Consider the following 143,782-nt stretch of genomic DNA (forward strand, 5'->3'; position numbering starts at 1 on the left):
AATTTGACTTGACATGCACTGCCATCAGTAAATGTATAACAAAACTTTTGTTGTTTATTGAATTATGTTCACTGAGTAAGAGGAATGTTTTTTTTTTTTTTTTTTTTTGCGGGGAGTAAGAGGAATGTCACAAGACATTCTTGGCATTTTGATTATTTTTTTTATTATCCTTGGGCAATCATTTGATATGCTGATCTTACGTATGATGGCTACTAAATACGATCTTACATATTGCAAGAAAAGTACATTATTGTTTGAAGTAATAATAAATGTGAAGCATATATATGGTACAATCCTGACTCTGCTTCATAAGTAACCTATGGCAAGTTAAAAAGTCTTTAGTTTTAAAGCAAACGGGTCATTCTCCGAAAAAAGGCCCACATCATAAATCACATTCTGCCATGTGTTACGTGTTCACCATGTTCATCCTTATTAAAGCGAGCTGAAATGTGTTACGTGTAGATTTGAAGCAATCGAGTGCTACTATACTACCATCAGCCAAACTTCGAACTTAGCTTTCCCATGCTAACCGAACATTTTATCAAAATTGGAGACATACTATTGATCGCCTCTACTTATTTGGTATACATACGTGACAAATACGTGCATTGCATAATTACTAGTTATTTCAGAAATGCTTTTCATGCTATTAGGCTATTGGGAACCCTCTCCTCCGCACATAAAACGGAGCGATAGATTAACACATAATTAATTAAGTATTAGCTATAAAAAACTTAAAAATGGATTAATATGATTTTTTTAAAGCAACTTTTGTATATAATTTTTTTACAAAACACGTACTGTTTAGCAGTTTGAAAGGCATGCGTGCGGAAAACAAAAGAGATGAGTTGGGAACTCATGGGAAAAGAACACACCCTTATTCATTTGTGGTCATTTTTTCTTATATTATTTCAGAAGGTATAACTAATAGCGCGGACAAACTCATCTCACACTTATGGATTACCACATGCGCACCCATTCAACCCACGCTTTTATAAGAGGTTAAGTTTGAATCTTGTCGGAGATATGGGCCCGGGGGTATGCGAAATGAGGGGAATCTGCCTTCCCATCCTGCCACGTGTCCCTACTGTCTGGTCCTGCCCCCACATTCTGCGAACCGCTCCGCGGGGGGGGGGGGGGGGGGGGGGGGGGTCGGGGCCTCGGGGTGCCACGTCATGCCCCTCGGGCCCTTGCACCGCTTTGCCCCGAGGCCCTCGCCCAGCCGCCATTTGGCGGGGGGAGCGAGCGAGGAGGGGGCCTAGGCTGAACCTCCTTTAATGCGCGCAGCGCCCCAACTGCCCCCTGTCGCATTTAATGCAGTGGGGCAGACGTGCGGCGTGCTAAACTGACGCGCGATGGTCAAGAATGACCGGTCTGTGACCGGCCTGACGCCGGTCACGTCTGACTGGACGGACAACCGTGCTCCCACGTCGCATCTGCTTCCGGTAGAGTGGAGGTAGGTATGACCCGTCCCATCGGAGGGTCATTCGGACGGCGGCCACCACAAGTCTTCACCCATTAATGAGGGAATGACAGGGCTGTCTCCCGTGTCAGGCGAGGGACGGCGCTGGGCCCCGCTCAAGGACAAGCTGTGGTTTAGCTTCCAGGCGAAGGCACGGGTCGAGTTCCGGTCAAGATAGGGTAGGTCCCCACCCGAAAGAAGAGTAGGTAGAGGCGGTGCATGTGGTATCCCCTTGAGGTATAAAAGGAGGACCTTGCCCACCGAGAAAGAGGACGACTCTTAGAAAACCTAAGCTCGTGGAGGAGGGAATGAAGAGTGTTCTCCCGAGTTTAGGAACCCTTGTAACTCTCAGTCTAAATCCCATTCACAGGAGTAGGGTATTACGCTTCATAGCGGCCCGAACCTGTATAATTTGGTGGTGTGCGAGCTAGCTAGGAGCCTTGGGAACGGATACGTGATTTCTAGAGGCGAGCTTTTTCCCCCGGCCGAACTCACGAAAGGGGGGTCTCATGATCTCCCGCTAGAGAGGATCACTCCTCGACAAATCTTATAGCTCGGAACTATCTCCCTTTGCACAGAAAACGGTGTAGCTTATTAACGTGGGATGAATTAAGTATTAGTTAAAACAAATTTGAAAAATGAATTAATACGTTCTTTTAAAGCAACTTTCCTATAGAACTATTTTTTGCAAAAAATAAACTCTATTTAGCAGTTTAGGAAGCATATACACGTGGAAAACAAGAGAGCTGAAAAACCTCAACCAATGAAGTAATATCTCCGTCCCAAAATAAGTGCAGCTATGGGTATCCGTATCCAACGTTAGATTGTCCGTCTTATTTTGAAAATATTATGAAAAAAATTAATCACACATAAAATAATATTCATGTTTTATTATCTAATAACAATAAAAATACTAATCATAAAAAATTTTTAAATAAGATGAACAATCGAAAGTTGGACATAAACATTGCAAAACTGTACTTATTTTAGGACGGATGGAGTAAGTCCTAGAAGAGTTGCGATCTTAGAAGACATGTTGGCTGCTAACTCACCTAACGCGTAGGTCAGTTCTCTTTTTCTTTTATTATTTTAGTCGTCCAAACTACTAGAGCATATCAAAAATTAAAGAGAACTTCCCAAAAAAAAACTAATATTCTTATAGAACGTTTAAGGTTAATTTGGAACAAACTAAAAAATATTAAAAAATATTAAAGTAGTAGAACTAAAGTTTTTTGTGCTCCTTTGAAACAATAAATGGGCATTTGGTATTTCCACAAAATTTATGTGAAATTGCTTAATTCAAAGAAATTTCGGAGAATTTGTGATAAGGGATTGGACCTCATGGCGAACTCCCAAAATGCTATGCTTGTCCTACGAAATTATCCAATCCAAATAATATGTGTTTTAGAATGTGAATGCGTAAGGATTTAACTAGATATGCTACTTTGATTTATACGTTTTCTTCATACTTGTGATTTTATTCATACATTTGTGTATTTGTACTTTTAGTGGTAATAAATCATAGTTAGATACTTTTCAGTTAGGCCATCCCCAACCCATAAACTATCGAATAGTTTCTATACTTGCCATGTCATATAGACACTATGTACAGAAACTATATATTCAATGGGTGATGTCTTCAAATTAAATTCTCATCCAATCACATCTCTTCTCTCTCCTTTTATCCACCTATACCCTTGTTTTCATTCTTGATTCTTGTGTAGAGATGGTTTTTTTGCATGTGAAATGATTTCATCATCTTTTTACCTATCTTCTCATTAACTCTCTTGTCACATAAGAATTTTTGCTTATGTGGCAATGTATTTAATGTTATGAACACTAGATGATATGGAGGGTTAGAGATGGCCTTAACCGCATCGTATTTATTCCCACCTCTCTACATAATAACGTTTTAGTGGGTCATCCCTTCTTCAAAGGTAAGTCAAGGGGGGCGTCCTTCCCACTTGATCTGACATTATATTAGTATAACTCTAACATTTAGGTCCTCGCCATTTGTCCATATTTTTTAATAAGCCAAAACAGTTTATTAGGGAATAAAAATTAATTTGTAGGTAAAAACTTTTATATATGTGTTCGTAGCGACTTAAAAGTCAATATAAAAAAGAAACTACGTTGAAAATATCTTAAAGCAACTTCAAAATTAAGTTTGAAAAATTAAATTTTGGCTTTTGCTTTGCCTTATTAGGGCAACCACACTACAGGAAAAATTAACTATTGCACAGCAAATATTACAGCTATATATAAATTATTGCAATTAGTTACTTTGTTACCACAATTTTATTTTTTGTGGTATTTAATGATAACATATCGCCACAATATATAATTGTTGTGATATTTTGGAATTTTGTTTCCGGAATTATGATTTCTTCATGCTAATCTTTGTGAGCAGTGCACATAGGAAGGTTAATCATGTCAGAAATTGGTTTTGTCAGACAATCGAGAAAACTGACCATTGAATTGCAGGATTGTAGATATAATTTGCTTTGACATGTATATTACTGTTGATAGTTTTGGAGGAGTGATGTTAGTAGGCCACTGCCAAAATTTAGTTGATCATATGAATTTCCATAACACATAACCACTGTCAATTCTTACTGTTAATTGTTTATGAAATAGAGGAACCAATAGTACATGCTAATAAGAATCTTTGATATATGAGTTACAGTGGCCGTATCTGATGACAACCCTTATTAGTAAATTGAATTAACTACCTATAATCTGCATATCAAAATATTTCAGTCCAATAAACACTTCTGAAAATTCAGAAGCTAGTTTTTGTACACTACGCTAAAATTTGCGTTTGTGAATATGAAGGCTAGAAAATAACAAACATAACGAATTTAAATAAAACAGACAACTTCTCTGCAGACCAATATATAGATCGAGTGTGCAAAATCAAATTTTCTGCTTTAGTCCTCTTGATTTTACCATTGATTTACTTGTTCATATCTTAATTTGTTTAGGAAAACATCTCTACGTGTATACAAGAAGCTAGTTAACACACTTTTACTAATCAGAGAGACAAGTTGTGGCAAGGTTTGCTCATTACATCAACACATAAACTCTGTTTTTTCTTGTTAATATCCTTAATTGCCAGTCATATATCTTTTTTTAATAAGTAGTTTGCTTGACTTTCTAAATACTGTTGCTCTTGATTGATTTGCATAACTAAGTAGTAGGGTCTAATTATAGGAGAAACATGTGCTTTCCTGGATTAAAAAAAACACTTTCATGGAGTTATGATTAATGATAGAGCAGATTATGTTAGTATTTATGTACAATAGTTATTGTTGACGGTCCTTAAATCATAATAATTGACCGTCAATACCTGCATATAATAAAATAAAACATGGTATCCAACTTAGTGGTAGGTATTATTACTAATCATTTTCACTAGTGTTGGTGAAATATGTGTATGCAGGTATTTTGAGAAGAAAACACATCCGTAGGCGACAAACTGCACCTCTGCACATTCAGGACACATTTACACGGATTGGAAGCCCCATAAGTCAATTAAACAACTTCAAATGGGCCCAACTATCATGCCAATGGGTTGAGGGCCTCAAAATTAGTGTCCACGATGAAAAACAGGCTGAACGGAGCCGTCCCGGGTTCGGCCGAGCCTCCAGTTCGGCCGAACCCTTTTTGTGGCCGTTGATTGCCAAATTTGACGTGGACGGCCCTGATTACTTCCTAATGGCGGTTCTGGGGTAGTTTGGTCATTTCGTATAGACTATAACCATCATACCTACCTATAAAAGGAGGAGCTCACTCTCATTCCAAGACACACAACTTTGAGCTGAATTACAAGAGACTCTATTGTATGTTTTGTACATTAGAATAAGATAGAGAGTGAGGGGAAGCTCTGGAGGAGTGCCCGGAAGTTTGGCGCTCATCCGACTTCTTCCTCGACAAGTGTAGCTTTGTAGGAGGAATTCGGGAGGAGTACCGGAGCTGTCGGTACACTCTGCTCCGGATTCGGAGAACTTCTTCTATAAAGTAAGCATTCGTGTTCCTTTCTTTTGTTATTTAATTATTTAGTCTGAGTAAGATATATTTCCATCTTTGCGGGTTCATTGTTTAGTATTCATACTAAGTGCTCTAGCACTAGGACTCTGGATAGAGAAGGAAGTTCCTGCGCGAGTATTAGAGTAGTAATTAATAACTTAGACGTGGTGTCTAGGTTAGAGATTACCTTGTTTGTTGTGTATCCCACGGATTAGTCAGAGGTAGGCGGCAGGTGGTGACATCCTGAATTCCATCCTACTAATCCTCCACGTTCGGATACATCATAGAGCTATAGCCGGAACCACGCTAGCAGACTAGCAGGGGTCTGTGCCCGAAGCAACAGATAGAAATTTACCTCTAGCTTAGCTTAGATAATTAAAGCACATAGAAAGTCCCCTCTTGCTTGCCTACCTATAGTTGTTGTCCTTGAATCGTCTTAGCCTTAGATAGATTACACACGTTCCCTGAGTTCGATATCCTTTAGGGGTCACCCAGAGGTAAAGTTCTACATCGGTATTCTGTGAGCTTGCGGATTTATCTGTGGTCATAAGAAATACCAACAGTTATGTTGGTTGTTAATAAATAATTTAATATGTTCCTTCATATAACTTGTGCATTTTAATTTGACCACGTTTTACTCCAGGATGGATGATTTGAGTGAGTCAGTCAATTTAATGGACGGGTTGACTCAATTAAGTCTTTTTTGAAGAAGTGATCGCCAAGTTTAGTTCCAAACTATTTCTTCAAACTTTTAACTTTTCCACCACATCAAAACTTTCCTAAACACACAAACTTCCAACTTTTCCGTCACATCGTTCCAATTTCAACCAAATTTCCAATTTTGGCGTGAACTAAACACATTACACACCTTAACAAGGCAAACAATACTAATGAAGATGATAAGTTTATCAACTTAAGAGCAGTTGATGTATCCACGGAGTTCACCATGAGAACATGTAGTTTTTGGATTTTCTTTCAGTGTATGCTACTTACAAAATTTTGTGATGAGTTCAAATATATCTGTAAATTGAATATGTAATAGCTGGTGACAATGATCATTATTCTTGTTCATGCTCATGAATACAATGATTAATTAATTTCTAGTTGTCTCAAATATTACTTATGTGATAATGATCTACAATCTAATAATAGAACTAGAATTTTTTTATGATGGAAAATAAATATTGCCACCATGTAGTGACCCTTGTATTCCACTTCCAAGATAGAATACCGGTCTACGGCTCATTCCTTAGTAAGAATCAACTTACCAAGAAATGGGCACACCAGAGTAGCATAGCAGAAACAATTGTAATGAAACCCATTAAATAAAACCCATAAGAAATTAGTTTTTACCAAAATAATAACACTAACAATACCTTGCTCTTCTAGATCTTCATCACCATCAACAATAAGTTGATATAGAAATATGCAACACTTGATCAATTTTGTAGAATCTTCTCTTCACCTAATTGTTATAATTGTTAGCTCAACACTACAAGGAATAATATATATAGGGGATGAGTACGAATGGTACTCAACAAGTCCAACTATAGCAATCCAACAAATATATGCCCATAATCCACCTGCATAATACATATATCTCCAAATCCCATAATCCAACAAGGAATTTTATGCATGTTCAAAAAAAAGTGTAGTAAAAGCTCATATTAAGTAATTATAAAATCTACCGCGTATAAGGCACCACAGGTATTAGAACCTCCGATAGGTTCATTTCCTGCCACGGTCGCAGTTTCTACCCGAAACAGGGAGTGACATATCACAATTCATACACTCTGCAGAGGTGTGTTGTTGTACCCACAGACGCCTTAAACCTTTTAATGCCTATGCCCATCGGCGCTTGAAGCACACTTCATGGTGTATACCGGCAAGGCTAAGGTCACAAGCTTTTCATCAATCCCATCTGTCAATTATCTCTACGGGTGATTCCCGCAACAACGGCGAATCATTGGATCTTGCAACAACGGCAACCCTCATCCTGCAACAACAGCGATCCACATCATCTAATCGGATTCCGCAACAACGGCAACCCTCATCACTAGGCCACGCTCACGGGATTCGCGGAAGTCCTTAAGTCCGCATGATAAAGCCATTAAGAAAGAACTACTAAGCTAGCCTGTCCCATTCCAGGTCATGTGATCGACATGATCGCTACGGCGCTTGAATGCCATATAACAGTTGTTGTTTAACCTTATGATGATAAATATATGCAACTGAACCCCCACCACCATGGCAAGTTCAAAATACACCTATAATATGACCGACTGCTCCACCAGTCAATCCAAGTCATCAGCATATTTATTTTAATTATAGAAAGTATAATTTAATGCAATGTGATACATATAGATTGCAATTACGGAAATATAACAAGAGATGTTCAAAGATGTTGGACTTGCCTGAGATACCCGAAATCGAAGAAATAATAAGCCAATAAGAACTCCAAGAAATCCGAGATAATAACCAACTGAAATAAACGATGAAACAAAACTAAATACAAAGAGTACAGATGCTAATGAAATGCACTATGATAAGCTTGGTGTACAACAGTAACAGGTCACTGCCACCCATTAGAAAGGTCCTATTGGTCAACATATGAATATTCATGGAATCATGGAACGCTCTGCTGATCGCTTAATAGAAATACTCCCTCCGTTTCACAATGTAAGTCATTTTAGCATTTTTCACATTTATATTAATGTTAATGAATCTAGACATATATTAATATGAATGTGGAAAATACTAAAATGACTTACATTGTGAAACGGTGGAAGTACTTGATCAATTAACTTAATATGACTGAATTATGCCAATATGCTTATGAATGAATGCCTGCTTCCAGAAACCATCATATGAAAATGTAATACTAAAATTTGAAATCACTCTAACATGATCGTTCCTTATATATACATGCATTCAGTAAATTAAATACTAGAGTCAACAACACACTATCATGATCAGGTCCTTATGAAGCTTCGCTTTAACACTATATTTATCTATATGGATGAAAACTTATATAACCATGGACATTCTAGATTATTGATTACTAAACTTTTATCAAGAAACAAGCATATGGTAATTGATTTCTCTGAATGGTCTAATGACTGCTTTACTCTAAATTGCTCTGTTTTTTTTCTAGATGATTTGCTATAGAGATCTACTAGTTCTGCTTATAAATCTGCATTAAACTCAAGATGTATCAATACACTCACTATTTATCTATCTATCTTCTATCCTATAATTCACCAACTCACTCTTACATCTACATACTTATTCATCAAATCCAACGGATGAAAATCATCCGATCCAACGATAGCGGTGCACGCGGGGTCACGCAGTGGGAGGGGAAAGGCACGCACGCACGGCGGGGTCATCAATCGGTTTCTTTCCACGCTGACGCAAATCAATCGCCTCCTCTTTCTCCTATACCTCCGCACATCGCGGCGCCCCTATCCCGTCAGCCGCCGACCCGCGCACACACCCATCACGCCCCTTCCCTCCCGCTTCCCCCCTTCCCCGCTCCCCCGCCGACGGCAGCACCTCCACCTGCGCCACTGCCGGATCGACGGGAGCCGCCGATCGTCCTCCTCCGCCAAACACCAACCTCGCCGCACAGAGCCGCGTCCCCATCCCATCAGTCGTCAGGCCACCTGCGTGTTCCCCTTCCCCGTCGCCCGGGCCTCTCCATCGGTGATCTCCTCCCTTCTCACCCTCAAACGCCCCCGTCGATTCCCTGCAGCCCATCGTATCCTAAAACCCTACAACCACTGACCCACATCGTCTGTCGCCGATCAGCGTCGCCGTTTGTTCACAAGGAGAGCGGCAAAGGAGGTCGGGACTCGGTGTAGAGCGACGAGCCCAGCGAAGTAGGCCGATAGCTATCCGCCAGAGCAGTGATGAAGGCCGGCTGGTGGAGCGCCCCTGTCAGCGCAGCTTTGCACGGGATCTCGCGCGGCCAGACATAGGAATCGCACAACCTTCTCAATCCCGACGCTGCGCCCCGATCGTCGCCGCTCGCCGTTGGAACCGGCACCACGACAGCCGGGAAGGAACCAGAGGTGCATCGCTTCCAGCACCAGCGCTCTGTCCCTGCATCTTCCATCCCCGGTAAGTTGCAATTAATCAAGACAATCCCCAGAGGTCAGGTGCCAATCCCACAAGATGTTAGAGTTAAAAGAACTTTGAGACACTGTTTGTTCCAATAACCAGTATTGGACCTTTGTTTACTACCACTCAGTATGGTCAACTTAATTCACATTATTTGCACGCAATATGGTGAGACAAGTGAAGTTTCAAGGTCTATACTTTCATGGCGATATATTTCATTGTTTGTTCTACAGCTCATGTGTCAGCTGATCGAAAGATTTGGAAGTGATGAAGCAGGCACATGGTAACAGTAGCTCTGAAGTATTATTTCATATTCAACCTATGTACATGAAGAATTCTAAAAAAAATTATAGATGTAGCTGCATGTTCATTCAGTGTCGAGGCACCCCATGCTGATTTTCCCCATAGAAAATTGAGTCTATCTCGTATATTTAATTACATTCGCTGTAAATACTGAACAATTCATGTGATTTTCCATCGGAAAAAAAAAATCAATCTACAGTGATATCTGAGCTGCTGGGCTGTGCCGTGCTGCTGCTCACTTTCGCTGCTGAGTGTTTCTTTGCAGCGAGGAGAGAGACCACTTTAACTAGAATGTTAAGAAGGTATTTCATGTTCTGATGGACTAATAATGTCTATTTCTTGCCACTTATTTTCAGGGAAGTATATAGCTGTTGGAAAAGATCACTGTTCTTTGATAGCTCGTAAGTATTTTCTTGTTGGCTTTTATGCAGCTTAGGAGAAAATAGAAGGCACCATGTCTTTGGTATTTTCCTGACAACCTCTTACTGGGGCTCTAAGGATGATAAAATCCTGGAATTAGAGACAGTATGGTTTAGCTCTCTTGTACTTATCCTGGAATTATGTGCTTACCTACTGCATACTGAAGCAATTGGTTCTTCTAGGTAACACACATCTGTTTGCAATTGGGGTCAACGAAGAAATACTGAGTTGCAATTACATAGCAAATGCAAGTGGATATCAACACTTCTGTACTGTCAAAGGTATAAAGATGAAACCATTTTTCTCTACAAATTTCAAAATATAGCACAGGATGTCCATGGATACATACTCTTAGCAAAATAGGATGGGTGCAAATGCACTTCACTGGTCAGTAATTCTATAATATATCATTCCATTTCTGCATCGTTGGCATGGGCATTAAACTTTCAATCCGGATGCTGTTTTCTTTTCTTGTTTGTTTCTTACATTTTTTTAATTTTATTTGTTTTACTCCAAAGATGACAGAGAAGGACGAGGTGATCAAACTGGCATACTGCCACTAAACACAACATATTTGAAAGAAGCAAAGAAACAGGTGATATATTCCTTACTGTTTAATTTAGTATTCGGAAACATACAAGAACGTAAATCTTGCTAATACAAAACTGAAAAACCTTAACTGTATATTAGAATTAAACATGTTAATATCACGTGAGACTTTGAAATACAGGTGGCATCAAGCTTTGCTGCTGAAGGAGGAATGGAGTGAACTGAAGCAATGTAATGAATTTGTACGGTGAGGAAGGCTTGGAAAGAAACATCGGTTAAAATACTTCCTCTGAACTTTTGAATGTCCAAAGTGGAACACATGAAGAGTACAGTAGATGAAAAACAACCTTGTGAGCCCAATATTTTAACTGTCACATCAGAGCCTTTGGGAGAAAGGAACCTGGTTATGAAACCGTTTCTTTGTGTAAAACATGATGTAAAGCTTCCAAATCCAGAACTACGCATTGCTAGCTGTTGGTTGTGCTCCATAGGCTGTGTTTAGTTCCACGCTAAATTTGGAAGTTTGAAGAAATTGGAACGATATGACGGAGAAGTTAGAAGTTTGTGTGTAGTAAAGTCCGATGTGATGGGAAAGTTGGAAGTTTGAAGAAAAAAGTTGGAATCTAAACAGGGCCATAATAATATATCTGAGGGGCGGATGCTTGTTTTCATGTCTTTATGAAACGTATCGTCTTTCAGTTGTTTGATTTGCATTATCAGTTATCGTAGTGTTAGCACGGGCATATTACTAGTATTAATCGTATAAATACCACATACTGCTAGCATCACACTATATGAGAGTATTAATCTTTGATATTGTTACACCTACATTACTCATGAGATGAAATTAATGGTTGGATAAACTTTATATTACTCATCATCTGTACATACTAGTATTTGTCATGCTATGCTCTGAACAAATTCCTTACATGCTCTATTGTTAAGATATACATTCTAATAAGCTTTAGGTGCTCAGCATAATTTCCTACAGAATGTTTCTGCTGCATGTCCTCCTATGGTCACTTGATTAAATATGAACTACTACTGTCACCATATACCAATTTATGTATTCATAATCAATCTAATAGGTTCTTCTTATCTCTATTAACCAAATACATGTATAGTATTCAACTCATATGCATTTATTTCTATGATGTTTCTGACCAATTTAAAATGTGCCTTGATGTTGACTAGATAATAGATGATCTACCTGCATACTCTGTTCAGGGTAAATTCTAAATCAAAGTCTGATTCTAACATTTAATTTTTTTCCTACATACTATGGGTAATATTTTTGCATGAATAGTAGGGTCAAGTCCTGATATTAATGCACATTAGTCTAATTAAATCCTTATATAAATGTTTACTGAACTGACTAAAATTCTATAATGGTAACACATTAGCATGATCAAATCCTTATGCTACTATTCAGAGCATAATACAGGAAATTAATATGAATTCCTACATACATGATGCATTATGGTAGTATGAATAAAGTGATCAAATGACCTACAACAATGAATCTTGATCTGGCTTTCAAAGCATTTTGATTACTAAAATAACAGGCAAATGATGCTCCTATGGTGTTGGTCTTAGCGATGGAAATACTACAATCTGACTTTGATGTCATGCTCTTCTAGAATCATTTGCTCTATATGCTCTGCTATAGAGGCCTATAACTCTGTTCATTAATTCTAACGATTCAATTAGATTTCCTTTACCGACCTACTATGACACACTGCATATATTTTACTTGACATAAACCTGAACAAGTGAGATTAGGTGAACCTTTGTTCAGTACTGAAGGTTATTTTATTTAAGTTATAACTAAATTCTAACTATTTATAATTTCAGGATTCACCAAACAGATGCACATGCAGCTGTTTACCTAAATGCATTTACATAATGATTCTAGACAAACTAAAATGTTTCTTGTTGCTAACCCCAAATAATTATAAACTAGAATTAACCTATTTACCTATCAGTTAAAATAAAAATATTTATGTCCTACTAGTTACACTTCCTACTCTGCAGCTCAAATTATTAATATGAACATTTTTACTGGATCAGAGATGCACTTGTTCATCGTTTAGTGGATGCAAAAGCAACACATAGCTCCTATACAAACTAGTAAAATGCATCACATAAAAATCATGCCATGATATGGTTTTAGTTTCATTTTAATCTTAGGATTACCTTGTTAATGACTCTAGTGTGGCTGTGAAGGTTGTGTGATTTCTCATGTTGGGACTGTAGCTTCACTCCCTTACTGGAACTGAAGCTCTTGAATATTTCTCCTCCTTGCTAAAGCACCAGCTACTCCTCCAGAAACTGAAGTATTTGGACACTTCTTCTTGAGCTGGACTGCTGGAACACCACTTGCTCCTTCACTTCAGCATCTTCTTGCTACTTTGGTTTATATGGTAAGATATGTGAAAATCTTAATTGGCATCTGGATCTGCTACTTTCCTTGCTCTTCCTGGAGTTGATCCTCTTGCTTGATTGCTGCTCCATCTTGCTTGAGCTGCTACTGGTTACTACTCCTCTACTACTCCTCTGACCTCTCATTCACTCACCCTAGCCTCCCCTGGTTGCACACACAAGGTTGCTACGGCTGTGGTGATGCATGGGTGAGATGTTGAACTAGTGATCTGCTAGCTGTGATTATTCCTCTTAGACTTGAGCAGAATCCCCAACCGAACTGATGTTGGTGACTGCTGTTGCGGCAGCTGCTGCTATTGTTCTTTGCAGTAGAAATTGGTAGTACTATTGCTGTGGCTACTGCTGACCTCGGTCTCTACGATACAATAGCTTGGTTGGGGAGGAATGAGTTCACACTGCAGTAGTCATCTTGGTCTTCCTTAAGTGACTCACCTACTTGGGGCTGGTTGTCTGCAGCTAAGCTTGACACCTAAGCAATGCATGCTCGGTGGAATGATGGATAGAATTTTACTAATTTTCAGTTTAAATGGAAAATCTGGTAAAGTATGATATGTTTGATACTTTTGCACATGAGTTCCTCAAGTCTGGTAAAATTGGAGGTTACTATTAGTTTAGGGACTGATTTTGAATTTATTCTATAACGCACGGTCCCTTTTTGAAATATTACTAATTATACGATATGTTCTCGGCTAATGTATTTGTACAATATATGAAATGCATACTATATAAGATTTCTAGTGTACAATTATATGCATGTATGTATGCAGACGTGTAGTAGTAAATTGTAAATAAAGAACTATGATTTCTACTGTGCACATGTGTAACTCGCTTCGTGACAACTAATCTACAATATAGTTTAACCAAAACTAAATTATCCCACTTCTCACTAGGTAACTAACAGTAAATCAATGATGCATATGGATATGACTTGATAAATAAATGACCAGAAAACAATAAAAAATCATTTAAGATCCATAATAAAACAACAATCAACATATTATAGGTCCTAGCCAGCATCGTGGCTCAATCAACACCGCTCTCAGCCAGTGTGATCAAGTCATTAGCGTGACTAAGACTATAGCTAAAACCCGGGATGTTACACACCATATATTTCGTGGCAATATGAGAAAAAGATAACGCCACATTAATATTGTGGCAATAATGTTTATTGCCATGATATTACTCGTTGCAATATATTTTATTGCCTCGATTATTTTGTGCAATTTACATTTTTGTTACCACAAAATTAAAATTGTAGCAATAATCTAATACCACGGGGATTATTACCACGGCTAGCAACGATTTCGAAATCATAGCAATATATAGCTCACTATACCATGTCACAGAATTCGTGTCAGATATCTGTGGGGAAAGATCGCTATTTAACGTCAGATACCATGTCACAGCGTTGTTACCATGATATTTGCGCTAATGCAATTTTTTTTTGTGGCGATAAGTCCATTTCCTAGTAGTGTGCAATGGGGTTCTTAGCATGCTTGTATAGGAGCAACAGAGTGATTGAAGCTAGGAAATTGCATGCCAATGAGATAGAGCGGGCATGGTAAGTTGGAGGCATTCCAGACAATAATTGGAAACCAAACTAAGCATTTGAAGGAGAATTGGACATCATCTTAGCAAGATTAATCACTGTTGTGCAAAAAGATCCCTAATCGTGCAGACTAGTGCTACATTTAGCATCCTCTAATGGAATATGGAGCCATGATGGACTCCAGGGGCTTATTTTGTAGGGCCCCAACTACTAATTTTATCTTCAAGAGTTGTGTCTAGAGTGAAGTATGGAATAGTAACCTAGATCAATCTCTCTAGTTAATTTTGTGAAAGCACTTCAGCCCACTCCACTCCCATTTCAGGTAGATCTAAAATTATTTAGTTGAGCTTCGGCTCTAGGAGAGTTGAAGCTGAAGCAGGAGCTCTATCAAACATGGCATTGGTAAACTCTATTTCCATAGCAGGTTGACTAGTCATGCAACAGTTGAGCTTTCTTGATGGATGAAGAAGCAACAAGTCTATATACTTTTTACTTACACTTTCTCCTTGCCGACGACATGATAAGGTTGCGTCGTTCCCGTCTGCTGCCACTGCGCGATGCCGCATTGATGGCCCAACCATTGCCACCGCAACACCTCTTTTGCTACTAGTGAGTATGGGACGGGTTGATGATTTGTGCACGTACTGCTAGGCTATTGTCCTTGATGTCTTCATGTGGACTCCCAACTTTAACCTATTACCACACCATCAAGGCAACAACCTCGTGTCGCAGGCCCGCAGCTACTAGGCTACCGACCTCAACGCTACCGATGCATGACACCATCCTCGAGCCTCCACATGGTTCTTGAGTCCTTAATGGTTATTTGTTTTAGAAGATGACTATGACTGATACGTCAAGGGGCCAAATGCTTGAGTAGTTGAGGTGGATTCGAATGGGTGACAATAGATTGGATAACATAAACTGAATGCATAAGTGTGAAATAGGCTAGTTCGGTTTAGAGCACGTTGAGAAATGAATTATGTGGCTAGTTCGGTTTTTAGCTTGATGTGCTGCTCATAAAGGTATCTTTTTGGAAAGCGGGTTTGTCAATTCCCTCATGTGCCAGTAAGAACTATAGGATTATTGTCCATAAAAGATACATCCAAATGGAGTACAAACCGCCTAATTAATCTGTATGAGAAAGTATAGGTACAATCCAAACCAATTCAATAGCCATTAAAAGATGAGCCTAAGAGCATCACCAAGAGATTATGTAAATTCCATCTAAAAAAATCTGTTTATTTATTTTAGATAAAGGATTATCAAACCCGGCCTCTACACCTTTGTGGGGTGTACACAGCCAAAAATCCGAACACGAGTATATAAGACTCTCCCTAATAAAAGGGTACAAAATGCATCAACTGACCTCTCCCATTACATAAGAGATGACAGCACAAAGGTGTTTTAAGAACAACAAACGAAGAAAAGACTAGGCTTCCAATCTTCTTCTAAGGTTCCAGCCATACACGGAGAAGAATTCCACCACACACTTCTCCAGCACTTTACAATAGTTCTTAACTATTTCTTCATCGGTTCCCTTAAGAAGCAAAGACCAAGTCCTTGCCCAATGTGTTCCCATGAAAATGACCTGCAAGAAAGATGTAGGATTGGAGCCATTAAAGACCACATCATTCCTATATAACCAAATTGCCCAAAGAAATGCAGCTATGCCCACAAACAATATTCTCTTGAGCCTAGGTTCAACACAATTCAGCCAATTCCCAAACATTTGAGACATGCTACACGGTAGCCTAATCCCAAATGTAAAAAGGAGCGCACTCCAAATATACCTAGCCATTGAGCAATCAAATAAAAGGTGTTGTATTGTTTCCTTAGAGTTACAAAAACAGCAACTTAGGCTACCCTTCCACCTTCTCTTTGCTAGATTATCCTTAGTGAGAATTACCCCTTCCTTGAGGTACCACAAGAAAATTTTGATTTTGAGTGGAAGTTTGAGCTTCCAAATGAAATTCTTCCTACAAACTAGCCCTTCATACATGAGCAACTTGTACATAGATTTTACTGTAAAAATGCCTTCTTTATTGTTTTTCCAAAAGAAGCGATCTTTCTGATCTGTCAATACAGTGTTAACAACTTTCAACACTAGCTCATACCAGGCTTCCAAGTTTCTTCCCACTATTGATCTTCTGAAAGACACATTTAATGGTATTCCACTCATTACCTTGGCCACCACCTCATTTTTATTTCGAACTAGATTGTAGAGGTTAGGATACTCCTTCTTAAAGGATTGAACTCCTATCCAACAATCCTCCCAAAATCTTACTTGTGAGCCATCTTGTAATAAGAAGGAACCAAACCTTTGAAAAGACTCTTTGGCTAACATGAGACTAGCCCAAAAATGTGAGTCCCCTGGTCTTTTTTGGACTTGCAAAATGGTTTTCTTTGTCAAATATTTTTTCCTAAGCAAACTTTGCCAAATTCCGTCTTCATTGATCAACCTGAAAATCCATTTACTAAGCATACACTTGTTCTGCATTTCTAGGTTTTGGATTCCCAACCTCCCCCCCCCCCCCCACATTCCTTAGGTCTGCACAACACACTCCATTTAGCTAACCTATACTTCTTTTTGTGCTCATTACATTGCCAAAAAAATATGGATCTGTAAAAATCCAGCTTCTTTAAAATTCCTTTAGGGATTTCAAAGAAAGAAAGCATGAATGTTGCCAAACTACTCAACACTGAATTAATGAGCACCAGCCTTCCTCCTGACGATAAAAACTTGCCTTTCCAACAACTGAGTTTCTTCTGGAATTTATCTTCTAGACCCTTCCAATCTTTGTTTGACAGTCTTTTGAAATGCATAGGAAGGCCTAGGTATCTGAATGGAAAAGTACCCATCTTACAACCAAACAAAGTGGTGTAATCCTTTTCCACCTCCTTAGCTTTCCCAAAACAAAACATCTCACTTTTATGAAAATTAATTTTCAAGCCCGATAACCTTTCAAAGGCAGCTAGTACCAATTTTAGGTTCTTGGCTTTAACCAAATCATGGTCCATAAACAAGATGGTATCATCTGCATATTGCAAGATTGAGAGACCATTGTCTACCAAGTGAGGAATTACTCCATTTAGAGTCTCAAGGTCTCGAACCCTATTGATGAGAATGGCAAGCATATCCGCTACCAAATTAAATAAAATTGGTGAGAGGGGATCTCCCTGTCTCAAACCCTTTTTCGTCTAGAAAAAGTGGCCTATCTCATCGTTAACCTTCACAGCTACACTACCCCCCGACACAACTTGATCAATCCACTTGCACCAAATGTCCGAGAAACCTTTCATTCTCAACGCTTGTTGAAGAAAATTCCAATGTACCTTATCACAAGCTTTCTCGAAATCGAGTTTCAGAATAACTCCATTTGACTTTTTCTTATGCATCTCATGCAATGTCTCATGGAGAATTATGGCCCCTTCCATAATATTTCTACCTTTTAAAAAAGCAGTTTGCGAAGGTCTTATGACTTTCTATGCTACTAGAGCAATTCTGTTTGCCATGACCTTTGTGAATACCTTGAAGCTTACATTAAGTAAGCAAATGGGCCTATATTGTTGGATCTGTTTTGCCTCTTTATTCTTCGGAAGCAAGGTAATGATACCAAAATTCAGTCTATGTAGGGGTAACTCGCCACTGTGAAAATCTCTAAAGATAGCCATTAAGTCTTCTTTAATTACTTCCCAGAACACTTGATAGAACTCCGCTGGGAAACCATCAGGCCCCGGAGCTTTGTTATGTTCCATTTGGAAAACAGCATGTTTCACTTCTTCTTCTGTAAATTCTTTTGTTAAGAAAGTATTTTCCTCCATTGACACTTGAGGGATATCATCCTTTTGAGATTCACACATGGAGAAACAATTTCCATCCAGAGCTCCAAAAAGACCCCTATAATAATTGGTGACATATTTCTTGAGTTGTGCATATCCCTTAGTCACCCCTTCTTCTTGTTTTAATTGAAAAATCTTTGTCTTTTTCTGTGTTTTCCATTCGCGATCATATGGTAGTACTTGGTGTTCCTATCTCTTTCTACTATTCTTTTTTGTTTTTGCTCTTTGATACCATTTAACTTCTTCTTCTCTTAACAACTGGGCTAAGGCATTTTTACAGGAATTTTTTAGATCCAGTTCTTGACTAGTCAAGATCCTGGTCTCAGCTAATTTGTCCAACTCATCTGCCTTTGATATAAGTCGAGCTTTCTCTTTTTTATACGCACCACTTAAATTCTTCGCCCATCCTCCCAGGAATTGACGAGGCCTGCATATCTTATTTTGCCATCTCTCTATATTTGTTGCCCCTTGAATATCCTTTGACCAAATTTCTACCAAAACATTTTGAAAGTCATCCCTTAATAACCATCCCAATTCAAATTTAAACAAAGGTTGAGCATTTCTATGTGTCCCTTTTCCTGTGTCTAGCACCAAGGGTGTGTGATCCGAAAGGTCTCTACAAAGAGCATGAACTGTCACTAACGGATTTTTTGTTTCCCACTCGGTACTCACCAAAACTCTATCCAACTTTTCATAAGTTGGGTTCGGCATAGAGTTGGCCCAAGTAAATTTGCGTCCTGAGAGCAAGATCTCCCTCAAATTAAGACTGTCTATGACAACATTAAATAAGAAGGGCCATCTATCATTGTATCGCTCGTTGTTCTTTTCCATTGGATTTCTAATAATATTAAAATCTCCACCAATTACCATTGGTAAAGCTTCCTTACTACAAGAATTGACCAGCTCTAAAAGGAAATCTTGCTTAAATTCATCTTGTGCAGCCCCATAAACTGCCACCAGGTTCCATTGGAACGCATCTTCTTTATTTCTTAAGTGAAACTTAATATAGAACTCTCCTTCATCGATACTAGCGACATCAAAGAGTTCTAAATTTATCCCAAGTAAGATACCTCCACCTCTCCCTTTTGGTCTAGTCCAATGCCAAAGAAAATCTTTCCCTCCACAGATGTTATTTAACCATGAATCAGCAAACTTATCTTTACTTGTTTCTAGGAGAGCAATAAAGTCTAGCTTTTGCTCTTTAGATAACTCAGAAAGAAACCTAGATTTAGCCAAGTCTTTGAGACCTCTGCTATTCTAGAAAATCCCTTTCATAATGACCCTTTTTTTTACCGACCTTAAAACCCCTCCCCTTTCGTCTCAACTTATTTCTACTTTTCTTACACCCTTTACGATGATTGATGTGGATATAATCAGAATCACAACTTAGGTGCATATCCCCCTCATCCATCACCTCTTCCATAACCTTCCCACATAAATGGTCAAGAATATGGTTATCACAAACTTCGTGCTCATCACCCGAGATTGAACACTCCTCCTCATCAGTAAAAGGGTCCCCTAAAAAATTTTCCTCTAACCTCCCCATCCTGTCAAGTTCACCCTCCTTTAAACAAAAAACAGAATCTGAAATAACATCGCTAGAGGCTCCTAGGTTCAGTCCTAACTTACTTAGATTATCAACTATATGTGCATGTGAAAAAGAAAGAAATGAATTCTCAGATTCATTACCTAAGCAGAAGTCAAGGTTCTTTCGGGACTTCCTTTTTTTAGCCTTTTCTAGCAACTGTATCCCTTCACCATTCGCAAGTCTCTTACTGGAACGAACCGGCGTCACAATAACCTCCTCAACGTTTGCCATCAGCACCACCTTCTCCTGCAGCCCATCACCCATCGCTTGCCCCTGTCTATTGCCCAAATCCTACTCCTCTCCCTCTCTTGCCACCCGATCATAAATTTCTCCAAGCATATCTTCCACAACTACATCAATAATTTGATCTGCCATTTTCTTCAACTCTTCCTCCTCTTCCTCGACTCTAGCTTCTTGTTCTGTCATTTTGTCACCATTCTCCTTTGAGCCTCCATCTTGCCCATCTAAGATCATGTCACTATTCATATCTCTTATGGTCTCCCTCTTTCTCATTCCCATTTTCCTTCCCATCTTCCATGTCGTCCAAACCACCGTCATCCCCATCCCCATCCTCCTTTTCGAAATGGAATTCCACTTCATCTCCATTATCATCAAACCCTTTCTTTTCCACCTCAAATCTTAGCTCAAAATAATGACCACCAATCACAACATCAATATTCCGAGGAATAATCTTTGGATCAAGAACAGCAATAAAAATTCTACCAAAGTCATTTTTCCTTGTGGTTTTCATGTCAACCATCTGAGTTGCCCCCAAAAGAGAGCCGACCGCCCACAAGGTCAAGTATTCCCTTAGCTTTTTCCTTAAACCAAACACTTTCACCCACACTTTGGCCAACAGATATCCCTCCTCCTTTTCATACCATTATCTGAATTCCATTCTTATCCCAGTCGCCACTCCTCCTTCTTTCACCTCAGCGCCTCCGAAGTTAATTGCCCGCTGCAACTCCCCTTTAGATGGGAAAAGCACCATAAAAGAGTCCTTTCCCTGCTCCACGGGTTCCCATTTCCATTTAGCAACGCACAACCTTTGCAATTGTGCAACCAATCTCTCCTTGGACAGGGATCCGCCCACCACATGCACAAGGGCCAACTTTGTCCCTTTCTTACTTCTCTGTAACGGTTGATGTGGTATATGACAGAACCCTAACCCTTCCACCATACCAACAGCCTGAACCACCGGTTTTGGAAGCTTCAAAACTGGGCACTTGTGATTGACATGATCAAAAGAGTCACAAATATCACAATAGACTTCTACCACGCAATCATCAGCCACATGACCTTTTTCAAAGCACTTGGAACATACCTTCTTCGCTGCCCCTTTTACGCCTTCACCTTTGTTGTTTCTGTCCTCAAACAATGGTCGATCGAACTCCTGATCCTTTGCATCACCCTCGCTGACAACTTCTCCTACCACATTTTCCCTCTTCCTTCCTTTCCAGCCACCGATGCTCCTAAATCCGCAGCCTTGTTTTGCCATGCTTCCTTCTTTCCTCCCAAAACCTTCCTTGAACCTTCAGCTGATTTATCCCATCGGCTCACAAGTGTGCCTCCCTTGTTGCTCCCTGATCCCATTGTTGTTTTCTCAGCCCTGCCAGTACCGCTGTCCATCACCCTTTGGCCATAATTGGGCAGATTCGACCGCCCGGCATGATGTGCTCCGCTGCGACCTACCCTTCCAGCAAAGCCTCCTCTTCTGGTCCCAAAACTTCTAGCCCCTCTTGGCCTGAAGCCCTGACTCATCCAACCTCTCCCTCCTCCCTCCTGGTTAAACCCTAAACCAGGATTAAAGCGAAAATGGAAGTCTTCTCCTCCACCTCTCTCCTGGAAAAAATTGCCTTCATCCTCCCAATGCGAATCATCTCTTCTTCCCCAGCCTCGATTGCCCTGTCGGTCCCAATCTTCTCTATGCGCCATGGTGGAAACCTCCCGAATCTGTTGCTCGCTCTCCGTTGTCTGCTCTGTTTCTGAACTGCTTCTTTGAAGGATATGGGTATACGTTCTCACGGGAGACGAGTGGCCAGCTGTATTGCTCAGGATACCAAGCGTTGGTGGCTGACCCAAGCGATTCTTCACTCGTTCATGCTGCCCGGCCCATGACAGCAGTTGGTCTGCTCCAAAGTGGAACTTGATTTGGACTTTATGTCCAGTCCCCAAGTAAAATTGTTTGGACGGCCCACTGTCCTTCTTTAGTTTGAAACGTGAGACAGGAAACCGACCAAACTCCTCGCCTCCCCTAGGTTGTCGTGTTTCCAGCTGGCCGGTTGTACTCCCAAAGATCAACTCTCTTCTTTCTTCCTCCGTAGCCAAAAAAAACTTCCTTGTCATCCTCCTCCCTCAAACCTGCACAACTTTCATCTCTTTCCCTTGAAAGAGTTGCCTCATTTTCTTGTCTAGTTGCAACAGGAACCCAAGCTTTTCTAAACTTGACTGAATTACTGAGCTTAGCAGTGAAAGCTTCAACGAGTTTGTCTCCAATGGTTAGCGGCTGCGAGATCCTAGCTCTCGGCAATGGCCCCTTCCGGCAATGGCCCCTTCCATGGTTTAACAGAGCTTTTCCTTCGTTTTGCAACTGAATCTACAATCCTCCTTGCTAGTAGACCATTTCCTTTCAAATTCGTGCTCTTAGTGCATGAACCTGAAGTGGCTGCAGGATTGAGCAGCAGGTGTTCGCCGGCTTTAAGCACCTCATCTACTGTGAAACCTTCAGCCAGCGCTCTTCGTACAAAGCGCGCCTCAGGAAACGCCTCTTCAATGGAAGTTGCTGCATCCTTCTCTCCCTCCAACTCACTGTCAGTCGCATCAGAAACATCTCCCAAGGCCCAAAATCTTGAACCAAAGGTTTTTGGCTTGGCAGCACCGCTAAACTCCTCCCTAAAACCTTTCGAAGGAGCCGAAAAACTGCGAGCGACCTTACCTTTCATACCTACCTGGATTGGTCCTGGTGATGAGGACTGTTGCCGTCCTTCCTGGTCCCCCTCCTCATCGGAGACCTCCAGCACGTCAGAAACTCCGGCGGACAGCCAAGTCTTTGCTCCAGGGACAAGCGTTAGCTTCCGACCCATCCGCTGCACGCCGCCGGCAGCCAGACGTCGCCAGCCGCCACTCGCAGCTCGCCGCCGACTGACGCTCGCCGCTCGTCACCTCGCTCTTTCTTGCTGCTGAGCTAGCGAAGTAATCTACCTGTTGATAAAAAAATCTGTTTATGGGAATCCTAAACAAATTTTGTGAAAAAAATTTATCCCTCAAAAAAGATTGGGTAAAATTGAGTCCCTAAACAAAAAGGTGGGCCCCATGCAAAACTACAAACATAATCAGTTTATTCCTACTCCTCTAGTGATTGTGATTTTCTTCCGCGCCATTGCCCCTGTACAGGAACTACAGCGAGCGCACACACGAGGAAGATTGGGAGCGAGAGCGCTTCTATACATGTCGAGAGCGAGAACCCTTATCGTGGTTTTCCTATTTACAAAATCTGATGGATCAATTTTTTTAAACAAAACTTCAAAAATAAATTGAATAGGGATTGATTTTGGGTACTCTTGGGCATGCTCTAAGCCAAACCATTCTTTGAGCAAATACACCAACCCTGTCCAATGAAGCATCTAGGCCCCCGTTGTTAGTTTTGGTAATTAATAACAAGCGTTAATTGTGGACTAACCGTTCTATCGAGTTATATGTTTTGAGTTAGGTTCACATCATATGTGCGCATGGATGATTATCGACGGGTTAAAATTAACGGTACAAAGCAAAAGGAAGAGAAGGTAAACTAGTGTTTTCTTTTTAGAATTGATCGAGGAGTTTGGGCGATCAAATTTGCTAGTTTATTTTTAGCTTCGCCGTACTATCAAGGGGTAATGACCTAGCAAAGAGATGATTTCAATTGCCACATTAGGTCATTGTGCTTTAGACTTGCTTGCATTCACTTTTTCCCACTTGTCTTTGTTCACTATCCAGGGCCGGTCTGATCGAGTGCCTCATGCCGGTCTGACCGGTGTGTCCCGGTCGGTCTGACCGGTGGGTATAGGCTGGTCTGACTGCCCCCTGGTAGCCGGCAACTGTGTGCCCTCGGGGTGGCGATCCAGAGCCCCCCCAGCCATATTCGGACAGACCGAGTTGAGGGTAGTCTGACCGAGCCGAGGATGGTTTGACGCCACCCAACTGCGGTCTGATCAGCCAGGCCCTTGGGGCCCAATAACATGCCTACAACGGCTAGTTTTAGAGTAGCACGGTCTAACCGGCCACACACCTCCGGTCAGACCGGCAGTACACAAAGTTGGGGGATTTCGCCCCCAATGGCTAGTTTTGGTGAGTGGGAGTATAAATACTCCCCCACCAGCAACAAGGGGACTCTCTTGGCACCCACTTCAATTGCGTACACCCCTTGCACCTCTCCCACACTCATTTGAGCTTAGTGTTCATCCACTTAGTGTGTTTGAGGATTGTCTAGCCAAGAGTCAAGTGCATTTGCTTCCATTTGTTGAGCTAGTGTGGCACTTGATCATCTCCAAGCCGGGTCATCGCTTGTTACTCTTGGAGGTTGTTGCCTCCTGGACGGCTTGTGGAGGAGTTGCCCGGTGACCTCTCCGAGAAGATTGTGGAGGAGGCCCGGTGCTGGTTGTGAGTGGTTTGGAGTTCACCACCTTCGCCGTGAAGGAAGAACTACCCCTAGTGATCGAGGCTTGGGTAGTCCTCTCCTTGGCCGGCTTCCGCGTTGCCCACCCCTTGACGAAGGGGGTGTGCGGTGGCTTTGTGGTTGAGCGGTGGAGTTGGGCTCTCCTCAACGGGGATTAGGAAATCGGCGAGTTTCCGAACCTCGGTGAAAAATTCATTGTCTCTTGTCTCATTTACTTTGTGCATTTACATTTGTGCAATTTACATTTCATAGAGACATACTTGAGCCACTTTCACCCTAGGATTGCAAAACATAACTTAGTTGCTTAGTTAGACTTGTCCCTCACCGAGCCTAGCAACTTAGGTTAGTTTTGATTAGGTGTCATTTAATTTTAAATCGCCTATTCACCCCCTCCTTCTAGTCGACATCTCGATCCTACAGTCCACTCCAAACCTAATCCCTATGTGACCATTTAGCATGTGTTTGGTAGGAGGGACATGATGGGTTAGATTGGAGCGAGCTCATTTTTCAGTTTACAGGGTGTTTTGTTTAGGGACAAATAGGATATGATGATCTCAAAAGGAATATTCTCTCTGATTCGGGTCAACTCCATGCCTCGAAAACTGAAGGACCAATCCAACACACTTCCTATCTCTCATTAACATATGAGCCACACCCTCTCATTCCTAAAATAATGACCATTCCATTCCTCATGTCCAACATATACATGGGAAAATCACATCCAAAATAAAATAAAAGGCTAGCCCATCTTACCTCATCCCAAAGCCAAACAAACCCTTATATATTTTGTTGCTGCCACTTGTTGGCTACTTGCTCGCTCAACCACGCTTCGTGTGATCATGTCACCACTGCCTCGACTCCCCTTCCTCTTGACATCTTGGTGGCTACCCTTCGTCCCTCCCTAACCCTAGGTTCACCAATTCTTGTAGGGCTCATTTCTAACTTGGTTATTTGTGAAAGGACCTTGATGTCACCTAGAGGGGTGGTGAATAAATGTTTAAAACATTTAAGAAAAATGCATAAGCCAAACTTTTCGGATATTCCGAAATATATTCGGATATCCCGAAAATCTTAGATTTACAAGCAAGCTAGCAAGGCAAGCAAAAGAGGATAGGAACACAAGTAAGAGATAGATTTGCACAAATAATGGCTAAACTATTAGTGGAACCAAATAACAAAGCTAGAGGAGTGAGAGAGATATCATTGGGATTGTTGCCAATCAATGTGTTACCGAAGTTCAAATCCTTGAGAGGATTCTACTATTCGTTGAGAAGCTTACAATGAGCCAGATTTTTTCCAACTGTCCTCGTGAGGTTGCACAAATAAACTCCTCCTTCCATTAAGGGTATCTCCCTTTCAAAGTTGAGATCCGACCTTCACAAACTCCCTCGACATACCATAAACAAATCGGTGTCTCGAGGTTGACTCCTAGCTGTCTAGGTGTCCTCAACCACCAAGAATAACAAATGCAACAAAGATTTCTTGGGGATGAATCGAGTTCTCAACAAATCTTCACGAAGTCAACACCAAGCACTCAACAAACTCAAATCAACTACTCTCTCACACACACACTCAGATCCGAGATTGAAGATCATATGAGAGGAAGAAGTGAAAAGGCAAGCTCAGAGTGATCTCAAACCAACACAAGCCAAGGGCAAAAGATAAGCAACAGAGTCAATAACCTTGATTTCGGGGTGGAGGGGGTTATTTATAGACACAGTCTCAGATCTACTCGTTCGAGGTGAAGATTCCTTTTTTTCGGAAATTCCAAAAACAATTTTCGGACAAGTCTAAAAAATAATTTAGGATAAGTCCAAAAATCACTTTAGGACATGTCCGAAAATGACCAGATCCAAAACTTTGATGCACGGCCACTTTTGGAAATTCTGAAATCACTTTAGGATAAGTCCGAAAATTTTCAGAACCGAAACTTCGAGTGCGATCATTTTTGGAAATTACAAAAATCACTTTAGGACAAGTCTGAAAATATCCAGAACCGATTTTGGCCACACAGTCATTTCTGGACATGTCCGAAAATGACCAGATGCAAAACTTCGATGCACAGTCATTTTTGGAAATTCCGAAAATCACTTTAGGACAAGTCTAAAAATGATCAAAACCAAAACTTCGAGTGCGATCATTTTTGGAAACTCCAAAAATCACTTTAGGAAAAGTCTGAAAATGTTCGAAACCGATTTTGGCCACACAGTCATTTCGGGAAATTTCAAAAGTACTTTTTGGACAATTTCGAAAATGACCAGTACCATTTCTCAATGCGCAGACACTTTCGGAAATTCTGAAAACTAATTTCGGGCTGGCTACGCGGTTCTGGAAGAAGGGCTGTGACAATGGTCCATCGTGTACTAAGTCTTACCAACCCTTTCACCGTCTCTTGTCATCTTCTGTCAATTGTAGCCTTGGATCCCTTCACTATATCTTGCCATCTTCCGTCAATTGTAGTCTTGGATCACAATGAAACCTTGTTTTATTGCATTTTCTTCTTCATCATTATCTTCATCGGCTCTTTATCGGACTAGTCCTTTGCTTATACACTCAATAAGTGTATTAGTCTCTTAATCGTTTGTCTTTAATTAACCAAAACCCACTAGGAACATAGATGCTCTTTCAATTTGGAACATAGGATTGGAAGTTGATAATTTTATTTGGATTGTTTTCCCATAGTTGAATTTCATAGATTTTTTTCACATGAGCTCACACCTCATTTTATTTTTCATTTGAGAATTCCAATGCATCTTCTTTCATCATCTATGAAGCTATAAAATTCTTGTGATAATTTTTTTGGGACGTCTAAACAACACCATTTATACCTGACATTTTCAATAGGGTGGCAACGAGGCGGGACGGGGAAGGGTTGGACAGGAACAACACCGTCCCCGCTCACTTGTGGGTTCACCTGGCCCCGACCTCGGAGTGTAGATCGGGGCGAAATCGATCCCCGCTCCGGCCCCTCCGGGGCCTCGCATTCGAGCCGGGTCCCCGCAGCCTCGGTGCAAGTGGCAACTGCCACCACCTAGCTAGAGGAAGAACAGAATGGCGTGAGGGACTTGAAGTCGAAAGGAAACAACTCAAAGAAGAGACGGAGTAAGGAGGTGCCCAGAGATGTTGGGGAACGATGCGAGGAGCCGATGGCCAGCAAAACATTGTAGACGTGCAGAGTGCTCGTGGCTAAAGTGGTGCTTCATCGAGATGAAGGGATGGGCAGTTGGTAGCTTGGCGATAGCGGCGGGTGGGCGGAAGCGGAAGCGCGGCGCGGGACGATGCGCGTGCGTGCCGCGTCCTAGGCTCGCCTTGCTCGATTGCCGCCGCCAGGAACTGTTCATGCGTGTTGCTGGGACTTGGAAGTTGGGATGGATTAGGTTTCGATGTTCAATTTATACCTCCTTCAAAGTGGGCTATATAAGGTTCTTTCTTAATGTGCCATCCGGGCTTGTGATGGTAGTACGTGAGCTGCTTTTATAGTTTGGTGGGCTTTTCTTTTGCTAGTGGGCTATCTCTTGCTCCAAACTTCGGGGCCCTACGGGTGACCTGTGGGTGAAGAAACCGCCCTGCCCCTAGCCCCAAAAATTTGCGAGGCTCCATCCCTACTCAACCGTGGGTGAGAAATCTCTCCCGTCCCTTGCCCCATAGGGGCGGGTACCCAACGCCGACGGGCCACCGGCCCCACGGGGATAATTGCCACCAAAATCTTAGACGTGAGTTCCAAATGAGCCGTAATCGTGTAACCCGTGGGGGCCTGAGACGGGCTCGGGGTCGGGGGGGGGGGGGGAGGGGTACACGACCCGTCTAGTTGCCCGTTCACGATTCACGGCTTCACTAGGCGGCCCGCGCCCTGGAACTGGAAGTGGAAAAATCGCCGTCCGCCGCCTCCTCTCCACCCCCCGTCTCTCTCAAAACCACGCAGCCACCGCCTCTGCCCTAAAACCCAGATAAGCCCTGCGTCCTCCGCGTCCGCGGCTGTTCCCCAGCTATACCGCCTCTGACTCTGAGGAAGGGGCGCAGCACCACCGCCCGATGGGGAAGCCCAAGCCCGCCTCCGCCACAGCCGCTCCTCGAGGTGCGAACCCCCCCGCCTCCGCCTCCGCCTCTTCGCCTGTAGTTTCTTCGCTCACAGCCTCTGATTGGCTCTCTCCCCTCCCCTCCTCATGTTGGTGCTGTGGCTGCAGGGCACAAGAGGCGCCCGAAGAGGACAAGGCCCTCGGGGAAGGGAGGAGGACCCGAGCCGCGCGAGGAGAAGCGCAAGAGGCGAGAGCTCGATGGTGTCGGCCTGGCGGAGGAGGCGCCGCCGCCGGGTTCCAGCCTAGGTTTGCTTCTTGATGCTCTATCTCCAGTAGACTGTAGCAATGTTTCACCATTGGATTATATTGGTAGTAGAATATTTGTGGTAATATTGGATTATATTGGTAGTAGAATATTTGTGGTAATGGTGGTGCGACACTGTAGCAATGTTTCACCATTGGATTATATTGGTAGTAGAATATTTGTGGTAATGATGGTGCGACGACGCCATTCTAGTGACACGAAGTAGCAAATTTTGCTAGCATCTGTTTTGATTGCCAAGTGTTTCCCCTACAATGCTACATCTGTGTTGTTTTGGAATACATCATTTACTGGGTCAAAATATCCTTGTGCAACCACACTATCAGGCCCTTTTCCCTTTTTCACTGCATCTGTCTGCTGCATGCAGGCAAAATCTTAAGTACCGAATCTGGAGCAATAGGCCTAGAGCAGAGTGATGAAGATGACATGGAAGATGAACACACTGTTCCTGGTGACGATGAGACAAATGATATGATAAACAATAAAGATGATGCTTTTGATGAAATGGAGGCTTCATGGTTGGTGCTTTTGTTATGACACTCTTCAGTTTTTACTTCGATTGATTGACTATGAGGGTTAATGACTGCAATGGTGCATCATGGCTCCTCTATGCCCTATATATAATCTGGTACATATAATCTGTTTCTACCTTTTCTTTGCAGAGTAATTTTATGTTGTCTTTCTCAATCTAAAGATGTTTGCATATATTTATTGCCATATTATCTGAGGAGATTCACACTCTAAACTGTTCATGCACGGTTTCTTGAGAAACTCTACATATCCTTATCAATTAGTGAAAGTTAATAAATGTATATACTGGACATTTTTTTCTCTTGCATTGCCCATTATTTTTCTTGGAACTCCTTATAACACATCCCTCCCTTTTGTATGTCCCAGTTCATTTCATCGCCATGTTAGTCGCATCATAACGAATGAAGAAGTCAATGCATTACTAAAGCAGAAGTGTAAATTTAAATGGGAGGTGCCTGCAGAGGACATTCCAAAATCCAAATGGGTTGGAACAGGTGAAAAAATGGAGGTACTTTGGGACGTCAACCCTGATAAGTTATTAATAAGATCAAAAATGCGCATTTTTGAATTTTGAATGTTATATGCCTTGAGTCAGCTGCACATAGAATATTACTTTGATATACTTCAAAAATGAAAATTTTATTTGAGGTAATATGTGATGATGGGCATAGCCGCAAAGCCACCAGCTGTGATCCACAATCTGGATTCAAACATCCTGGATTTTTGCCACTGCTGGGATGCAGCTGGGTCACCACGCTGTAAGAAGAGGAGAGGGGGAGAAGAGGGTACTGCATCCCCACACTGTAATGTAAGAAGAGAGGGGGAGAAAGGGTGGTTCAGTAGGACAAGAGAGAAGCAAGCTAACTGGGTGAATTCAATGTTTTTGGCATCCAGCTGCGCCACAGTGTCTTATAACTTATAAGCAAAGCTAGAGCAACCTTGACCCTCATTCTCGATTTGTTGCTGTGGCAGAAGAGATATCTGACCAAGGATATTTGCTAGCTGTCGACACTCTTCCGTTCATTTCTCCTCTTGTTATTATCCTGCCCATTCCTGTCTCTATTTGCTATGGTGTATGCCTGTATGGTTGTGGCCTGTGGGTACGTGGACAATGGGATTGTGGATGATTATCCACCCTTAGCATGTAATGTGGTTTGGCCAAGCAAGCGAAGCACAAAACGTGGACAGTGGGCCTAGCTGTAGCCTGCTAATTTCTCTACCTTTTATCCTATACCATTTCATTTGCATGTCCTTTTCTTTTATGTATAAATACCTATGTACATAGCTGTTGCTGGATCATTGAACCTGGGGTAATCACCTAGTTATCTGGCTTCATGTCCCACATCCTGCTGATGAGTCATACTCCCCCTTCGACCCATGTTTTTAGCCACCTGCCACCTTTGCCCCTCAACTCGTTCCTACGTGGTTGGTTTCTGGAGACTATGGTTGTGGGTTTCCATGTTTAGAGGCTGAGCCAAACCATGTTTATCATATAAACTGGATGGCTAAGTTAATCTTGTTTTTTATTAGAATGCATGCCACTCAAGTTAATTGTTGATACCGGTATCATGGAAAAGGATGACATGGAAGCTGTTTGACCATTCAATTTTAACAATGTTTACTGTACAAGTTGACCATGTCTCTTTATTGTGAGTTGTGACAACCTAGGTACTTTCTATGTAATTAATGTCCTACTTTGTTCTTTTTAGGGAGCTTATGTTGATCTTATTGGTGGTGTCAAAGGAAAGTTGAGGGATCATTGGCAGAATACCCTCTCTGATCAGTTGAATTCTAGATTGAATTTCTTCTCGCTTTGTAAGTTCTCTTGATTGTGATAACCTCATACCCACCATAACTCTGTTTTTATCATAGCTGTTAAGGCCATTATACAATCACCAAGTATGACATAAGGCTGGCAAGTCTGGCATCAGTATTATTTTCCATCAAAGTGGCACTTACCTTCACCAAAATAATAAATACATTGTGAATTGTGATCTTTTAAATGGTTTGTGCTTCATACAATGCTCCGAACCTATTTCTGTCTAATGGAAACCAACTAGAGGAATCTTTTGTTAGAAAAAGTTTAAATGTTTTTTTCTTCTGGTGTGGGTTATATTTTTTTTGTTGTAATATGTAATATTAGAAAATGTGGATGATAAGTGGGGAAGTTGACTAATCTTGGCATATGTAGAAATTCTAAGTATCAAAGTACATTTATTATTGTTGTTTATGGCTACAAATATGGTTTTAGCACAATCAACATCCCTGCCTAAGTAAACTAAGCCAAATTTGAACTTCTTTCATTTTTTCTCAGTAAAGTGATATGTTACTCTCTCTAAGTGTATTTACAGTCCTAATTTTTTTTTATTACAGGTAGTAGCTATCGTGACATAATGCATTGTAATAAGAAGCCATTTTATCTAAAAGGAGGTAGCACTGTGGATTCCAGTACAATGGACTCCTATCTTATGCATGCTGTAAGTCTCAGGGTAGTTATTTGGGCATCATATTGCAACAAAATCTATTATGACGCTGATTACTTCCTTTGCTTCCAAATATTGCTTCATTTAGCATTCTGCTGGTCCAAATATTGCTTTATAACCTCAAGGCATTTCTCAATCTTTTCTTCTATCCTTGCCCTTGTTAAGTAATTGCTATTACTCTTATGAATCAATGGCTAGGAATTCTGCCTGCTAGTTCGCTTTCATTGAACAAAAATATTCCCTTGAATAAAATAAGAGTGCCTGTCTACATCTTTTCCAATGTGCTATACATGAAGGACATTTTATCTGTTCTGTAATCGCTGTGTTTTTGTCTAAAGGGCTTATATCTGGAATCAAAGAGAGTGATTTGCAATGACATGATATTTGCAGTTGAATCATATTAACAGAACGAGAGAGATTGTTGTAAAAAATGATGCGAAGCTTAGGAGTGACCCTAGCAAAGATATTTTGGATGATAACTCATTCCTCGATCAGGGCTTTACACGTCCAAAGGTAAATATAACTGGCACAAAAAAACTGTATTTTGGGTTGTATTTCCATTTATTTACCTTCATTGCAGCATTTGTATATACCTTTATTACAGTCCGGAAAATCTTCTGACGGAGTTAAAACGCATATATGCAAACAGTACCAAAATGACACTATACGTTAAATGGATGCGTGTGCTTTTTTATAGGTTCACTTGACTTCTAATTGTTCCATGTATTTTATTAATTAAGATTTCCTGCCATACTGCTTTCTTGATGTTATACTTATATGCCGTTCTGCTGTGTATTATCTTTTGAACACTGAAACTTAGTACTCTTTTTTCTCTGTAAATGTCCTTAGGTTCTTTTCCTGTTACCTCTAAAAAGCATTGCGAGGCGTGTTGTGAAGAGGTTGATCCAACTGTCCCCACTGTCACAAAAGGTACACTTATATATTCTTTTTTAGCTGTTATAAGTAAACATTGAGTTCTTTACTTCAAAATACAGAAGGAACTTTTTCTAGAGGGGGTGGTCTTCTATTTTCTCAGAAATGGCATTTGAAATGTTGGTTCTGAGTGCACCAGTGGTTTTGGACGGATTAATTACTTGAGCAGTGGAAGCAGTAGAGTGGTGGAGAGCACTAAAGTAAAGATGATGAAAACCAATTTTAGTTTCTCAACTAAACATGGTATTTTGAAGACTAGTTATAGTTGTTCTCCTCGAAACAAAGTTATTGATAAATCTAAAACAATAGAAGTACAAACTAAAGCCCTGTTTCCTAAATCCTAATGAAACCATTTTTACAAGTACTCATCTTTTATTTATCTCATCTAAACAACTTAGTTTAGCAAATTGTTCTCTGTGGTATACTGAAAGAATATTTTGTTTCGTCTCTTTTAGGATATCATTGCAAAATTCGAAGGGAAGTTTGGCGAATCAGATGATGAAGTAGAGGAGCCTGTTCAAAGTAATAAACCTGCAGACTTTGACCTACTGTTTGCTGGAGATACTGATGACGAGTTCCTTTTTGGGATAAAATATACAAAGTAGGTGTGCTAAACTGTTTAATGTAGCAATTTTCTACTATTGCACACTTCAGCCTGTGCATTCTCAACACGCAACAATTTTTTTAAAAAGGAAAATGGTACTTAGGGCTCAGTTGATAGAGCTCCAACTTCTAAATTTAACTCCAGGAGTTGGGTCTGGATTGGAGTTGTGTAGCCTAAATCCAGCTCCACCTCTCTAGTTCATTTTGTGGGAGCGCTCCAGCCAGCTCCACTCCCATTTTAGGTGGAGCTAAAACTGCTTGGCTAGGCTCCAGCTCCAGGAAAGGTGGAGTTGGACCCGTCCCAAACATGCCCTTAGCTCTCCATTGACAACCTTTTATCGACTCACTTCCCAGATTTATTAAGACTAAGTAGTACAACCTAGTGATAGTTATCCGTCTTGTTTCACTTTGTCAGTTGATAGATAACATCATACTTTATGTCAGGAAATAAATCCTGAAATTTTCATGACTTGTGAGATGCTCTACTGTGCAGCTTTTTTGCTCTGTATTACTGTGTTGTGCATTTTTCTTTTGTCTTCAGGACTTGCACAGTTCATTGGTGTATGGGATCTTCTATTCTTATTAATACTACATGGTTTAAGGCATGCTTTAGTGCGGCATTCATGTCCTATCCAGAAACATAAAATAGTCCATATTTTATTTCGAATTAAAAGAGTGTGGAAGAACTGGGCACCTTTGAAGTGCAAATGTTTCCTTTGGCTAGTGAGCAATAACCAGTGTTGGACAGCGGACCGCTTGGCAAAGAGAGGACTGCCACACCCTGCAGCTTGTCCACTTTGTGACCAAGCAGAGTAGACATCTCTTACTGGTTGGATGTGTCTTCTCCTGACAGATTTGGTTCTTAATTTTGAAAAGACTGGGGTTGGGAGGTATAGTTCCAGTACAAGCTTCCATCAATTTCATGAAATGGTGGTCAAGGGTGACAAGAGGAAAGGACAGAGACACTAAGAAGGGGCTGAGCTCTCTGATAATTTTAGTGGTGTGGGAGTTTTGGAAACATAGAAACCACTGTTTTTAACGGTGTCAATCCATGTGTGACCACTGTTCTTCAAGCAGTGGTTAATGAGTGTATCCTTTGGTCGATGGTGGTAGCTAATAAGCTCAAGGTGTTCTTAGATAGGTCGCTATAGCTCCGACGGGATAAGGTCAGTTTCAGGTTCTTTAGTTTGTAAAGGCCTAGCTAGGCCTGTGGGGTCCTGGTGAGGGGAGGAGCTCCCCTCCCAATTCCCCTGTTTTCTCTTCTTCTTAATGAAATGATACACAACTCTCTTGCATATTCAAGAAAAAAAAATTCGAATTAAAATAAGTATATATTGGCCGAATCCTTGACTCTTGTTTTTTTAAGCTTGCTGAATCAGACAGGCATACTCAAGTTTGGTGCCGGTACCCACAATCGGGTTGCAGTACCACTGTTTCTTGTAGGAGAGCACTGAATTCTGAAACATAGCTTTTGGATAGCCCTGTAATATGATACATTTTCTAACCAAGATATTTCAAAAAAATTAACAAAGATATTTCAAAAAAATTAACAAAGGAATGCTATTCCTTTCGATTATCATTCATATTCAGCTGTCTGTCCAGTCAAGTTACTATGCTATTCTTCTCTTGTAATGCAAATTTCTTATTCTAGTTATAATAATCAACTAAGAACAAAACCGTTTTAAAATGTCTATCCCTTTATATTTTATGGCTAATTTTATGTCCAACTCTGAGTAAATCCCAGGTTTTAAACAAACTTATGCCCCCAAATTTATATTTGATTGCATTTTAATATATATTTTGGATTTTGTTTTCCATGCAGATGATTTAGAAGTTAATACTGGCTCTAATGTTTGTGCAGAAAATCTATGAATCTGTTCAGCAACTTCTACTCATCTGATATCATTGTTGCATCTCCTTTGGCACTTATAAAGGTAAATTTTATTGAACCAAAGGACTCAATGACTCGTAATGTTTAGTGCATTCAGTAGCTGTTTTGTTCTTGTTGTCAGAAACATTCCATAGATCACTCTTCTATTTTAGTGCTTGATTGCTGGACACTGTAGTAAAACAAAACCAGGCTGGACTGGCAGTTAAACCAGAACTGGCACCGTTACTGGGTTGGTGTGCTTCAATGATATAGATAGTTCCATGCAGTTGAACCGATGGGAACCAGGTCAATCGGACAGTTTATGGTGAAAACCGGCGAACAGGGCAAGACTGTACTGGCAGTTCCTTTTATAGTTTGGCTATCACATGGGCTGGCCTAGTAAGACTCACCTGCTTGCCAAAACACAAGTATGTTTATTCCAAATATGTGTAAAAAGATGCATGGGAGGGGGTCATACTCAGGATGGTGGGCTGGGAACTCATGCGTATTGGAGAGGTTGTCTATCGCCTCAAGCTGCCAGCGAAAGCTCGACTGTAGGATGTGTTTCATGTTGGACTGCTCAAACCATTCCGGGGTACCCTGCCTGCTGCGCCTCCTGCTTGGCCACCCGTTTACAATGGACGCTTTGTGGTGCAGCCGGCAAGTGTCGCACAGAGGAGGGTAGCTTGTGGTCCTCGCAAAGTTCTTGGTTCAGTGGACAGGGCAACAACGGTCGAAAGCGTCTTGGGTTCCTCTCGACTAGTCTCGCATGCTGTTCCCTAATTTCCAGGTCAAGGACAAGTTGCTTCTCCAGGAGGGGAGAGATGTCAGGTGGGAAGTTCACTACAACTGTCGCCAGAAGGTTACACCGGCAACAGAAGGTGCATAACGTGCATGAGGATAGGACACATGAAGCTGCAATTAGATAAATTTCAGTTGTTTAGATTTGATAAATTGAGATTAAGTTAGGCTGTGTTTGAGAGGATAGGAAAAGAGAAGATAGTTTGGACCGTAAAATTTACTGTTTTCGAACCCTAAAATAACTAGGTGAAACACCGCGCGTTGCTGCGGGAGTTTAGTATGATAACAATAAATAAAAATAATGTGCAAGATAGCTAGATAACATCAGATTAAGTAAGTTAATGTGGTTTATGATAATTTAAATTTAAATAGTATGTAGAATGATGATTCAAATGTAAAAGTAAGGTGATATGACTTTATGAAAGAAGAAAAGTAGGGAGATGGTTTGGACCGTAGATTAATCATCTAAAGGCTAAAAACAATTGAGGTGATATGGCTTAATTAGAGAAGAAAAGAGGAGAGATAATTTGGACCATAGATTAATGTGATAGGATATTATAAAACATAATGAAGATATACATTGAAATATTATGTGAATTATGTGGGATGATGATTTAGTGTGCTTGCATTTTAAAAGCTGTTAAATTTAATAAATTATAAAATTATAGATAATATAGCATGTTTGCATGATGTTTAAATGTAATGATTGTTAGTGGATGATGATGTGGCATCTTTGCATGTTAAGCTTTAGGAGTTAGTGGGTTATAACTTTATAATAAGAGAGGATTAAAAAACAGAACGGCTTCCTGAAATCATCATGGTTGTGTGGCGTGTTTTTGTTTTGCCGAAATGGCATCATCCTGCAAGTTTATATTCCAAAATCATGGGCCCACACATCTTCAAAAGGTATTATATTTTATTCTTTATATAGTCTTGGCATGTACTAGAATTCCACATAAGACTGAACCAGTGATGTGGTTGCCAACATGGCAAAAACCACATGAAATCAAGTTATGAGTTTAATAAGATAGTTGAAGGGTTAAAATTAAAATGATTTCGAAAGGTTGAAATCAAACGAAGAACGAACTATGTAAGAAATAAGTTCATTTTGCATTCTCAATTGCCCCAAAGCCCAATACACCCTCAAATTTAAGCAGTCTATTTAATCCGTCACTTACGACACATGAGGGTTAAATACTAGTCACGATTGAGGGCATAGGTGGCTTTATGACAAAGATGAGGCAAGCAACAAACATAGAGTAGAAAACATGTTTGTGCATATAGGCTAAGTTCTTTTGTTGAGGTTCCCAACCTCCACTCCCTCGTTTCCTGCGTGCTTCCCAAAATGCTAAACGGTGTGTTTTTTTACAAAAAAAAAATTATAGGAAAGTTGCTTTAAAAAAATCATATTGATCCATTTTTAATTTTTTAAGCTAATACTTAATTAATCATGCGCTAATCTATCTCTCTGTTTTCCGTGCGTGGGGGATTAGTTCCCAACCCACCCAAAAGAACACAGCCATAAGAGGCCTAGGCACCTGGCTAATGTGGAAGAAGATGTGCCTGATCTCAACATAAGGTGCTCTTCCAGTCCAATGGGTTAAGGGGGGTGTGCACAAGCATTTCTAGGGATGCATTCTGACAGAGCAATGGGGTTAGTCTGACATATGTACTAAAGTGAAATTGATGGTAAAAAATTCTACAAACATGCATGCTAGAAAATAACAGCCAGGTACTATTTCATGGTCAGACTGATTGTTTGCTATGACTGTCGATGAGGCCAGTCAGACAGGTTTAGCTTGGTGAACAAGTAGCTACTAGAATGTTGTATGTCTGACCAGGACATATATCACCGCCTAATTTGTTTTACTTTATAGAATGTGTATTTTTTCAAACAAAAGTATAGAATGAGTTCTTTTGGTTAAAATTAATGACCCTTTCTATGATGATTCCTGATTATTCTTCTTTTTGTTAGGGTTTGGTGCATTTATGTTTCTCTTTTGTTTCATCCACAAGGTCAAATGGTCCTTAGGGGGAAACTTTGTGGTCAACCATGGTTGACTAGCCAGCAATGGAAAAATAGTAGAACCACATTATGGTAGCAATGAGAAACAAAATAGAACCACATTATGGTAGTGTGGAAAAGGGTATAAGTCAGTAATAATATATTGTTTCACCAAATATGGTTATCCTAATACCAAAAAACTCATTAGAGATGTAGGTACTTGCTGTTGGCGGGATTTGGCAGTTGGTTACTATGATGTTGGGAAAATGGGATTCTTGGGGAGTAGGGTGAACTGGGAACATAGGTGGTACTTGATACAGGGTCGGGATGTTCAGTATTAGGGAAAGGCCAAGATGGGGTATAGGTAACTAGGGAGTACCTATCCTATTGGAAGAAGGCAGAATGACATTCAGATGTTCACAAGCTGCTCCCCAACCTTCGGAGTAAAGTTTTTCTAGTTGATGGTGCAAAACTATCAAAGGAATTCATAAAGACTCTCGGAAGGGGCTGAATTCGTTGATTATCTTGGTTGCTTGGGAGCTATGGAAGCATCAGAATGACTGCATGCTCAATGGGGCTACTCCTACCATATTTCAATGGTTTTGCAAGCAGTGTCAAATTGGAGTAGCTTAACAATGTTTAGCTAGCGTGCATGCGCTCCAAAAGTTGCTTAGTGAGAGGTTGACCCTGACTGTCTGAGGACAGTAGGGAGGTCGTTCTGGCCTTCTGGGGGCGTCTTGGTTGTGGGAGGGGAGGGATTGTTTCCCTTTTTCTTTGTACATATGTTTTCTTCCTTCTGGAATGAAATAAAATGCAGCCCTCCTGCATTTTCGAGAAAAAAAGCTGGAAATTAGTGTTGTTGCTATTTGGTTTGAAGTATTACTTTCTTCCACAACTGAAGCTTGTTCTCAGGTTCTCAGTATGCCCTGACTTAAATTTTCTTTCAATCATTCTCCTTTACTTGCTTAAGTTTTATTTCAATCATTCTCATCTACCTGCTGTGCTTATCAAATATTTATTTTTCTTTGCGATAATTTTACTATATATCTTATGCTTGCCAATTATCAGAAAATCAATGGAGTTGATGACAACGGAAAGGAACCTGCCAAGGAAAGGGATTTTGATTTCCTATCATCAATTGAAGTTAGTTCTGCTCTTAACCCCATGCGCTTACATATTTTTCCACTTTCCTTCATCATCTATGGACATACATGTAAAGGATCTATGGTCATATACTTCTATTGAAAATGTGAAACAGTTTCAGCAGTTCTATCTTGTAGTACTCCATACAATATTCGAGTTACTCCCTCTGTTTCACACTCTGTCCATCGAGAGAAACAAGAGTTTTGTTAAAGACTTCCCACATTCTGCCCTTTAATGTTGTGACAGTGGTTGACAAGCACTATTCACACATTTTATAGGGATGTGCATGCTCATTTAATATCATTTTTATCTGACCTAAAATGGAGTTGCAAGATAGATCTTGTGTCCAATATGTTAAATTTTAGCATGTGGAATTCTCTTCACGTTGCAAAATACATGGACAAGTTTACTCTGGTAACTAGATCTGATAAGATCATGGTTCAAGAAGGCGCTAGATGCTAGATGGTCAGGCTGCTAACCCAGCCCCTATCGGAGCCTAGGACCAACTTGACCAGGTGCTTACAAGCAAGGACCAACTTGGCCAGGCGCTTACAAGCAATTAGCAAGAATATGACATGAAAGGAAGACAATAGAACATCAATATAAGTGCACTAGATGCTACCCAGGGACCAACTTAACAAGGTGGTTCTAAGCAATTAGCAAAGCATAACATAAAAAGAAAGACAACAGAATATAACATCATTATAGCCCTCAAGGCAGAGCAGCCACCTAATGAGTGCCAAATGCAAAATCACGGTGGCTTCCCGGTGCCAACTTTTAGAACACTGCAAAATATATCAAATTTTATAGAGCCCAAGCCAGAAAAGAGAATTATTTTTCGATACAGATTTGTGGAGTATTACACCTTGACACAGGGTCCTGCACTGGGGGGGCATTGTATTACACCTTGACTTGGGGAACAATGAAATGATGGATTAGCGAAAGAGATAGAGAGGGGACTAACTTGGCTTAGATCTCTTAGAAGAGTTATATGGGTGGAGGTCCTTCGTACTTACTTCCACTGTTAGCTAAGCTCTGGTTCTGCAATTATTTTCGTTCTCGTTAGGAATAGATGTGATGTGCATTGCATCTTCTGTAAATATACTGTGTTGACTGCATAAATAGCAGTTTATCCTCATAACCTACCTATGTACGCAATGGACAACAATACTTATGGCAATGAATTTTTCATTAAATAATAAGGAAATAGTTTTGTTATGTTTGTGGGAAAGTGACTCTTGGGTGCACTTTTTTTTTTTGTGCCTTGCGCATCAGCTAAGCCAAGGAGGACCTAGTGTACTCAGTGGCCTTTAACTGTCTTGCTGATGAACGTTATGAAACAGAAATGCTTACATACTGTAATAAAAGATGTATTTAACTTGTTGTCTACAATTTGTAGTCATCATTACTTACAATTTGTAGTCTCCTAGTGTTTCTCTCTGATTTTTCATAACGTTTATGTCATTGATCTAATTCTGTGCAGATAGTGGTGGTTGATCACGCAGATGTGATTCTTATGCAGGTTAAACCCCTCAGCTTTAATATGTTATTGCACTAATTTTGTTATGCCTTCTGGTACAAATGACTCTTATTCATTTATGTAGAGTTGGTCACATCTGTATGCTGTGTTTGAACAATTAAATCAGTTGCCATCAAAGGAACATGGAACCAATGTGATGCGTATTAGGCCATGGTACTTCCTGATTTCTTGGATAGTTTGTGCCTGTCTTGTATGGCTGTTCCTATTTTTATAATTTCAATTTTGTTGTATCAAATCAAAGGGGCTATTTTGTTCATACATTGTATTTATTAGTATGTTAAACTTTTTATTTGTTACATTTTTATTTTTCTTGGTTAAGGTACTTGGATCAGCATGCACGTTACTATCGGCAAACAATACTCTTGAGCTCTTATCTTACTCCAGGTATGGAATTTAACATGGAACTCTGACCAAATGTTTTGAGCCCAATGGCTGCTCCTAGGCTGTAGCCTATGGAATTCATCTAGATTTTGTTATATCAGCTCATATTAAACTAATTACTCCCTCCATCCCAAAATATAAGGCACAACCACTTTTTTCCAATGTCTCATAATATAAGGCATGCATGCATGACATTTACTATCACCTCTTTTATTCTTTAAATTTGATTTATTTTAATTCCTGTACCATTAAGTCTTCCAATGACATTGCTTGCATGTATGAATGCAATTCAATCAAGGAGGTGATTAAATTCTTTCTTGGTCTTTGTGTTAGGAGTGGTTGAGCCTTATATTTTGGGATGGAGGGAGTATGTTTTTTCCACCTTGGCCAATGCCTTTTTTCTGTCTAATCTTAACTAGTTCATAGATGTTCAATGGAGTTATTTGAGTTGCTTTGTTATTTCGATTGCTTGCATTTATAATCAGTATTTATTCTTTAACTGTCTAGCCGTGATTGTAATACAACCTCCTGTCCGATTATGTGGCCTAAACGGTGATTATATGGTAGTTAGGGCGACCCGTTCCTTTCATATGTTGAGTATATCTAGATCTGTCAATAGATTTGGTTTTAATGCTACCGCATGAGGTTCGGCTTCTATTTTTGTTTCCATCCACTGTTCATTCATAAAAATGGTTTAATTGTTTTACCTATTGCGCAGAGATGAATGCTTTATTCAATGGATTATGCTTGAATTATGAGGGGAAGGTATATTGGATGTGAAGCTACTCAGTCATCGTTTACTTTGTTGACCACATGTTTCTGAAATGCTGTAACTCAACTTATCAGGTTAAGCTGGTGACTGAATTTAAAGGTGTTCTTTCTAAAATACAGTTTGAAGCACCGCAGGTCAGTTGATTCCTCATGTTATATTTCTATTCCATAGCATCATTCCAAATTCGATATGTAGATTTGTAGCAATTTTTCATGCCATGGACTCCAGCATACAATTCTGTAGTCTTATGCCCCAAAACAGTATCTATGAGATGAATATGAAATTCTATTAGATGAAGCAATGCCGATTGATTCACAGGTGTATGAAAGGTTTGATGCATCTTCTATTACTGAAGTTGATGATGCTCGCTTTGATCATTTCTGCAAGAAGGTCAGTTCTGTTGTGCCTTTATGGGATTTCTTCTTGTGTTGTGAGAAGTTGATGTTTACATGTGCCTTGCTTTTGGCTCAGATTATGGAACTCTCTTATTTGTATCAATGTGTAACATTATACAGCCAATATTCACTTTTGGTTTGCATTAATTTCATTATTAGTGTAATCTGGCCTTGGTATATTCTAGCTGCTGTTGCATTGGCTATTAACTAAAATTCTAATGATCTAGTCACTTAGTTCTGTTTATATTCACCATAGCCACATTTATTGTTTCGTCCTGATATCCAGCAACATGCATCTTAGGACCAGTTATCTTCCCATATTTCCTGTACGAGGTTTCTCAGGACCAAGCCCTAATAGGTGAACAACTCTGTCGGGTATCTCTTATTGGGCCCCTATTTCCATCCCTGCTCAGACTGCTTGGCCTGTAACCTGTACCATAAACCATATTCCCATGTTTTCATATTGTGATTTTTGCATCCTTTGTCATGACTCAGGATCAACAGCTTGCTGTGCACTGGAGATATTGCGTGTAATGTGAACGGGCCTGCAGCCTGCCTTAGTAGCATATCCCAGTGGCCCGAGTTCAACTCCCCATGGGAGATGATTTTTCAGGGCTTGGGCTAAAAAAGGACCCCTCACCACCCTTGCTTCAGTGTTACATGTGTCCTGCCTTTGGGGTCTTTTCTTGGTCCTGCATAGAGAAAACTTCTACTGCTAAATACCTAGGGTCGAGTTTATTGATATTGCGCATAATTAATCTTCTTTTTGTGTTTTTATTTTGCTGCTTTTATGGTCTTAAGTGTTATAAATTAATTCTATTACTGAATACTTGTGGAATAACTTTTACATTTTGTGACATTATCTGCAGGTGTACCCAAAGATTCAGGTGTCAGATGAGGTATGTCATTCATGTTATCACTTGTTATCCGCGAATCTCATAATCGTACTTTGATTTCGTTCTGCAAAATTGGTAGGACCGTAGGAGCACTAGGTTCAAAATGCGCTACTAATTATAATCATAGTTCACAAAGTATATTGGCTGACAGCTGATGGGCCAGGCCCTAGGCAATACACATGTAGGTTTGTCTCTGGGCTGAGGTTCAGCAAGGCCAAGTAGGCTTGGTTTGAGTGGCACAAACATAAACTGAGCTTAGTGAAGAGTCTGGAAAGGTCATCAGGCCATTGCCATGTTATCGAGCAGGAGCAAAAAGAAACTTTGAAAAGAAACAAGTACAAAACAATGTGTATAAGCTGGGCATATCACGCAAAGAGCAACCACTGAACAGTAAGGATGGGTCACAGGCCACCAACCTGAGGGAGGTATCACCCAATGAAATACTACTGTAAGAAAAAATGAACACAATAAATCTCATCAGTACTGTAGTGGAGAAGATATTTGATGTGATAATAAAAACTATTTATAAGTGAGGCCAATCATGTGTAGAGCAAAAAATAATTTACTCTACAGCCTAAGACTATGCATTGAATTAACTGTGAAGAAAGTGAAGCAACTACAGAGGCTGGGACGGTAAGACTTCAAGCATGAATAGGCTTATGAAGCTACACAAGTACCAATTGTTGATTGAAGAAATCCACCAAGAGAGCTGCACAAAATAACCCTCTAGCAAAAACAAAACAATAAAAGTACCTGCATGGAGACCATGCAATGAAATGGGACCAATTAGAAAAAAAATCTATCCCCAAATCATACATGATGTACCTTCTTCCCCGACCATAGGATTAGACAAATAGGATGGATGGGTGCTCAAGGACCAGACCTGCTGATCTGAAGGCCCGGAGAAGTGGGGTAGCCATCTGGTGATGCGGTGATGCTGTGGTATGGGCCAGCGCTGCATAAAAGGTGCTCTTAGGCACTGTAGCCAAATGATTGAAAGGCATCCTAGGTGGAGCAGGTTTACAGGCTGAAGCATTGTGGTGCAGAGCTGTGGAGTACTTATTCCTTGGCCGAGCAGAGGGGATGGTACAGCCAGATGGAGTAGCCAGACGAGGATGGGTGGCTTGGCAGCATGTCTGATGAAGCAGTGCCGGCGCAAGTGAGCAGGAGTAAGCGGCAAGCCGGTGATGATGTTGATGTGGACCAGCAGAGTAATCGATCGTGGAAAAGAAGTTATAGAAGTTATTTTTTCTGTTTTCCTTGAAGGGCACTGTGCAACAGAACCTAGGCTCTTATTGTGGAGGCAATCAATTGGCAAGGCTGGTGGGATGAAAGCCAAACACCAGGATCAGACAGCTGCAATTTCCAATCGACATGATCCTCCAAACCAATGAATAGTTAGCAGTGACTTAGTCTAGGGGAAAATCTAATGGTTCATATGATTTATTGAAAACGAAATCACCTGTTATGAAATTTTATATTATTTAAGCTTTCAAAATGCACATATTTACTATTTTGATTTAATAGGTTGACAATATCTACTGTAAGATCCTAACATAATGCAATGCAGGGTCGGGTGTTGCTATTCGTCAGTTCATACTTTGAATATATTAGGATAAGAAACTTCTTAAAATCTCAGGAAGCATCGTTTTGTAGAATTGGGGAGTAAGTATTTTCTCTCCTTATAGCTTATCTGATTTGTATAGTTGTACCTTAGAAGATATGGTTTTGGTCTTATGCATCTGGTAACTGTCTACGTGTGTTCGTAAATCAGGACAACATCGCAACAAGATATATCACGTGCAAGACTCTGGTTTTTTGAGGGCAAGAAAAAAATCTTACTTTATAGTGAGAGATCTCATTTCTACCACAGATACAAGGTCATAACATCTATAAAACTCTAAAGTATAATATGTTATGATGATGTGTTCTTTCTCAACCATGCAGTTATATTGTTTGCTAATATAGAGGCCAAACTTTTTATCGTTGTTCCTTAAATCGCAGATCAGGGGAGCACACCATTTGATTATCTACTCTTTGCCAGGGAGAAAGGAATTTTACCCAGAGGTATTTACTAAAACTTGAACTATATGTAATATTGTAATCTGTTTTATGTTGTGCTGTAGAAGAGTTTCAAAAAAAATTTATCTGGGGCCTTTCTTTCAGCTTGTAAACATGCTCAGTGAATCAGAAAACAGGAAATGCACCGTCTTTTTTTCACGTCTGGATCTTCTGAAGGTGAGGCCAGTGATTCATTTTGTTTGATTCCATTAGCAATACTTTGATGATCTATTGATTTCATATTGCAATAATTTTCATCTTGGCCATTTATAACTGGTATTATCGTTAAGAATTCCTGACGAAGATCGTTTGATGTAATTTATGTTCTGCATAATGAGTATTATACTTTGATTCATGAGTATTAATTCAGTTCACTATTCGTTTTATACTTTGAAAAAAATATTAGTATTATTTCAGTGTTACGGTGAAAACTTCTGACCTGTTAAATGACGATCACTTAACTGTGGTCTCACCTAACATAATGCAAAATGTGCTGCATGCTCCTGACAGCATTGCTAGCTGTCCTTGTTCCGTTTCTTGTCATAGCTTGCTGAACTTAAGATATGTCCCGCTCACTGCTCAAATGAGTTAATTATGTACTTGCAGTTAGAACGAATTGTTGGGACGTTTGCTGCACAAAGGTTGGTTTCTTCAGATAAGAGCATTTTCGTGTTCCGCTGATTCGGGCGTCATGTTCGGCAGCCTCACAAATTTTGGAATGCGAGATGATTATGTACTGTACCACAACTCCTTATTTATTTGTAATCTAGATTGTGGATGCCATTTTTTGGTAAAGCTCGTGCTGAATGTTTCGCATCAGTATCTATTTCAATATTATGGATGCCATTCTTTGTTAGTTTTTGGAAAACATGCAAAGAAACAGTGCCGTCCCTGTGGGAGTGCCACAAGCATGACCGCACAGGGCCCCCAATCTCAAGGGGCCTCAAATAACTTAGTATGTGTCACAGGATATTAGCCCAATAGATTAAATTAGATGAAATGTGCCAACTAGATAAAGAATATAGCATTGCTTAGCAAGTACTTATATAAGTTACTCGTCACAAACGGAATGTGACAACAGATATTACGTAATAAATATTTGAGATCGCAACCTTTAGCTTAGGCTTATTGGAAAGCGGGTGAATCATATTTTTGGTCTAGTCTTGTGAAGATCAAACAAGATTTTCTTCATTTTGGGTCCTTTCGTATTAGGGATGGCTCTGAAATAAGGTTTTGGGAAGTCGAAGTGGTTGGGTAATGTCTCGTTGAGAGACTAATATCCTTGTCTCTAAAACATACTTAGGCACAAACTATCAACTATCTCACAAATCTTCCAAACAAATCCATCAAGTTTTTCGTAGAGACGATATTTAATTTGAGCAAAGTTAGCCGCATGGCATAACTTATTGCGTTGGATAGCTAATTTGGTTTTGACACAGCAGCAAGATGAATTTCACTGGAACCTCACTTCCAATGGGGTCTTCTCGATCAAATCTGATTACTTAGCTCTTGTTCATTCGGGTGCCCCGAATATCAATAGATGTATTTGGAGGGTAAAAGTGACGCTAAAGGCTAATATTTTCCTTCGATACTTACACCGGGGTGTAATTCTCACCCAGGATAACCTAGCTAAGCGAAATTGAAAAGGTAGTAAGAAGTGTTGCTTTCGTCACAAAGACGAAACTATCCAACATTTGTTCTTCCAATATCATCTTTCTCGTTTGGTGTGGTATGTTACTCGAATGGCTTCAAATTTAAAACCTCCTCGAAACGTAACTCATATGTTTGGGCGTTGGCTTTTATATTTTCCAAAAGACGTGAGAAATCTGCTTTTGATGGGTGTAACAGTTCTTTGTTGGTCCATCTGGCTAAGCAGGAATGGGGTGTTGTTTGATAACAAAATGGTGTCTTCTCATTTGCAGGTTATAACTCCCTCCGTTTCACAATGTAAGACTTTCTAGTATTGCCCATATATTAATGAATCTAGACATATGTATATGTATGTGTTTAGATTCATTAACGTCTTTATGTATGTGGGCAATGCTAGAAAGTATTATATTGTGAAACAGAGGGAGTACTTTAGTTGCCCGGTGGCTATGCACCTAGACTATCCTCCACAAACCAGGACTTTACGATACTATTGTGGTGGTATCACGACGTTTGGACCAGGTGGGGCGAGTTTTTTTAACCCAAGGGCTAGAGACGGTCTAGTTTACGGATTGATAGAGACTAATTTTGCGTTTCCTTCACACTTCTATACTTGGGATGTGTTTTTTTATGGTTTCTTTTTGGCTGTGTGCATTTCATGCAAAGGCCGGGGGTGGACTTAGTTGAATTGTATTATCTCGGTGTAATTGACTGAGTCTTCATAAAGTTTCTATTATCTAAAAGTTGAAGCGGAGGCTGAGCGAGCACGTCGAAACTAGCTGGATCCTGCGTGTTACCGTGTGGATGGGATGTAAATTGAAAAAAGAAACAAGTAATGATATACACATCGAACTGGATGAACTTTAGGAACTTCTGTGTTTTCTGAACAATTTGTGGAAGAGGTTTGCGAGAGCGAACAGGTTACCCAGCCATGGACTCATGGTGATGAACCAAGATGGACGAAAATAAAATGAAATAGGGTACATGCGAACAGAGTAAGATGTCTAGAGGGCGAGATCTGAGAGATTCGGAGAAGACCCATTCATCTCCGCGGCGATATACTCTGCTGTTTTCTTCCGTATCCTGTGTTCGTTTTCCCTTTTTAACAATGAAATTTATTTCGGTCATTAACCAGTTTAATAATGAAATTTATAATCGTAGGGTTAGGGTTGTGCGATGAATAGCTGTAATGTAAAAAAAACAAAATTATGCACGGCTTGATTAAAAACTTGAAAGGCACTAATGATACCACTTTAAAACAAATATCTCTATCTATGGTTGGCCACAGAGTATGGATGATCATCCTTTTTTCCAATATAGCTCACAAGTTTGTGTGTAGTTCTTTCTAAAATTATAAAAGCAAAATCTTTGAAATCAAGTGCCAGGGATAGTGATTGATGTCGAACCAAAACGGAAGAATACGTTGGAGACACCGGCACAAGGACACTGCACCGACAAGGAGCCTCCAATGTGAAGTTTCAAAATGTTAATAATATCTTAAATAGCACCCTAGCTATTCCTGACATCCGGGGCAAGGTTTTCACCCAGAGAGTATGTCCCATGGCACATACAAGGGAGGGCGGTGTCGTGACACTATCTCAAAAAACTTGAGCGGTAGCTAGCTTTCGCGTCTACGATGGTGGTGGCCAATCGGGTCGGTAGAACTGTATTGGAGGCTGCGACCAGTTCGACTGAGGGTTCAACCCCCACCAACAACAGAGAAGCCTGCCACAGCCACCGTAAGTTCAGGTGGCTTAATTTGGTTTTGCTGATTAATGAAAATTTTAATGTGTTTTATGAGCTTTCCTTTGATTAGTCTTATTTGGATAAGGAAATGAAAATGACAATAGATGAGTCTTAAACTTCACATATTTTAAATTGGTGTCTCATGTTGATACAAAATACATTGTGAACTCGCTCTTTTAATCTTCATTGCTTATGTGCATCAGGGGAAAAAGAATACAAATTAGGACCCTAAATTTTAAAAATCATATGTCTAATATAGATAATGAAAGCACATCTAGGCCCCCATTGGGTTTTTGGATAATTGATGACAAAACAGTAAAGGGGACTAATGTGTGTATGAAGTGTTTGAACAGGTGTAAGTTTCATAATCAATTGCATCGGTAACCCATATAAAAGGCAAAGAAACAACATCGTGAAGACTTAGACGTTTTATTTTTTATATCTCTTGTTGCCGGAGTTCAGGTATGCGCACTATTAAGAGGGGCGTGTGCAATGCAAGGCAAAGATCAAAAAGTGCTTAAACTCTTTATCTTTGATCTTGGGTTGGTTGGTCAAAGGCCCCATTCCTTTGATTCTCTTTCCATGGGCCTTTGATAAGAAACCCGAAGTCCTCGGGTGGATATCCCAGAGACTCCAGAAATGTGTCTTAGGTGCCCGGAGTTCCAATCCAGGGGACCTTGGGCTTGGGGCGGTGGCGCTGCCCTTTGAGTCCCGGGGACTACGAGGGTTACCCCGGAGCCTCCGGTCATCTCCTTCGGGTGCCGGAGGCCCCTATTACGGGGGCCCTGGGCTTGAGCGTGGCGGTGGCGCTTCTTTAGTCCCAGAGGCCCTAAGTGGATATCTCGGAGTTTCTGGGAAGGTTTATCTGGTGCTCGGAGGTTATATTCCGGGGACTCCGGGCTTTACTCTGCAGCAACGCATACGGTGCCTCCCGGAGACTCTGAGATCCACCTCGGTACTCCGGGACTGCGTAGCCATTGCCGAAATGGCTAGTGGCTGGTAGGTGGTGGTATTTATACCTCCCCAACCATGTCATTCGCACTTACTAGCTCTCATTTTGGTATTTCACTCTCTCTTGGAGCTCTTCCCCTCTCCCTCTCCCTTGGCTTTGAGACAAATCTTTGTGGGATTTAAGTAGGGATTTGGGGGATTTGAGGTCTGACCTAGGGTTTAGTCTTGAAGCACTTGAGATCGATGCCAGGCCTTGCACGTACTTGTTACTTTTGGAGGGTAACCTCCTAGCCGGCTAGGCGTCTCCCACGAGCTTCCAAATTGTGTAGCAAGGCCGAGAAAGTTTGTGAAGGCTCTACTCCACATCCGCAAGAAAAATGAGGTAAGAGTTGATACCTTGTTTGGTCTTACAAGATTGCTTGGTTGAGAAACTCACATCGGTGGACCAGGGTTCCCCTCAAAGGCTTGATCTTGGGGTCGCTTGGGGATTTGTAAGTCCTTGGTGGTGAGTAAACCTTGACGATCTTGTGGGTGCAAACTTACTGAGGTTTATGGTTAATCAGACCTAGCTCTTTGGAGTCCCTCAACGGAGAGTAGGATTCTTGATTCCAAACTTCGGTGAAAAATCTCGTGTCTGTCTTATTTATCGCGTTTACTACCTTTGTTAGAGCTAGTTGTATGCTTGTGATAGTTTGACTTATTGTGGTAATTGTTTATCTTCTTGTCTTTGGAACCACCAAAGAAATGAGTTCAACCTTTGGCTTAGGCATAGGTTTCCAAGCAATTGTTTGGAGATTCCAATGAAATATTTAAGCCACTACGAAGTTTGTTTAAAAATTTAGGGTTAGCCTATTCACCCTCCCCTCTAGGCTACTTTCAATTGGTATCGGAGCCTAAACTCCTCAAAGGCTTAATCGCTTGGAGGAAGTCGTGATGACCGAGACAAGTCAAACCGAAGAGAAGCCACCACCCGTGGAGATTACACCTTCCGAAGAGGAGAACTCCACCTCGAAGACCAATCCACCTTCAAAGGGAGTTACCATTCCTTTTGATTACACTAAGTTTAACCCTTCTAACCACTACATCTCCGTGCCTTCCGGGCATGCCCCACACTATGATGGGACTCACTATTCCGCTTGGAAGCATACGATGAAGTTGCATCTAATTGCTTTGCATCCTAGTCTTTGGAGAATGGTGTGTACATATTTGAATGTGCCCTTGGAAAATATGAACCTCACTCCGGATCAAGAGCAAGCTGTATATTGCAAAGCTCAAGCCACCAATCCCATACTTGTTGCTTTGAGTCTCGAAGAGTTCAACAAGTTGCCCATGAAGGAACTCGGGGGGTTAGAGAGGCAAGGATTGAGCAATTGGAGAGTTAACTTGGTAGGTTTGTGATTGAGTACAATGAATCACCACAAGAGATGTATGACCGATTGATGATTCTCGTCAACAAGATCAAGGGACTTGGAAGTTTGGAGATGACCGATCACTTTGTTGTGAGAAGACTAACCGGGCTTTCTCACCAAGAAACCTGGCCTTGGTGACTCTTATTCAGGAGAATCCGAACTTCAAGAAGTTCAATCCAAGTGAGGTGCTCGAGAGGATCACTTCACATGAGCTTATGGAGGAAGAGGCCAAGGTGATTAATGTCACAGTCTGAATTTCTGTTTCAGGATTTATAAATTATTAATAGAATTTATATTAAAAGTTATGAGCCAGGTCACTTTGTAAGAGAGTGTCCAAAGCCGAAGCGTCAGCAGCCACAAGGTCAAATCAACAACACTGTCGTCACAGGAGCCAATGCAATGCCAGTTGTGTTTTCAAGTGATACAGCTCCGCCATCAGATTCAAAGCAGCAGTAGTTTTCTTTAAAGCCTTAGAATAATTATCGGAGTTATGGAATAAGATAGACTGCAGTTTACCTATGCCCTTTTCTTTCTAGCCGTTCCGAATCTCGGGACGAGATTCTTTGTAAGGGGGGTAGATTTGTCACAGCCTGAATTTCCGTTTCAGGATTTATAATTATTTAATAAATTATTAATAGAATTTATATTAAAAGTTGATTAATTTACAAGTGAAGTTAAATGTGGGAAATAAAATTTCCTACTCAAATATATGCTCAAATATAAATATCTCAATTAAATGAAAGTGAATAACTTGGATCAAGTGCATGCATAACTAAGGTATAGGACCCAAACTCAAGCAAATTTGGGTGCCTAAATCAAGGGTTGAACTTGTTTTGTAGGCATACCCCTCTGGCGGCACAAGTTGGGTGGTTGATAGCGGTTGAACAAATCACATGACCGGAGAAAGGAGTATGTTCTCATCTCTAAATGAAAATGATGAAAGTCACGACAACATAGTCTTTGGAGATGATGGGAAAGAAAATGTAATGGGGTTAGATAAAATCGTTATCTCAAATGTCATATGCATTTAAGATGTTCTTCTAGTAAATTCCTTAAGCTACAACTTGCTATCAGTGTCCCAATTGTACAAAATGGGGTATAATTGTCCTTTTACCGACAAGGATGTGACTGTCCTTAGAAGAAGCGACTCTTCCTTGGCCTTCAAAGAAAGGTTAAAGGGTGACATTTATCTAGTGGATTTCTCACAAGATAAAGTGAACCCGGAAACTTCTTGATGGTCAAGTCTAGCATGGGGTGACTTTGACATCGAAAGCTTGCCCACATTGGAATGAGGATTTTGTCAGAACTTCTAAAAGGTGTACACATCCTTGGGCTTTCTAAATGTTATCTTTGAGAAAGACCACCACAAGATCATTGGGGCTATTGCATATGGACCTCTTTGGACAAGTTGCTTACCTAAGCATATATAGGAGATAGCAAGTATGGTTTTGTTACTTTGGATGATTTTTCTCGCTTCACGTGGGTGTTCTTTCTTCATGACAAAGGTGAAACTCAAGAGACCTTCAAGAAATTTGCAAGAATAGCTCAAAATGAGTTTGAGCTCAAGATCAAGAAGGTAACAAGTGATAATGGGGGAGTGTTCAAGAATACTCAAGTAGAAGAGTTCCTTGATGAAGAAGGAATCAAATATGAATTCTCAGCACCATATGATCCTCCTCAAAGTGGTAGTGTGGAGAGGAAGAACAGTACATTAATTGAAGCGGCAAGAAAACCGATGTATTTTTGAAGAAGCGATCAGCATGTCTTGTCATGCCATTAACCGGTTCTACCTCCACAAACTCATGAAGAGAACTCCATATGAGCTTCTCACCGGTAAAAAGCCAAATGTTTCTACTTTCTAGTTTTTGGTACCAAATGCTTTATTCTTAACAAAAGACCTAGATCTTATATGTTTGCTTCCAAAGTTGATGAATGCTTTCTTGTTGGTTATGAGAAGAACGCTCATGCCTATCGTGTCTTCAAACAATCCTACGGAATTGTTACACGTGTCCTGCATGCGTGTCATGGGCAATGAGACTAATGGCTCCCACAACAAATTGAGCTAAATGTGCTAAGTCAACAAGATACAAGCAAAGCTTTTGGAAAGATGGCTATAGGTAAAACCAAACCAAAAGAGGTTTAAGATGATAAGTGTGAAAATGAGGAGATGTCGCATGTCTCCTCAATTCAAGTTGCATCCTCAAGCTCAAGCCATGATCAAGATTGTATAGATGGTCAAGGATAAGGGCATGATCCTAGCCCATTCCTACGTGATGAAGATGAAGTTTTACAATCTGAACATCAAGCTCAATTTCCAGACCCTAGAGTCCACCAAAGTGTTTAGCATGACCATCCCATCAACAACATCCTTAGATACATCCAAAAGAGGGTAACCACGTGATCCCGTGTTGCATTTTTTCTTGCGAATTTTACTCTTTTGTTTCCTCTTTGGAACCTCTAAGGGTAGAAGAAGAGTTGAATGATCAGGATTGGGTAATGGCAATGCAAGAAAAGTTAAACAACTTCACAAGAAATGAATGACACAAGTACGTCTTTTGGAACAGGCCTGATGAGCATGGAGTAGTGACAAGGAACAAGGCTTGTTTGGTGGCTCAAGGCTTCACTCAAGTTGAAGGTTTAGATTTTAGTGAAATTTTTGCTCATATAGATAGGCTTGAGTCAGTTCGTATTTTATTGGCCTTTTCTCAATGATCCGATTTCAGAATTAGTATATGTGGAGCAACCTCTGGGATTTGAAGATCCAAATTTCCCAAATCACGTGTACAAACTTCACAATGCACTACATGGGCTCAAACAAGCCCCTAGGACGTGGTATGAATGCCTTACGGATTTTCTTCTCAACAACGGCTTTGTGATAGGTAAAACCGATTCTACTCTTTTCACTAAAAGTGTTGATAATGATTTGTTTGTGTGCCAAATTTATGTCGATGACATAATATTTGGCTCGACTAATAAAAATATTTTGTGAATAGATGTCAATAATGGGGGAGTTGAAGTTCTTACTTGGATTTCAAATCAAATCAAGAAACTCAAAGAAGGTACTTCCATTTGTCAGACCAAGTATGTGAAGCTCATGTTGAGGAAATCTGACATGGAAAGTGCCAAACACATCAAGACGCTTATGCCAACCAATGGGCATCTCGATCTCAACGAAGATGGTAAGCCGGGGGATCAAAAGGTATATCGTTACATGATTGGATCGATTCTTTACCTTTCAACATATAGGCCAGATATTATGCTTAGCGTGTGCTTGTGTGGTCTTTTTCAAGTGGCACCAAAAGAATGTCATCTTATTGTCATTAAGAGAATCTTGAGATATCTTGTTCACACTCCAAACCTAGGGTTATGGTACTCGAAAGGTTCAAACTTTGATCTAATAGGCTATTCGAATTCCGATTATGCTAGTTGGAAAATGGATAGGAAAAGCACCACCATAACTTGCCAATCCTTGGGACATCCCTAGTTTCGCGGTCATCCAAAAAGCAAAACCCCATAGCCCTATCCACCGTGGAAGCCAAATATATTGTGGTGGGAAGTTGTGCCCAACTACTTTGGATGACGCAAACCTTGAGAGACTTTGGCTACAATATGACCAAAATTCCACTCCTATGTGACAAACTGACAATGAGAGTGCCATAAAAATAGCCAACAATCTCGTTCAATACTTAAGAACAAAACACATAAACACACGCCACCATTTTCTGAGAGACCTTGAGACCAAAGGAGATATAGCCTTAACCCATGTGAGAACCAACAAACAACATGCCGATATATTCACCAAACTTCCAGATGAGCAAGGGTTCCGTGAGTTGAGAAATGAGCTAAATATTTTGGATTCTTAAACCATTGTTTTATGGAATGCTTGCTCACATACATTTAACGGTAATATCTCCAGCAATTCTTATCTTACGTGGCATGTGATACCAGACAAAAGAGGAGCATGCATTGATCATGCCCTAGCCATGTTCTTTGGACAATTTTTCCAACTTCACTCCCTTGTTTTCCATGTGCATATTTCTCAAACTGTTAACCATACCTTTTTTTTTAAAAAAAAAGTAAGTTGTTTTAAAAATCATATTAATCTATTTTTAAAATTTTTTTAGGAATCATATTAATCCAATTATTCAATTTTTTTATCTAATACTTAATTTATGTACTAATAAGATATCTTGTTTTCCGTGTGGAGGGAATTAGTTATAACCCATGGAAACGAACACAGCGGCACGACGTCCAATAAGGTTCCCAATCTAAAAACACACAGGCCATAGCATCCGAGCACCTCCGGACTCAAGTGTACCTTTTCATCCATCAATACAATCTAGCGGGAGCGGAGTATAGCAATTATTGTCCGGGAGGCCTAAACATGTGTAAAACTCCCTGTGTTTTTCTACGTATGTAGTGTCCAGCTATCACCATTCACCGCCCTAAACCCCTATGCTGAACACCGGGTTCCTCAACAACCTTTTTGCCAACTACAAAACGTCGAACACCTCATAAACAAGCATATACGCCTTTTTCATCAAAAATACAAAGGCCGTGTCATCCATGGCTTCATGGGCGACCACATGTCCACATGCACACCTCGTTGTTTGCACTCTGAAGAAACCACCTGAATATTTCTATGCTGGTTTATAACAAAAAGAAAAATCGACCACACCTTGCTTGCCAGAATCAACAACAAAATTTAGCAAGATTTATGTAAGCGAGCTGGATTTCTCAAATCGTTAACAAATGATGTCCATTGGTTACCGAAGGGAGTGAGTTAGTGCATGGCTGCACTACTTCTTGGCCCCCTCCTAACCCTCACCTGCTAAGACAAGTCTGAATATATAGCTTCAGTTAGGTAGTACATAAATAGGCACCATTGCAAGCCTGATGCTGCTACACCGTCCAAGTCACCAAACTGAAGATAAGCTGAAGATGTCGACTAGCTGTATTAGCAGCTTTTGTAACAAGACCATCTTCATGAGGATACTTGTCGTTATAGCTTTGCTTCTACTGACCCTTGGAGTTCTTCCCTTTGCACCACATTCACACAGTGAAACTTCGAACACCAGTCGAAAATCTCGGTACATTCTTATAAGTGGTAATCTTCTAAAACTCTCTTGCCACTATTTTTTTTCACGTGTTTTAATTTCATTTTTGATCTTTAAGTTTGCAGTGTCCCTGGAAACATTTTCCGCTTGTTTTTGGAAACATAATACTTAGATGTCATTGGTCTTTTGGCATTAAGAAAAAACGCTGTATCAATAGATTTTGTCATATGGTCTTGTAACAGTTGTAGAATGACATTGACAGGTTGCAACAACTACTGCAGTGTGGCATGCTGCTATTGCAACATTCACAGGTTCCCTCCAGTTTGTGAGAAGTGCTGCAAATAATTCATTAAGTCCATGACACATATCTTGTTTAAGGAACAATGCACAGGCATTCTTTTTCTGTGCAATCCCACCTTCGTTTTCTTATTGTCTGAATTGTCTTTGTTCCTGCTGTTATCTTCGCTATGTTGAAGCAACAGATATAAACCTGACAATACCATCTTTTTTTATCAGTGACTTATTTCAAACTTGGTATAAGATACAATACCAGCGCAGCTATAAAAGCAAGAAACACAACATGTAAATAGTTATCTGTAATACACATCGTGCCCAAATGATCTTAAAGAACAGTAAGGCAAAACATTTCTTCAAGCATCCTAGCAGTACAAGTTACAAAAACAACCAGTATAGACAAACTAAAAGGTCTATGCTAAAGCAAAAAAACAAATAACACCTAAAACTGAAAATATATATTTCCAAATATACTAAGGAGAAACCTATTCTCTTTCTGTATTGTTGGTAAAGCGCCAAATTAGGCCTCCGATAATATTGTTTATGGAGTGAGAAGCCATTGGAACTATGATGCTTGAAGAAGCTATGGTAGCTAAACCATATGCTACGCCAACAAACGTTGCCCTGGAAATACAAAATATTCAAGTGTAAGACCACATTGAAGCTTATCACCTTGATGAATCACCACAGCTCAAAATATCAGGAAAACTTTGGGAGTTAACTAGCGCATTTTAAAATACACAAAAACCAAATCATCGCTCCTGTGTTAAATTATTTCCCATTGTAGACATGTATGAAACATTACAGGAAGATATCTTACCAGATTGCAAATGAATATTTTCTGCCATTGCCCAAGTGAAGAATACCGAAAATGGCACCAGTTACAAAGGCACTTATCCAGTTCAGTCCAAAGATAGGCATCAATGCCCCTCGAAACAGCACCTCCTGACATATAAAAACTATACATCAACATTTTCTTCGGAATAGATCCAGTATTCTAGAAAGAAGACTTCAAACAATTTATATATTTACCTCGCTTATCCCAGGAAGACAAGCAACTACGATATAATCGAAAGTCTCCAGTGAAGTAAGGATCTAGTTGACAAAAATTGAAACCATTAAGAGTTGAAGTGTAGTGAAGGAACTTGCACTCTCTAAGAATTTGAAGTGTTCTAGGGCCGAAGTCTCAAATGATTATAAAGAAAAGACACCTGATAGTACTGGATACAATGTACTTTTTTGCATCTTGAAATAAAGATCTATGACATATTACAATATAATGGAAACACTTGCATTAGGGGAAACTAATGCAATTATGCAACTCAACTTTGTATATTTGGAAACAGGGTTGGTGGCAACGTTCCTCAACCCGGGAACGCCAGCCATCCCTGTCCCGGGAACGCGGGGTCATTTTTGTCCCCACCTTGTAAAAACCTCTCGCAAGTAGCGTACCACATTCCTCGACCCCATTCCTCGATCCCATCGACCCGGGAACTTTGCGATTATGTGCCAGACTTGGTAAAATCTTTCGTTGCACTCAGCATTCTAAATACTGGTCTGTCTAGATTACCAGCCACTGGTTAAATCCAGTAACTGGCCAGTTACAGGAAAAGGGTTCAAATCCAAAAGTTCAAAATTTTGACCAGCAACCAGTTGGAATTATTTAAATATAAGTTTTGAATCTATAGGCTTCTAGCCAATAGACAACCCCTAACAAGTCCCTGGCTCTGGACCAGTTACTGATCTACTCCAGTTTTTGGAACCTTGGTTCCACTCAGTTCATAAAAAGAGCAGAGCATTTATTGACTAGGTGAAAATGTACATCATTTACTGGTGAGGTAATGCAATTGTTACAATGTACTCTAAAAGTTATTATGTTCATTCAGACAACAGCATAGATTCATCAGCTACTTGAGAAACTGTATTTGCCAATGACAGACCTTCATGAGAAGGAAAATAAAACAAAAAGGAAATACTGATTGTAAAGTTGTATATACTTGTCTATTTGCAGTCTCACTGGAATATCTGAAATCTGGCCATGTCTGTAGAAGAATATATCTGCTAGATGATATTATTATTACAAGTCCTGCAATCAACTCAAGATGCCAGGTCTCAAAATTGACTGCAGAAAAACAATACAGAAATCGTCTTACATACATTTAGGTAACTCAACATTATTACATGGCACATCATTTATTTGTAAAGATAAGAAGAAAGCATACATGACAAATTCATAGGGTCAGCAACCGGCCATCCATTCAAAGATGCAAAATGTGATGCCTGTAAACAAATTATCATTAGGCTTTCAGGATAACGCCATAATTACTGAAGTATTCGCTTTGCGCTGATGTGTGTTGAAATTATATTTACTCATTCAACTTATTATCACAGAATTCTCAATAGCTTAATTATTGTTTAAAACACTTGTTTTGCCATCGCTAAGCAGATAGGTTTACCTCACGAAGAACGAGACCTCCTGCAAGGAGTAAGCTAGATGTGAGAGTACAAGCCTGAAGAACCGCATTCCTTGGGGCAACTGTGAATTTCTCGTCAGTAGTAACATCATTGGCATTGACCTCAAGGCTGGTGGTGGGGTTTTCGCCACTGCCTGAAGAAGAAGCTTCTTCACTTATAAATGTTGGACCTTGAGATATACTTTGTGATTTCCTCCTCCTTTCATTACTCTTTGCTGCAAATATTCTGACAGCCTTAAACAACAAATAAGCTGTCTGGTTATATACATGTAAGAGAAAAAAAACCTTGAAATAAATTCCAATGCAACACTTACATTGCGTCGGCCACTATGCAACCTTTTCCATGTAGCAACAACTGCGACTCCGCATTTCCAACCTGATTAAATACAATCTGGCAATGTAAGTATATCATAGTGATGAACAGTACTGACGTAGATTTTACATGTCAGAACATGGTAGATACTTGCCATGAGCCCAAGAGACAGATTAATTCAAAAAATCAAATTACTGGCTGCAAAATTACCGGCCATACATGCATGCTCCCTAAAACCGTGACTGGATTCTACCACGGTAGTAACAAAACAAGCCGACAAGACGAAGAGAAGTGAAGCAACTACAATCCATTGGGCTTCCCCGTAATAATAATCTCTCTATTTTTTTATGTCAAAATAAATATAATCTCTCAAAATTTATAGTGGGCGGAAGCATCACACAGTAAGCTGCCGTGCCATGCCATATCCTCGACAAATGAACTGAATCCTCTCGATCTGATGCATCCAACAAGTGGAAGAGAGAACAAATCGGCCAAGAAATTTACCGCCTTACTCTGTAAACCTCGGGGCGGGAGCGCGGACGGCGCGAGCATCGCCGCCATCGGCAACGGGATGGCAACAATCTCAATCTCAAGTAAGCGGCGGCTGTGGCTGGCTGCGGCCGCCGAGGCGAGTCCGTCCAGAAAAGGACGGAGAGGAGCGGGACGGGGACGAAGAGAGAGAGAGAGGCCCCGTTTGATGGGATTTTGTGTGGCGCAGCGTCGCGTGGTGTGGCCACGTCACTCTTACTCTTGTGGCTTGTCATCTCAGCTCGGCTGGTTTATTTGAGAGGTGAGGAAATGACGAAGATTTAGAAACATTATTATATTATATGATTAATTAAGTATTAATTATTTTAAATTTTAAAAAGTTAAATATTTTTTCTATACAATTTTCGCAAACAACCATTTAGTAATTTAGAAAGCGTCCGTGCAAAAGTCTAAGGTAAATCTTCTCTCAATCTTGTAGCAACAAACGAAACTATCAAGCCAATATTGCCTTTTAATTAATGGTTATACTTATGCATATCATTAGTTAAGCCGAGCGGGGTGGATGATTTCAATTGTAGATTTGGTGGCAGTGAGGCATGTATAAAGGCAACATGCAAAATTGTGCATCTACCCATAAATATTATGGAGAACGTTAATAATAATTTGTATATTTTAGTTTGTTATTTGTAATATTTGTGAAATAATTACAGTTTTTTTACGTCTTTTTTCTATCTACCCTGCTCTCTTCGCTCTTCTTTATTTGTCGCTTGCATACATGGAGGAAAGGGAGAGCAACACACTTGACTGTATGAAAGAGGGTCACGGGCGGACGGCGGCATGAGATTGATTGAAATGGTAAGAAGGATTTAGGAGTCACAGCCAGCGGTGAGCTCAAGTGGTGGCGAGAGAAAGCTTGGCCAGAGGACGGATGGCCGGATTTAGGAGTCACAGCCAGCGGTGAGCTCAAGTGGTGGCGGGAGAAAGCTTGGCCAAAGGACGAATGGCCGCTATCGAAGAAATAAGGAGTGTAGTGACGACGATGATGATGATGATGCTGCCATAGGTTGGCCTGGTTTTTCAAACCTGTCCACCTCAGTTAAAGTCGTAGATTGATATGAGTGCTCGTATTTATAACTAATTGTTATTTTAGTGGTAAGCATCTGTCTCAATGTGCTAAATCATAATCAGTATGTTTTTTAAGGGGAAACTGTCCAACATTTGCCTAGCAGTTTATATTTCATTAAAAATTATGTAACTGTAGCAAGTACGTTGCTCTAAATAATACCTCTATATAAGATTTAGTTGAAGTTTTATCAAAAACCACATACAAGGCAACATAATACAAATGCCCCTACTAAAATATGTTTCTTGGTTTTTTAGTCAATACTAGCTAGCTAATTCCCAAACATCCGGAAGATATACGGTCTTTGCGATTCAAAAGAGATAAATAAATTATTCTCCATAGAAATTTAGCAACATGACACTCAATAAGACTAGCATAACGCAGATAATATTATTAAATTATGTTTCTTGGTTTTTTTAGTCAATACCAACTAGCCAATACCGAAACATATAGGATAAACTATGTGGTCATTGCAATAAAAAAAGATAAATTTTGTTCTCCATAGAAACTTAGTAACATGACATTCAAAGAATATATGTTGGATTGTTTCATCATGCATATTACTACCATCTTAATTCATGTTTGCTAAATTATTTTTGGTTAACACTACCAAATATATTTACCACATAAAAATATTTAATTTGATAGGCAATCTTAATTTCTACAACATTTATTCCTTTTGATAAACTCATTAAAAAAACTCAACACCAAATAAAAATATATATCAAGGAAGGTTCCACCTAAATATGTCCTTATCATCATTAAGATGAATATGTACTTCTAGCAACCAAGTTATGCCAATTAACAAAGTTCTAACTCGGCAATATGGTTTGGGAAAAAAACATTCAAAGGAACACATAACCCATTACAAGTGTAATTGATGCACTTTTTTGATGAACCATATTATACAAAGATGGATATTGCTCCTTAATAGAAGAGTTCCAATACATTTATCTTATCAGAAATTATTAAGATACTTCCTGCTAAGAAAATCTTGTTATCTTCCATCCTAGTTTTCACAATATTTCATCAGTCATCATTTCTATAATATTTACTATGCACTCCGTTGCAAAGCACAGGTATCACCTAATCATAAAGATAACTACACTAGTTAACACGGAGTTGATCAAAATCAATCTTCCACCCATTGACATATGTTTATCTTTCCAACCACTTAGTTTTTTCTCAATTCTTTTCTCTATCAATTTTCAATTTTATTACTTAGCTTTCTAAAATGCAACTATCCTATAGATTTATCAACTAAATATCAAAAGCAACATCTACGTAATCGCCACATCACACCTCCGATTATTGTTGACCATGCCAAGGCATAGTAGATCTCAATCCACAAAGCAATATAAAAATAAGTAAAATAAAAAATAAGAAAGAATAATAGTACATTAATTTCCTCAAAATTCTTGTATCCTCCTCTTGTTTCCTGAGGATCTCCCGATCTTTGTAAAGTGCGTGTTGTAACCCTCCTTAATTAAAATTGCCAGAGCTCCTGCCCTTTTCCCTCGAATTTTTTTTTTCACGAAGTTGGGGTTCTAAATATTAACGATGAGTACCAACAATTAATGTATTAATTTATACTCTTTACATTGTAAAATATAATGATTTCTAGATTGTTTAGCAAATACATGCTCCGTTCTAAAAATAAGTTCATTTTTCACCATCTTATTCACTCCAAAATAACTTCATCTTTGAAGCAATTATTGCACTATAGTTTGTGAAAGTAGGGAAAATACATTTCTGTTTGTTAAAATGAGATCAATTGCATTGGGATTCCCTAAATCATTTTTGCCTTTGTTTTAGTATGTGGGGACAGGGGACCAACAAAGTTGTTTTGGAACGGATGTAGTACTAAGATTAGGTCATAAGATTTCCAGCCCCATCGTTTGGCCTAAACAGCCAAAGAATAAGCCAAAATTTGAATTTTTAAACTTGATTTTGAAGTTGATTTTGGAATGCTTTTAACGTAATTTTTGTTAATGTTGGCTTTTAAGTCGCTACGAACAAATCTACAAAAGTTTTACTTATAAATTAATTTTAATTTTCCAATAAGCCAAATAAGCCATTTTGGGTAAAATGGCAACCGATGGGAGCCTTCATTTTTAGTCACTGCGGTTATCAATTAGCTTTAGCTATATAATCATTGAAATAACGGGAATCATGAGAACCAATGCAGTAATGCTTATGTTGAGGTATAAGGCTGTGCTTGGGGAGGTGAGGTTGGGAACTCACTACGAAGCGACACATTTTCTCATGATTAAGTAAGTATTTATTATTTTTTAAAAAAAATGGATTAATGTGATTTTTAAAACAACTTTCGTATAGAAACCCTTTGCAAAAAAACATTGTTTAGCAGTTAAAAAAAATGTGCGCACGGAACACGAGGGAGGTTAGTTGAGAAAGGTGGGGAAAGAACACAACCTAAGATTTGAATCATACAGATCCTATGTTTTACCACCTCATCCCGGATTAAAGACAGATTGCTAGCGCACGCAAATGACCACAATAGCCTATTTAGTGACCACATTGTATGCACACATTTCACACGTAAACTTGATTAAAAGAAAAGTTAGGAGATGGCAATGTGAGACTAAAAGATGGTATATCATCATCTAATTAATTTGTAATTTGTTGGATCCCACCTCATTAGAAATATTTTTTTTCATAAAATTTGAATGATAGAAATGCAATTATTCTGAGTAGATAACATAACGGACGTAGTAAAACTAAGGGCATGTTCAGATTGCAGCCAAAATTAACCTTACCAATTTTGGTAAGTTGGTAATATTGCTAAAATTTTAGTAGAATTTTTTTATGTATTTACCAAATTTAGCAACAAACTAATTTTTTTTTGACAACTTTACCAAAAAAATAGTATGATTGAAAATGGCATCAATCTGAAGCGACTTTTTTGAGCTTTCTGTAATTTGTTTATTTTCCATATCCTTTGCTACCCTCAAAAGCCTCATTTGGATTGTTCTCATCCGCATGTTTGGCCATAGGTCGGCTGAGAATTAAACTTGTTCATAAATATAGTTTCTTCCGTCCAACCGCTCCACTTTGGTCATCCGTCCAATCACTGGTCACGTTGAGATGGGTTGAGATGTTTAAGTATAATGCATGTGGTTGATTCCGCAATCAGTATTCATGGACAATAGCAGTAGAGCACAAACATATTGTCATCTTGTGTGTTAACTCAACAGACAATTTATTTCACATACAGACGCATTTATGCCTACAAAATCATATTATTCGTGTCCAAAATTGAATCAACAGCTCAACCGTATACTGTGGATCCGCGGAGACTCACTAATTACAGCGTCTAACAGATGATAGTAGATCACGGAACTAGCGCGAAACAACGATTGTCATAAAGGACCATTTGTAAACAAGCACTCAGGTTAACCGGTGTTCTTGCCAACTGACGGTATCATGAATCATCAGACTTGCACTTTCATCTGGCAGAACTAACAAATCCAATATACACTCACCAACAATCCGACAGGGTCCACAAGCTATTTGTGCCTCCAATAATAGTTTTGGCATCATATGATTCAACCAAGGACCTTCCTGATTTCTTCAACAAGTTGAGCTCTTCTAGAGGGATCCATCTGAATAAGTGTCCAAAGAAGGAAATTTCAGAAGATCATAATGGCATAAAAAGAACAATTGGAATTATAATCATTATTTGATTAGATAGTTCTCCAGCCATATGCAATGAAAAAGAATTTATATAAGCATCAGTAAGCTAATTACCTTATCTAGTAACATGGAAAGACCCTGTGGCAGGGCTTGCAAATCTGAGCTGGAATCTGAAAGACTTGAGAGGGATTGGGATACTCTTTGAGCCTTAAGATCTTGAATATAATCCTTGTAGTTTTCAGGGTTATCCATCCAAGCAACAAAAGCATCGTCATCATCCCATTCAGCTGCATGTGAAGCTGAATACCATTTCTTGATCAGCTCGATTGCTGGTTGGTGGGAAAACTGCTCACCTGCTACAGCTCTAATTTCTTTTGCAAGAACATCCTCAGAGATCCTCCTCCGTAATCTCTTATAGAAGAAAGATCGTGATTCTTCCCAGTCCACAACTTTCTTAATCACACCTTTCGCAGCCATTCTGAGGGATGTATCATGCAATTCAGCAAACCGTATCGCAATCTGAGTATATAGAGGCATCAACTGTTTTGTTCGAGCTTCTATATTTTCTTGAAGCGATTTTGTGTCAGCACTTCCATTTTTATTTGCTACTTCGAGTTTTGCTTTCAGATCAATTAATGTTGGGTCAAGCCGACTCATGCAATCCTGGAGTTCCTCTGACCTGAACTTGATCTCAATTAACCCTTGCGGTTCCAGAACATTGCCTTTTGCAGTCCTCTCAGCATAGCACTCAATGCGGTCTGGGTTTATCTTGCTATCAACCACAACCCAAGCCCCTCCTCGTAGCTCTGCAGCCATGGGAATGTAGACAAAGGCAGGCTGATTGTATGTCCTAAGGTTCTCAACAATAGTCGAGCCAGCCTGAAGAATTCCTTCAAAAAGATCTCTTTGTCCACCAGAGAAGCCTCTCCAGTTAGCGAGGATGAACAGAGGTAATCCTTCACGGTTGAAGTCCAGCAATGCCTGCGCAGTCTTGGTTGCAGAATCTGGAAACCACACTTGTCCAGCACGAGGAACAGATTGCTCATGGGAATCAAGCTGACCAGGGTCAGCAGGGATAGTTTGCATCATGGTCTGAGTCTCCACAGCTATCACACCCACTGGAATTCCACCAAGCTTTGCTCTGCCAGTAACCACTGTCTTAGCCCAACCTTCAAATGTTTCCACAAAGCTGTCTTTATCAAACATACCACCTAACCATTTCCCTTGGCTGTCATCAACACCACGGATAGCCGCTCGAGGATCACACGAGTTCTCAGGAATGTATGCAACAGGTCTGTCCGGTGGGTCCAACGGTGTTGTTACTGGAAGTGGTCCACCAATGTAGGCAGGAACATAACTGAGCCACCTCAATATATTAGAAACGCCTTCAAGGTCATCTGAAACAGTAAGATGGACAACACCATTAGTTGCCATGATTTTGGGACCACCCAACTGCATGTGGGAGCTGTACACTTCCCGCCCAAGAAGCTTGTTCAGTGCAGAATAGCCTGTAAGAATAATAGGCTGGTCAAGACGCTGTATGCACCGGATGCCAAGTCGAGCAAGATAAGCTCCTATTCCAACAGTTCTTCCAGTCACAAATGTAAGTGTAAATGTCTCCTTATATGCCCTAGAATAAGCACTGGCAATAGCAGCACTTCCATGTATATTCTCCACACCAAGTCCATCTTCCTTGCCCACAACAGAATCAATAACCCACCTAATTTCACCACTGTCTAGCTGCATCTTATGTGCTATGACAGAAGTGCCAATACGAGCATAGTCTTCTTCGCTTAGATAAATGTACTGAAACCCACGTTCAGGGCTGCCATCATCAGACCACCCAACACGGAAGCAAGATTTCACTTCATCTGCTATGCCAATTCGAGCACCAGAATTTGCTGCCAAATAGATAAGAGGAAGTTTCTTCTCACAGGCTAGGTTGGTAACAGCTTCAAAAAATGCATCTTCCCTTGGGCCAAATGATCCAGCTCTGAACGTAATATCATTTGCAACAACAATAATCTCCCTACCACTAGGAAATTCAGGAGTGGACATCTTCAAGGTCCAAGCTACCATACCAATGTCATTGAGCCCAGCAGGCCGGTCCATTTGAACTAAAGTAGTGCCCCATGACCCATGTTTGTCCGCAAATACCAACTCTGTAGCTTTAACATAACATTGGGCATTTTCAACACCTTTAGAAGCACCAGAGGTACTAGAGGACCATGACTTCCTCACTGCAGTTTCAAATGCCTACAGTTTTGAATTTTCATCGGCTTATTTTGACAACATGAACGAATATGAATTTGCTATGGTAATGCATTGAATATAAGGGAGCAGTCAACTCACCAGTGGAAAATCATAGCAGTATGTAGTTCTATTATTCCTAGCAGAACAGCGTTTGAGATCAATGACACTCAAAGGCTGATATGGATTATTCAGTGCCACACCATGCAGAGGACCAGCCGCCGGAGTGGCGGGATGGTATACTAACTTCCGTGATTCTTTATCTTCCATCTCACGATAGATCTAAAACAATTAAAAGCAGTTAGAAAAATGTCTACACTATATAAAGATCACTAGGTCTGGGTATGAGGACCAGCCGGCTTAAAATCACATGCTTTTCCAAAGAAAACAAAATGCTAGAGGATTAAACTTACATCCACAGTGCAAGTGTGACTAGTAACATTGGTTGTTACAATCCTCCAGGTACCACTGGCAGGACCATCACAGTCCAACTTAAGTTTCACTTCCCATTGGCATACAGAAAGATGGTGCATTCTTGCACCAACAAGTTCATGTATCTTCATAGCCATTTCTTTTAAAAGTGAATATGCAGTAGCTTCATCTTGACCAACATCCAAAACTGTATTCCTGAGTAAGATAAGAAGATCATTGAGAAGACCAACCTCATAAGCAAGCATATGTTCCCAAAAAGAATTATGCGCACTTACCCTGAAACTGGAACAAGATCAAGAAGCTTTTGTTCTTTCAATACATGCAAATACATGTGTGAATGGCCAGTTCTAATTGCGTGAAGCTCCAATTCCTCTATAGCAGTCATCAAAGATCTTAATATGCTGGTTGATATAAATGACAGAGGTTCTTCAGCACTCCCAACTTCCATGTCACCAATCTGGCCCAAAGAAAACTTGTTGGATACACTGGGTTGCCTGACAAGGGTTCGGAAAAATACCCGGTGCAACATTTTGGGGTTTTCAGTATTTCTAAGTGTGTAGATATGCCATTGACGATCCCGTGATGGGGTATACTTCATTTCATTGTATCCTTTCACTTTCAACTTGTCCTGTATCCACAATAGGCTGAATAAATACAAAGAGCATAGAAGATAATCAATGCCATACCAAAACATTATCATTTTGATGATATCACGTACCAACTCAAGAAGTGCAGAAAGAGGAGGTTCCACATGCCGGAGAATTGGCTCTTCCTCATAAGAAAGCTTTTCATCAGACCAAAGGAAGGTACGACGCATTGTCATCCGTGCTTCATCTCTTTGAACAATGAAACTTATTGTTTTCACACCAGAGGCATGCAGATCGGTTACATTATCCTTTAGTATCAAGGGAAGTTTGGCTATTCTGTCAGCATCATCACCACTGAACAATGGGATAGGTTAATTACAGAACTCCACCAGCTAACTACATATATAACTATTTCAGCACCAACATAGCATATGAACATACCTTTCTTGAATTATATTCATCTTATTATCAGCACCCAACAAAGCAATATGCATCATATTGCCCTCAGAGCTAGTGTAGTGTGATGTCTCCTTTAGTGCAAATCTAATGGCCATTGAAAGTGATTCAAGAGACTTGACAATGACCATGGCAGCCCATCTTTTGTCACCAAGAACCGCTCCTCCATTTCTTGCATCAAAATGCCCTTCAGGAAATTCCCATAAAGCAATAACACCCGATTCTATCCATTTCATTTTGATACTGTCCTTTACAAGATGAGGCTGAAAAATATTGTTGTCAAGTTAGCAAACATATCGAGCAGTAGCATGTTACTGCATGTGCCACAAGTTCCAAAATACATCTCTCCACAACAAGTAACTTTATTTTAATGATGCGGTCAGTAACCAAACATCAGGTGCTGTAAACTTTTTTTAAGAAATGATGAGCATGCTGTTTTACTAGGATATGTTAATATAAATAATTTCAAAAGGTCTTTCTTCTCATACCTGGTATAATCGAGCTATATAAGTCTCAATCACTCTCTGTTGAACAGTTGTATCACTACAATCAAATAAAGAAATGAGCGCATCTTCAACTGGCAGTGGAGCAGTGACTAAATCTTCCATGCTCTCCTTAATGGCAATTTCTCGCTTATGCATGGAGAGACCCTTGCTTTCCTCAGTAAACATCTCCAGCTCTGAAAGGCTCCTTGCTATTCTTGCACGGAGCTCACTAAGTTTTGTTTGTTCAAGAAGTTCACTAGCTTTAAGTGCCAACTGTATTAATATGCAAGAAATTCATCAGATTCAGATGTCAGAAGAAAAGGTCATTGAAAAATTCACGTTTATTTATGTTTATCCTGGTCACCTTGTAATACGCTTTGTGATTAAGGGAAGAAAAGCGAATCAATTGATCCCTGTAGGCAGCAGGATTTGGATAGACCAGACTCTCCATGAGTTTTAGTATCAGCTTAGTTTTATTTCTAACACTCTACAAAGAAAAGTCACATTGTCAGAACAAGAAGACAGTTCAGTAACCATTCGCAGTGAACTCATCAGACCATGAAGAAATTTACCTGGTGGGACAACACAATGTCTACGACCTTCTGTAGGTCTTTACTATGTTGAAGGCGCAGACGTTCAATCACATCAGACTACAAAAACAGCGTAACAAAGGACAGATTTAGTCAATGTTTCTAACAATTTCCATCTCGAGTATATACAAATAGTTTGCTATACTGTTTCCTGCAATATTATTTGATGAAGAACCATTATATAGCCTAAGGAAACTATATCATGTCCGTGATATATTTGATCCACAGAAGAATGGGAAATATAAACATTTTGACTTTATCATAAAACAACTGATGATTTGTTTAATGCGAATAGGTAGGTTAACCTGAATTCCATCACTGAACAATTCTTCAACATAGAGATACTCCTCAAAAAGGGACTTGACAACAAAGTGAGCATGACTTTCTCTCCCACCCTCATATGACTTCAGTAGGCTCATAAGAGGCTCAACAAGCCTCTCATTTGTAGCCTTCTCCTTCTCAGAACCACATGCAAGATTTTCCTATAAAACCGCTTGTTAAAAGAACGAACAGTTAAGGCAGTGATTATCACAACAAATTGAATAACTGACCTCAATTATCACTCGTAGCATATTGGCAGGGAAATCATTGATTATCCCAGAGTCAAATTTTACTTTGTATTCCTCATATTTGCCCTCCAACTGAAAGAGTTTGAAACGTTTGAGGCATAACATATAGTCATAGTTAAATATATATATATATACAAAAATAATGGAGCACAGAAATCAAATAAAATCTCATTTAGCTCGACAAGTCAGTGATAAATGTGAAGTATTGACAAACTAAGCATGAAAAAGAAATACTTGATCTTACACAACAAAGATAGTCAACCACCAATACTGTTTTAGGCCAGTACTACTTTTATATCGTACATTAGAACTTGATATGGAAAATTAACCTATGTGGCGAAATGTACAAGTCCTTAGAGCATGAGACTAGCTATCTTGTCAACCATAACATACCTCACTTTTAAGATTTCTTGGAAGTCTAGTTGCTAAAACAGACATAAGCTCCTCCCACTGCAGGAAAGGAAGCTCCGGAGTGTCTAGGCAGTATACCAACTCTGGCACAACCTGAAAAAGAAAGCAGTTTAATAAAAATATATATAATGGATTCACTGTTGCCAAAGGAGATTAGATATGGATTGTACTAAAATTTAAAACTCAAAAGCAAAATTAGAAATCGAGTGAAAACATTGATGAATATAGCAGCATATTTATGTATGGCACCATTATGAGAATGAGAAAAATCTGTGTGAAACGACAGCGGAATCTAGATTTGCCAGAGGACATGATGAACATAAGAATGCATGATAAACAAAAGAAAACACAAGAGGACATGATGTTTACCTTGTCAATATCATGCTCATACCCCGCAAGGATCATTCGACAAGCATTCAGACTTGCAGCACATAATTTGTGAACTTGGCCAGAAGCAGCAATAGGGAGACCCATTTGTGGAAAAGTATCTTCGAACGGCTCAGCTCTCTTAACAGCAGAAGGGTCATCAAGATCCAGCCTAGCTATAAGATCACCAGCCTAGAATAATAAACAAGTTACAGGTATTTACTTGAAATGTTCATGTCAGCACAGCACAATGAATGGAATGTAGGAATGTACCTGCATTGCTTGGCCCTCAGACATTACAACATGTATGACACCAGAAGCAGGTGATAAGAGGGGCATGCACATCTTCATAACCTCAACTTCCGCATATGGTACATCAGCATCAACATGAGCACCATCAGCAACCAAGAAACGAAGAAGTTTGCATGGTGTCTCAGCTAATAACTTTGATGGGTCATGGTCATTCTGCAAGAAAGAAGTTCCATTTTAACTTGATGATGCAAACTAATATAGTAATTAGTGAATGCATTAAATAGATACAACAAATAGCAAGCAAACACCGTGACTAGAACTAAAAAGAACAAGGCTATCATTACCTGTAACATGCATGTCTTTCCATCAATAAGAAGTCGTGTACCACTGGCCTCTTCTTCAGCATAAATTACATGGCTGTTTCCATCCAGCTGAAAACATTAAAAGATCAATAATCAGAATTCTTTGAACAAGATATATCTTCTTTAACTAGGAAGAAGATATTACCTGCATTAAAAGCCCACCATCACATAATGTTTGTACATTTGCGTCAACCGTTGATCCATTCATTCGCAATCTGTAGCTACCATGTCCACTCCTCACAGTATCGATCTATGATGCAGCATACACGAGAGTCAATATGATATTGATTATTTACAACAAATTTAGTTTCCCCATTAAGAATGTCACACTTACTGTATATTTTTTCCCATCTATATTCAAAGCAACAGTCGTATAGACAAGGGATATGTGCTGCAAACAAGGATTTATGGTCAATGGTTTTCACATTCAAACAGCATTCATATCCTGAAAAAACAGAATAGTACCTTTGGTGGAATCTGGCCCTTGGTAAGATAACCAACATAATCAGAAACAGTGGCCGTGTTGGCAGTTACTGTTTTCTGCAGCACAAAAATAAATAAATTTAAATAAGATGACATATTGATCATGTTTTCCGCATTTGCTTCACATAAATGCTAATGAGTGGCATAGTTTGTCTTACATATAAAGCCCCTCCAACGACTGAAATATACCATGGAGGCCTCTCAGCTTGAACACGCATGGCTATCCTGGTATCCAGCCAACCAGTATGAATCTTATTTTCTCTAAAATCTGAGGCCTGAATTTAAGATAACAGAAATGGCATGATGGATAAGTTCTTCAGTAGCCAGACTAAAATGGCATTAGGGAACCAAAAAGCAAGGTTCAATAAGCAGATATTTAGTCCTTACATTTAATAGGTCAACTGTGTAGTCTACGTTTGAATGAATTTCTCCACGAATTTGAACCTCTTTTAGTGCAAGAGCCATGGTAGTTATTGCTGCCGATCTAGTAGTTCCATACGCAAAAACATGTCCTGTAATGGAAGGCAATATCTTTTAAAAGTGAGGACAAACATAAATAGCAGAGACAATATTACTCTTTTAACTTTACATACCAAACTGAGAATCAGCGAATTCATGGATGCCTCCACCAGACTGCAAAGAGAGGGTACCAGTCAACCAAACAGAACAACAAATAGTTGAAAACTAACAATTGCAGCACAATTGTTAGGACAACTCAAATAATGTGGCAGTGCAACAATATTGAGGACTACCTTTACTGAGAAATAGGCCCAAACATTTGGTTTACTCTTGAAACTTATCTCCTGAAAATAAGAGAACCATGATCCAGTCATTTCACTAGCTGCAATATAGCAATGTGTTCAATTCATACACCTAACATCAGGAAACCGCACCTTTACTTTTCCACCAGTAGGCTTAAACCCATCGTCTGGATCCTCGCTAGTTATTCTAACAGCTACGCAGTGGCCTTTTGGCCATTTAGAATCTACTTCATCAAAGTTAAATGGAGTCGCTAGAGCTGCAGTTTTCCTCCAAAGGTCATAGCCTCCTCCATGGTTCATTCCGTAGAAGCGCCTGATCTCTGTATACAGGGAGATAATTTAGAGATTTTTTTTCTGCTTTAAAGAACAAATTTTCAGAAATTTAATTATAGGATTTTTACAGTCCTTGAGGAGATACAATGAATTTGTGATACATCTCTGTATCTCTAACACTAACAAGTCAGGGGATACTATGAATTAACAGTAGAATGTGTCTCATGGTCTGTATAAGAGCTCATTCAATTAACAAAGAGCAGGAACTAAATGAAGAAGCATTACCTGGAATCTGCCAAAGGGGTATACCCATTCCAACAGCAACTTGAGCCGCAGGCAAATTTACTTCAGCTATCCACTCAGTGACAGGATGCTCAACCTGTGAGACCATTTGACAATGTAAATCATGTGGTCAACAGAAATTAATTCCTGAAGAATGTCAAAGGAGCCGACCTGTAGCCGTGGATTAAGTTCCAGAAAATAATATTCACCAGTTTCCATGCTGTAAAGGTATTCAACAGTAGCAGCACCAACATAACCCACAGCTTTAGCAAGCCTCCGTGCTGCCTGCTCAAGCTCTTTCACAGTCTCACGAGGAGCAACAGTAACTGGTCCTTCCTCGATTATCTGTTCAGTAGAATACAACCATTATTCCTCTGACCAACGCAGCAGGCAAGAAGTAGATCATTCAGAGGGGTGATTTAACTGAGACAGCAGACCTTTTGGTGTCGCCGTTGTACACTGCAATCTCGACTGTGAAGTGCTGCTACGTTGCCATATTGATCACAAAGCAACTGAACTTCAAGATGTCGACTCTACATAAGACAACAATCAGGATGTCTTCAATAGGGTTACAAATGAAATCTAAATACCATGTATAAACTATATGAAGATCCCTAAATCCTAGTATTTATAAAGTATAAACCATATGTAGAATTGTAGGTCTGCTAATCTGGAGACAATGGAGGTGAATTTCAATAATTTACAGATCAAACATACAGAACATAACCATAATAACTCCGAAATAACTCAACATTAAGGGAAAAGGTGTAACTTCCATAAAAGGCCCCACCTGAGCAGCTAGCCTCATGATAAATATTGGGGAACCAGGTACTTCGCCTTGAACTTGCTTAAATAATGTCCTAACCTCATCATCATTATGAACCTGCAAGAAAGTTGAGTTACTCATGTTAGAAAGACCAGAGTTAACTATGGGCACTAAACACTTGCAATCCAAACAATCTCTTGATAACTACAAGAAGAACAAACCTTCCTTATTCCTTTACCACCACCACCCCAAGATGCCTTAATCATGGCAGGATAACCAACCACCTGACAACTTGCAACTGCTTCCTCTGTGGTAGTAACACAAGCTTTTCTATACATCTCATCAGGTATTGAGTCCAAGCAACACTCCAGAGGAACTTCCACCTATGGTTTAGTGTCATTGGGATAATGCATCACCGAAAAGATAAGATGATAAGCTAAAAAAGAGAAGACAAGGCTCACATGTGATCCACTCCAAGCAAGTGTTGGAACTCCAGCTGCTTGAGCAATGAGAGCTGAGCCAACCTTGTCTCCTAATGCATGCATTGATGATGCTGGTGGCCCAAGAAAAACAATTCCTTTTGCAGTCAGCGCATCTGGAAGTTCAGGATTCTCAGATGCATGACCCCAACCAGGCCAAACAGCAGAAACACCTGTTCTCTCTGCTATCTGTGATTGCAGTTGATGGTGAAAATTGGATGTTCAGAAATTGGAGGGTCGTAGAGATTTTTCCCTAACTTAAATAGAAACGAAAATGTTGTGTTGAGGGATGAGCTGAACTAACCTCCACTATGAGTTGGACATTTGCATAGTTGTTGTTGTTTGTTCCACCAGGTACCTCTACAAATTGATCGGCAATTCTGATGTGCTCTGCATTTATCCTCAGATCCTCCGGAGTTGCCATAGCTATCAGCTGAATTGCCTTCTCTGATCCAAAAGTATCATTAGCCCATGTTCGGACACTCCGCATGAACTTAGCTGCTGCCATTCCATTGTTGGCCACTAATACACTGTGAATTGGTGTTTTGCCACCAAGTGCCGTACAAAACTCAACAACCTTGGAGACTGAAGCATGCCTCCCATTATGTGTTTCATTGATAATCCCATTCATTTGGTAGGAACCTGGGACCGTAGGCCCCCTGGGATCTTCGGAACCACTGTAAAAGAAAGGATCATTTATGGTCAGGGGCACAAATAATGTACTAGAAAACAGAATAAAATTATGTATGGTTAGCATAAATAAGCATTGTACTATAAAACAGTATAAATCATGTATGGTTAGCATAAATAAGCATACTTCACGCAGCTTTTTTTCAATCAGATGGAGATCTTTGGTGATACCAGTTTGAGTGGGTACATTAGAATTGCAGGAGAAAAGGTTTCTGGAACACATCTTACAAATGTACAAAATTGCATCACTTACTGAAAAAGCTGTGAGAGGTGTCCACTATAAAAGGTGAACAAAGTATTAGGTATTTGTTCTACATAATAATAGAAAGAAAGCATTGTATGAACAAATTCTGAAAGCATGTTCTTGCCATATTACAAACTGCAATTGATACAGAACGCATTTGACTTTTGTAAAGATAAAGTATAAATTTAATCAGATATTTCTTCCTAAAACATTACTTTCAAAAATGAAAACATTAGAAAGCACTGTGCGCATCAAAGATCCATCCTAAACACTGTCAAAACTTATCAGTTTCTGAACCAGACATAAAAAAGGAAGGTGCAATCACATGTTTTGAGGTTCTCAAAACATGTCAGAAAATTATATAATAATTATTATAAAATATAAAGTCCTTACTGTGAAATATCAACTTCTGAAGCTGCGTCATTTGGGAGGTCAATGATGCCAGCAAGACCTGCACATAGACATATATTTGAAATTGAGCAGGTATACATGCCAAAGTCGCACAATCCACTTTTCTCATATTACTCTATGATAACAGATTTAAACAGCTCCCCTGTTCCCTACGGTAATAGATATCACAAAAAGGTTTAATAAGATGTCTACAACGACACATTTGCTTATACAACCAGGCAATGTTTTTTTTTTACTTGAGAACATGTTGCATTGAATATTACAAGGTTATTAATACCATTTTATGTAAAAACAGTTGTCTTTTACAGCAAAAGATAACTAACTTTAGTGAAAAACAATTGTTGCATCTTGCCCAGTCAATTATATATTTTTGCTGTATCCTATAGCAGCTATTTCAACATTAACGTTTAAATAATAGCAGCCATTGCATGTTTATGTTTGGCACAAATTATAGCATATGTAAAGTAGCTAGTGGTCACCTTGGCGAATAGAGTGGTTAAGCTTTTTGGAATCAGACACTCCTCCATTGCTTTCTTCCCTAAGTGACCGAGTACGCTGACCATTCTTTCGGTATGAGGGTCTTGATGACCCAGATGATACAAATGCAGTGCCAGCTGACTTTTTCTGGTGACGAGGAGGTGCCTGGGCACCAACTCCCAATGTCGCCACATGTGTGGATGTCATTGTTGTCCTGCTGACCAAACAGTAGAATTGCACGGTTTCTCAAATGTGTAGTGCCATACAAAGAGAAGATAAATCCCCAGATGTGTGAAATCTGACAGATGAAAATATATAAGAATGATTAGTTCCAGCTCGTTACTCATCAAATACTTTATGCAAAAGTCTTTAAGACGTTTGAGGATCCAAAAATGAAATGCAAGCTTGTACATTGTGTGCCACCTTTGTTCATTTTGCACAGGATAATTTGATGCAAACCTGTTAAGGCTTAGGTTCATTTCTTATTTTGCCTAGTAATAGGTTGAGATATATTCAGTTATGCTATTTCCCCATGTCAAATCTACAAATTGGTTATGCAAACAATTCGTTCTGTTCCTAGTGAAAGGAAAAAAACAAAAGGTAAAACTTTATCATGGTGAATAATGTCAAGTAGCATGAGGTCAGTCAAAACCTGCGCAACTGTGGTTACTTGACAAGCACAAAGCAACAACATATTTTTTCCCCTGAACTCTAAAGCTAATTCCATATCGGGAGAACTTTTTCAGCTTGAAATGTTCCTTTTGAAGCATGGCCAAACCCAATTCTCTTGGAAAAAAATAGAGTAAACAAATATGCAGAATATTCTTTTTTGCGTAGACAATATGGCACTAACATGCATGACGGAAAAAGGAGAAAGGTGTGCCATGTGCCATCAATTCCATAAGCCCCATGAAAAAAACAAGAATGAGCATCTACGACTTGTTGTGTGGCACCATAACCAGAATTTAAACCTAAAAGAACACAATGCATATGCATACCGTCCCACTTAACAAAGAGGAGCTTAAACCCTGAGCCAACGCGAGGAAATGATGAGCGCAGCTAAAACCTCAAACCAATATCACAATCACGCAAAATGGCACATGGCAGCATCTCGCGTAGGCATGCAACATAGTAACATAGCCAGCAACACCCAGGCATTAACCAGAACCAACAACAGCGAGCTGCATTTCACCGGCGTGGCATTACCTCCCCATCCGAGCTCCCCAGTCCATTTCCATCCCGAATCCCTACAACTCAACCCCTAGCCCCTCGCCAGTCCACAAGCAGGACCAAAACCCGGGCGGGAGCATCCGCATCCGGCACCCACCCTTAAACCCTCTCTCTCCCATCCCAGACAACAGCACGCGGCTCCCACCACCCACATCTAAACCTTCCCCTAGCAGCGCAGAAACGGCAGCAATGGCGGAAACCCGCGGCGGACTCACCGGCCGGGCGCGGATCGGCGTGCGGCGCGCGGATCTGGAGCTGGAGAAGGCACGGAATGAACGGCACGCGATAAATAAGAGCAGGGAGGCGGGCAGCTGTACCTTCCCGAGAGAGACCCTCGGAGAAGAAGAAGAAGAAGAAGAAGAAGGCGGAGAAGGCGACGCGGGGCGGCGTTTGGATCCTTGCGGCGTCGACAACGGCGGCGAGGCGGAGGCGGAGCGGGCGGGAGAAGGCGGATATCCCGAGGGGTGGGGGAGAGATGGGGGCTGTGCGGCCTAAAATAATAAATTCCCACGGCCGCATCGGCATTGGGGACTCCGCCCCCCTCCTCCCCCCCTCTCCTCCTCCCTGCACGTGACAGCGAGGGAGGTGCGCCGGATGGACGGCAGGGATCGCGTCCAGCTGTAGGATGGGCGGGGCCGTGGACGGCTGGGATGCTCCCGGCGCACCAGATGTGACGAGTTCCCAGGGTTTTCGCGACCGGCAGGCGCGCTCGTTTCGCTCTCTTGGTGTGTGACTGCCCGTCCCTGTTTGCACGGTTTGTTTGACTGCGGCAGTGGCAGAGGAAACTCTGAATGGAATTTAGGCCTGTTTTAGTTTTCCAATTTTTTTCCCGAAAAACGTTACATCGAATCTTTGACATGAGTTTAAGAAAAAATTAATTACATAGTTAGCGAAAAATCGTGAGACAAATCTTTTAAGCCTAATTAGTCGATGATTATGCATAAATGCTACAGTAACCTCCATGTGCTAATGACAGATTAATTAGGCTCAAAAAATTCATCTCGCAGTTTCCAGCCGAATTATGAAATTAATTTTTTTATTCGTGTCCGAAAATTCTTTCCGACATCCGATCAAACATCCGACGTGACATCTAAATATTTTTTCTTTTCGCGAACTAATCAGACCTGAGTTCGGGTGAGGTTCGGTGACCAGACAGGCAGACCACAATTACGGACTTTACCTCTGTATGATCTCCTCTGGTCTCTGCATGTCGAAGCATCCACGGATTGTGACTTGCGATGTCAATATGTCAGCCTGAACATCTTGACATGCTCAACTCTCAAGCCCGTTCTGTTTGATTATTGAAATGGGATTGTTTGTGGATTTACATGAGCATTGTTTATATCAATTTTTCTAAACTATTGGTTAGATTTATATGATATTTCTTCCCTATATAACGAATCGATAATCCATCGGTCCCCGTCCGTGTTTCATCATTAAACAACTGCAAAAATGAATCATGCGTGAATAAGATAAAAACAGTTAGAAACGATATCTTTTTTATTATTTTTTTTAAAAACGGTATCGGTATGATCGAGAATTTTTTATATTTATAAATTTAGTTAATTAATGGCAATTTTAATATGATGTAGATAAAAATTAAAAATGAATTTTAAAAGATTATTTTTTAATATAAAAGATATCGGTAAGGTCGGAAAATTTCCGTATCATTTCCATCCCAACACGAAACAATTAGTATAAAAAGGTGTATTTGTAATGCTATATAGTGCTAATTGGAGTGTGATTGTTTGATGTTCTCTGGCAGCATGTGTCCTGGAAAAGAGATTATATTACATATGGTTTTTTTATTTGACTGTAATTGGTTTCAAAATCATAAAATGGAGGAAGTAAATTATAAGTAGAGCGTTAGTGATGAATCCAGCATACTTTTTCAATTTTATATATTTCTTCTCCACACCATTTTCCTTAGGCCATTCACAGTGCGTATAGGTGGCGTTCAGCCCTGTCGACGAGTGATACTCGCGGACCGGATGAGTAGAGTATTGGGGTACGTTGGAACGAGGGTCTACGTAGTACGACATCAAGCAGACAAAAGACAAAGATTATACTGATTCAGGCCCCTTGTCAGTACATAGCTCTGATTTTTGGCCGTCGCAACTCCTACGAGAATAAGATGAGGGGAGTTAAAGAGGTTGCTGATGAGTTGGATTTGGAAATTAGGGGGTTTTCTTCACCAGATTTTACATTGCCATAGACATATCTGATCACCACCGCGAGGCGACCACTGGAAAGAGAGGGGAAAATGAGTGAGGAAGAAGGCGCAAAGAGAGTGCGAGAAGGAGAAGGCCATCACAAGTAGTTTTATAAGTAGATTTCTAGAGGTGGCGGCGGTCTCAATTATGAGTCATCGGTAGTTTTAATAGAAATAGGTAGACAATTTTTTGAGGAGGGGAATGAGGTGTGTGTGCAAGAGAGGACATATGAGCGTTTGAGAAATACTCAGGGTTTCTCATGAATAAATAGGTGTGTTAGTGATAAATTCATAAATGCTCCCCTTAAAAAAGGTCAACACCGCTCCGAGCTAAACGAAGCAAACAATATGTAAAGGTTTTATATTCCCTTTTATATCAGTTCAAAAGTCAACATTGAAAAATAGACTTAAAAAAAAGAAAATTCCAAATTAGTTAAAAATGAAGTTTTAAAACTTAAATTTTATAGAGGTACAAATAAGCCAATAATCAGACGATGAAAGTGGTAAGAAGTTTTTAAGTCAGAAGAACACGTTCACCGCATGCTTGAAGATTGACTTCCACCCAGAATAATTTGAAGTTTTATAATCTGAATAATTATTATACACAACACGTTCACGGCAAGAATAATTTGAAGCTACGCGCAACATGCATGCAATCACTTGCATCGGGTACGGTGGTCTACTGTCAACTGTGTGCTTCATCTGAACAATTCTCTCGATATATTTGGCTTTGATTGTCATCAACCTACAGCATCAGCAGTAGTCTAAAGCAACCGGACCAATATATGTATAACTTTCCTTGGAAATGGAGAGTCGATCTTATAGAAACCAACTTTCTACATTACAAAGGAAACTGTATATATTTCTGGGGTTACTAGAGTAAACTTTAATGCAAAATTTGCTTAGGACACTATAAGTACGTAACTTTGCCGACTCTCTGGTTTTGTCATTCTTTACCAAAAGGCACTCTAATCACTATTTTAGTGTCTGTTTTGATTACTGCCAAAATCGATCTTACCAAAATTTAGCATTGCCAAGTTGATAGAATTGTCAAATTTTGGTAGGAACGAAATAAATATGTTGTACCAAAATTTTCTATGTGTTACTAATATTTGGTAACAAACTAAATACAACCATATATTTGTCAATTTTATTAAACAATGGTATGGTTTAAAATAACACCAATCTAAACAAGCCCTTAATATATCCCCTTGAAGTAAAGAGACAAAAATTTGCAAAAGACGATTATACCCTTGAATCACCCTATATATTTCAAATTTAAACACATGTTGGCTAAATTTAAACATATTTTACAAAAGTTAAAACTTGTTCCAAATTACGGAAACTAAATACATTCATTTTTTTTAATTTTTTTGAAATGTTATTATCTGAATTTAAACCTTTTTTTTGTAAAATATCGTTTATTTTCATAATTTGGGACAACTTTTGAATTTCGCAAAATGTCTAGGACCATCTAAAATTTGTTAAAATTTAAATACGCAATGTGAAACAAGGGTAAATCATCAAAAATCTTTTGCAAAGTTTATATCTCTATTTGAAGGGGATATAATAAAATAATGGTTAGAGTGTCTATTGGTAAAGAACCACAAAACTGCAGTATCTTATTGCAAAGACACAAAACTAGAGTATCCTGTGGTAAATGCCACAAATCTAGAGTGTAGTAGAGCAAATTTTACCAAGTTTGAAAGAGCTAGAAAGCTATATATATTTTTGTTAGGTACACATGTATTAGCGGTAATCTTAGGAGGAAAGTCAATTTTACTCTATCAAACTATTTTGCCTATGCACTTAACCCCCTATTTTTTTTGGCTCGTTTTACACCCCTGAACTATTCCACTCTACTCTCTAACGGCATTTTTATCCTATACATTGGAATTTGGTAGAATACATACAAATACATACATTACAACCTACGTATCAACACCCTTTAGATTTTTTTCAATGTTTACATAGGTGGAAAGACTTATTTAAACATCGAAATTTTAAAATTCGAGCAAAGAGTCACGAGAAATTTGAAATTATTTTTGAAAACTTTGATAATGGTTAGTTTATGGCTCTAAATTTTTTTGTCTTAATTAAAATACTACTTTTTAAATATTTTTGTTAGGTACACATGTATTAGCGGTAATCTTAGGAGGAAAGTCAATTTTATTCTATCAAACTATTTTGCTTGTGCACTTAACCCCCTATTTTTTTGGCTCGTTTTACACCCCTGAACTATTCCACTCTACTCTCTAACGGCATTTTTATCCTATACATTAGAATTTGGTAGAATACATACAAATACACACATTACAACCTATGTATCAACACCCTTTAGATTTTTTTTTCAATGTTTACATAGGTGGAAAGACTTATTTAAACATCGAAATTTTAAAATTCGAGCAAAGAGTCACGAGAAATTTGAAATTATTTTTGAAAACTTTGATAATGGTTAGTTTATGGCTCTAAATTTTTTTGGCTTAATTAAAATACTACTTTTTAAAGATAAAACAAGAAGAAAGGATATTAAATAGTAGGGTGTAAAATGGAGCAGATAGTTTTAGGGTTTATTAAGTGATCTCATAAAATGGTCGAAATTAGTAAAATAAACTTTTTTTGTTTGTCTGCCAAATTTTAGGGAACCACGTGCTACATACTTTTATAATTAATACATTTCCGTCTCAAAATATAAGGAATTTTTTTAGAGAGATTAAGAATGTGAAGAAAAAAATTATGCTTCTTATTAAATGAGGGGAGATCGGGGGTAAAACTGAGTGAAAAAAAATGTGGGGCAGTTGGTGAAGTTGTATTCTATATGTTTTTATATTGTGGAAAAAAACCCTAGAAAAATTGTAGTGCTCCCAAAACATATATGTTGCGGTTCTTGTGTTCCCAATGTAATAAAGGTGTACTTGAATGATGTTTTTTGAAAAAACAAAAAAAAAGGTTTTTTTTTCCGACAGGTAAATTTTCACAAGAAAAAGGATATGAGATGTACAACATGACGGTAATCATTTACGGAGTAAAATTTTGTACTCTCACGGTCTCACCACTGCACACTCACACCACATTCACACATATGTGAGTTCACTCCAAACACAAAGATTAAAGAAGGTTATATAAATTCCTATTGAAACCCCATACGTGTAAATTGAAATCACATACGTGCATGCGTATTTTTCATGGAACATAGTGTCACTGCTGCTTCCCCAAATTTCTAATTTTTACTCGTGATGGGTAAAACCTGAAGGAGCCTCCTCTTTGCAAGAGGCCCTCCTAAAGAATCGAAACGTAGCATCTCTTAATAGACCTATGTTTTACAAAGAGGCCCCTACTGTAGATTATTTCACCAAGCCTGAATCCTGCCTTGTTACATGTTCCTATAGTATTTCAAATACAATAGCAATAGCTAATATCGTTCCTCTACCACCGATCTTTTGAAACCGAGGGTGTGTTTAGTTCACGCCAAAATTAAAAGTTTGGTTAAAATTGGAACGATGTAATGGAAAAGTTGGAAGTTTGTGTATGTAGAAAAATTTTGATGTGATGGAAAAGCTGGAAGTTTGAAAAAAAAGTTTAGAACTGAACTCAGCTTGACTTTTCCTTATTAATTAACCCAGTCTTATTTTATCTATTGTGTCTATTTAGCAATAAAATCCACTAAAATTCCTAATAGAAGTGCACCCATATGTGTGAGTAATTGTGGGAACCGTGGGATCTAAACCTACAGGCAGTCACGCAACCGTAAACTCTGCCACCATAATAATTAAGGTGCTACTATAGTTTTTTTTTTTCATCAATACAAAACCAAACATAACTTGAGTGAATCAGGTTTGTTAGAAATGTAAACATTACACAAAGTAAAGTTCGCTGAAAAAATACTTAAATAAATGGGATCGGAGTGTATTTCTTAAAGTTTTGTTTTTAGATGCCCTTCAGATGTCAAGCTTTGGTGGGCGGGAAGCTTCAGTTGGTCGAACAAGCCTTTCTGAGCCGTTGCACGTCTCAACATGACAGGTAAATTTGTTTGGTCAGAGCCACAGCATGATTAGTTGATTACATTAGCTCCCTAACTAAAATCAAATTATTAGCACTCATATTAATGCTGCACAGCTAGCTGTAGCATCTGCCCACATCTCTAGCTTTTTCTTTCCCCTATATTTTATAGGGCTATTATTAATTTACCATTAAAAATTCTTCGCTTGTGTCTCAGTGAACATACTAATATCCAAATATAAGTGATTAAATAAGCTGTATATAAATGCGAATGAGCATAGCATTGACATCTCAAATGCATCTTTGGTAAGTCAGCACTTTGTCTAAAAGTCTATAATGTTTTGTACTTTTGTTGAGCTAAACAAATTAATGATCAGACAAAGCTCTCGGCTAGGTTTTGTCTCGCTATTAGTATTCTGCTGTGTAGGTTGATCTTTGGCCACCGGGTCAGAAAAGAGAGCGATGGGCTCGGCCCACCAACGCCCACGTGCTCCCTAACATCCAGGAACGAATCTCACGCATTCTCTCACACATTTCTCTTTTTAGCACGATGATCAGACACACTGTTTTTCTCGAGAAGGAATCACCCCCAATCCCTTCAACACGCTTATAAAGGGACGATTTTGTGGATCCACTCAACACACATATAAAGGGATGATTTTGTGGATTGGCTTAGAACCTTTCAAATGCAGAAAGATGACGCCTGGGTTATCCTGGGGATTTTAATCTCTATCGGTCTATTGATAATAGAAATAAGCCAGGGCGTTGATATGAATAATATTTTTTATCTTCAATGATATTATAAGCAGTTTGGGTTTTATTGAAATTCTCATAAAAGGAAGATCTTTTACTTGGAGTAATATGCAGACCAACCCTATTCTTGAACAACTTGGTTGGGTCTATACTTCTAATACATGGACATTAAAGTACCCTAACTCAGTTGTCATTACCATGACTAGAGCTATCTTAGATCATGTACCTTTTTTTGATAAAGATTGAATCATCTATACCGAAATCCAATGTGTTTTGATTTGAAAATCATTGGGTTCAAATGGAAGGTTTCTTTATCAAGTAGCTCGAATTTGGTTTATCAATCCCGGGTTTCATGACCCAGCTAAATGTATCTCTCACAAATTGAAGTTTTTAAGAAAATGTTTATTAAAGTGGAGTAAGGGTCTTTCCAAACTGTTGCAGTTGATCTCGTTCTACAATAAGGTGTTAGATTTCATGGATCTGATTGAGGAGCTTAGAACCTTGACAGTTATATAATGAAAATTTTAGAGAGATTGTGAAAAAGCATTTGTCCAAGCTCTTTCTGTTTAGAAGAATATATTGAAAAAAATGTACAAATAGATGGATCAAATTGGGAGAGGAAAACACAGAGTTCTTTTATGCACTGGCTAATGAGAGGTTTAGATGCAACTAGATGGAGGCCCCGCACGTTGCTGCTGACATTAAGGAGTTTTAACTAAATTGAAATAAGTAGAAACCAATATTCCGTACCTAATAATTTGTATAATTTAAATCAACTTGATTGCTCAAACTTTATATTGATAAAACAGAAAGAAACTATGGGCAATGTTTTTTAGGCCAACAAAGGTTTCATGACACACACACACACACACACAACATATATATATATATATATATATATATATATATATATATATATATATATATATATATATATATATATATATATATATATATACATGATAACTAAAGGTACATGATGAATAAATATCATGCTTTGTTGGGCAGCTGCTAACTATCTGGCACCATAGCAATATTGTTGTGCATAATTTGTATGTAGAACACAAAATTATTTCATAATATTATAAATTTGATAATTAGGACATACTACAGTTTCGATAAATCGATGAGGAGCATTCAGGCGGACATTCGGAACAGAATTCCTAAGATATGTCTCTGTAGACACTCTAGAGGCAGAGGTGGCTTGCAAGGAGGCAATGTATCACTTCCTACTGTAAAACATATGTCGTACAATGTTTAAGGCGAATGACGATGTGTTGATACCCATATACTCACTCTTCATACCAGAAGCATGTCCTACAATGACACCTGCAACTTGGTGGTCAAGATTCGACGAAGAGAAAAATACTATCAACAGTGTTTATATATATTTAAAAAATGGTCATATTGTGTATAAGTAACTGCGACTTGCATGGACTGTAACAATAAATTTCATTTGATATGTACATTCTAGCTTTAGTAGTCGATGAAAGTCAGAGTTTTTTAAAAACAATGAAGAATAAACATGGACAGTTTCGGAGTTGTTCATAGTATCAGAACTAAAACCTTAGCAACCTCATAGAATGTATATATATGCACTTCCACGGACAAACACAGAAGGCGGGAAAAACAAAAGTATTTCTAAAGCACACACTTGCGGAACAGCCAGAATAACAGTAAAATAACTTGCTACCACAAATTTCAGCGATAATAAAAAATATCAAACCATGCATGCAGTCATGCACACTGAGCCAATTTTTATACTAACATCAAAGCACACAAATATTGACAATGGTAAATATATGCATACATTAATATTCTCCATGCCCATCCGTTGCTCCAGAAGCCTAGCTAAGATCAATGCCTGCATTCAAATATGAATTTGTTAGTCCTCACACCTAATAGACAAAGAATGAAAGAATGAAATAAAACATCTAAACCTGAAAATACTTTATTTGAACCATATTCCAATAGCTATTGCAAGTTATTTACTTAAATTCCAAATAGGACCAGTGCATAACACAGGCCTCCCTGAACAGGTGGAGTATTTTGGATCAAATCCCAGTACGAACAATTAAACACAAAAAAGAAGAGATACACAGCAGCATGCAGTTCATGATATATTAGTTCATGGACATAGGAGTTGAACAAAACAGCGACAATGGTCAACAAATACACAGATAAAGTGAATTATGTAGAGTAGCATGTAATTCATCAGATGGAAACTTTTAAGGCATCTAACATTTCTAGCTACGTCCATCCTACTGAGATCATCACGTGGATCTACCAAAATTAAATAGCTGAGTAAGTGAACTTATCACAAGCATCACTAAATTCAGGAAAGCTGCAATGACAGATAACGAATGAATACTGAGTACACATTAATCTTATAATGCCACAAATGAATGAAATTTTTTTTTCGACCTGGTTCTGTATAACCAAGAGACCTAGCAGTTTTCACAACTTCACTAAATCTCTTTCCATCCTCCAGCTCACTCATCACATAACCAAGTGTACCTGCAGATTCATACAAATGGAAGTGTATATTGCTCTGTTATTTGGAAAACTGACACTTTTTACAAATAAATAAGATAATAGCTTTGTACCACTCAGACTACCAACAATATGAGAAAACCAGAGCAAACAAACTGGATCTCCAGAGGCAATAATGTGGGTTACGGAAGCTATCACAGGCAAACCAGCTCCGACCTAAGAATAAGAATGTAAATATCAGCAAAGCCCTTTACTCCTTTGTAACAATGAAAAAGAAAAGAAAAGAAATAGAAACTGGCGAAAAAAAGGGTTGTGCTTAATCATATGGATAGAGCCATATTGTACAACCACAGATCAAATAAATGAATGAATTTCCTTGAAATCCTCCAAAATTCCTATGTTTTTGCTACAAATCAAAGGGGCTAAATGTGTTCTAGACACTATGATTTGTCCATCATCAGTTCATCTCTCAAAAGCACATATCAGGTAAGAGGGATGGAATGCGTTTGTCTATCATCAACTCATTTCTCAAAAGCACACATTAGGTAGAGAAATGAGGAATGGAGTCATTCCATCAAATTTTAAGGAAGAATCACATGATAGAACACCAATCCTAGATGGTCTGAAACCCATTAGAACGAAGCTATATGAACCTATAATGTTTTGTAAATGTAAACTAGAAAGATATGTATATCAGCAGGAATTGTTTGGCCTTTTAAAATTAGTAGACAAGGTATGTTTGCTGATAGCGAAGGGTATAGAAAGCATGAGTAAAATTAGAGCAACACATGAAACCATCATTGGTTTAAATCCTAGGCAATACTAGCATAAACATTGAGTGCAATATTTAGATGCTGTGGTTCTTTGTACATACAAATCAGAGGAGTATAGCCTATATTTTTAACTTTTATATATATATATATAGTACTTGCCTTGGGAAAGACGAACAACTACGGCAGAACTCTTTGATCAAAAGCAAGAAAAGGAAAATATATTCCAGTGATATGACTTAGTGCTCTTCTTATCTGTAATGGCATCATCGATTCACTGCCCTACAATAATAAGCGGATGATTATTCCATTGATAGTTGTATGGATCATAACTAAAAAACAACAGACATAGAGCTATGAAAAATACATGTTAGTTAAGACATCATTAATCCTCCGGCGTACTTTATCCTCTGCATCCACATAGCTACAATTGTCACATAGAACTCAATGCACGTACAGGAAGACAAGTAGGCCACAATGCAGTCAAAGCATCAGGCTACAAAATTCAGGAGGCTTCGTTGCAAATGCTACCTTGTCCCTCCACTCAACAAATGGATTGAAGTACACCCCAACGCCGATGCTATCCGCAAGCCGAGTAATCTCAATCACACAAAACAATTAGAGGAGCAACCAATTTAAAGGTGAGGAATGAACGCATACAGCGTCGGGGCCGAGGCGAGCCATCCATCCAGAGTAGTGCGTACAGCGCCGGGGCCGAGGCAAGCCATCCATCCGGAGTAGTGCGCGGGATTCCTCTCCAAGTTCTGCACCAATCAATCAACCAAGAAACCGTCCAAGATCGCATCAAATCAAAGAAGGGGGCCAATTGGATGGAGTAATCTGGAAGAGTAGAAAAGTGGGGTTGGGGGGGGGGGGGGGGGGGATCAATCACCCTACCTCGGAGTGCCACTTGAGCGGGTCGGGGATGCCGAGGATGTAGTCGATCATGGAGGCCGCGCCGGAGCGCGCGTGGAGGAGGGTTGAGCCGTACGCGCAGCAGAAGTCCACCGGCGGGAGGAGCTCGTCGAGCGGGCTGGCCAGCCCCCCCTCCTCCGCCAGCCGCATTTGGTGGCTCACGCGGGCGGGAGCTTCGGGGAGTGGAGGAGGTGAAGAGATGGCCGGAGGAGCGACGCGAGATGGACGCCGGCGGGCGTGGAAGAAGCTCACCCGGCCAGCGGCGGCGGTCAAGGATGACAAATTTTCTCCTAAAAATTTGACAAATGTAATTACAGTACAATCGTAGTGTAATTACACTGTAACTATAGTGTAACTTGTATGTAACTTTCAAAAATCTCTCCGTAATATGTTATTTCGGTAAAATAAAGGTTGTGGAAACAAATCCTTACATATGTATGTGCTGTGATTTTATTTTTCTTCCTCACCAAAACAAATATTGTAATAGATCTAAAGATTCAAAATTACATCAAACTTATATACAAGTTACACTGTAGTTACATGCAAGTTACAGTGTAATTACACTACGATTGTACTATAATTACATCTGTCAAATTTTTAGTAGAAAATTTGTCGACAAATGTATATGTGTTCCTAAGGTTTATATGATACAATTGCTCACATAAATGATGGCAATGGTTTCACCGCACCAAGGCAAGGCCTCTCTCTCTCTCTCTCTCTCTTTTTACTCCTTTCAGACTATAATGGGCATTACATCTCATCCTAAAATGACCTTTGATTTGGCTGAATTTTAAAATCTGGATAGTTTGGGGATATTTTTTTATTCACGGGTAATTGATGATCTTGTCAGGAGACTCCCAATTGATAAAGCACCTGAGCAAGATGGGTTCAATGGATGTTTTATCAAGGAATGTTGGCCAATAATAGCTCAAGATTTTTACAGGCTAGTTTCCCATTTTCATGATAAGAATGTTGATCTACAGTGTATTAATTCTTCCTTCATCACCCTTGTCCCTAAAAAAGTTAACCCTGAAGGTGTTAATGACTTCACACCAATATCTCTTATGAGTATTAGTTTGAAGATTCTGACTAAGCTGATGGCTAACGGATTATAAGGGGTAATTAAGAAAATAATACGTGAAAAACGATATGGTTTTGCTGTTTTGTCAAAGGGAGAACAATTCATGACTATCTTGCATGTTCATTTGAGTATATCCATCAGTGCCAACAGTCAAAAATGAAATGGGAGATCTTGATTCTCAAACTAGACTTTGAAAAAGCATTTGATACAATAGAGCATGCCACCATTTTGGTTAAAGTTTTTTTGCATGGTCTAATTTCGAAGTAAGCTTTTGAAAAGGATCAATTTTTCAAAAAAAAAAAAGGGGACCAATCCAAGCAACCAAGTATAGGTAATACAAGTACCCCAGAGAGAGGGAGGGAGGGAGAGAGAGAGGCCAGCAGCGGTATGAGGCCAAAATCTTTAACGCAGAAACGGTTACAGTGCAATGTTAAGTTCAAGCTTCAAACACTGACCAGCAAACAGGGTATCACAATCTATAACTTGTTGCTCTAAACGACCAAGTATATTGTATATATGCCCATGGGTAGCTGGAGTTTTATCGTCTCGCACGTCGCACCTGTCAACAAGGAAATGATTTACCCCAGCTGCATAACTAGAGTTCATAGCATTTCAAACACATCATGATGCTTCCGCAGTCACCGCCCCAATTCTGTTCAGGTCAAATATTTCAATCCAGTAGCCATCAGGGTCTTTGATAAATGCAATGCCCTTCATTTTACCTGCAGCCAAAAGCCGTGTTAATACATTTACGTTGTTGCTCTAAATATCTTCATTTTCAACATTACGAGAGCAAAATACAGATGGAAATTCATAAGATGCAAACACAATAGTGGGAAACAAGAAAAGAACTGCTCCGTCCAATTCCACAAGGTACAGATGCATGGTAGGAGGTACATTTATCACCGGTTTCTCTTCCAGAAAATATAGGGCCTGAATAATACCAGGATAAAGCTAGAGCTCAAAAATTACCACAGCCTGCATCCTTCCTATGTATATGATACCATTACCTTACCAATTTTAACAAAGTTCCTTTTAATCATGCACTTTTCTTGTTTGTCATTAAGTAATAGGAAAAGCACTTCCACTCAAGTTTGAGAAGATTCTCTTTGAAAGGATCCTGATTTGTGTAGAATATGCATTTGAACACCACACAACACTGATGATGAATAAAAAATAAAAAGGCTAAGTAAAAATAATTTACCATCATCTGGCTTTTTAACAAACTCTACCCCAAGACGTTCGAACCGCTCACACGCCTTATAGACATCGTGAACAGTTACTCCTATATGACCTGAATGAACAGAATGAAGAAAATACAAGTGTTGCATCAGCTAAGAGGTTATTATGGCAACAAGAAGATATCAAGTCATATAATGATAGAAAAAGAAGCGATCATATCAATTGCATATGAATTCTCATTGCACATACCAAAACCACGAGGGTCTGAGTTCCCATTATGGTAACCTTTGAATTCAGGATCATTTTCTGTGCCCCAGTTGCTACAGTATTAGGGAGATATATGAGTGACGTGCTAACATGGGAAATAAAATGTATTAGTACAGAGAGAAGGACAAGATTACAAAATAAAAACACATACTGTGTGAGCTCAAGTGTAGCCCTTTGCCCAAAAGTCCAAACAGTCCTCTTTACAGGATCAGTAGGGGCCGATTCCACATCCTGTAAACAGATTCAATGTACATGTTTTAAAGCATTGTATGGTTTTTATGTAACCTCTCATGTTCAAGTCATCTATATTTTTTACCAATTGACAGAAACACATACCTCATAACCAAGAAAATACAAGCTGAATTTCATCTCAGGAAAATCCAATCTTTTCAGCAACCTAACAGTTTTTTTTTGTTTCAGACAAAAAGAAAATAAATAAATAAACACATTTCATAAAAAATAACAAGAACCGTACTTGATTTTTTTAACTATTTTTTGGTTGGCATCAACATCAAAGTACTTTTCATGAAATCTCACAGAAACTCGGAAATGAGAATGGACCATGTTTCTTACCCATGTTGTCAATCAACCCTAATAATTATACCTGGTATAAAGTGAAAATATGTGCTAGCATCCGGTCCATTGTGCAACACGGGTAAGGAAACCTGGCCCTTCATTTTTACTCTTTAATTTCAAAATCCATAGATTCTGACCTGGTGTAACTATTAGTCAGGTTATAACTACACCCAGTGTGCAAAAATTAGGCCAATCAATTCATATTTCAAAGAACTTTCACATAGAAATGAATTATCAAAATTTAAACTTGACAGTTTTTTTTAAATCAAATACGCCTTACAAAAGGTTAACAGATGTAATACATAATATCTACTAAGCAACCCTAACATTGCCCGTGAAGGTAAAATCATTCCAGAAGAAATTTTCAGTTGACCACTTTAACTTATAATTTCATATTGTGATACTCCAACCACTGCGTTTCCTACTATTAACATATCTAACATTTTTTATAGCTAATCTGAAGTTTGTTCGACATCTTTTCAGACCAGTGGAATGAAAAAGCTAGGAAATGGTGTACTCCAGAATTCATAACTTTATCATTTTGTTCGAAATAGATTGTCAAGCGTATACCAAAGACCTATCTAAGGGAACCTAGTAATATGGCAAATCAAATATTTGAGTTTAATATAACCCAATTGAGCTTATTCTCTTTCAGGAAAAAAGTGAATCTGCTTAGTAATACATTTATTGTTTCCCTTGACTCATCAATTACTTTTCTTGTGTTCCACAGGTACAACAAAGAAAACTTCAGAATATGTCTGGAGTCAGGGTTCCCAATATTGTTCAGACTCTGCAATTTCCTCGATACGACTATAACAATCAGTTATCAACGAAAACTGGTGACTTCCAAACAAATTGTGTGAAAAAAAATTAAATTTTAGTATGATTATTTTAACTTGGTCGAAGTATTAAGTGGTTTCTAAATGCGATGCCCCTAATATCATGGTCTCACGGATTATCGTGATATTGCAAATCAGACTCTGAGCACACAGTTCTACCTTCTTTTTGTTCCCTGAACATCGATGCTTTAATTAACATGAGAGAACACATGAGGTGGTAATGTTTTACGCTATACAGAACTGTACATTATATGATGAAGATAAGGGACAAAACTTACGACATGCCCATCACACGCGAGTAGAAGTCGAGACTCACTTTTGGATCCTTTACACGGAACATCTGCAAGGAAAAAGAACAGAATTTCCTAATCATTCAATAAAAAAAAACCAATCAATCAAAACTGCTAATAACATGGTGGCCCACCAATCAACCAAATGTGAAACCAAGGTAGATTCATGGCTTAACAGAAGAAAAGAAACTTACCAAACACCCTTAAACCAATCCAAGCAAAATGAGTTGCCCATATCAATTTCAAATAAAACAATTAACCTAAGACTTTTTACCAGAAAGAGTACTGCAAAGTATTATAGTGGATTGTGGGTTACCCTTTGCCCCACAAAAAGTGCTCAATATTAGATAAATTTTCTATGATATGCTACATCCACACAACTCCAGGATATTGGCTATTAGCCTTGAACTGAGCACATAGGCATCAATATGTTCGATCAGGCTAAATTTGCAGTTGTAAAACCAAAAATGCTGCAAAGATAAGGAAGAGAAACTGTCCCAGTGATTTTTTTTTCCTAAAGTGCCAGTCACTTTTGGATGGGCCAGGTTAGCTCCATGAACCTAGCCCGGTTCTCTCCTTAACTCTTGATGTCCACCCCGCCAACACCGCCACTCCTTCCCCACCAGCCACCAAGCGTGGCACCTGCCTCCGTCTCAGCGGAAGGTGCCTGGCACCGGAAACGCCTGTCAGCTGTCCCCTCCCTCCACCACAGCCCCTCTTCCTCAACAACGCCGCGTTCTCCCCGTTCCGCCTCTCCTCCCCCATCTGTGATACCATTGTTCATGTCTAATCTGCCACCCCAGCCCCCGCTTCCTAACCATTCCGACGAGCCAACCCAGACCTGACACTGGCCCGCAGCCCTCGTCTCCCACAGCCGGGGCAGCACCGCCACGTCCTCACCACCCTGCCCGACTGCAGCCCAGAGCGAACCGCTACTGCCCCAGCCATCCCTCTTAACCCAGGAGACCCTCCTACCACTCTGAAAACCAACATCAAAGCGAGCAACGCCATCACCATTCACCACCATCCCCGGTCGTTGGTGAAGTCGCCCTCGCCAAGGATGAACTATCGATGGATCAACCATGATTAAATTTGACTGAAAGTTCTGAAGTTCAGTCACCTGATGAATACTAACACTGCAATGTTGGTACCAAGCCACATCAAGCACCGACGCATCATCCGAATTTCCCCCAAATGTTGGGGGAATTAGGCGTACTCTCTTCCAATCCACAGATCAGACACCCAATTCTACCAAAACGAAAACTCGAAGAGCGATCAACCAGCGGAGTGAAATAGCCTAGCGAAGAGGGATTACCGTCTGCTGCATGAAGTAGCCCTTGGTCGCGGGGTCCTTCTCCGACGGCGCCTGGAGGCCCGGGTTGTTTGCCGGCGCCTCCTTCGGCCCCAACGACGTCGACATGGCGGCGGCCGGCGCAAACCGGCGAGCCCGGTCGAATCTCTACAGAAGAGGGAGAGAGATCAGAGAACCCCAACCAAGACATGGTGAGCGAAACAAGCGCGAGAAACTCAAGAATCCGGTGAGGGGGGGAAAGGATCCCGGTGACGAATTTCGTTGAGTTTCAACCGGGGTTACCTTGAGCTGGGCAAAGCGGGAGACGTTCGCCGCCGAGGAGAGACGGCGGAGAGCGAAGGCGGAGGAGGGGAGCAGTGAAGCGGCGGCGATGGCGGCGGCGGCCATATTTATAGGATGGATAGGCACCGAGAGGAGTGGCGAGGTGAGCTGGCGTGGACGGGCTCTGGATGTAGGAGCTTGTTTGATGGGCCTTAGCTGATCCACGGTATGGATCATAAAATTATGACAAATTTTCCAACAGAAAATCGTGAATTCGCGTTTATAGAACACCACATGAAGTGATTTTTAAGGAAATATATTCTATAAACGTAATAATTTGCCAGCGGATACTACACTCATTAAACTAATAATTTTCTTGGACCCACGTGTTAGCTCCCCCATCTCTATCCCTCTATCCCCCTCCCCTCTGTCGGTGCCATGGGGATCATCGTCGCTGACGGGAAGCAGCGCATTGGCGACCATCAAAGGTGCACCTAAGGAGCACGGTGGCGGCCAACGTTGGGTATCCCGGTTGTCGGTGATATGGGCCCAGGGTACCAAGCTTAAAGGGGAGAACCAAGCTTTCCCCCGAGGGGGTCGGGCCCGTGGATGGGTGGTGGCTGCCCCTTCCAAGCCCGAGGGGTTGGACTGCCCCGACCTCTCCCGGCGGTCACCACGTGGCCGCCATGCAAGTGAGGTTAGGTAGACACTCCCTAGTGCCCACCTAAATGCCCCGTGCTGCGCTCCTTACTAGCTTGTGACCGGTGCGTGACTGTTCGAATGACAGATGGGACGATGGCAAGCCATGCGCGCTCTGGCCGAGTGTCAGGCGGCGTGCGGCAGGTATGCCCTGTCCCATCACGATGATGAGAGGCTCTGTTCCTCTCAACTGTCCGGAATCGGCTTGATCGCTCTGGACGTGCCCGAGATCGTGTTCCCGGTGCATGAACGTCCCCAAGTCCTCCTCCATTAAATGGTGAATGACGGGGGCGCTCCCCGTGTCGGCCTGCGTCACCCGTCAGCCGGCATGATTGGATGGGCCCCGCACAACAGCCGACGTGCAGATGACTACCGGGTTAAGGCACGAGACACGTATTTAGTGTAGAGAATATTTTCCCTCTTCACTAGGTGGCACTCACAGTGCATATGGGAACCCCTTGGAGTATAAAAGGAGGACTGTGCCTAGTGAGGGGCGGGGATCGAAAAGTGAAAAGCTTAGCCCTAGCTTGCACACCAGAGATTCAGAGACTTTATAAGCTCAGAAAAATCATCATACATAGGAGAAGGGTATTACGCTTCTTAGTGGCCCGAACCTGGATAAACCCCTGGTGTCTCATCTTCATCGAGGGCCCAACCCCCTTGATTTCTCCCAATACTTCCAACTCCTCAACTTTCACCCGCTGCCCCCGGCCGAACTAACAAAGGAGGGGCCTCACGGTCCCCACTCGAGGAGTTCATCCTCCGACACTAGTGAAGACGAAGAACCCTAGAAGCGACACGTACAGGGCGCTGTCGGAGCTCACCACGCCGACCACCGGCCGTTGGTTCATGTACTCGAAGATGGACCCAATCTGCACGCGTCGCCACGAGCAGCATCCATGGGGAATCTTATAGGATTTGGGGATCGGAGAGGTAGAGAGGAGTTGAAGGGGTGGAGAGGCGTACAACGACGATGAAGGTGATGGCAGAGGTGAGCAGGTAGGCGTAGAAGGGTAGTTGGATAGCGACGGGCTTTTGCTGTCCCCCGTTGCCGCCCTTGTGTGCCCAGGGCAGCGGCTCGTTTGAGCCCGGGTGCACCCAAGAGGGAACCTGCTTGTCTGCCTCGTTCGACGACTTCAGCGAGCCTTCCGTTGCTGCCACGGCCACTAGTCCTTGTCAACATCGTCCGCAAGTGCCCCCTCCTCCTCCTCTCCCTGTAGACCTCCATAGTGGAGGCGAGGCGCTCGAGGATACCCCAAACATAGGCACTGTGAGTTGCACATGAACACAGCCACCGCCATGGCTGGTTTTGCACGCGATGCCTCCCTCTCCTGCCCACCGGCGCTGCTTCCCCTTAGTTGGCAATGACCTCCACGACACCGACGGAGAGAGAGAGGAGAGATGGAAGAGCAAACATGTGGGTCCAGGGGTATTTTTATATTTCACATGATTTTTCTCTCCTCTCAAACCAAAAATTATTTATTTTAATGGGTGTTGTATCCGCTGGCAAATTATCACATTTATAGAGTGTTTTCCCTAAAAGTCACTTCTTGTGGTGTTCTATTGATAAAGCCGCGAAGTCACGATGTCCTGTAGCAAAATTTGCCTAAAATTATCATATTTGATCCCAATATAAATCAAAACATTATAGCTGGGCTACACTTGGATAGTGGATACCATATACTTTTATATATTATCTTTTTTTGGGGGATACTTTTATATATTATTTGAAGAGAAATATAACAACTCTCACAATTGCCATGTTTTTATAGACTATAGAAATCTACAAATTTGATAATATGTTCATTCGATGTTGAAAATATTGCTATCGTTTTCTATAAATTTGATAAAACTCAAACAAGTTTGGCTTTAAAAAAAATTAAAGTGCCTTATAATATGATATGGGGGAGCATATCATATTTTGACGTGAATTGAAAATATTATTGATGTGTTGTAATGGTATGTCATGTATATCCGGTTCAACATATCGATTCCAAATATTAAAAATGGGCTATAGTTAGATATTACGAAATCTACTCCCTTTGTGTTCAGATTTATTTTAGTAAGATCTATCACATCTAATTTTTTATTTTTTTTTTACGGAGGAAATGAGTGTGTAGGTACTGTTAGTCTAATCGCATCACGCCGCATGGGCCACCGATTGGCTATTTGATTGGTTCAGGCCGCATTAATCGTGATGCAAGGAAAGTTTAATAGCAGTCATCAGCCAAAATGTTAGAAAAACTGTGATGTCTGTGTTTTGCTTCGTGATAATTCCTCGCCCTGTCTCTGTGATATTGTTTTGGGCTCTGGAAAGCCCTGTAGGCCGTGTTTAGTTTTAAAGTTTTTCTTCAAACTTTCAACTTTTCTATCACATCGAAATTCTCCTATACACACAAACTTCCAACTTTTCTGTCACATCATTCCAATTTCAACCAAACTTCCAATTCTAACGTGAACTAAACACAGCCGTAATAGGTCGATAGCTTTTGAATAGTTAGACTCAATCTGGGAAAAAGGGTGGAAATGTTAACCCCGGTTCCCTTCACCAGATGTTCCGATCTTTCTTTGTGTTTTTCTTTTCTAGAACCTCTGTTTAGGAGACATTATCTCATTTATAGTAAAAGAAATGGGGGCTGCTGGCCCTAGTTCAAAAAATAAAAAAGCAGTCATCAGCCAAAATGGTCATATAATACTAGTCAATTTTCTCTCTACATAATATGTACTATATCTCTGATTATATACTATATGTTTTAAATAGTATACTACATGCTTAAAACCATCGTACTCCACTTAAAATGTATAGCGAAACAAGCCTATTATTGAATACATTTAATTTCTAAATATTTAAAAACAAATTATTCAAATCCTATCTTACTATAAAGTTATCCCCCACTAACTCCTTAAGCTTAACATGCAAAGATGCCACATCATCATCCACTAACAAGATGCCACATCATCATCCACTAATTAACAAGATGTCATATCATCATCCACTAACAATCATCACATTTAAACATCATGCAAACATGCTATATATTTATAGTTTTTATAATTTAAGAGCTTTTCATATACAAACATGTTAAATTATCATCCAACATAATTCACATAATGTTACAATGTATATCTTTATTATGTTTTATGATATCCTATATACTTATATAGTTCATCCTCACTTAGTTAGTGCTTAAATAATTAATCCATGGTTCAAATTATCTTTCTCCTTTCTTTCTCTAATTAAGTCATATCACATTAATTGTTTTTAGCCTTTAGATGATTAATCTACGGTCCAAACTATCTCCCTACTTTTTTTCTTCCATAAAATCATACCACCTTACTTTTTACGTTTACGTTTGAATCACCATTCTACATACTATTTAAATTTAAATTATCATAAACAACATTAATTTACTTAATCTGATGTTATCTAGCTATCTTACATGTTATTTTTTTTTATTATTATCATACTAGATTCCCGCGCAATACGCGGGATTTGACTAGTTATAGCTCAGCGGTAGAAGTAACTCTCAATAGTATTGGACGTAACAGTTAACGAGTTGGAATAAAGAACTATATGAAGTAAATACATGAATTTTGTTTTATTTGAAGAAAGCGCCTATATTTTTTTGTCTTGAAAAAAGTAATTTTATATCATATAGGAAGTAACTTTTTTTAAAAAACAGAAGTAACTCTGGGGAAAATATAAATAACTTTTCACAATCATGTACAAATATCCAGGGCCGGCCATTACATATATCAACGTGAGGATATATTTATTTTAACGATGATTGGATATGTTTATTTCGCATCAGATAGAAAGTAACTATAAGAAAACATTTAAAGTATAAGTAATTGTATTTCAAAAGAAGGAAAATCTGTGGTGAAAAAAGAGAAGTAATTCCACATAGAAATAACTCTTAAACTTACTGAAAGAAACAAACGTGCACAAATATATATGCTACTTTTAGCAATAAGAGAGGGGTTAGCTACTTAAAAGTTAAAACCAACAAGTGCACATGATCAACGTACTTTAGTCACGTCCTATAGTATAGTTGTGTCCTCCGTGACTTTACTCGTCTTTGCTCATCTGCTTAGTTAGGATCTCTGCCCCCACGTTAAGACTCAAGACAAGCTGTTAAATATCTTATGCTCCCAATTCGAGGAGATTTCAAGCATGCTTGCAAATTTTTGCTTTTGTTTGCAAATCAATGTGCAAACCGGATGTTCACTGCCAGAAAACACATATAAAACCCACCAGACAATACCCAGTACCAATGCAAAATGCCTGAAAAATATTTCCGTCGAAGCCACCTTACTGCGACATCTATTGTAGGAGTAACAAGTGGCTCCGTCATGATCAATCATGCTGTGCTCTACTTAATGCTAGTAGTTTGTCAAGGTAAGTGATGGAATACAACAGCCTTAACGCTTCTGACGATCATTAGTCCATGATCTTAAAAAGCAAGATACATTGATACATTAAATGTTATTCAAATCTAGTCAGAGTCAGGGTCGCCATCAACAATACCTGGCATTGAATCTTCTGATTCCACATCAGAATCATCAGTTTTGCTGGACTGCATGAAGTGGGAAGAACCAGAACCAGATTGCGGTGCTTCACCTCCAGTTACTGTTTTGCTTAATGATGCATCAAAAGCTGACGTTTTGTTCCGAAGATGATCGACAATGTCAGTGTGCCCTTCGTCGGAGACTGGGGCAGCTACCTGTTGGTTGAGATCAGGTAGCAGTGTGCGGACTTGAGTTAAACCATCATTGGAGCTTGAAGGATTATCCGTTGCTTTTAGATTGACCGTTTCTGTAGTGGCCGCATCCGCCATTTCAATATCAGTCTTCCCAGACGTTGGAACGTCTTGTATGGCCGCAGGAACTACAGCTAAATCTGTTTGTTGATGTTCTTCCACAGGGGTGATTTGCTTTTCACCTTGCGACTTCTCAATTGCTTTCTCTTTTCCTACAGGGCTATCTTTCGCTGGAGAACCTGTTGGTTCACTGACCTTGGTGGATGTCAACCAATCATCATAAGGGTCGTCATCCTCCAAAGCCTGAGATTGGTTTCCAGACAGTGAAAATTTATATTTTTCAGTACCGAAAATTGCCTTTTCAGGTGCACCGTAGGTGAGTCCAGGGCCTGAAGGAGCTGCACTTTCTAGAGAAAGTGCTCGAGGATGTGTAAGGACATCCAAAGCCAGCAAAGCATGTGAACAAAATTCTGCAAGCTTAGTGCCTATCTCTAGCTTTCCTGTAATGATCAAATGATAGAAATTAGTAACATACTAGCATAGAGCCTACTGTTGCTACAATACTTAAATAAACAATTAATATATTCTATACTTGACATATATAAATTATCAACAAGCTTGGATAAAACTGTAAACAAAATTCAAAATCAGATCAAGCATAAACATGTGAGAAGAGATTGCAATCATTTATGAAAAATCCTACAAATAACGTACACGAGCTAACAAATTCAGTACTATGATGTGTTCAGACTAGAATTATTGAGATTATTGATTTTGTCAGCACTAGCACTAAATTCCATGTGTTGCAGCAGAAACTATTTGCTTTGCACATGAGCTTTTAAAATGTAAGTTTAGAATGGAGGAATCCTTTTCCAATTCCCATGGGACTCACGACAATTTGGAACAAAACTATGTATTCCAAATAGGGCTCGTGTTGTGTGTCATAAATAAAATCTGGAACAAAATACATAAGTACAAAATTGTAATAACTAATAACAACAGAGAATAAAATGCCAGCCCACAGTAACTCACATGTATTGAAAGTGGCTGGAAGTACAAATTAGGAACCCTTAAGTTTTAAGCCTATTCTATACATTCTCAGTCATGACAACATAGGGAATGACATGCAGATTTCTATAGCAACCAAACCAGTACAGATTTCTTTAACTACTTTTATTTGATAATAAAATCTTACTATATGCACTTCAGGCGAAAGTTTAATTGGCAACTTCCTTTGGAGAAAATGTCCCCACCACTCTAGAATCTACCAATGCTTAATATGGAGAGGTGGGCAGTGTCATATCATGCAAATCTTGATCCTTTCTCTTTTTTTTTAATGCTGGGGAGGTGGGGAGAGGAATATTTTGTAGAACCTACCATCATCACTACAAACTAAAACAGCTGTTGTATCATCTCACTAATTCAGGCAATTCATAAGATTTATTCTTGCCATCTTATATTCCGTTCAGTGCCTATTCTTTGCAGCACAATTTAATCTTACTTTTGAGTATTAACTATAAATTACTTGGGACATAAACTAACTACATCCATATATTAGTAGGTGGTTGTCAGACAACAAGCTTGAGATTTTACCTCTTCTGAAGAGTTCAATTCCTTGGGCTAAATAAGGAGGGCGGGCATGAGAAGAAAGAAAAGATGCCAACAAAGCCTTCAATGAAGCAAGCTGGAAGTCTGCTATGCTTGTCTCCCCAACTGCAGATGATAGTTTGTACTCGTACCTCCCTCCTGTGTCACAAGCACTTCTAGCTATGTTAATTAGGAGCAAGTCCACCTCTGCCCTCCAGTGATCTGTCCTCAGTGAACCCCCCTGCTCCAAGTGATACAATGAATATTACATCTAACCGTTGTGATCTTACTAAATACATGAAACAATTGTAAATACCAGCCGAGGGCCAGACGGCCAGTCAGCAAAGTACTGACTGGATGCAACAGCAATCTAAATACTTCAAAACAGTATAGCACAGTGACAATAATTCATGATAAGAAAAATAATTATCTCCAACGGTGGTAAGCCTGGTAACCACAGTAACCATGAGGTTACCACGGTGAACAGTGGGGAAACAGGATGATATTTACCAAAAATTCAAATTTTTGTTTAAATTTCTTTTGAACTTGGTAGGGTTACAGTATTAAGTAAACCTGAAGGTATGCCAATTGGCAGTAAAAGAAACCCTGGATATGATGGTTGCATTGCCAATTAATTCAGGATGAGTGTGATCTTCCCACTTAAACCATCACGGGCAATGTAGTTTCAACACTTCCAGTATCAGAGGCATGCTTTGACCAGTTACAGCTGCCAAGCTTCAAATTTTCACATATTTCACTAGAACTGAAAGCTTTATTCTAAATGGGTACCACCTATGGTTTAAACAATCAATACATGACATAATTCCATGTACATTGAATTTTACCATACAGTATGTTAACTTGTGGTTACAAATAAAATTTAATTGCAGATTTAATATTTTTTTCATTTACAATTAATAGTCTCCAAATGTGCCACAGATCACAGATAAATCCTTGTTCTCATGGATGTCTTACATATATTCAGAATACTATGAACAATAAAAACGGGCTGTACTAAGAAACGTAAAGACATCAAAAGTATTAGAACAATAGTGAGAAAGTTGGCATACCACATTAAGTAGAACTTCCAGCGTTTCAAGAGCTGCTAGTTTCACAGAGAGTGGAGTCAACATTCTAACATCAGCTGTAGTTTCAGAAGTAGTTGACATGGAAGAACTTTTCCTTTTCTTAGGGCTGATTACTGTTTTGTCTGAACCGGAGACATGTAAATTTTGTGAATCTGTTTCTTGCTTCCTCTTCTTGGAATAACTTTTTGATGATGATTCATTTGTCGCTATAGTAGGTTTTGTGCTTAATGAAGTCATATCTTGGCCACAGCTGTCGTCCAGATCAGCAACTGAATTGCTTACTATGGCCTCAAGCAAGCGCATAGATATCCCTGATAACAATGACGCAAGTTATTCAACACTCGATGCAACTGGACATTTACTAACAAAACAAACAAAATATACATAAAAAATGTACATGATGCAACTACAAGTGTAACATCCATTCACCAAAGAAAAAAAAAACAGAAACGATCAAATCACATAGGCAACTTGAATGTACAAGTGAGGACTTCAGCTCCTGAAGATTGAAAGGATATTAAACTATATAATCCATTCTGCACAACAAGAGGCATTCATATTTCCAAGACTAGCCAGATTGAGCATGGCAAAGACCCTGAACATGACAAACTTGATATTCTGTTAGGGCATCACTCCCGAAGGATTATTATAAACTATATTACTCTGCTTACACAACATGCTTAAGAAACCATTTGAAGAATGATGCATTTACACTTCTCAAAGGGAAAAAAGAGGAAAGATTTTCAACTAATCAGTCATTACAGTACTATGATGATTACAAGAACTTGATCAGCAGTATTTATTAAAATGCAGCATTACACAACAGTAAAGAAATAAAGAGTCACCTACCAACGCCCATGGATGTCAGCAACTGCTGCACAATGCCGTATACTTTTGTCCTCATAGTAGACAACTTCGCTATTTCAAAGTACTTAGTTATGAGCCGAACAATATTAGCAGCATGTGGCAAAAGTTGGCTGCAGGACGACAAATCTAAATTAGATATTTCATTCCCATTTATAAGCTCAAATGCTAGACAATACCAAGAGAATAGTTTCATGGAAACCCAAAAAAGAACTCAGAATTACTGCAAAATCAAATATTAGTATCCTTGTGCTGCATATGTGCAAATGTGACTGTATTTTCTTCACTTTTCGGCAAAGAAATGGGATGCTATTCACTGAATCTACTGAAAAATAGTGCATGATTGTCTTGCATAGAGATATAAATAATAATAATAATGACAAGAGGTAATATGAACTTTACCTTCGCATTCCTTTTATTGTTGCACTGAGCAAATCCAAGAAAGTAGAATGCAATGATGGAAGCTCAAAACAAATAAGCTCTTGGTGCAAGGAAGTTGTTGAAGGGAATAACTTTTTATGCAATGACCCATCAACTGACAGAACTCTCCGTGTCAAAGCTATCAAAGCACGCACTGGGACATTCACCTTTTGAGTAAAAATAAGGAATTAAAACGAAATGATATTTTGTGAAGTAGCTTAGAAGTGCCACGAATATGCAGTAAGTTCTTTGGGCATACCTGAACTGGATAATAACTAGTCAGCATCACACAGCAGCAATGAATAAGGACTGAAATAGTAGGAACAGTATAGACACGAAATTTCTTTGTGACATGCACATTTCCTCCAGACCACTTTGTTTGATCTCCCAGCATTGGTGGAGGATCATTTCCAGGTGGAACTAGTAACATTAGAATCTCATGGCCTTTCTTTTCTGCAAAAGCAATAGTTAAATATCATCCTAAATTGTAAAGATGTAATAAAATTTAAAAGACAACTGAATCTACCTTCTTCCAGCCCAATAAATGCATCATTCAAAAGATTATTTACCACAATTAGTATCTTTTGAATCATCAATGACCAACTCTCCTCAGATACTCGGACAGAAGGTAATGATGCTAAGGCTCTTGCGAATTTCTGGAGTGGAAAAGGCAGAGGCTTGTCAACTCAAAAGGCAATGTCATCACAAACAATCAGTGAAGGGAAGAAAATAAATGGAGATGATTTTGTCAAGACTACTCCAATGATATAGTCTAAAAGCATACATCCCCTTACCTCCTTTAGTTTGATATTGACTTCTGAACTCATTACATTTGTTGCAATGGCGGATTCAACCTGAATTTGTAAAATAGCAACTTTAAGAAATAGTACAAGGGCATGCACAAAGGTGTAGACAGTTGTCTATATCACCCTTCCACATCATCGAAAGACAGTGCAAAAGATAACATAAACAATGATATGTCTATTGAGTTCTCTATATGACCATACAATATTTGCTTGCATTGAGCTAAGAATTGTGGTAATCTCAAGTAAATTTTCGTCTTTGTGGTTTATGTGTTGCTTGGATGCAAATGTACAAGACAATGCCATACACGATAAAATATACTGATTGCAAGTGAGTAAAAGATGCTGTAAAAATTCACATGGCAAATTTGACTAATGCTCTAGAAAATTTCACATGAAGCACTCATACTGCAAGTACTTGAATAAGCAGGTAGCTCAAAAGTCTACTAGTATCAGCTAAGAACAGAGATCAACTAACACTCCTGCCCAAGCAAATCGTGGGCATTTCACGGCTCTTCTTACCCTGCCCCTAAAAAATCCACCCCTGTTCCCATCACAATAAATTCCACATATTCAAACATCAAACAACAAGCATTGAAACAATAAACATTGTCAATTGGAAGAGCAAGAAAGTGGCAACACCTCCACCTAAGGAGGCTTTATCACCACCATTAGGGCTGGCGGACAACATGATGCTGTAATCCTGGAATGGATCAGCATGTGAACACAGCATCATGTCTGCGCCTAGGTCATCATTTTGCAAAGGAGGCAACTACATTGTTCTCTCCTCCTATACCTCCACATCAGCAAAGGATTACCATGGCATCACTTTATACATGTACATGCCCTAACAGGAAGGGTTTTAGTACTGTCACTACAACAACACATCTATCTATGAATTTCCAGTGATCATGTCTATATTGTAAACAAGTAATTTACGAAAAACCTTGAGCTCCAACAGTCTTTTGTTGCTTAAAATCATACGAAGTAAAGAAAATCATCATGAAACATCTTGTACAATTTCAAAATTTGTGATAAAAAAATATATTGTAAAAACTTGCTCTTTTTATTTTTAACCTATTCTCAAAGAGATTTTTCTTTTGTGGATACTGGACTATACATATGTACAGAAAGAGCTTATAATATAAAAACCAGACGTACTTTATTGTAGTGTCGATTTAAAGATGATGGGTACAATTTAATAACTGTCCTCAGCAAATCAACTGCTTCATCCTGCAAATGGATAGATGAAATTTTCTCCTCGAGTGGTTGAGATAAAAATATAAACCTGTGGAGGAAAAGAACCTACAGCCACTTGACCATTTCCATTTAAAAGCAGCAGCACAGGTTCAACAAGTCTTCCAGCAAATGATGATGCCTCTTTCTTTAAGTTCAAAAACCTTGCCAGTCTAAGCAAGCAGAAAAATATATTGTTTTCTGTTAAACAAAATAAGCACATGAAGAATAAATGCAATAAATAAACCGTGAAACCTGAAAAGGCATTTGCAAGAACAATGCTTAGAAATAAATAAATAAACCATACAATATTTTGAAACCATAGTCAAGATAAGAAAGCATTCATGAAAACGCCCAGTTCTTAACCTTGTTCATGGCTGCAGCATAGTGGCAGTATTAGTTCAGGCCATTAAGCTGTAACACTAAGCTACAAGATGAGATATACAAAAACTGATAACATTTAACGGTATCAGTTTGGCAGTCATTATCCCCACATGTCCAACCAAGTTCTGATGTTTCAAATGGATCGCGCAGTGCCATCCAGCCAATAGATAACCCAGGTATTGTGTATGAAAAAGGACATCGACACTATCACATACCTCACAAATAAATCAGACATGGAAGTACAAGAGACTATAATAACAAGTTGCACAGTAGATGGTTCCTGAAAAGAGATGATAATGTATCAGGCAAAAAATTAACAATCTATGATGATGTGCACAAACACATAATGTTTTAGAAAAGTTGCCTCTTCAGGCATGAAAAGATTATGAATGAAATCAACTCCTGGCAAGCAGTATAAAGTTTTTCAATAGATTTTCCATTTCTCAATTGGTCATCACCCACGGGGGTTTTCGGGCAGAGAGTGATCATAAAACCAAATTCTAATATTATAAATCAGCTTCAGTTTTAAAGAATAAGTTGAACCAAGCATGCCAGCATAACACCAAATTTAACTTGGAGGAACTACTAAACTGGTACCAAATACTTCATAAGCAGTAAACAATGAAAAGTAAAATAATAAAAGTTTCACATAATATGATTTTTTTCTGATTTCAAAAACACAACTGCAACTCTAAATTGATCATAAAGACATGGATGATAGATATCACATAACAGTCCATAATTTATGATTTGTTGGTAACGCCTTGTGCATATCAATGTGATACCTTAGCATGAACCAAACATATGATCAATTTACAAGTGTTGGTAATGCATTACCTGCAAGTTACTAAGAATTTTCTCAAACCAACTGGAGTATGATTCTGCAAAGCGCTCATTGCAGCACTCTTGGAACGTCAGACCGAGAAAGCAAGTACCCAACCAACAACTGTATGGCTACACAAATAAATGACAAAAGAAAGGTGAACATATTAGTGGAAAAATTCTAATCCATTTTCCTTTTCATCGAAGAACCAAAAATATGTGAAACCAAGAAAACAATAGTTTTAGATTGCAGAAACTCACCCATATTGTTAAGACCATTATGTGGCACAGGATAACAAAGAAATGGTATTGACAAATGTACACTGTGCTATATGTTTGTTCTAGTGATAATTTTTACAACAGGCAGTGATAAAGAGGCAGGAAACTTTTGTAATTAAGTGGCCATTAGTTCAAAAATACATAAATAGAACACATAATGTCCTTAATACTCTGAAGGACATATAACAAAACGAGTTGAATAGCTTAACATGATTTCAGAAATTTCAGAAAGAACATATGTTGAAATTAGTGCAGGTGATTCATTGCTTGTAATCAAATTATGTGCAGTGACACTTGATAGCAATTATAAATTTGCAATATCAAACATTCTCCATGCACATCCGTGATTGAAATAAATTCATTAGGAATTGTTTTTTTTAGAAAGTTGCAGTTGAAATCCCTAAGTTATCCAGTTGTCACTTGTGCCCTCAACTGCAAGGATATAATATAGACATGTGAACAAAAAGGGAAGGGATATATCCATGAACTTGCTTAGTTCCGCATTTACCTCTAACACATGTTTTATCCACAATTTATATAAAAGTCGACAAAACTTACACAATTAAACCAAACGTGAACAATATAGAACAGATTTTTTTTTCTCTATAGAGACTACGATTCTAAATGAATTTAAGTGATTATAGACAACATCCTTCGAGAAATAGAGAAAGATTATACCGAAATCAGACCAAAATGACAGTGTAGGGAGCCAAACGGACAAGAGGCCAACATACCAAGTTGCTCTGCATGAGCTCACCAATGCGCTCGACCCACGCGTCGACGGCGGCACGCCACGCCTCGGCGAGCTTCGGGTCGTGCGGCCCGGGTTGGCGCTCCGTAAGGAGGCCATGCGTGCGCACCGCGTCGAGGATGGAGGCGAGCTCCGCCGGCGGCAGGTCGGTCCCGGGCCTCGGCAGCCGCTCGCCGACCACCGCCCGCAGCAGCCGCGGCTTGAGCCAGGGGTCGTTCGCGTCGGCGAGGAATCCGCCACCAGCGCCGGACATCGCTGGACGCTCCGCGGCCGCCTCCTCCTCACGCGTCGAGTTGGCTAATGCGTGCACCACCACTCCCGCAGGCGCAGCACCTTTGGTTTGCCGCGCCGTCGCGTTCAGGATCGACGCTTCGACGGGGTCAGGGAGGAAGAATTAGGTTAGGGTTTAAGGGATCAGGGCCTTTTGCCGTTTGGGCTAATGGGCCTAAGCCTCGTAGGTAGGGATCGATAAACCGGCCCAGTTTGGGAAACGCGGGTTTGATGAGCTGAAACCATTTGGGGGTGAGGCTGCGATTTTTTTTAAGGAATAAGTTCACCTTAAGTCCCTTATTATGCCGAGTTTGAAATGCATCCCTGAACCAAAATACTCCCATATATATAACGAGTCCTTCAACTACTAAAACCAATGCAAACTGGGACCGCCTATACATCACTCGGATGATTTTTGAAGATTTTTTCTTCCCTTGGATTTGCATCCAACGGACTACAAAATAAAATAACTAATACAAATTTACTTACACAACATTTTTATCAAAATTACAGTGCACTTACATATCATATCAACTAAATTTACATATGTAATTTTAGTTATATAAAACTGTAATTTTATATTTTAAAGAAAATAATAAGTACATATTTACTTACACATTATTTTTATCAAAATTAAAGTGCACTTACATGTCAAATCAACTAAATTTATAAATGTAATTTTAGTTATATAGGACTATAATTTTATATTTTAAAGAAAATAATAAGTACATATTTACTTACATATTATTTTTATCAAAATTACAGTGCACTTATATGTCAAATCAACTGAATTTACAAATGTAAATTTAGTTAAATAGGATTGTAATTAAGTTATATAGGATATTTACACGTAGCTAGGATGTAAATTTCTTCTGAATCGTGATCAGCAGCAAACGTGGGACCCACGAGGTCTCATCTCCACCTCACGACAACATCGACGCAGAATCGTGTACTGATCTCGGCGCATAACTGTAGGGGCAAAAATCTGTCAAATATTAACGAAAAAATCACCCATGTGATGTTTAGCAAAATCGATGCAAACTTGGTTCAAAGATGATTTCGGCTGACCTGATGTCTACGTGGCTAGTTTGACTAGGTCCTTGACCAAAGTGGCATTAATGTGGCACTTGCAATCACTAAAAACAGGTGGAACCCACATGTCAGTGAGTGTCTGCTTAACAATAAAAAAAATACAGTGGGACTCACTTTGAGGCAGAGGCAAAGACGCCACCGATACAGCAACGAGGGCAGGGTGTGTTGAAGCAGGATGCAAAGCGGGAAAGGTGGTGGTGGAGGAAGGAGGCCATGGCGAGGGGGTCAGCGGCGAGGAGGAGGGGCATGATGGGGTGGACATCGGCACAGTGGCGAGCTGGTGGCGGCATCAGTGTAGTTGGTTGCTTGCTGGGTTCAGCACGCAACACGACAAACGACTTGGATGACGATGCCCGAGGTGTCCATTGAAGGCCGGCTCAATCTAGAAAACCAGCTGGTTGGCATCAAAGTCAAGGCTGTTGCGCGGAGCTCGTGCTGCCCTCGGTTGCTCAAGGACACCTCTAGAGCCCGTCGTCGCTTGGCTGCCTCCTCCTCTCGAACTACCGATTGTTGGCCCTGGCGGCAACCTCCTTGCTCCGCCCATCCACCCAACGTCACGCCGCTGCCCATCAGGCCTACTCACCGCCAGCACCCCACCATCCCGGCCCCTAGCAACCTGTGACACCCCACACTCTCCGAGGCCGGGTCTTCTCTACATCTGGCAGCTTTGGCACCCCACCATCCCGGCCCCTAGCAACCTGTGACGCCCCACACTCTCCGAGACCGGGCCCTCTCTACATCTGGCAGCTTTCCTAGGACATACACTTCGGTCGGTCATTCATCCCGAAATTGCTCCAGGGCAAGCACGTTTAACCTTAGAGTTCTTTCGAAATCGGCTTCCGGAAAAGAAGTTGCAACTTGTTGATATGAGTATTCTATTAATCCTATTAAACCCTGAGCCGGGATATCACATTCTCACCCCCTTAAGATACCGACGTCCTCGTCGGTCAACCCAGGCCAGGAACGTCCCCTATTAGCACCACGTATATACAGACAATTTTCGGCGCACATACGTCATGCCATACGACCACATCGTGGATCATCCCATATGCACTATATGCCCGCGTACATATTCATATATACGTATAGCTGCAAGGGTCGGCTCTGATACCATCTGTGACGCCCCACACTCTCCGAGGCCGGGCCCTCTCTACATCTGGCAGCTTTCCTAGGACATAGACTTCCCCCACAGTCAACCCAGGCCAGGAACGTCCCCTACTAGCACCACGTATATACAGACAATTTTCGGCGCACATACGTCATGCCATACGACCACATCATGGATCATCCCGTATGCACTATATGCCCGAGTACATATTCCGAGTACATATTCATATATACGTATAGCTGCAAGGGTCGGCTCTGATACCATCTATGACACCCCACACTCTCCGAGGCCGAGCCCTCTCTACATCTGGCAGCTTTCCTAGGACATAGACTTCCCCCACAGACCAACACTAGTCTTTTCTGCACACTTTGTCCTCACTCGTGCGCACCCGGGAAGAACTTCCCGGTCGGTCACCCATCCCGAAATTGCTCCAGGGCAAGCACACTTAACCTCAGAGTTCTTTCGAGATCGGCTTCCGAAAAAAAGGTTGCAACTTGCTAATATGAGTATTCTATTAATCCTATTAAGCCCTGAGCCGGGATATCACACGACCCCTTCCCGTACCGCCGCTCCGCACCACGCTGGGCCCCGGCAGCCCCTTCCCATGCCACCTCTCCTCAGTCGCTCCCGCTGTAATTTTTTTTTATTTTTAACCAGATACTCACTAACATGTGGGTCCCTCCGTTTTCTATAGTGCAAGTGCCACGCAAATGCCACGTAGACGTCATGTCAGCTAAAACCACCATCTAAATCGCCTTATGACCAAGTTTGCACAGGTTTAGGAGTTGAAGAATGCATTATATCTGTTACTTCGGTTCAGGGATGAATTTCAGAATCGGTATCGAACTGAGGGATCTAAAGTGAACTTATTCCTCATTTGAAACACACAGGCTGCACTTGGTAGACTTGTAGTCTGGTCGGTTGCTTCATGCTGTAGCATGGTGTATGTGGAATTTTCTTCTTTTTTTTACATTTGAAATTTGAAATTTGAAATTTTTTAATTTTAAAATAAACTTTCTCAAAACTTATTTTTAGCGTTGAACATTTTCACCACACCAACCAACCAGGCATGACAGAGTTGTTTGGTCACATTGGTCTTGCTGGAGTGTCATTGTTGTTCTAAAATAAAAGGCGGTCTCCTGCACCATGCAGATTTGGCAGTTTTTAGCAATGGCTATAAACGGCTATATATACTCGGTGCTATGCAGTTGATTCGATACTTTTGGACCTTCTACCTAAGCAAGCTAAGTGAATGTCTAAGAGCCCCAAGAGCTAATTGAAGATACTTAGATCCTTTTATGGAGAATTTAGCCTTGAGAGTAAGTTCTGGCACATTTGTAATAAGGCTAGTTGTTCTCTCACCATTTCAAGAGTGTGCTAGAAGTTGTGTACCGCTAGAGAGAGGCTTTGAGAGTGGTGTGGAGTTGGTGTGCTTCAAGTTGGAGAACTTGAGCATTTATAAGAGGAGAACGATAAGGAGAAGCCCGCGAACAACCAAGTGGAGTGTGTGGTGTGTTCGGGAGAAAGTTGTGAAAGTTGATATCTCACCTCCACAAGGGAAGAGGTAATAGTGGAAGCCAGGCTACATCTCAGTGCGTGCTTGGTAGAGGAAGTTTTGCCGAAGGTAAGTTGTGTGTCGTCCGAGCTTGGGACCGAGGGGGTCGCTTGGAGCATGAGCTTGCCCTTAGTGGTTGCTTGAAGAGACCAAGGCACCATCAGAGGTGGTAGCTTGGGGAGGAAAACAGTTAATGAGACTTGGCTTTTCGTAGCCCTTCAATGGAGACGTAAGATCAGTTGGATCCAAACTTCGGTAAATAAATCGAAGCCTGCTCTCTTTAGTTTGCATTTGTGCTTTCATGTTGAGCTCTTTAGTAATCCTATTATTGCATGCCTATATCTTGTTGATTACCTTCTAGTTCTAGTTTATAACTAGTGTGTAAAGTGCTATACCTCACCATAGGTTTTATTTTCTTTGTATAGGGCCGGATTGTCCTATAGTGGTCAGACTCCAACACTAATTGTTGACAGACTATCCACCATGGTATCAGACTATCTAGGCCTATAGTAGGCGAGTACCTATTTTCTTTGTGTGTTTGATCGGATTGTCCAATTACTATCGATTTGGTGTTGTAAGATTGTCCACATTGTTACCGGATTGTCCGATTAGTTATAATTTCCGACGCAAGATTTTGAAATTGCAAGTGTTGAAGAAGTGGGAACCTAGGTCCCACATCTCTAGTTGCTTGGAACGTACATGAACCTGAAAGAGGCCACGTGGCGTCGCTAGGCCCTAGGACTCAGTTCAACGAGTCAACAGACTGCCACCGAGCTTGGGGCGAGTGGCGATAACTGACCCCGAGCTTCGGGTGAGCTCGAGCATAGGGCAACCCCGACCATGAAGCGAATGCCCGAGCTTGGCCCCTTGTCCGTAGGCCGCACGCACCCTCTACTGCACCATTTAATGTGACGCGACCGAAGTTGATACCCCCCACGTCACACCATCCTGCATTAATTGCAAGAGATACGGATCTAACGGCTACACGTGGGCAGCAATGGGCGATAAGACTGAGCAAGCCGACCGCAAAACAAGTCATCATCACCCTAAAAGGTCAAGGGGCATGAGCTATCCGGCGACGTGGTTGTTTGACCTGTTGCCTATCCGGGCCCACCATGGTGCAGCCCCTTCAAGTCCCTAAGACTAGCAGGCGGGCTTGGAGGTGGTTAGTTGCATCAAGAAGAAGACTAGCTAGATGGGAAAGAGTTGTTCCTGTTCCCACCAATATATATGGCAATCACACTGGGCTTGCCTTCGGGCCCACCGTAACTCTTGTATGGTTAGGGCTCACTTGTAAGAAATAGGCCACTATGGCCACCAAAGAGGGGGATCGCATCCTAAAAACAACCGACCAAAAATCCACTAAGGACAGGGACCCTCTCCAGCTCTATAATAGAAGAAACTTATCATCTTATACACATTGCAGCAAAGGATCCAGATAAGAACATAAGAATAGGGTGTTACGCTTCCGAGCAGTCCAAACCCATATAAACCACATGTCTCCCTCTGATTCTCATGTATAAGAACTTTTATGCATACCTACACCCTGGCCGAATCAAAAAGAGGAGTATCACTACTCCCCGCTATTCACAACCCCCTCTACACACAACATCAACTATTCGCAGTGCACTTATAATTGGTATAAGAGCTTTTAAGCTCTCCAATTGATCTTTCACATGGCACTATAATATAAGTTGTCAATCTTTTTCAGAATTTTTCATGATAAAGAAAAATTTTAGCCAAGTGCATTGAAGTGGTGGGGGAGGGGGGGCTCCCGCAGCCCATTGGCATGAAGGCCACAAAAAGCACACATCCCAGAACCAAGCCAAAGACAGGCAGACACCAAAACAGAACATCAACATTGTCAGGAAGATCATCGAAATTCATATTCTCACGCTTTTATGATCACTGAAAATCATATTTTCATGCTTTTATGATCACTGAAAATCATATTTTCATTGCATGACCCTTAAAAAAGTATTCAACCCACTCGTCATCTCGAAGGCCTCATAGTAATTTAGCATTAATACATGAATTAAAAGAGTTGTTATCTAAGAAAGGTTAAGATTTTCTTTACCTGTAGTAGCGTTCAGAACAAAGAAACATGCCATAGGGATAGGCTCTGGCGGTGGCCGGGCGACCGGGCGACGCTGACCGATCCTCAACCTCTGAATTGGCTATGGATGGAGTCCTTCTCCAATCTGCTATGGAAGTCTGCAGGGGCTACGCCTGCTATTCGGTTGAGCCGGGAGGAATCAAGATCTGATACGAGATTGAACTCTGCCCTTGGGTTCTTCGTGTTCTTTCTAAGAACTATATGCAACTCTTGGAAAGATATACATGGGCCTGAAGGATTTAGCCCTTCTTTTGAAGTCCGAATCAAACTTGATGTACCTCAGATTGGTAACCTAAGGTTGTTTTGGAGTTATGATTGGTGGAGATCGGATTGGTCTGATATCGTGCGGGTAAGGGACTTGTTGCTGAAACTCTTTTTAAGGGATGGATCGGTGGTGCGGCAAACGCAGGTTGCAATCTCCCAGAAGCCAAGTTCTCTAGATCGATTCTCTGTTCGTCCTCAAGGTTTCGGTTCTACTTCAATGGTGTTCGCAGGCGGTGGGGGTGATAAAGGGATCATCAAGGCGATGATTACCCACCCGAAGCCATCTGAGGAGGCTCTGATTGTGCCGACGAACAAATCCTTAGTTCTGCAGGATTCGATGGTGAGAACAGATTTGCCACTCGGAGCAAAAGTGGATCCCAAAGTGAAGACTGTTGTGCAGAGATTGTTGTCAGCGTTAGAGCATGAAGGGGCTAGATCCCAATCCTAGCCACAGGGACTAGAGGCCTTTACATAAGGGGAAATTGAAGGGGAAGAAGATGAGGTGGTTGAAGTGAATATTGAGGAAGAGGAGTTGAAGCAGGCAGGGCAGTGGACAATGTTGGCTCGTTTCTACTCTCTTAAAGTGTCGAACCAGAGTGCTCTCTTTGATGACATGGGTCGAGCGTGGAGGCTGCGGTCTGATATGAGCTATAAGTCCCTACGTGATAACCTGTTTATCATTACATTCAGCACGGAAGGGGATTATAACTTTGTTCTCCAAGGGGGGGGGTCCCTGGCTACACAAAGGAGATGCTTTATTGGTAGTTGCTTTTCCTGACATGCCCCTCAAAAGTTCCATTGGAAGTGGTTCCTATATGGATCAGAATATACGATCTTCCGTTAGCCCTGATGATAAAAGCTAGAGGTCAGTTGTATGGCAGTCGGTTTGGTCATGTGAGGAAGGTTGATGTGGAAGAGGATGGTCGCAATAGGCATGATTTCTTCCGTATTCGTGTGGACTTGCCAGTGAAGAAGCCTTTGAAATCCAAGCTAGCAATAAAAATCAATGCCCAGGGCACTGAAGTAGTCATACGGTTCGATGTTCGTTACAAGCGGATTCCATACTTTTGCTTCTGCTGTGGTTTTATTGGACACTCGGATAAGGATTGTGAGAAAAAGGTTGCTAACAGTGATGCCCCCTACCAGTTCTCTGCAGAATTGCGGTGCTCCTTGCTGAAGGCATATGAGAGGAAGGTTAGCAAAGTCAAAGCAACGCATTCTACCATTGTACCTCGTAAGCTAGTTTTTCGGGGTGCAGGGAGTGCAAACTCCTCTTTGTCCAGGAATGCTCAGGAGGAGAAGTGGGATGAGGCTATCCCACCAAGGGTGGATGCACATGATGGGTTTGATACCAGGGAGGAAGCGGGGGATGAACGGGTTGATGATCAGTTGGCTAGCCAGGCAAATAAGCTTTCTGTTTCTGGCAAATCTCAGGGATAGCAGGGGCCACTACAAGGCAACCCTGTACAGGTGAAGGATCCAAAGGATATCACGGTTTCTGCTAGTAGTCTGAAAGGAGATATGATTCCTGCAATTGCGAATCTACATCAACCTGCATCCTTTTGGGAGACGTGGGCAGAAGATACAACCAGTATACTCAAGAGAAGAACTCCAGACCTAGTAGCAATCAAGAAAACAGGAAGAGTTAAGCAGGCTCTTCTTCAATTTGGGCAGGAGGATACAGCCTCTAGGAAGGATCAAGCTGAACCCAGCCTTCAAGGAAGGCAGCTTAAGCGTTTCAAGCAGGTTGATACAGATAAGCAGGATTTGGAGGATATGGAAGCAACCAGCCCCGGGGTTGTTGGTAAATTGGCGGGTCCTACGATGGGATCCCGCCAGGAGCAATGAGTTGCTTAAGTTGGAACTGTCGTGGTATCGGGAACGCCACGACAGTTCGAGATCTATGTGCCTTGGCTCGCGAGGCAGGATCTAAGCTTGTGTTCCTTTGTGAGACCAGACAGAAAGTTGATAAGATGCGTCGTATTCGTAATAAGCTAGGTTTAAGGGGGTTTTGCTGGAGTTGATTGTGAGGGTTTAAGTGGTGGTTTGGCTCTGTTTTGGGATGAATCGGTTCATGTGGAAATAAAAGATATGAATGAAAGATATATTGATGCGTATGTGCGCTTGTCTGTGGATGATCCTTTGTGGCATGTTACATTTGTGTATGGTGAAACTAAAGTAGAGAACAGGCACCGGATGTGGTCATTATTGAATTTGCTAAGACAGTCATCCAATCTTCCCTGGCTGGTTATGGATGATTTCAATGAAACCTTGTGGCAATTTGAACATATGTCCAGGAGACAAAGGAGTGAACCCCAGATGCATAGTGTCAGGGTTATGGATACCACATACCTAATACCTTCAGACCGCCATGTCGACAACAGTTAGATAGGCTACCACACATATTGTACTGGTGTGATTATGGTGAATAAGAGCAATACCGGCTCCGACCAACAGGATGTAGGGTTATTACCTGACAATTCAGGGGCCTGAACCTGTATAAAAATCCTCGTCTCCATCTCTTTTACCTCAGTCTCGCATATATCCTAGCACCGACGATCCCCATACTATTCAAATACCATAATTGCGACATCAAACGTCGACAGTGACGCGCCAGGTAGGGGGATTTTGGTGCTTCAGGGTTTCGAGGAGATGGGTTTAAGAGATGGATTCTCCAATAACAAGCTACTCAACGACTTCGGCTGTGGAGATCTAACCCGACCAGAGCATGTCTTCCGACGAGATTGGAACCATCATCGTCATCGACAACTTGATCTATCAAGATCACCCAAGCCTCAAGATACGCGGCGTACCAAAAGATGTCAGATCATATGATGTCGAACGAGTACGCGATAAGGTAATTGGTAGATGGGTTTCTCAAATTGATCTACTAATTTCGTAGATACATCCGGCATGTATCTACAAAGGTACGCAATATTTTATATGCAATTTATCGTACCTATTCAGATGATACAATATTGTCAGATCTATAATTTATTATGTTTACCTAGAGCATGTTTTTTTATACAATATCTATTGTGCGAGTGTTTCCGATGTTAAGCCGACTACGGTCTAACACTGGGGGCTCGCTCTGTTTTCTTCTGTATAAATCATGCTTGTTTACGGTTTACATAATGCCTGATATTTACATCTGCTTGTTGTCTCCTGATAAGACTAGAAGATTCATGCAGTTTTTCAAATACATACTCGATATTATCTGCTATATGTCTTGCCTTCTAGAAAATAATTTTCAGGAAGGTTGTGGTCGAGTACACTCCATTATCGAGAACATTCTTGACAAATGCGGAGTCATCGCACCCAACCTACCAACGAAGACCGACGACCTATCTCACAGCACCAGCCATGGCTGGACTACTCGAGAAAAGGTTGTCAACGGATAATTCCTCGCGAACGTCGTCGGCTTGATCACCCGACATGATTGCGAACGGACATCCAGATATGCTATAAGTTGGGTATGTGAGTCATGCTGGCCACATGAGATACACATGTAATAAACCAACTCTAGCACTTTCATTGGTGTTCGAGAGATAATTCTACTCGCTCACTGGTTCTCGCACCAGTACGTAGCAATCTCTCGCACCGCAACTTCCATTGGTGTTCGAGAGATAATTCTACTTGTTCGCTGGTCCTCGCACCAGTACGTAGCAATCTCTCGCACCGCAACATCCATTGGTGTTCGAGAGATAATTCTACTCGCTCACTAGTTCTCGCACCAGTACGTAGCAATCTCTCGCACCGCAACTTCCGTTGGTGTTCGAGAGATAATTATACTCGCTCACTGGTTCTCGCACCAGTACGTAGCAATCTCTCGCACCGCAACTTCCATTGGTGTTCGAGAGATAATTCTACTCGCTCGCTGGTTTTCTCGCATCAGTACGTAACAATCTCTCACACTGCAAACTTCCATTGGTGTTCGAGAGATAATTCTACTCGCTCACTGGTTCTCCAACCAGTACGTAGCAATCTCTCACACCGCAAACTTCCATTGGTGTTCGAGAGATAATTCTACTCGCTCGCTGGTTCCCGCACCAGTACGTAGCAATCTCTCACACCGCAAGCTTCCATTGGTGTTCGAGAGATAATTCTACTCACTCACTGGTTCTCGCACCAGTACATAGCAATCTCTCACAACGCAAACTTCCATTGGTGTTCGAGAGATTATTCTACTCGCTCGCTGGTTCTCCAACCAGTACATAACAATCTCTCACACCGCAAACTTCCATTGGTGTTCGAGAGATAACTCTACACGTTCGTTGGTCCTCGAACCAGCACGTAGCAATCTCTCGCACCGCAATCTCTGTTGGTGGTCGAGAGATAGCTCTACACGTTCGCTGGTTCTCGCACCAGTACGTAGCAATCTCTCGCACCGCAACCTCAGATGATCGAGGTACGACTATAGTAATAACGCAGCGGTCGTCATACCACGACTCCAAATGGTCGAGAGACACCTACTCACTGGTTCTCAACCAGTCAATCGTAGCGATCTCTCGTACATTTACTTCTAATGGTTGAGTTACAACTACTACCTGGTCCTCGACCAGTGGTGCAGCGTTTCTCCCACTATTTCCACTTCTAGTGGTCGAGTTACGACTACTACCTGGTTCTCGACCAATGGTGTAGCGATTCTCCCACTACCTTTACTTCAAGTGGTCGAGTTGGGACTACTACCTGGTCCTCGACCAGAGGTATAGCAATTCTCCCACTACCTCTACCTCAACAAAGTTGATATCAGGTACACAATATCGCCAAGTGTTTTACCCAGAGATCCCTTACCACGACGACACCTAGCGTTGAAACCTATCCTACTGTCCCTTTACGGCGTCTTGACAAGGCCTCCGAGGAACCTAAGGGAACTTCAGCTGGGGACGCCCAGAGCCGATAAGGCCTTGTCGGATCCTGTAGAGACAAAAGACCATGTAAGATCTGGTCGTGTAAGAGTTCTCGCTGTACGTATTAACCAAGCCGTGTAATCAGAAATTGAGCTTTCCAACTTCACGGCTGGGGGATAGGATCAGTGCTTATTCAACCAAGGCAGGTCAAGGGTCCAAGAGCCTTCTCCTCCGAGAACGATTCTCCGACGATAAGGCTGGGGGCTAGGGAGAGTGTATGACTCAACAAACTGACTGATCGAAGTCGGTAAGAGAGAAGACGCTCATATACAAAACATTGGTCTGTAAATTTAATTCATTTTCAGTTTTCCATACATATTATAATATGTGACCCTTTGAGCATTCGCTCGGGGGCTATTTCTATCTAATATTCTTTTCTGAGTATTTATTTTAGGAAAATTCTATTCGACATTGACGAAGACTCCATGTCTCTATGGTTCTATACCAAGATCGACTAAGGCGAGTACGACCAATGCTGACAAGGCTCCGTCACAGACTCTACGCCTTCTCGATCGCTCGAGAACGGTTGCTGGATCTCGACAAGGAATACGGAATGAAGAGATGGTGTACCCGCCGAGATAAAATTTCTTGACTTCAATCCAAATTCTCGATTACAGCAAGACGGGAGACTTAGTCGCATGCTCTGTACTTTCTTGGTTGACATCGGAGATTGACTCAGACAAACCCTTTAGGTGCCCGCATGAGGCTGACAAAGGAAGTCTAACGTTATCTCTGAACTCACCGAGAACGGTCATTTGAGCTCGATAACAGTTACTCCATGGTCAGCGGTCGAGAATATGAATTCGTTCATTTGCATTGAAGTCAGGGGCTACTGTCAGGGTTATGGATACCACATACCTAATAGTAGTCGACTACATCTTGGCAGGACCCACCACATACCATGTCTTATACGGAAACGGACTTTAGATATGGAGGGAGTTCCGGATAAGGAAGGACAACCAGAGTTCTATATGGAATCAACAAGGACTGCTCGAATTGTATCCATATTGGTTTTCCTAGTTCTACTTGGACAAGGGGACACCTATGGGTATAAATACAAGGCCCCCTAGGAGGAGAGGGGACACGGACAATCAACATGACCACCTCAATCAACACCACCACAATACACGGGACAACATACAAGCCAACATCCATCAAGACAAGACACCGGATATCGACTTCAGGGATAAGCACGGCTAGTCCTCTACGGTGTCTCCGGATACTGTCAGGAGAGACGAAAGCGCTATCTCTAATCTCGCCGGGCACGGATTCGAGGAGGAAGACTACCCTGTTGTCGACTACGAGTCAGACCTTCAGACCGCCATGTCGACAACAGTTAGATAGGCTACCCCACATATTGTACTGGTGTGATTATGGTGAATAAGAGCAATACCGGCTCCGGCTAACAGGATGTAGGGTTATTACCTGACAATTCAGGGGCCTGAACCTGTATAGAAATCCTCGTCTCCATCTCTTTTACCTCAATCTCGCATATATCCTAGCACCGACGATCCCCATACTATGCAAATACCATAATTGCGACATCAAACTTCGACACATAGCTTTCGTGATACCTTACAAACATGTGATTTGCATGACTTGGGTTTTAAGGGGTGCCGTTTACGTATGATAACAAAAGGGTTGGATGGAATAACGTGAAGGTTCGCCTGGACCATGCGGTGGCAGATGAAAATTGACGTGAGATTTTCAGCGGATCGCAAGTTATCCATTTGACCTCTCCTTGTTCAGACCATGCGCCTATTGTGTTGCACTTTTATGCTGATCAAAATACACAGATCAAAACGAAGTGTTTACATTACAAAATATTCTGGAAAGAGAAGCAGAGTTGCCACAGGTAATTGAAGATCAGTGGATTTCATCAGAGGATAAAACAAACTTTTCTGATATTAATAAGGCCTTGGGGAGAGTAATGTTGAATCTTCATAGTTGGAGTAAACGAATGTGCAAGAATGTGGTTAGGGAGATTGAAAGTGTTTGGAAGGAGTTTGTTGCTGCTACCCTGTCGAATGCTGATAGTGGTTCAGTGAGGCGTTTGTCAGACAAACTACACGAACTACTTTACAGGGAGGAAATGCTCTGGCTTCAGCGATCTCGTATAAACTGGCTTAAAGAAAGTGATCGCAATACCCGTTTTTTCCACAGTAGAGCAGTTTGGCGTGCAAAGAAGAATAGGATTTCCAAGTTGCGAGATGCAGATGGTAATGTAAAGACCTCAATTCCTGTTCTGGAGAATATGGCGACAGAATATTTCAAGAACCTGTTTTCTGCTGATAGCACTCTGGATCATTCAAAGGTTACATGACTAATTCATCAGAAGGTTAGCCCAGATATGAATGAAGGCCTATGTAAAGACTTTTCGGATGAAGAAATTGCAAACGCTATCTTTCAAATCGGGCCGATTAAAGCACCGGGTCCCGATGGTTTCCCGGCCCGTTTTTATCAGCGGAATTGGGGGGGTCCTTAAGGACGATATTGTCAGAGCGGTGAAAGATTTGTTCCTGTCAAGGATCATGCCAGAAGGGGTTAATGACACAGCTATTGTGCTCATCCCTAAAGTGGATCAACCGATGGAGTTAAAGGACTTTAGGCCGATCAGTCTGTGTAATGTTCTGTACAAGGTAGTATCCAAATGCCTGGTGAATAGGTTACGTCCCTTGCTTGACGAACTAGTTTCTCAGAGTCAGAGTGCCTTCGTGCCTGGACGAATGATTACTGACAATGCTCTTTTAGCCTTCGAGTGTTTTCATTTCATCCAGAAAAATTCTAGCCCAAACAAAGCAGCGTGTGCCTATAAGCTTGACCTATCTAAGGCTTATGATCGCGTGGACTGGCGATATTTGGAGCAGGCAATGTTTAGGTTGGGGTTCTCTCACAGGTGGGTTAACTAGATTATGCAGTGTATAACCACGATGAGGTACTCGGTAAAATTCAATGGATCCCTTCTTCCTACATTTGCTCCTTCTCGCGGGTTGCGTCAGGGAGATCCCTTATCTCCCTTCCTGTTTCTGTTTGTTGCTGATGGGCTATCTTTACTGCTGGAACTGGAAGAAAAGGTGATTCAGGGGGCAATTTCACCGGTGCAAGTCTGTCGAAGGGCACCCGACATTTCACATCTCCTATGTGCTGGTGATACACTCTTGTTCTTCAAAGCAGATAATCAACAGGCTGAGGCTGTTAAGGGTACCTTAACTAACTACGCGGCAGCAACAGGTCAAGTGATTAATCCTTCGAAATGCTCTATAATGTTTGGTGATTCCTCCCCGACCGAAGTGAGGGACGCCATCAGCCATACCCTGCAAATTTCAAGTGCCGGTTTTGAGGACAGGTATCTAGGGTTCCCTACTCCTGATGGTAGAATGCATAAAGGGAAGTTTCAGAGTTTGCAGAGCAAGATGTGGAAAAGAGTGATACTATGGGGTGAGAATTTTCTTTTTAGCGGCGGTAAAGAAATACTGATTAAGTCAGTTCTCCAGGCTATCCCTGTTTATGTGATGGGGTTATTTAAGTTACCAGATTCTGTTTGCGAGGACCTGACCAGAATCTCGAGGAATTTTTGGTGGGGAGCAGAAAATGGGAAGAGGAAGACTCACTGGAAATCTTGGGATTGTCTGACCAAGCCAAAGAATCAGGGGGCACTTGGTTTCAGAGACTTCAAGCTCTTTAACCAAGCACTTCTTTCTAGACAAGCCTGGAGACTTATTGACAATCCCGACAGCTTATGTGCTAGGGTGCTCAAAGCAAAATATTATCCAAATGGTTCCCTAGTGGATACAAGTTTCAGTGGCTGTGCTTCACCGTGCTGGAAAGCAATAGAGTTTGGCCTGGCTCTGCTTAAAGAAGGGATTATTTGGAGAATGGGTAATGGTAAATCAATTCGCATTTGGCGAGACCAGTGGCTGCCAAGGGACTTTTCGAGACGTCCTATTACTCGGAAGAACAATTGCCGTCTAAAGTGGGTGTCTGAATTGTTCACTGAGCAGGGATCATGGGATGAGGCGAAAGTTAGAAGGCTTTTCCTGCCAATAGATGCTGAAACTATAGTCAAAATTCGTATCCGTTCTAGAGAAGAGGATGATTTCGTTGCATGGCATCCTGATCAACATGGCAGGTTCTCTGTTAGGAGTGCCTTCAGCTGGGCGTTGAGAATGAAACTGTCCAATGAGAGTTCAAGTTCGTCGGGTATGAATCCTAGGAATGCCTGGAACATCATATGGAAGTGCAATATCCCCCAGAAAGTAAAAATTTTTGGGTGGAAGGTAGTGTCTAATGGCCTTTCAACTCTGGAAAACAAGGTTAAACGGACTTTGGAAAGGGATGCCACATGCCAGATTTGTGGGACAGAAAAGGAAGACACTTTACACTCTACATAGTTCTGGGAACTTTTCTTCTATTAAAATTGGGGGAGGGGCAGGGCCGTAGCGGCTGCCAGATCATGAGCGGCCAATGTTTATGCTGGTTTTATGGCGTAATTGGTTTGTCCGAAATGAGATTATGCATGGGAAAGTGCCTCCTCCAATTGAGGTTTCCAGGCGGTTCATAGAGAGCTATGCTCACTCACTGTGTCTTATCCGACAACAGCATCCAATCGATCTAGTGAAGGGGAAGTTCACTTTGAAGGGGGCGGTAGGAAATGATCCAGTTCCTGAAGATATGGATAAAAATCCCAGGAAGAGATGGGAGAAACCACAACTGGGATGGATGAAAATTAATGTTAATGGTTCCTTTGATGCGCATGTGGGATCTGGAGGCGATTCTGATGGTGCAATTATGGTTGCTTCGTGCAGCCACCTTAGCCGATGCAACAGTGCTCTTGAGGCTGAACTCTTGGCTATTAAGGCAGGAATTATTATGGCTTACCAGTGGACTATGTCCGGTTGTTGTGGAAACGGACTGCCTGGTTGCTGTGCAGATGATTCAATCGAAACTGAAGGATATGTCAGAGATGACTTATTTAGTCAGTGAGATAGGTGATCTCCTGGCTGGAAACAGGGAAATTCTCCTCAGGAAAGTGCATAGAGATCAGAATGTAGTTAGCCACACCCTTGCTAATAGTGGCCGTAGCGATGGCTTGTCGAGTGTTTGGTGTGGTATAATAGCTGTCTTTTGATTTCAAATCTTGTAAGAGATGATTTAATTCCTGAGTAATCTATTCCCTTTTCCCCGCAAAAAAAAAAAGAAACATGCCATGAAATTACTTTAGAATTTTTTTCCTACATTTTGCATTTGCTTTATTTTTAAAATAAATCAAACATGAGTTCGATCCTTTTAGGGAAAAAAATCCATGTGACAAAGGAAAAGTGCAAGTTTTTGCCATTCACATCAAATTTCAATCTAGCTAGAAAACGCCTGAAATGGTCCTACCTCTAAGGTTCTTAAGTTCTTCTAAAAACTATTCATAGGGATATTCCACTCACATGCATATGATACCACCTTTCTTTTCTAGAAAAAAAAATGGTCCACCTAAAATATGCCTTGGCTTGATCAATGATGCGAAGGAATATGTTGCAGACTGGTGGATAGGTACAGAGTGCGCGTGGCATATTCTGGTTCTTGGTTCCCTCTTGGTTTCTCTTTTCTTGCATCTCTTTCTGGCTGGGCACCAATTCAATTCAATTTCTTTCTTTTCCTTTTTCTTTCTCTTTTTAAAAGATTTATGCGACTGATCTATATATGTGATAGATCCATAGTGATCACGGGGAACGGCTGACTACAAAAGGTCCCTCTATCCTCTCAAACGAGCGACTTTTTCTCTCGATCGTCTCCTCTTAAACTAGCAACATGATTTTGGGTCGTCATGCATGGCTTTTGTGAAGTGTTAATGGAAGGGTTAACAAATTTTTTTTCTTCCTTTTTGCTTGCCGCACCAATTTTTAATTGTAGGCTTGTAGCAATTGATTTTAGGATTAATTCAGGTTTTTTCCCTTGTTATCACTTCGATTTTGCTTCAAAAGTAAAAGTATAAAAGTCTTGACGTAAATTTATTTTGTATGTGTTTCTGACTCATAAGATGCAGAGAAAAAAAAACTCAACCAAATATGCACCCCCTCCCCCAAGAGAAAAAAAAAGAAGCACAAGGGAGAAGTACTTTAATCCTCATCAGTAGTTTTTGGTCAGAGGCTCGGCTAATTAAGAGTATTGAGCCATAAGATTAATTACTAACTACCTAGTCAACTGTATAAAACATATTTACTCATAGTTCCTTAATCTTACTTTATGAACCCATCATATCATTGGGTACTCTCGGTCTCGGAAGCATCATATCAAATGCTTGGAGAACACAGACAGTTTTTTTTACAAGGGGCTAAGCTAGCTACAGCTGCCTAGTTGTTGATGTGCCTTGGACGTAAAGGAGATTGCGACGAGTAGACGCGTAGCACCGACGATTTAAGTTTCTGTAACATCTCTTCCTCAGAAAACATATCTTAATCCAGTTAATTATGCGTAAAAACTTAGAAGGTACTAGTATACGGCATACTAGAATTACAAGTAGGATCCGATTTTCCTCTTTCTTGAATGAGAAGAAAGAATGGCCAAGTATAAAACTCATTCAAGTATACAACAATAATTAATCAATAATAACAGGCCGAGAACAGCCGCCGGTTTCTTCAACCTCCTTTATGGAATTTTTTAAAAAATAATACGATTTGGGAACACCTATACATTTGTCGACAATTTTCTCCTAAAAATTTGACAGATATAATTATATTATAATCGTAGTGTAATTATACTATAACTTGCATGTAACTTGTATGTAAATTTTACGTAATTTTGAATTGTTAGATCTATTACAAGATTTGTTCTTGTGAGGAAGAAAAAAAATCACAGCACACACATATATAAAAGGATTTGTTCCCACGGCCTCCATTTTACCGAAATAACATGTTACGGAGAGATTTTTGAAAGTTACATAATAGTTACAGTATAATTACATGTAAGTTACAATGTAATTACACTATGATTGTACTGTAATTACATCTGTCAAATTTTTGGAAGAAAATTTGTCGACAAATATATAGCAAAATTGTACGATTTTAATGGAAAATCGCAAAATTATAGGTCGGTTAGGTGAAATCGCAAGTTTAGTACTATATCGAACATCCGTGGTTCGACAGGGTACCTATCGAACTGCCATGTCGAACTGGGGCAGCTCGACAGATGGAAAAATAATTTTTAAAAGGAGAAAACACACTGTAGCGCCAACCCTATCGAACAGGCAATGTTCGATATGTTGCCCCATCGAACTTTCCATGTTCGATATGTCCCTGCCATGTACTGTGGCACGTACTTTTTTATTTTTTTTCTTGGATCAACTGAACGACAGGTACCTGTTGAACTGCACTGCAGTTGTTCGATAGGTTCCCCTGTTCGACAGGTACTAAACTTGCGATTTCGCCTAACCGACCTATATTTTTACGATTTTCCATTAAAATCGTATTATTTTCAAAAAAAAATTCTTCTTTATGATGCGAGAAAAAAAGACATGATCTACTACAAAAGAAGGGGCATATATAATATAAATTTGTATGATTTTACATAGGTGACTTATAAATCATGTGTACATTCATTACTTTATTTATTACGTACATTTTAGCAAATACAGTACAGAATACTAGTACTAGCTAATCACATTTCATTGCTGTAGTATCACACGGTTCCTGAAGAAAAATTAAACCAACTATTCGTATATTATTTTATTTATTTACGGATATTAAATCTTACCAATAGAATCTTCATATGTTAACACATCTCAATGTCCTATCATATCATTAGTGCAAGCTAAGCTAGTAATCTTTATATACATATTTGGTTTGTTCTCTTCACACTATTACTTTTCTTGACCTCTTTGGCCCCACCACCATTTTGCTAAACTAGAATAAATGCTTTCGTAATGCCATTTGCCCGTTTATCCATTTATTTTCTTAGATGATTAGTAATTATTTATTTATTATTGGATGTATTTAGTATACGAGAGAAATGCGTAGCTTGCTTGCTTGCCAACCACTTCTACCCCCTTGACCCAGGCACATCCCAACCGCACCCAACCCAGCAACCACCGTCTCGTCTCATTGGTGAATCCCACACATTTGCCCAACCACACATGCGCCCAGTCGTCTGTGTGTGTGCGCGTTGTATGTATCCCAAGCCCCAATCCAACCAACCACTTCCGCAATCCTCTTAACCAACCAACCAAGCAACCCACAACCAAACCATCCCCAACCCAAGGCCCCCAACCCCAAGAACCAAGGAGGAAGACGACGATGAAGAGGGAGGGATGGCAGCACGGCGCGGTCCGGGTCAACCGCAGCAAGCTTCTGCGGATCGAGGCGGCGGCGGAGAAGGCTGGGGAGGCGGCGGTGGTCGCGGCGCCGTCGAAGCCGACGAACGCGTCGAGGATCACGGGCAAGTGCCGGCGGCCGCGGTGCCGCGGGTGCCACGACCACCCCGCGGACAAGGCCCGGGACAAGGCGAAGGGGGCGCACAAGCTCCGGGCCTGCGACGTCGCGCTCAACCACCGCCTCGTGTCCTGGCGCGTCGTCGACAGCGCCGGGGCGTGGGCGGCCGGCACGGGAATCCCGGACTACAAGGGCGCCTCCGCGTCCGCCGTGCTGGCCTACCTCGCCGGGGGGAGCAGCTACCACGAGGACGACGACGACGGGGGCGCCCCCGCCCTGGAAGCCGCCCCGCCGGCCAGCGGCAGCGGCCTCTCTGACCTGTACGACCTCATCGTCGGCCACCACGCCGCCGCCCGCCAAGAGCCGGACACGGCGCGCGCCACTGACATAGAAGTAGCAAACAAGGACGGAATCGAGGAGGAGCCGGATCAAGATGCAGCAGCAGCGTCTGGTGAAGAGGAGGAAGAAGACGACATGGGCTTCTTCATGGTGGGGATCACAATTGCGCTGGAGTTCTCAGATGGGGAGGAAGACTGGATCGTGGTGGAGGAGATCTGATCCGATCTCGGTCAGTTCGATCAAGAATTGCAAAATAAAGAATGCAAGAGAGGTCATCCATCCAATCCAATCATCCATGTGTTGGCTCTGTATGATCCTGTCTCTCCCATCTGCTGGTGGTGTTCATATTATTGTTGCTCCAGTCGATTGTGTCCATGTGTATATGGTGACTTTTAATCATCGCTTAATTTAGTTGTGGTCAATTAATTGGTCATGGATTATGATGCATGATTCAAAACCTGAATTTATCTCATGTGTGAATAAAATGGAGAAGGGAACTATTCTTCTTCACTTGTTGGTTCTCGCTGCGTGATTTATACTGAATCTGTTGAATCTTAGTTGTGCTGATTGCTCTTCAATTTCCTGCTGAAAGTGCCATGTTCTGGAATCTGATGATGAGTTCATGGTTTGGGAGAGAAAGGGTAAATAATTCAGTTCTTCAAGTGGCAGTTTGAGTTTCACGAAAGCGAGATGAAACATGGTAAGTAACATGGAAAAGGATGGTTCCCCCAATTCTTCATCTATGCTGTTGGCAGGATTCCTGTCTATCTTTCTTAATCTTGCTCCCTTTCTTGAAGTGTTTTTCTTTTTGTGTCAAAATCACATAACCACACCTAATATTTGGTAGCGTTTAAATTCATGGTTATTGTGTTGTATTAGCCTCTTTTCTGATCAAAATTGACACCCAAGTGGTGAACTTTTTCTGTGCCGAAAGCGTTGCTCCATGAAAGACAAGAGTACAAGACCCCTGCAATTTTGTACTAGTGTTTATTTTTTATGCGGGCAAAGCAAAGGTTTTCAACTTTTCACTTCAAATTCAGAAGTATGTTTCACCAAATTTCAGCAGCTATGTAGTCATTATCATCATATCATTTGATGGCGGTGTTTCAACGGTTGAAATGGAGCCGCATCTTTCTGATGAATGCGATTGATAAAAGGAATAGAAAACTTATGAATTAAGAATGCAGTTAGACATCACATACGAAAACCTATATCCGTACGCATGAAGGCAGGCAGGCAAAAGAAATTCAACTCTCTTTCGGATGTACACGGAGAAAATTCTTTCATCCAGATATCACACTGGCTCAAAAAACACGAAACCTATGAAGTACAAGGCCTTGTCCTGTTTTCAAATTTTATAAGCCTTGGTCCTGGTTAAAAGACACCCCTTTACTGATTTTAGAGTATTGTCACAAGAATTTCACATAAAACATCTCAATTTCTACATGACTTTGGGAGGAAAAAAAAACATTCTAAACAGGGCTTAATATATAGAGCGCATGTCCTCCCAATAATTTTTTTTAGCACAGTTTGCTCTTTGTTGTTGCAGGTAGCTTCATTTTCTCAAACTTATGTTAATTGCACTAGCATGTGACGAAGTGACAAAATGCCACTGCTATCGGGAAAGCCAAGGGAGAAATTTTGTTCATTTGTGTCGGTACTGAATTGCACAAATTAGGTCTTGTAAACCTTAGCCAAGTTCGATTGGGCGTTCCGATGGGCCATAGAGAAACAAATCGAATGGTACCTCTGTGGAAAATAAAGTACAGTAGTTGTGTTTTATCTAGGGGCGAGATAAGACTATAAGAGACCTTGGATTAAGAACTTGGCTAAGGTTTTATCTAGGGGCGAGACCGCGACATAAGACTATAAGAGACCTTGGATTAAGAACAGGGACGGACAAGAAAAAGGGCGTAGTATTTTTCCTCTTCTATATTGCTTTGCTGTTGTGCATAAGCATAACTGCATACAATGTGGGTGGGGGGACCTATATGAAAGGTGTGTGTGAAAATGCTGAAATAATGCAATAGGAATTCCTTGAAAAAGAAATATTCCACAAGACCAGCCTTGGAAACTTTCCAACACCATCATGCACGTTCCTTGTTGAAACTATCCTATTGCAAACACATTGGGCGAAAAAGGGACCATGCGAACAAAGTAAAATAGCACACGTATGGTTTGTAAAAAAAACCGTGAATATTAGGGAGGGACCTAATATCAAATAATAAAAAGGGGTGAGAATTCGAACCTAGGTCATCTAGCCCACCACCTTGTGAAGCTAGTCGGAAGACCTTGATGTTTCTCGCACGTATGGTTTGTATATGTGTTGTGGCATGTAAAAAGAGAATTTTGAATAAGAAAACCCTACGAGAACAAAATCTTAATTATCATAGTCCAAGTTTAACCTTGGTGTGTTTTCCCAAATGAGGACAACTCATAAATACAAACAATACAACTTTTAATGAAATGAAAAACGACAATGTTGGGTTTGTTTTATTTGAGTTAGTTTTGTTTTCTAACATCTCATAACGTACTTGCCAAACGACGCCCTAGGGGTTTCAATCCTTCTCCTGAAATGAAAAAACCGATTTTGAACTTTTGTCAGTTGGGCCGAATCTTCTTCACCCAATCTCAACACTTTCCTCCACCTAAGCCATGGCACATTTCCTTTTTTCTTTAGGCCAGGCGACCTGCCTGTATTTTCTCATATGCTCTTCTCCCACTTACCAATATTTTCTTCCTCTCCTCTTTGAAAGAGTATACTCGCTCCATCTTAAAATAAATTTATTTTTTATCCATCCTATACATTCTAATGCAAAATTTTAAAAGCTATGAAACTAAAAGTCCTAGAAACCTTTACTTTATCAAATCTCAATATAATTATTTCTAACTTTATCTATTTCTAGTTAAATTATTCCATACTTTTATATAAAATCCTATAACTATCTAAAAAAAATTATAAAATCCTATACAATGATTAGTAAATTTAGAATTATTTTAGATAAATAAAAGGAGCCAAAATAAACTTATTGTGAGAATGGATGGAGTAGTACTAATCTACGCTCCCATCCTCAGCCAAAGAAAAAACCAAAATTTAAATTTTCAAACTTAATTTTAATATTGATTTTGATATATTCTCAACGTAATTTTTTTTCAGCATTAGCTTTTAAGTCATTAAAAATACATATATAAAAGTTTTACCTATAAATTAATTCATTTTTGTTAGCCAAACGATGGGGCCTTTAAAGGAGTGGTGCTTATGACCCATCGTACTCTTATCCCTCACTGTGATTTTTCCTTAATCGGACTCCTCACGCCAGATATAATTGGAGTAGATATAATCAAATATGTTAGAGAGAATCTATTATATACAACTTAGTTTGTTTTGATTTGCCATCGACATTATCTCTTTCTATAATATACCGGCGACTTTATCAATTATTCTACAATACGCCATTGGACTGGACATTCTTTTCAAAAATACCCAAAATACTCTTATGAACATACAAGGATAATAATTAATTTATCAAATTAGAAGTTTCAAAAAAATATGAAAACTTTTAGGTGGCATTCTTACATAATATGGAAGTTTATATAGAAATTTCAAGTTTTTTACATTTATATTTTTTAAAAAATATGTAACTTATCTGTTATATGCTATATAAAATACTTTTTATTGAATTTTTTAATATAAATCATCTTTCATACACTACATAAGATATTTTTGTGCTATTATCTCTCATATAAGCAATTTTTCTCTCATATACCACATAAAAATATTTTTTTCTAAAAACTAAATATACCAGAAAAACTTGAAACATGTCTACACTTCTATGTTGAGTAACGAGACCACATAAAAATGTTCATATATTTTGTGAAACTTCTAATGAGATAAATCAATTGTTAATCTTTTACGTCTCCAACGATATTTTGGGTATTTTTAAAAAGAAGAAACAACCCAATAATATATTGTAGAACCATTGATAAAGTCGTCGGTATATTATAGAAAGAGACAATGTTGATAATAAATTGGTGAACAATATGTTATTGTCACAAACAGAGAACAAGTTGAACAACACTATGCTAGATGAGGCTCCTCTAATTGTAAACAACATTAAAACTATTGATTGACTTCCAGCAAATCAGGGCAGATCCAGATGCTGAGGGACTAAGGTCCCGTTCTTTTCTCCAACAAAAATTAGATGAAGATTAAGATTTTCATAGCATGTTTTTCAAACTGCTAAATGATATGTTTCGTGCAAAAAAATTTCTATACGAAAGTTACTCTAAAATATCATATTAATCTAGTTTTTAAGTTTGTAATAATTAAAACCCAATCAATGATACGCCAATACTACCTCGTTTTGCATAAAAAAACTTAAATCTTCATCTTTATTTTCAGGAGAAAAAAACGCCACCTAAGTCTCTGTTGGATTATCACTTAGAGAAAGGGAAGATAGGAGGGGGAAGAAGAGGAAAAGAAGGAAGAGCAGGAGAGGCTGAAGAAGGAAGAGCAGGAGATGATAAGTCACTTTCTATACATTTCCCGATCCGCCCCTGCAGCAAACCAAGACCAAACTTCACTCATAACGCGATCTTAGAAGTTGCTCGTATTAATGACATTACAATCCATATCATTTTTTAGGTTGTCAAAGATGTGCACACGTTTGGTTTTTTAATCAAACTTTGATAAAAACATAAGGAATTTAACACTATCCTACAAAACATGGCAATAAACTTATTAGAATTTGGTAAAATTTATTTTGGCTTGAAGTACAATCTAAACAGTCCCTCGTAACCAAGATGATCACTCTAGTACTCCAGTGTCACATTACATGTTAAATAGAAAAGGAAGGAGAAATTAGTAGCACAGGAGGAGTGATCGGCTGTTCTCCTGCCACGTCACCGGAATCGGATCGCTAGTGGCTAGTGCACCTGGATGTTGACGACCTTGCCGCCGGAGGCCACCTTGGGGATGGTGAGGTAGAGCACGCCGTCCCTCACCTCCGCCGCGATCCGCTCCACCTCCACGTTCTCCGGCAGCTCCACCCGCGTCCTGTACCTCCCGAAGCTTGCCGCCGGCCACGCCTCCCCCTCGTCCTCACCGTCAGCCGCCTCCACGGCCTCCCCATCCTTGGCCGCCTTCTCGGCGACCACCACCAGCTTCCGGTCCTGCACGCTCACCGTCACGTCCTCCCTCATCATGCCCGGCATGTCGTACCGCACCAGGTACGCCCCGGCGCGCTCCTTGATCTCCCACGGCGTCCGCCCACGCCTGTAGGCGGCTGTGGCGGCGCCGTTGTCGACGGCGCGGGCAGCTGCCGGCGCCGCCGTCACCGCGGAGGCCGGCACGACGAGCATGCGGTCGCTGTCGGCGTCGCCGTCCATGATACGCTCCATGGTCCGCATCATCTGGTCCAGCGTCCTCGCCTCCGGGAAGCTGTCCCATAACCCTGCCCATGTTCGCAAATGGAGTAATTAATTAGCCAAGCCAATTCTTTTTTACAGTTTTAACACTTTAGAAATCCGTAATGTAAATTCAATTAGTGAATTATAAGTAATCGAAAAAACAAGCCAAAAATGATGATAGCTAATCTCCTCCACCCAAACTCATATTGTCCAACATTGCAAACCACAACAACATTCTTTTGCGACAAAAGATGGTAAATAACCATAAACCACACGAAGCTCAATTATGTTAAACAAAATTGAAGACAAACACCAAAAGAGCTTTTGCTATACGTACCAAATGGCGTGGTTTGGATGACTCTCCTCCTGGCGCTGGGAGTCCCCTGCTGCTGCCGCGGTCTAGCCTTTGAGGCCCTCTGCAGATGGTCCAGGCTCTCGGTAGACCCGTTCCTCATGGACCGTACTCTCACCCAGCATCTGCTGGGCCGGCACGAAGCGCCAGTCCATGAGAGCCTGCCTGCTCTAGGAGCGTGAGCCACTGGGGATGTGGTGAATGGTTGCATCATCCCGCTCCGATTATGGATGGCTTTGCTGGGAGTACGAGCGTTGATTTTGTGAGACGAGAGTGCAGAGAGATAGGCGCAGGGCTGTGGGGCTTTATATAGAGGAAGGGAAGGGATCGAGATGTGACGGGTGAGGGTTGAAGGGAGGAGAGTGTGGGGGGTTCTGGAAAATGGTTAGCCCGTTCTAGAACTATCGGGACATATCCTGGACTGTGGGTATATTTCCTTGTTTCTGTCTGCAGAGCTGGATAGTAGCAGCATATTTATTTAATTTTTTTGATAGTACTAGTATATTTTTGGATTGTTATGCATGTACTTGTGCTTGTGCATCACTGGTGTAGTCCGGTTGAAGGCCCTCATTGGTAAGCCAAGAACTTTGGCGGATCAGCCAAAGTTGGTCTTTTCCCTTAAGAAAAAAAAATATTGATTGGTCTGATTGGCTTATTTGGCTTGATGACGATTTTTTTTGCCTCATCGTTTGGCTTTTCTTTTAATAAGCTAAAACGGCTTATTAGAGAATAAAAATAAATTTATAGGTAAAACTTTTATATATGTGTTCTCGGTGACTTAAAAGCCAATGCTGAAAAAGAAACTACGTTGAAAATATCTCAAAATCAATGTCAAAATTAAGTTTGAAAATTCAAAATTTGGCTTTTTCTTTGGCTGAATAGGCCATCCGATGGGAGCCTTTAGCTGGTAGTCATCAGCCCAATAAGCGATTTAATAGGCTTTGGCTAAATGCCTATGCCCAAACATCCATCCGATGAGGCCCGAAGCCAGAGGAAAAGGAGCATAGCAAAATGTTATATATAGGAGCTGTTCAGATTGATGCTATTTTCAACCATACCATTTTTTTATCAAAGTTACCAAAAAAATGTCTATATTTAATTTGTTATCAAATTTTGGTAAATATATAATAAATCCTATCAAAATTTTGGTAATATTGTCAACTTATCAAAATTTTGGTATTGCCAAATTTGGTAAGGTTTATTTTCGCTACAATCTGAATAACCCCAAAGTTCTAAAATAAAACAACATTGTAATGGTTGTGTATGCAATGACTATAAACAGTAACAAAGTACACCAAAAATTTAGGTGGGTCAAAGCCATTGCCGATGAGCGATAGTACACACTGGATAGGTGATGCTCTCGACTTTGAGGCCCCTATGTTAAAAAACAAAAATGAAAAATGAAGTCTTCTATTTTGCAAATACAAATTAGTAAAATTACTTTAATCTATGCACATGAAAAAAAAAACATGAATTGCACTTGATCAACGACCGCTAGAGATAACAATGGTGCTTACTATCTGTCTAAGTAGGAACTAGAAGAAGAATCATGTCCTGATGCAAATTCAATTCTTCTTACTAAGCGGAAAAATGAAACACTTGTTATAGCCAAGAAAAACAAGTTCATTCTAGCTGAATAAATCAAAGAGAAAAATATAAACTTTAAAAAAAATTAAACAAGATCTTAAAACATGTTATGTACCACTGGTGGAGAAACCTTCTTTAGTCCCAGATTGGTAGTAAACCGGGACTACAGGGGGTTACGAATCGGGACTAAAGATCGAGCTATACTTTTTTTATTTGTATGGCCCAGTTGCTGCATGGTGTGTGTGTGTGTGTGTATATATATATATATATATATATATATATATATATATATATATATATAAAGGTAAATTAACTGGTGCTACATGGAGTATGGGCTCCAAGATTCAAATTGAGTATATACCCAATTTGAATGAGTAAGAAATTTTTTTAAATGTTTAGATATGAACATTAACTTCTTTACTAACAAGTTTGAACTGAGTTTGAACTTTTTTTTTGTTAGATTTTGGTTCTAGGTATATAACATCCAAACATATAATTCATTAGGTATGTAATAATGAATTGTGAAATAAAGTTGAGTTTGAGTTATTTTGTTGTTAGGTATTTGTATGAATCAAATTCATATATCTAGGTATATACTCACAATTTGAAAATTTTTAAAAATTTAAGAGAATTTGTGTGTTTTATACCTTTGGAGCCCGGGCAACATGAAGTCCCATATGGGTATCATATATAGGTGTATATATATATACACACACATACACACATGTATACATATATATATACACACACACACATAGCACATATAGGACGGCTGTTTTGTACTCCCGGAGTACATACACCCTCCCTGATAGTGGATCATCCGATAGGATCCCGTTTTGCCGAATTGAGAAACAAAATAATTAAATACTTGACGTAACAATCAATGCATACATGCAACTACTAATTTAATAATTACTGTTGCATGCAAAGTAGTTAGGTATGCATGAAAATTACTCACTACAACAAATCTGGGCTTCTATGACGATTACCTGATGACAGAACACATATATGTCATAAACAGAGGCTGTTTATGACGACTGTTCACAAGATGACAGTTGTTTATGACCAAGCCGTGTATCTGTCATAATCACCGTCACAGTATACTTTACATGGGCTATGTGACGATAGCACGATGACAGTAGTGGATCGTCATAAAATATAGAACTATTATATTTTTTAAAAACAAAAAAATCTTGTTATACTAGATTGCTACTAGACCACAAATCATTTGTCCTAGGTGGACTCTTCTTGTCTACATCAATTCTAGTCTCTCATTTTAGGATTTTAGGATTGAAGTCATCTCTAGTCTCATTTTATGAATGAAAAAAAATTAGAATTATGGCATTTCATTTTATGATTGAATGAAAAAACTTAAAAAACAAACTAAAATGGCTATAAGGTGGTCTAAATTATTCTTTGAAAATGTCCATGAATTTTCGGAGCTCAATAACTAATTTTGATACCACAAAGTTCATTTAATCTATTAAAATAAATAAAAAACAAATTAAAATTCCTCTCTCTTTCCTTGGGCCTTTTTCGGTCCAAGTATTACTCTCTCCCTCCCTCAGCCCGCAACCTCCCTCTCCCTCCACCTCCTCCCTCTTCGGGTCGCCGTCCCAGCCCTTTTGCTCCTTCCTCGCCGACAAGTCCATTTTACCTCCCTCCTCTCAAATCAAATAACTTTTCGGGTAGTAAATGATTACAAATGAAAAAATTGCCAACAACAAAGTTGTATAACTTATCAAGATCTACAACTTTTGTTTTGGTTATTTTGCTATATGACTTTGTTCCAATAATTTGAATTTGAATTTCAAATTATGACAACTTCAAACAACATCTTCAAATACTAAATGATTTCAAATGAAAAAGTCATCAACAAAAAAGTTGTATAACTCATCAATATCAATAACTTTTATTTTGGTAATTTTGCTATATGACTTTGTTTCAATAATTTGAATTTGAATTTCAAATTATGGAAAATTCAAACAACATTTTCAAATACTAAATGATTTCAACTGAAAAAGTCATCAACAACAAAGTCGTATAACTCATCAATATCTATATTGTTTGAAGTTGCCATAATTTGAAATACAAATTCAAATTATTGGAACAAAGTCATATTAGCAAAATGACCAAAATAAAAGTTATAGATATTGATGTGTTATACAACTTTGTTGTTTATGACCTTTTTATTTGAAATCATTTAGTATTTGAATATTTTGAAATTAATTGAAAGGAGGGATGTAAAGTGGACTTCTCAGCGAGAATGAGCAAAAGGGCTGGCTCATAACAGGCCTTGTTTCAGTCCATCTTTGTTTAACCTTTTTTTTCTTTTTATTTTATTTTACCATTGTGAAGTAACACATAAAAAATCATAATAAATGAACTTATGTGAAAAAGTTGTCCGAAACCAAGCTGCATAACTTCAAATTTTATTTTGGTGAAAAAGTCTACCAATTTTATTTTGGTTATTTCTCCATTTGAGTTTGATTGACCTATATAAAATTTGAATTTCAAATTATGACAACTTCAAACAATATTTTCAAATACTAAATAATCTTAACTGAAAAAGTCATCAACAACAAAGTTGTATAATTTATCAAGATCTACAACTTTTGTTTTGGTCATTTTGCTATATGACTTTGTTTCAATAATTTAAATTTGAATTTCAAATTATGACAACTTCAAACAATATTTTCAAATACTAAATGATTTCAACTAAAAAAGTCATCAACAACAAAGTTGTATAACTCGTCAATATCTATAACTTTTATTTTGGTCATTTCTTCATCCGACAAAGTGATAGTAAAATTGTTCACAAAATATACATATCTCTCTTATAGTTTATAAAACCATATAAGAGATATGTAAATTTTATGAATAATGTTAAAATTACTTTATCGAATGAACAAATGACCAAAAGAAAATTTGTAGATCTAGATGGATTATACAACTTTGTTGTTGATGACTTTTTCAATTGAAGTCATTCACTAATAAAAAAATTCTATTTGAAGTTGTCAAACTTTGAATTTCAAATTTCAAATTATTCAAATAGAGTCAGATGGAGAAATGACCAAAATAAAAATTTTGCATCTCAATGAGTTCTACAACTTTGGTTTTGGTTACTTTTCTATTTGAAATCATTTATTAACCCCAATTTTTGTTTGAACTTCTCAAATTTTTAAAATTCAAAATTTGAATTGTTCAAATGAACTTATTTGTAAAAAGGACCAATACAATAGTTGTAGATCACGATGAGTTCTACAATTTTGTTCTTTATGATTTTTGCATTTGAAACACAAAAATCAGCCTAAAATTAAATTTAAAGTTCTCATAAATTTAAGGTGAAATGTCCATTTTGTTCATACAATTTTGTAACTACCCTGAACATACCAGGGACAGTTTAGTAAATTTGCATCGGATTGCTTCTTATCCATATAAACTCTTCCCCAAACCCTAGCCCAAACTAAATCCATATGCCACCGCCGCCACCATCCATTCCCCCATCGCCAACATCCCTCTCGTCCTCCGTCCATCGCGCCGCCCCCGGCCACCTCTTCGCCCTTCCCCGCCTCGCTCCCCCAGCCAGGGAAGGACGGTGGCGCGCGGATCCGCCGTCTCCCGTCCTCGGGAGCGACGGCGGCGCATGAATCCAGAGGCCTCCGTCCTTGGGAGCGGCCTGGCGTCAGCGGGAGCACCGGCAGCACGCGGATCCGCCCGCCTCCGCCCTCCGGAGCGGCGGCGGCGGGCTTAGGCAGGCGGGAGCAAGCGGCTACGATGGCGGCGGCTGCGGCGACGACGACGACGGTGGCTGCAACGATCTTCCATGCTGGGTGTTGAAAGCGACCGCGGCGGCAGGCTCCATCCAAGAAGTGGCCGCGGCGACGGCTCCGTCGAAGAAGCGGCGGCTGCTTCTTCGTCCACGGCGGAAGGGGGAAAGCCCAAGAAACGGCGGCGGATTTTTCGTCCACGACCACACCGAGTCAAGAAGACGCCGCGGGAGGCCAAGAAGCAGCAGGTGGAGACGGCGGGTGGCTGCGGAGCGCCACCGCGACGAGGCCACGAAGGCGAGCCGGTGACCCAAGAAGGCGGCAGCAGCGTACGGGTGCACGGATTCGCGTACGGCAAAAGCTATATCAACTCATACACTTAAGGTAGGTATATTCACTGTTTCAGTAAGATTTTATTTTTTGTTATTCAAGGTGGAGCTTATGGAGTAGCATATCTTCTGTACAGGAAATTAGGCGCATTAAACAGTACCTAAATTTGCTTGCCTCGTGGTGTCATCCTCCTGCACCAAACCTTGGTATTCTGATTTGTGTCAAGGACTCCCATATATGGTATGTTCCTGAGTTTGGACTTTCGAAAGAAATATCAAGTTATGGATATATTATAATGATGCAATAATGACTTATCTCTGCTCCAGAATATCCATCCTATTCTTCTTTAACAAGACCGTTTCTGCTAACTTCATGTTCTACTTTACCATAGCAGCAGTGTACTTAGCTCCCAAGAGTTTTTCGTGGTACTAACATATTGCGCCTGTGCCTGGAATAATCTGAAAGTATAGAGCATCATGGTGTAAATTGTCATATCTGAGACTTAATGTGTGCATATGTGGCATTCATGATGGAATGGTTCCATTGCTTGCCATGATTGTAGTTCTATGCAAACTTATGCGTGAATCTAGCGGTTATGCACATTTTACTGGTACTGCTGCAGCTGCATTTCCTCCTTTTGACTGTATTATAATCGGTGAGGGGAATGAATGAATTATTACCAGCCGAGATTAAGAAAAGCAAATGAGCTGCTCCTGTTTTCTCTTTCCTTGTTAGTCTGCCCAAGCAGCTTATCTTGTAAAGTTGTAACCAACAGAGCATACATCAATCACAGCAAGCAGTTTAAAACTTTAGATTAGTTATGGTTGTTGACTTAGGGTGTGTTTGAGGAGAAGGGGATTGAGGAGATTGGGAAGATACGCAAAACGAGGTGAGCCATTAGCTCATGATTAATTGAGTATTAAGTATTTTAAATTTCAAAAATAGATTAATATGATTTTTTAAAACAACTTTCCTATAGAAAATTTTTGAAAAAACGCACCGTTTAGTAGTTTGGGAAGCGTGCACGTGGAAAACGATGTGCTTTCTTCCTCAAACTCACTGCAACGAATGCTGCCTTAGAGCATGTTTCTTCTGCAGTATGGAATCCTCTCCAGGTCATTTTCTGATGCTTATTGCCAAGAATCATATCAGCACGCCTGCTCCTCATGATTCTTATTCAATTCTTTCAGTTAGCAGCTCTGGAAAGTAAGTGACTATATTATTGGCTAGCAAATGACTAGCATACAGAGATACCAGCAATTCTGCCCTTAGGTTTTTTTTTTTTCATTTGAAGAATCTCATTTTGACATGACTATGCATTGGCATTTGGCAGTGTAGGTTGAATCGGGCATGTAACTTAGCTAATTGCTTCCTAGATGTAATGTGCTCTCTAATGTGTTTTCTAAAAAGACAAACTCTATTTGTTTGTTTACTTATATGTTGCAATTATATGGCCAGACATCCCTTCATATGCTATAATACAAAACAAGTGATTGGTTAGTTGTTGATTCAGGAACAGGGAAGCTCTTTTCTTGGAACACCTGTCATGACAGATATGCTTTGGTAGAGGGTGCATTGCCTACAAGGATGACACTTGATTCGGAAGGGTGGTTCTTCTAAAAAGGCAAACGAAAAGAGCTGCTGCAGCTAGTGATAGCTGCTTCTGCAGCCTCAGTACAAGTGTCTTGTTACATGGTGGATGGATCATTTTGTATTCATGTTTTGTGCTTTTGTATGGAACATGTTGAAAACTGTATTCTGGAACTTACTTTTGTATGGGATGGAAAATTAATTATGGCTGGAATGTGATTATAATATAATTATGAAAATGGTTGTGGTTTATATTCTGTGATTGCTTTTTAATTGGGCTAGCTCATAATATGGGCTAGAATTGTACTGTTGGGCTATAATGAAAAAAAAAATGTAAAAGCAAATTTGTAGCTGGGTCAAAAAAGATATTTTGGCCAATTGTAATTGAAAATAAAAAAGCCCATGCTATATGGGCCAAATGTGAATTGCCATGTCATTTGCCACATCACCCGCCTTGTCATCTGCAACATCACATGTCATCATACACGTGGTGTTATTTGGTTCATTTTGTTATGACGAATTTGTCTCGTCATTCATCAATGACGGGAGAACTATTGTCACTATATCAATGACGATGTCCTCTGGTGGTCACAGATGCTGGTTAGTGACCCACCTTCTGTGATGACAGCCATTTCGTCACTGCAGACAGACAGTGACACCTCTGGTGGTCACAGATGCTGGTTAGTGACCCACCTTCTGTGATGACAGCCATTTCGTCACTGCAGGCAGACAGGAAACAGGCTGTTATCGTCACAATGTAATCGTCACAGAAGCCCAGAATTCCTATAGTGACTGTTGCATGCAAAGTAGTCAAAGAACATGTCTTTTTTTTCAGGATCTAGTATATACTGTTTTTTTATGACTTAGTATGTACTAGTACGTAGTAGATTTTTGGTTGCTGGACTATATGCTTTTTTTTGTAATATTCAGAATATATGTACTTGATTTGATTTCTTTATGTATGGTATATACTTTTTTATAAGTTAGTAACAGTATGTACCTTTTTAAATTAGTAGAGCAGCATATACCTTTTTTAAGTTAATAGTGGTATGTACTTTTTAAATTAGTAGAACAGTATATACCTTTTTTAAGTTAGTAGCGGTATGTACCTTTTTAAATTATTAGAACAGTATATACCTTTTAAGTCAAGAGCAGAGTATATACTTCTTTTAAAGTTAGTATCAGTATATACTGTTTTTTTTTCTTAAGGTAGTGGCAGTATATACTTCTAAGTTAGTAGGGAGGATATACATTTTTAAGTACATGCTATTTTTAAATTAGGAGTAGTAAGTATATATATATTTTTACAAGAGATGCAAAAGTATCGGTACATTAATTCTCTGAGATGCAGCATGTATTGAGATGAGAATATGAAGAATAGAAAATCTTTGAATGAGCCATTCTAATCTAGATATAAACGAAAGCATATGCTGACTATAAACCACAGCATACAATCCAGGCAGTATATCCCATTCACTTCATGTATACCGATTCTGTCTAAACAGAATATCCAATACGAGAAGCACAAAGCTCTGTTTTCTTTTCGGAGCAATATACTCGACTTTCAGAATACTTCAAAACAAAATTATGCCACTAAATCACAGTTTCCAAACAAGAGCTTTTTCCCATGGTTCAGACCCTCTACGCTAGCTTGTTGCAGGGTTGAGGTAAGCATTTGAGTCATTGGAGTCAACATGTTCTGACGCCGGTTGGCAACCATCTGCATGCAACAATGAGAGGCTTAATCATTGAACTAACAGAAGAATAAAATTGGATTGCCATAGAAAGAATGCATAAAAAAAAATCCCTACCGTTTTGTGCAGCATCGGGCTAGCTGCCACATCAATCTTGCCTCATCAATGCCGTGGATGAAGGATTGATTAACGCTGTGACCTATAAATCACCGCATCGACCTGCTGATGAGAGGTCGCTGCCTATACGACATACGCACGAGCCTTCCGACGGATATGGACCGACGCCATCACGGCAAAGCCCACCGCTTGCTTGCCAATGACGCCGCTGGGGGACGATCGTGTCGTCGGTTGGATGGACGATGGGTTGCACCGTGAGTCTGCCGCCGCGCCGCCGCCGCCGATTTTGTTCGTATCAAGCAAAGCCTCGTTTGATCTGCAGGTGGGATTTGGATTAGGACGGGATAACTTGTTCAAGCAATTAATCTGATTAGAGTCACAAGCGGATTAATAATTGATCTACAAGGGAGGACTTACCAGCATCGTTTTAGTCTCCCATCGGTGCAACGGCCGGATGTACATGATGCTGCCTCTGTCTCCCTGTCGGACGCTGAATTGG

At 40.1% G+C, this 143,782-nt stretch overlaps 9 protein-coding genes and 2 long non-coding RNA genes across 20 annotated transcripts in view; 5 read left to right on the forward strand and 6 right to left on the reverse strand.

Annotated features, from left to right (window-relative positions):
• LOC127772676 (uncharacterized) overlaps window positions 1-57 on the forward strand; it is a 4,241-nt gene extending 4,184 nt beyond the window's left edge. For all 5 annotated transcript variants that reach the window (XR_008017446.1, XR_008017448.1, XR_008017447.1 and 2 more), the window contains one exon: window positions 1-57. This exon is cut by the window's left edge and continues 493 nt beyond it. This is a non-coding gene — a long non-coding RNA (uncharacterized LOC127772676).
• A 28,745-nt stretch (window positions 58-28,802) lies between these two features.
• On the forward strand, window positions 28,803-46,566 carry LOC127773315 (protein NUCLEOLAR FACTOR 1). 2 transcript variants are annotated; one of them, XM_052299369.1, is made up of 23 exons: window positions 28,803-29,033; window positions 29,143-29,280; window positions 29,664-29,814; window positions 30,194-30,335; window positions 31,537-31,642; window positions 32,201-32,304; window positions 32,701-32,823; window positions 33,160-33,240; window positions 33,699-33,844; window positions 35,708-35,780; window positions 39,591-39,665; window positions 41,149-41,187; window positions 41,270-41,358; window positions 41,525-41,589; window positions 42,305-42,351; window positions 42,433-42,492; window positions 42,677-42,748; window positions 43,623-43,652; window positions 45,220-45,314; window positions 45,424-45,529; window positions 45,654-45,716; window positions 45,816-45,887; window positions 46,317-46,566. In XM_052299369.1, exons 1-23 carry the CDS (start codon window positions 28,991-28,993, stop codon window positions 46,389-46,391), a joined length of 1,995 nt encoding a protein of 664 aa, XP_052155329.1. In that variant the 5' UTR covers window positions 28,803-28,990; the 3' UTR covers window positions 46,392-46,566. The 2 variants fall into 2 exon arrangements, with proteins under 2 accessions (XP_052155329.1, XP_052155330.1); XM_052299370.1 differs by lacking the exons at window positions 28,803-29,033; window positions 29,143-29,280 and having other exon boundaries at window positions 29,782-29,924.
• A 10,491-nt stretch (window positions 46,567-57,057) lies between these two features.
• LOC127772583 (uncharacterized) lies at window positions 57,058-60,282 on the reverse strand. 2 transcript variants are annotated; one of them, XM_052298521.1, is made up of 8 exons: window positions 60,114-60,282; window positions 59,603-59,664; window positions 59,271-59,522; window positions 59,037-59,094; window positions 58,812-58,936; window positions 57,847-57,909; window positions 57,635-57,759; window positions 57,058-57,438 (listed from the first exon to the last, which is right to left on the reverse strand). In XM_052298521.1, exons 1-8 carry the CDS (start codon window positions 60,160-60,162, stop codon window positions 57,300-57,302), a joined length of 873 nt encoding a protein of 290 aa, XP_052154481.1. In that variant the 5' UTR covers window positions 60,163-60,282; the 3' UTR covers window positions 57,058-57,299. The 2 variants fall into 2 exon arrangements, with proteins under 2 accessions (XP_052154481.1, XP_052154482.1); XM_052298522.1 differs by having other exon boundaries at window positions 59,271-59,514; window positions 60,106-60,282.
• A 4,104-nt stretch (window positions 60,283-64,386) lies between these two features.
• On the reverse strand, window positions 64,387-78,209 carry LOC127773697 (acetyl-CoA carboxylase 2). The gene is made up of 34 exons (XM_052299832.1): window positions 78,041-78,209; window positions 76,496-76,791; window positions 75,999-76,056; window positions 74,976-75,348; window positions 74,654-74,860; window positions 74,414-74,575; window positions 74,217-74,309; window positions 73,864-73,959; window positions 73,598-73,771; window positions 73,430-73,523; window positions 73,004-73,191; window positions 72,863-72,913; window positions 72,704-72,743; window positions 72,498-72,622; window positions 72,269-72,385; window positions 72,093-72,167; window positions 71,962-72,018; window positions 71,773-71,877; window positions 71,610-71,696; window positions 71,287-71,478; window positions 71,017-71,205; window positions 70,630-70,740; window positions 70,219-70,308; window positions 69,973-70,149; window positions 69,650-69,727; window positions 69,442-69,564; window positions 69,081-69,350; window positions 68,578-68,855; window positions 68,268-68,490; window positions 67,825-68,177; window positions 67,531-67,744; window positions 67,220-67,399; window positions 64,982-67,123; window positions 64,387-64,836 (listed from the first exon to the last, which is right to left on the reverse strand). Exons 2-34 carry the CDS (start codon window positions 76,698-76,700, stop codon window positions 64,780-64,782), a joined length of 6,984 nt encoding a protein of 2,327 aa, XP_052155792.1. The 5' UTR covers window positions 76,701-76,791; window positions 78,041-78,209; the 3' UTR covers window positions 64,387-64,779.
• A 9,905-nt stretch (window positions 78,210-88,114) lies between these two features.
• On the reverse strand, window positions 88,115-89,148 carry LOC127773869 (phosphatidate cytidylyltransferase, mitochondrial-like). Of its 4 annotated transcripts, none has more exons than XM_052300082.1 (4): window positions 88,848-89,148; window positions 88,611-88,714; window positions 88,318-88,530; window positions 88,115-88,227 (listed from the first exon to the last, which is right to left on the reverse strand). In XM_052300082.1, exons 1-3 carry the CDS (start codon window positions 89,013-89,015, stop codon window positions 88,434-88,436), a joined length of 369 nt encoding a protein of 122 aa, XP_052156042.1. In that variant the 5' UTR covers window positions 89,016-89,148; the 3' UTR covers window positions 88,115-88,227; window positions 88,318-88,433. The 4 variants fall into 4 exon arrangements, 2 of the variants coding, with proteins under 2 accessions (XP_052156042.1, XP_052156041.1); XM_052300081.1 differs by having other exon boundaries at window positions 88,115-88,232; XR_008017658.1 differs by lacking the exon at window positions 88,848-89,148 and having other exon boundaries at window positions 88,115-88,232; window positions 88,318-88,360; window positions 88,482-88,766.
• A 1,186-nt stretch (window positions 89,149-90,334) lies between these two features.
• LOC127773868 (lactoylglutathione lyase) lies at window positions 90,335-94,855 on the reverse strand. The gene is made up of 8 exons (XM_052300080.1): window positions 94,695-94,855; window positions 94,416-94,559; window positions 93,089-93,150; window positions 91,732-91,792; window positions 91,547-91,626; window positions 91,378-91,448; window positions 91,151-91,240; window positions 90,335-90,668 (listed from the first exon to the last, which is right to left on the reverse strand). Exons 1-8 carry the CDS (start codon window positions 94,797-94,799, stop codon window positions 90,568-90,570), a joined length of 714 nt encoding a protein of 237 aa, XP_052156040.1. The 5' UTR covers window positions 94,800-94,855; the 3' UTR covers window positions 90,335-90,567.
• A 4,924-nt stretch (window positions 94,856-99,779) lies between these two features.
• On the reverse strand, window positions 99,780-108,739 carry LOC127774570 (uncharacterized). The gene is made up of 13 exons (XM_052300833.1): window positions 108,350-108,739; window positions 107,352-107,468; window positions 106,730-106,794; window positions 106,204-106,303; window positions 106,056-106,127; window positions 104,886-104,945; window positions 104,618-104,747; window positions 104,351-104,544; window positions 104,074-104,258; window positions 103,657-103,784; window positions 102,790-103,118; window positions 101,726-101,960; window positions 99,780-100,632 (listed from the first exon to the last, which is right to left on the reverse strand). The coding sequence occupies exons 1-13, from the start codon at window positions 108,617-108,619 to the stop codon at window positions 99,869-99,871; spliced, it is 2,649 nt and encodes an 882-aa protein (XP_052156793.1). The 5' UTR covers window positions 108,620-108,739; the 3' UTR covers window positions 99,780-99,868.
• Window positions 108,740-114,574: 5,835 nt separating this feature from the next.
• On the forward strand, window positions 114,575-115,219 carry LOC127773228 (uncharacterized). The gene has a single exon (XM_052299254.1). The coding sequence runs from the start codon at window positions 114,575-114,577 to the stop codon at window positions 115,217-115,219; it is 645 nt and encodes a 214-aa protein (XP_052155214.1).
• Window positions 115,220-127,780: 12,561 nt separating this feature from the next.
• On the forward strand, window positions 127,781-128,944 carry LOC127772767 (uncharacterized). The gene has a single exon (XM_052298731.1). It carries the CDS (start codon window positions 127,961-127,963, stop codon window positions 128,651-128,653), a length of 693 nt encoding a protein of 230 aa, XP_052154691.1. The 5' UTR covers window positions 127,781-127,960; the 3' UTR covers window positions 128,654-128,944.
• Window positions 128,945-133,188: 4,244 nt separating this feature from the next.
• On the reverse strand, window positions 133,189-134,486 carry LOC127773176 (small heat shock protein, chloroplastic-like). Its single transcript, XM_052299206.1, has 2 exons — window positions 134,181-134,486; window positions 133,189-133,887 (listed from the first exon to the last, which is right to left on the reverse strand). The coding sequence occupies exons 1-2, from the start codon at window positions 134,407-134,409 to the stop codon at window positions 133,361-133,363; spliced, it is 756 nt and encodes a 251-aa protein (XP_052155166.1). The 5' UTR covers window positions 134,410-134,486; the 3' UTR covers window positions 133,189-133,360.
• Window positions 134,487-139,253: 4,767 nt separating this feature from the next.
• On the forward strand, window positions 139,254-141,711 carry LOC127774478 (uncharacterized). The gene is made up of 3 exons (XR_008017748.1): window positions 139,254-139,936; window positions 140,019-140,122; window positions 141,396-141,711. It is a non-coding gene; the product is annotated as an uncharacterized LOC127774478 (long non-coding RNA).
• Window positions 141,712-143,782: the final 2,071 nt, after the last annotated feature.

This window comes from Oryza glaberrima, chromosome 5 (genome assembly GCF_000147395.1).
Source record: "Oryza glaberrima chromosome 5, OglaRS2, whole genome shotgun sequence".
Classification (NCBI taxonomy): Eukaryota; Viridiplantae; Streptophyta; class Magnoliopsida; order Poales; family Poaceae; genus Oryza; species Oryza glaberrima.

Bases quoted from the DNA above. Each gene is read 5' to 3' on its own strand.
- LOC127773315 (XM_052299369.1), top strand. From the start codon at position 28,991: ATGGGGAAGCCCAAGCCCGCCTCCGCCACAGCCGCTCCTCGAG. The intron at 32,824-33,159 runs GTAAATATAACT...AAATGTCCTTAG, and splicing joins AGGGCTTTACACGTCCAAAG to GTTCTTTTCCTGTTACCTCT. The intron at 39,666-41,148 runs GTTAGTTCTGCT...AATTCTGTGCAG, and splicing joins ATTTCCTATCATCAATTGAA to ATAGTGGTGGTTGATCACGC.
- LOC127773697 (XM_052299832.1), bottom strand. From the start codon at position 76,700: ATGACATCCACACATGTGGCGACATTGGGAGTTGGTGCCCAGGCACCT. The intron at 74,576-74,653 runs GTGAGCCTTGTC...ACTAAACCATAG, and splicing joins TTGCTTGGAGTGGATCACAT to GTGGAAGTTCCTCTGGAGTG. The intron at 68,178-68,267 runs GTACGTGATATC...TTGTGGATACAG, and splicing joins TTTCTGCACTTCTTGAGTTG to GACAAGTTGAAAGTGAAAGG.
- LOC127773228 (XM_052299254.1), top strand. From the start codon at position 114,575: ATGGAGTCCTTCTCCAATCTGCTATGGAAGTCTGCAGGGGCTACGCCT.
- LOC127773868 (XM_052300080.1), bottom strand. From the start codon at position 94,799: ATGGCCGCCGCCGCCATCGCCGCCGCTTCACTGCTCCCCTCCTCCGCC. The intron at 91,793-93,088 runs GTAAGTTTTGTC...AAAAACTGTTAG, and splicing joins TCGCGTGTGATGGGCATGTC to GTTGCTGAAAAGATTGGATT. The intron at 91,449-91,546 runs GTATGTGTTTTT...CTAATACTGTAG, and splicing joins GCTACACTTGAGCTCACACA to CAACTGGGGCACAGAAAATG.
- LOC127773176 (XM_052299206.1), bottom strand. From the start codon at position 134,409: ATGATGCAACCATTCACCACATCCCCAGTGGCTCACGCTCCTAGAGCA. The intron at 133,888-134,180 runs GTACGTATAGCA...GAACATGGGCAG, and splicing joins CATCCAAACCACGCCATTTG to GGTTATGGGACAGCTTCCCG.
- LOC127772583 (XM_052298521.1), bottom strand. From the start codon at position 60,162: ATGGCGGCGATGCTCGCGCCGTCCGCGCTCCCGCCCCGAGGTTTACAG. The intron at 59,095-59,270 runs GTAAACCTATCT...ATTTGTTTACAG, and splicing joins GAGGTCTCGTTCTTCGTGAG to GCATCACATTTTGCATCTTT. The intron at 57,760-57,846 runs GTAAATATATAA...TTTATATGTCAG, and splicing joins GTCTTCCTGGGATAAGCGAG to GAGGTGCTGTTTCGAGGGGC.
- LOC127772767 (XM_052298731.1), top strand. From the start codon at position 127,961: ATGAAGAGGGAGGGATGGCAGCACGGCGCGGTCCGGGTCAACCGCAGC.
- LOC127773869 (XM_052300082.1), bottom strand. From the start codon at position 89,015: ATGCGGCTGGCGGAGGAGGGGGGGCTGGCCAGCCCGCTCGACGAGCTC. The intron at 88,715-88,847 runs GTAGGGTGATTG...TGATTGGTGCAG, and splicing joins CGCTCAAGTGGCACTCCGAG to AACTTGGAGAGGAATCCCGC. The intron at 88,531-88,610 runs GTATGCGTTCAT...GCTTGCGGATAG, and splicing joins CTCGCCTCGGCCCCGACGCT to CATCGGCGTTGGGGTGTACT.
- LOC127774570 (XM_052300833.1), bottom strand. From the start codon at position 108,619: ATGTCCGGCGCTGGTGGCGGATTCCTCGCCGACGCGAACGACCCCTGG. The intron at 103,785-104,073 runs GTAAAGTTCATA...GTCGTCCTGCAG, and splicing joins ACAATAAAAGGAATGCGAAG to CCAACTTTTGCCACATGCTG. The intron at 100,633-101,725 runs GTAAAATCTCAA...TGATCATTACAG, and splicing joins AATTGAACTCTTCAGAAGAG to GAAAGCTAGAGATAGGCACT.